Below are 144,179 nucleotides of genomic sequence, written 5' to 3'. Positions count from 1 at the left end.
AGAACACAAAGAAGTTTCTCAGAAAGCTTCTTTCTCTTTGTTATCGGAGGATATTTCCTTTGGCCCTATAGTCTTCCAAGGGATCCGAAATATCTGTTATCAGATTCCACAGAAATAAGGCTAGCAAAGAGATCCACGAAATACAGATGTAACTCTGTGAGATGAATTAACAGAACACTAAGCAGTTTCTCAGAAAGCTTCTTTCCAGATTTCATGAGGATATTTCCTTTTTCACCATAGCCCTCTATGGGCTTCCAAATATCACTTTGCCAATTCCACAAGAATTGTCTTAGCGAAAGGCTTCTTGAGGGGAAAGCTGTAACTCTGTGAGATGATTTCACAGAAAACAAAGAAGTTTCTCAGAAAGCTTCTTTTTCTTTGTTATTGGAGGACATTTCCTTTGGCCCTATAGTCTTCAAAGGTATCTGAAATATCTGTTCTCAGATTCCACAGAAATAAGGCTAGCAAAGAGATCCACGAAATACAGAAGTAACTCTGTGAGATGAATTAACAGAACACTAAGCAGTTTCTCAGAAAGCTTCTTTCCAGATTTCATCTGAGGAGATTTTCCTTTTTCACCAAAGCCCTCTATGGGCTTCCAAATATCACTTTTCCAATTCCAGAAGAACTGTCTTACGAAAGGCTTCTTGAGGGGAAAGCTGTAACTCTGTGAGATGATTTCACAGAACACATAGAAGTTTCTCAGAAAGCTTCTTTCTCTTTGTTATCAGAGGATATTTCCTTTGGCCCTATAGTCTTCAAAGGGATCCGAAATATCTGTTCTCAGATTCCACAGAAATAAGGCGAGCAAAGAGATCCACGAAATACAGATGTAACTCTGTGAGATGAATTAACAAAACACTAAGTAGTTTCTCAGAAAGCTTCTTTCCAGATTTCATGAGGATATTTCCTTTTTCAACATAGCCCTCTAAGGGCTTCCAAATATCACTTTGCCAATTCCACAAGAACTGTCTTAGCGAAAGGCTTCTTGAGGGGAAAGCTGTAACTCTGTGAGATGATTTCACAGAACACAAAGAAGTTTCTCAGAAAGCTTCTTTCTCTTTGTTATCGGAGGATATTTCCTTTGTCCCTATAGTATTCCAAGGGATCCGAAATATCTGTTCTCAGATTCCACAGAAATAAGGATAGCAAAGACATCCACGAAATACAGATGTAACTCTGTGAGATGAATTAACAGAACACTAAGCATGTTCTCAGAAAGCTTCTTTCCAGATTTCATCGGAGGATATTTCCTTTTTCACCATAGCCCTCTATGGGCTTCCAAATATCTATTTGCCAATTCCACAAGAACTGTCTTAGCGAAAGGCTTATTGAGGGGAAAGCTGTAACTCTGTGAGATGATTTCACAGAACACAAAGAAGTTTCTCAGAAAGCTTCTTTCTCTTTGTTATCGGAGGATATTTCCTTTTGCCCTATAGTCTTCCAAGGGATCCGAAATATTTGTTCTCAGATTCCACAGAAATAAGGCTAGCAAAGAGATCCACGAAATACAGATGTAACTCTGTGAGATGAATTAACAGAACACTAAGCAGTTTCTCAGAAAGCTTCTTTCCAGATTTCATGAGGATATTTCCTTTTACACCATACCCCTCTATGGGCTTCCAAATATCACTTTGCCAATTGCACAAGAACTGTCTTAGCGAAAGGCTTCTTGAGGGGAAAGCTGTAACTCTGTGAGATGATTTCACAGAACACAAAGAAGTTTCTCAGAAGGCTTCTTTCTCTTTGTTATCGGAGTACATTTCCTTTGGCCCTATAGTCTTCAAAGGGATCCGAAATATCTGTTCTCAGAATCCACAGAAATAAGGCAAGCAAAGAGATCCACTACATACAGATGTAACTCTGTGAGATGAATTAACAGAACACTAAGGAGTGTCTCAGAAAGCTTCTTTCCAGATTTCCTCTGAGGATATTTCCTTTTTCACCTTAGCCCTCTATGGGCTTCCAAATATCAATTTTCCAATTCCACAAGAACTGTCTTAGCGAAAGCCTTCTTGAGGGGAAAGCTGTAACTCTGAGAGATGATTTCACAGAACACAAAGAAGTTTCCCAAAAAGCTTCTTTCTCTTTGTTATCGGAGGATATTTCCTTCGGCCCTATAGTCTTCAAAGGGATCCGAAATATCTGTTCTCAGATTCCACAGAAATAAGGCTAGCAAAGAGATCCACGAAATACAGATGTAACTCTGTGAGATGAATTAAAAGAACACTAAGCAGTTTCTCAGAAAGCTTCTTTCCAGATTTCATCTGAGGATATTTCCTTTTTCACCACACCCCTCTATGGGGTTCCAAATATCACTCTGCCAATTCCAGAAGAAGTGTCTCAGCGAAAGGCTTCTTGAGGGGAAAGCTGTAACTCTGTGAGATGATTTCACAGAACACAAAGAAGTTTCTCAGAAGGCTTCTTTCTGTTTGTTATCGGAGGATATTTCCTTTGGCCCTATAGTCTTCCAAGGGATCCGAAATATCTGTAATCAGATTCCACAGAAATAACGTTAGCAAAGAGATCCACGAAATGCAGATATAAATCTGTGAGATGAATTAACAGAACACTAAGCAGTATCTCAGAAAGCTTCTTTCCAGATTTCATCTGACGATATTTCCTTTTTCACCATAGCCCTCTTTGGGCTTCCAAATATCACTTTGCCAATTCCACAAGAACTGTCTTAGCGAAAGGCTTCTTGAGGGGAAAGCTGTAACTCTGTGAGATTATTTCACAGAACACAAAGAAGTTTCTCAGAAAGCTTCTTTCTCTTTGTTATCGGAAGTTATTTCCTTTGGCCCTATAATCTTCAAAGGGATCCGATATATCTGTTCTCAGATTGCACAGAAATAAGGCTAGCAAAGAGATCTACGAAACACAGATGTAACTCTGTGAGTGGAAGTCACATATCACAGAGCAGTTTCTCAGAAAGCTTCTTTCCACATTTCATCTGAGGATATTTCCTTTTTCACCATAGTCCTCTATGGGCTTCCAAATATCACTTTGCCAATTCCACAAGAACTGACCTAGCGAAAGGCTTCTTGAGGAGAAAGCTGTAACTCTGTGACATGAATTAACAGAACACTAACCAGTTTCTAAGAAAGCTTCTTTCCAGATTTCATCTGAGGATATTTCCTTTTTCACCTTAGCCCTCTATGGGCTTCCAGATATCACTTTGCCAATTCCAGAAGAACTGTCTTGGCGAAAGGCTTCTAGAGGGGAAAGCTGTAACTCTGTGAGATGATTTCACAGAACACAAAGAAGTTTCTCAGAAAGCTTCTTTCTCTTTGTTATCGGAGGATATTTCCTTTGGCCCTATAGTCTTCCAAGGGATCCGAAATATCTGTTCTCAAATTCCACAGAAATAAGGCTAGCAAAGAGATCCACGAAATACAGATGTAAGTCTGTGAGATGAATTAACAGAACACTAAGCAGTTTCTCAGAAAGCTTCTTTCCAGATTTCATCTGAGGATATTTCCTTTTTCACCATAGCCCTCTATGGGCTTCCAAATATCTATTTGCCAATTCCACAAGAACTGTCTTAGCGAAAGGCTTATTGAGGGGAAAGCTGTAACTCTGTGAGATGATTTCACAGAACACAAAGAAGTTTCTCAGAAAGCTTCTTTCTCTTTGTTATCGGAGGATATTTCCTTTTGCCCTATAGTCTTCCAAGGGATCCGAAATATTTGTTCTCAGATTCCACAGAAATAAGGCTAGCAAAGAGATCCCCGAAATACAGATGTAACTCTGTGAGATGAATTAACAGAACACTAAGCAGTTTCTCAGAAAGCTTCTTTCCAGATTTCATGAGGATATTTCCTTTTACACCATACCCCTCTATGGGCTTCCAAATATCACTTTGCCAATTGCACAAGAACTGTCTTAGCGAAAGGCTTCTTGAGGGGAAAGCTGTAACTCTGTGAGATGATTTCACAGAACACAAAGAAGTTTCTCAGAAGGCTTCTTTCTCTTTGTTATCGGAGTACATTTCCTTTGGCCCTATAGTCTTCAAAGGGATCCGAAATATCTGTTCTCAGAATCCACAGAAATAAGGCAAGCAAAGAGATCCACTACATACAGATGTAACTCTGTGAGATGAATTAACAGAACACTAAGGAGTGTCTCAGAAAGCTTCTTTCCAGATTTCCTCTGAGGATATTTCCTTTTTCACCTTAGCCCTCTATGGGCTTCCAAATATCAATTTTCCAATTCCACAAGAACTGTCTTAGCGAAAGCCTTCTTGAGGGGAAAGCTGTAACTCTGAGAGATGATTTCACAGAACACAAAGAAGTTTCCCAAAAAGCTTCTTTCTCTTTGTTATCGGAGGATATTTCCTTCGGCCCTATAGTCTTCAAAGGGATCCGAAATATCTGTTCTCAGATTCCACAGAAATAAGGCTAGCAAAGAGATCCACGAAATACAGATGTAACTCTGTGAGATGAATTAAAAGAACACTAAGCAGTTTCTCAGAAAGCTTCTTTCCAGATTTCATCTGAGGATATTTCCTTTTTCACCACACCCCTCTATGGGGTTCCAAATATCACTCTGCCAATTCCAGAAGAAGTGTCTCAGCGAAAGGCTTCATGAGGGGAAAGCTGTAACTCTGTGAGATGATTTCACAGAACACAAAGAAGTTTCTCAGAAAGCTTCCTTTCTTTGTTATCGGAGGATATTTCCTTTGGCCCAATAGTCTTCAAAGGGATCCGAAATACCTGTTCTCAGATTCCACAGAAATAAGGCTAGCAAAGAGATCCACGAAATACAGATGTAAGTCTGTGACATGAATTAACATAACACTAAGCAGTTTCTCAGAAATCTTCTTTCCAGATTTCATCTGCGGATATTTCCTTTTTCACCTTAGCCCTCTATGGGCTTCCAAATATCACTTTGCCAATTCCACAAGAACTGTTTAGTGAAAGGTTTCTTGAGACGAAACCTGTAACTCTGTGACATGATTTCACAGGACACAAAGTAGTTTCTCAGAAAGCTTCTTTCAGTTTGTTATCGGACTATATTTCCTTTGGCCCTATAGTCTTCAAAGGGATACGAAATATCTGTCCTCAGATTCCAAAGAAATAAGGCTAGCAAAGAGATCCACGAAATACAGTTGTAACTCTGTGAGATGAATTAACAGAACACTAAGGAGTTTCTCAGAAAGCTTCTTTCCAGATTTCATCTGAGGATATTTCCTTTTTCACCATAGCCCTCTATGGGCTCCCAAATATCACTCTGCCAATTCCACAAGAACTGTCTTCGCGAAAGGCTTCTTGAGGAGAAAGCTGTAACTCTGTGAGATGATTTCACAGAACACAAAGAAGTTTCTCAGAACGCTTCTTTCTCTTTGTTATCGGAGGATATTTCCTTTGGCCCTATAGTCTTCAAAGGGATACGAAATATCTGTTCACAGATTCCACAGAAATAAGGCTAGCAAACAGATCCACGAAATACAGATGTAATTCTGTGAGATGAATTATCAGAACACTAAGCAGTTTCTCAGAAAGCTTCTTTCTAGATTTCATCTGAGGAGATTTCCTTTTTCACCATAGCTCTCTATGGGCTTCCAAATATAACTTTGCCAATTCCACAAGAACTGTCTTGCGAAAGGCTTCTTGAAGGGAAAGCTGTAACTCTGTGAGATGATTTCACGGAACACAAAGATGTTTCTCAGAAAGCTTCTTTCTCTTTGTCACCGGAGGATATTTCCTTTGGCCCTATAGTCTTCAAAGGGATAAGAAATATCTCTTCTCAGATTCCACAGAAATAAGGCTAGCAAAGAGATCCACGAAATACAGATGTAACTCTGTGACATGAATTAACAGAACACTAAGCAGTTTCTCAGAAAGCTTCTTTCCAGATTTCATCTGAGGATATTTCCTTTTTCACCTTAGCCCTCTAAGGGCTTCCAAATATCACTTTGCCAATTACACAAGAACTGTTTAGCGAAAGGCTTCTTGAGGCGAAACCTGTAACGCTGTGAGATGATTTCACAGAACACAAAGTAGTTTCTCAGAAAGCTTCTTTCAGTTTGTTATCGGAGGATATTTGCTTTGTCCCTATAGTCTTCAAAGGGATCCGAAATATCTGTTCTCATTTCCACAGAAATAAGGCTAGCAAAGAGATCCACGAAATTCAGATGTAACTCTGTGAGATGAATTAACAGAACACTAAGGAGTTTCTCAGAAAGCTTCTTTCCAGATTTCAACTGAGTATATTTCGTTTTTCACCGTAGCCGTCTAAGGCCTTTCAAATATCACTTTGCCAATTCCACAAGAACTGTCTTAGCGAAAGGCTTCTTGAGGGGAAAGCTGTAACTCTGTGAGATGATTTCACGGAAAACAAAGAAGTTTCTCAGTAAGCTTCTTTCTCTTTGTTATCGGAGGATATTTCCTTTGGCCCTATAGTCTTCTAAGGGATCCGAAACACCTGTTCTCAGATTCCCCAAAATAAGGCTAGCAAAGAGATCCACGAAATACAGATGTAACTCTGTGACATGAATTAACAGAACACTAAGCAGTTTCTCAGAAAGCTTCTTTCCAGATTTCATCTGAGGATATTTCCTTTTTCACCTTAGCCCTCTATGGGCTTCCAAATATTACTTTGCCAATTACACAAGAACTGTTTAGCGAAAGGCTTCTTGAGGCGAAACCTGTAACTCTGTGAGATGATTTCACAGAACACAAAGTAGTTTCTCAGAAAGCTTCTTTCAGTTTGTTATCGGAGGATATTTGCTTTGGCCCTAAAGTCTTCAAAGGGATCCGAAATATCTGTTCTCAGATTCCACAGAAATAAGGCTAGCAAAGAGATCCACGAAATTCCGATGTAACACTGTGAGATGAATTAACAGAACACTAAGGAGTTTCTCAGAAAGCTTCTTTCCAGATTTCATCTGAGGATATTTCCTTTTTCACCGTAGCCCTCTATGGCCTTTCAAATATCACTTTGCCAATTCCACAAGAACTGTCTTAGCGAAAGGCTTCTTGAGGGGAAAGCTGTAACTCTGTGAGATGATTTCACGGAACACAAAGAAGTTTCTCAGAAAGCTTCTTTCTCTTTGTTGTCGGAGGATATTTCCTTTGGCCCTATAGTCTTCAAAGGAATCCGAAATACCTGTTCTCAGATTCCACAGAAATAAGGCTAGCAAAGAGATCCACGAAATACAGATGTAACTCTGTGAGATGAATTAACAGAACACTAAGCAGTTTCTCAGAAAGCTTCTTTCCAGATTTCATCTGAGGATAATTCCTTTTTCACCATAGCCCTCCCTGGGCTTCCAAATATCACTTTGCCAATTCCACAAGAACTGTCTTAGCGAAAAGCTTCTTGAGGGGAAAGCTGTAACTCTGTGAGATTATTTCACAGAACACAAAGAAGTTTCTCAGAAAGCTTCTTTCTCTTTGTTATCGGAGGATATTTCCTTTGGTCCTATAGTCTTCCAAGGGATGCGAAATATCTGTTCTCAGATTCCACAGAAATAAGGCTAGCAAACAGATCCACGAAATACAGATGTAACGCTGTGAGATGAATTAACAGAACACTAAGCAGTTTCTCAGAAAGCTTCTTTCTCTTTGTTATCGGAGGATATTTCCTTTGGCCCTATAGTCTTCAAAGGGATCCGAAATATCAGTTCTCAGATTCCACAGAAATAAGGCTAGCAAAGAGATCCACGAAATTCAGATGTAACTCTGTGACATGAATTAACATAACACTAAGCAGTTTCTCAGAAATCTTCTTTCCAGATTTCATCTGAGGATATTTCCTTTTTCACCTTAGCCCTCTAAGGGCTTCCAAATATCACTTTTCCAATTCCACAAAAACTGTTTAGTGAAAGGTTTCTTGAGACGAAACCTGTAACTCTGTGATATGATTTCACAGAACACAAAGTAGTTTCTCAGAAAGCTTCTTTCAGTTTGTTATCGGACTATATATCCTTTGGCCCTATAGTCTTCAAAGGGATACGAAATATCTGTCCTCAGATTCCACAGAAATAAGGCTAGCAAAGAGATCCACGAAATATAGTTGTAACTCTGTGAGATGAATTAACAGAACACTAAGCAGTTTCTCAGAAAGCTTCTTTCCAGATTTCATCTGAGGATATTTCCTTTTTCATCATAGCCCTCTATGGGCTTCCAAATATCACTTTGCCAATTCCACAAGAACTGTCTTAGCGAAAGGCTTCTTGAGGGGAAAGCTGTAACTCTGTGAGATGATTTCACTGAACACAAAGAAGTTTCTCAGAAAGCTTCTTTCTCTTTGTTATCGGAGGATATTTCCTTTGGCCCTATAGTCTTCAAAGGGATCCGAAATATCTGTTCTCAGATTCCACAGAAATAAGGCTAGCAGAGAGATCCACGAAATACAGATGTAACTCTGTGAGATGAATTAACAGAACACTAAGCAGTTTCTCAGAAATCGTCTTTCCAGATTTCATGAGGATATTTCCTTTTTCACCATAGCCCTCTATGGGCTTCCAAATATCACTTTGCCAATTCCACAAGAACTGTCTTAGCGAAAGGTTTCTTGAGGGAAAGCTGTAACTCTGTGAGATGATTTCACAGAACACAAAGAAGTTCCTTAGAAAGCTTCTTTCTCTTTGTTATCGGAGGATATTTCCTTTGGCCCAATAGTCTTCCAAGGGATCCGAAATATCTGTTCTCAGATTCCACAGAAATAAGGCGAGCAATGAGATCCACGAAATAGAGATGTAACGCTGTGAGATGAATTAACAGAACACTAAGCAGTTTCTCAGAAAGCTTCTTTCCAGATTTCATCTGAGGATATTTCCATTTTCACCATAGCCCTCTCTGGGCTTCCAAATATCACTTTGCCAATTCCACAAGAACTGTCTTAGCGAAACGCTTCTTGAGGGGAAAGCTGTAACTCTGTGAGATGATTTTACAGAACACAAAAAAGTTCCTCAGAAAGCTTCCTTCTCTTTGTTATCGGAGGATATTTACTTTGGCCCTATAGTCTTACAATGGATCCGAAATATCTCTTGTCAGATTCCACAGAAATAAGGCTAGCAAAGAGATCCAGAAATACAGATGCAACTCTGTGACTTGAATTAACAGAACACTAAGCATTTTCTCAGAAAGCTTCTTTCCAGGTTTCATCTGAGGATATTTCCTTTTTCACCATAGCCCTCTATGGGCTTCCAAATATCACTTTGCCAATTTCAAAAGAAATGTCTTAGCGAAAGGCTTCTTGAGGGGAAAGCTGTAACTCTGTGAGATGATTTCACAGAACACAAAAAAGTTCCTCAGAAAGCTTCTTTCTCTTTGTTATCGGAGGATATTTCCTGTGGCCCTATAATCTTCAAAGGGATCCGAAATATCTGTTCTCAGATTTCACAGAAATAAGGCTAGCAAAGAGATCCACGAAATACAGATGTAACTCTGTGACATGAATTAACAGAACACTAAGCAGTTTCTCAGAAAGCTTCTTTCCAGATTTCATCTGAGGATATTTTCATTTTCACCCTAGCCCTCTATGGGCTTCCAAATATCACTTTGCCAATTCCACAAGAAGTGTCTTACGAAAGGCTTCTTGAAGGGAAAGCTGTAACTCTGTGAGATTATTTCACAGAACACATAGAAGTTTCTCAGAAAGCTTCTTTCTCTTTGTTATCAGAGGATATTTCCTTTGGCCCTATAGTCTTCAAAGGGATCCGAAATATCTGTTCTCAGATTCCACAGAAATAAGGCTAGCAAAGAGATCCACGAAATACAGATGTAACTCTGTGAGATGAATTAACAGAACACTAAGCAGTTTCTCAGAAAGCTTCTTTCCAGATTTCATGAGGATATTTCCTTTTTCACCATAGCCCTCTATGGGCTTCCAAATATCACTTTGCCAATTCCACAAGTATTGTCTTAGCGAAAGGCTTCTTGAGGGGAAAGCTGTAACTCTGTGAGATGATTTCACAGAAAACAAAGAAGTTTCTCAGAAAGCTTCTTTTTCTTTCTTATTGGAGGACATTTCCTTTGGCCCTATAGTCTTCAAAGGTATCTGAAATATCTGTTTTCAGATTCCACAGAAATAAGGCTAGCAAAGAGATCCACGAAATACAGAAGTAACTCTGTGAGATGAATTAACAGAACACTAAGCAGTTTCTCAGAAAGCTTCTTTCCAGATTTCATCTGAGGAGATTTTCCTTTTTCACCAAAGCCCTCTATGGGCTTCCAAATATCACTTTGCCAATTCCAGAAGAACTGTCTTACGAAAGGCTTCTTGAGGGGAAAGCTGTAACTCTGTGAGATGATTTCACAGAACACATAGAAGTTTCTCAGAAAGCTTCTTTCTCTTTGTTATCAGAGGATATTTCCTTTGGCCCTATAGTCTTCAAAGGGATCCGAAATATCTGTTCTCAGATTCCACAGAAATAAGGCGAGCAAAGAGATCCACGAAATACAGATGTAACTCTGTGAGATGAATTAACAGAACACTAAGCAGTTTCTCAGAAAGCTTCTTTCCAGATTTAATCTGAGGATATTTCCTTTTTCACCATAGCTCTCTATGGGCTTCCAAATATCACTTTGCCAATTCCAGAAGAACTGTCTTGGCGAAAGGCTTCTTGAGGGGAAAGCTGTAAATCTGTGAGATGATTTCACAGAACACAAAGAAGTTTCTCAGAAAGCTTCTTTCTCTTTGTTATCGGAGGATATTTCCTTTGGCCCTATAGTCTTCCAAGGGATCCGAAATATCTGTTCTCAGATTCCACAGAAATAAGGCTAGCAAAGAGATCCACGAAATACAGATGTAACTCTGTGAGATGAATTAACAGAACACTAAGCAGTTTCTCAGAAAGCTTCTTTCCAGATTTCATCTGAGGATATTTCCATTTTCACCATAGCCCTCTATAGGCTTCCAAATATCACTTTGCCTATTCCCTGAGAACTGTCTTAGCGAAAGGCTTCTTGAGGGGAAAGCTGTAACTCTGTGACATGATTTCACAGAACACAAAGAAGTTTCTCAGAAAGCTTCTTTCTCTTTGTTATCGGAGGATATTTCCTTTGGCCCTATAGTCTTCCAAGGGATCCGAAATATCTGTTCTCAGATTCCACAGAAATAAGGCTAGCAAAGAGATCCACGAAATACAGATGTAACTCTGTGAGATGAATTATCAGAACACTAAGCAGTTTCTCAGAAAGCTTCTTTCCAGATTTCATCTGAGGATATTTCCATTTTCACCATAGCCCTCTATGGGCTTCCAAATATCACTTTGCCAATTCCACAAGAACTGTCTTAGCGAAAGGCTTCTTGAGGCGAAACCTGTAACTCTGTGAGTTGATTTCACAGAACACAAAGATGTTTATCAGAAAGCTTCTTTCTCTTTGTTATCGGAGGATATTTCCTTTGGCCCTATAGTCTTCAAAGGGAACCGAAATATCTGTTCTCAGATTCCACAGAAATAAGGCTAGCAAAGAGATCCACGAAATACAAATGTAACTCTGTGACATGAATTAACAGAACACTAACCAGTTTCTCAGAAAGCTTCTTTCCAGATTTCATCTGAGGATATTTCCATTTTCACCGTAGACCTCTATGGGTTTCCAAATATCACTTTGCCAATTCCACAAGAACTGTCTTAGCGAAACGCTTCTTGAGGGGAAAGCTGTAACTCTGTGAGATGATTTTACAGAACACAAAGAAGTTCCTCAGAAAGCTTCCTTCTCTTTGTTATCGGAGGATATTTACTTTGGCCCTATAGTCTTACAATGGATCCGAAATATCTCTTGTCAGATTCCACAGAAATAAGGCTAGCAAAGAGATCCAGAAATACAGATGCAACTCTGTGACATGAATTAACAGAACACTAAGCATTTTCTCAGAAAGCTTCTTTCCAGGTTTCATCTGAGGATATTTCCTTTTTCACCATAGCCCTCTATGGGCTTCCAAATATCACTTTGCCAATTTCAAAAGAAATGTCTTAGCGAAAGGCTTCTTGAGGGGAAAGCTGTAACTCTGTGAGATGATTTCACAGAACACAAAAAAGTTCCTCGGAAAGCTTCTTTCTCTTTGTTATCGGAGGATATTTCCTGTGGCCCTATAATCTTCAAAGGGATCCGAAATATCTGTTCTCAGATTTCACAGAAATAAGGCTAGCAAAGAGATCCACGAAATACAGATGTAACTCTGTGACATGAATTAACAGAACACTAAGCAGTTTCTCAGAAAGCTTCTTTCCAGATTTCATCTGAGGATATTTTCATTTTCACCCTAGCCCTCTATGGGCTTCCAAATATCACTTTGCCAATTCCACAAGAAGTGTCTTACGAAAGGCTTCTTGAAGGGAAAGCTGTAACTCTGTGAGATGATTTCACAGAACACATAGAAGTTTCTCAGAAGGCTTCTTTCTCTTTGTTATCAGAGGATATTTCCTTTGGCCCTATAGTCTTCAAAGGGATCCGAAATATCTGTTCTCAGATTCCACAGAAATAAGGCTAGCAAAGAGATCCACGAAATACAGATGTAACTCTGTGAGATGAATTAACAGAACACTAAGAAGTTTCTCAGAAAGCTTCTTTCCAGATTTCATGAGGATATTTCCTTTTTCACCATAGCCCTCTATGGGCTTCCAAATATCACTCTGCCAATTCCACAAGAATTGTCTTAGCGAAAGGCTTCTTGAGGGGAAAGCTGTAACTCTGTGAGATGATTTCACAGAAAACAAAGAAGTTTCTCAGAAAGCTTCTTTTTCTTTGTTATTGGAGGACATTTCCTTTGGCCCTATAGTCTTCAAAGGTATCTGAAATATCTGTTTTCAGATTCCACAGAAATAAGGCTAGCAAAGAGATCCACGAAATACAGAAGTAACTCTGTGAGATGAATTAACAGAACACTAAGCAGTTTCTCAGAAAGCTTCTTTCCAGATTTCATCTGAGGAGATTTTCCTTTTTCACCAAAGCCCTCTATGGGCTTCCAAATATCACTTTGCCAATTCCAGAAGAACTGTCTTACGAAAGGCTTCTTGAGGGGAAAGCTGTAACTCTGTGAGATGATTTCACAGAACACATAGAAGTTTCTCAGAAAGCTTCTTTCTCTTTGTTATCAGAGGATATTTCCTTTGGCCCTATAGTCTTCAAAGGGATCCGAAATATCTGTTCTCAGATTCCACAGAAATAAGGCGAGCAAAGAGATCCACGAAATACAGATGTAACTCTGTGAGATGAATTAACAGAACACTAAGCAGTTTCTCAGAAAGCTTCTTTCCAGATTTAATCTGAGGATATTTCCTTTTTCACCATAGCTCTCTATGGGCTTCCAAATATCACTTTGCCAATTCCAGAAGAACTGTCTTGGCGAAAGGCTTCTTGAGGGGAAAGCTGTAAATCTGTGAGATGATTTCACAGAACACAAAGAAGTTTCTCAGAAAGCTTCTTTCTCTTTGTTATCGGAGGATATTTCCTTTGGCCCTATAGTCTTCCAAGGGATCCGAAATATCTGTTCTCAGATTCCACAGAAATAAGGCTAGCAAAGAGATCCACGAAATACAGATGTAACTCTGTGAGATGAATTAACAGAACACTAAGCAGTTTCTCAGAAAGCTTCTTTCCAGATTTCATCTGAGGATATTTCCATTTTCACCATAGCCCTCTATAGGCTTCCAAATATCACTTTGCCTATTCCCTGAGAACTGTCTTAGCGAAAGGCTTCTTGAGGGGAAAGCTGTAACTCTGTGACATGATTTCACAGAACACAAAGAAGTTTCTCAGAAAGCTTCTTTCTCTTTGTTATCGGAGGATATTTCCTTTGGCCCTATAGTCTTCCAAGGGATCCGAAATATCTGTTCTCAGATTCCACAGAAATAAGGCTAGCAAAGAGATCCACGAAATACAGATGTAACTCTGTGAGATGAATTATCAGAACACTAAGCAGTTTCTCAGAAAGCTTCTTTCCAGATTTCATCTGAGGATATTTCCATTTTCACCATAGCCCTCTATGGGCTTCCAAATATCACTTTGGCAATTCCACAAGAACTGTCTTAGCGAAAGGCTTCTTGAGGCGAAACCTGTAACTCTGTGAGTTGATTTCACAGAACACAAAGATGTTTATCAGAAGGCTTCTTTCTCTTTGTTATCGGAGGATATTTCCTTTGGCCCTACAGTCTTCAAAGGGAACCGAAATATCTGTTCTCAGATTCCACAGAAATAAGGCTAGCAAAGAGATCCACGAAATACAAATGTAACTCTGTGACATGAATTAACAGAACACTAACCAGTTTCTCAGAAAGCTTCTTTCCAGATTTCATCTGAGGATATTTCCATTTTCACCGTAGTCCTCTATGGGTTTCCAAATATCACTTTGCCAATTCCACAAGAACTGTCTTAGCGAAACGCTTCTTGAGGGGAAAGCTGTAACTCTGTGAGATGATTTTACAGAACACAAAGAAGTTCCTCAGAAAGCTTCCTTCTCTTTGTTATCGGAGGATATTTACTTTGGCCCTATAGTCTTACAATGGATCCGAAATATCTCTTGTCAGATTCCACAGAAATAAGGCTAGCAAAGAGATCCAGAAATACAGATGCAACTCTGTGACATGAATTAACAGAACACTAAGCATTTTCTCAGAAAGCTTCTTTCCAGGTTTCATCTGAGGATATTTCCTTTTTCACCATAGCCCTCTATGGGCTTCCAAATATCACTTTGCCAATTTCAAAAGAAATGTCTTAGCGAAAGGCTTCTTGAGGGGAAAGCTGTAACTCTGTGAGATGATTTCACAGAACACAAAAAAGTTCCTCAGAAAGCTTCTTTCTCTTTGTTATCGGAGGATATTTCCTGTGGCCCTATAATCTTCAAAGGGATCCGAAATATCTGTTCTCAGATTTCACAGAAATAAGGCTAGCAAAGAGATCCACGAAATACAGATGTAACTCTGTGACATGAATTAACAGAACACTAAGCAGTTTCTCAGAAAGCTTCTTTCCAGATTTCATCTGAGGATATTTTCATTTTCACCCTAGCCCTCTATGGGCTTCCAAATATCACTTTGCCAATTCCACAAGAAGTGTCTTACGAAAGGCTTCTTGAAGGGAAAGCTGTAACTCTGTGAGATGATTTCACAGAACACATAGAAGTTTCTCAGAAAGCTTCTTTCTCTTTGTTATCAGAGGATATTTCCTTTGGCCCTATAGTCTTCAAAGGGATCCGAAATATCTGTTCTCAGATTCCACAGAAATAAGGCTAGCAAAGAGATCCACGAAATACAGATGTAACTCTGTGAGATGAATTAACAGAACACTAAGCAGTTTCTCAGAAAGCTTCTTTCCAGATTTCATGAGGATATTTCCTTTTTCACCATAGCCCTCTATGGGCTTCCAAATATCACTTTGCCAATTCCACAAGAATTGTCTTAGCGAAAGGCTTCTTGAGGGGAAAGCTGTAACTCTGTGAGATGATTTCACAGAAAACAAAGAAGTTTCTCAGAAAGCTTCTTTTTCTTTGTTATTGGAGGACATTTCCTTTGGCCCTATAGTCTTCAAAGGTATCTGAAATATCTGTTTTCAGATTCCACAGAAATAAGGCTAGCAAAGAGATCCACGAAATACAGAAGTAACTCTGTGAGATGAATTAACAGAACACTAAGCAGTTTCTCAGAAAGCTTCTTTCCAGATTTCATCTGAGGAGATTTTCCTTTTTCACCAAAGCCCTCTATGGGCTTCCAAATATCACTTTGCCAATTCCAGAAGAACTGTCTTACGAAAGGCTTCTTGAGGGGAAAGCTGTAACTCTGTGAGATGATTTCACAGAACACATAGAAGTTTCTCAGAAAGCTTCTTTCTCTTTGTTATCAGAGGATATTTCCTTTGGCCCTATAGTCTTCAAAGGGATCCGAAATATCTGTTCTCAGATTCCACAGAAATAAGGCGAGCAAAGAGATCCACGAAATACAGATGTAACTCTGTGAGATGAATTAACAGAACACTAAGCAGTTTCTCAGAAAGCTTCTTTCCAGATTTAATCTGAGGATATTTCCTTTTTCACCATAGCTCTCTATGGGCTTCCAAATATCACTTTGCCAATTCCAGAAGAACTGTCTTGGCGAAAGGCTTCTTGAGGGGAAAGCTGTAAATCTGTGAGATGATTTCACAGAACACAAAGAAGTTTCTCAGAAAGCTTCTTTCTCTTTGTTATCGGAGGATATTTCCTTTGGCCCTATAGTCTTCCAAGGGATCCGAAATATCTGTTCTCAGATTCCACAGAAATAAGGCTAGCAAAGAGATCCACGAAATACAGATGTAACTCTGTGAGATGAATTAACAGAACACTAAGCAGTTTCTCAGAAAGCTTCTTTCCAGATTTCATCTGAGGATATTTCCATTTTCACCATAGCACTCTATAGGCTTCCAAATATCACTTTGCCTATTCCCTGAGAACTGTCTTAGCGAAAGGCTTCTTGAGGGGAAAGCTGTAACTCTGTGACATGATTTCACAGAACACAAAGAAGTTTCTCAGAAAGCTTCTTTCTCTTTGTTATCGGAGGATATTTCCTTTGGCCCTATAGTCTTCCAAGGGATCCGAAATATCTGTTCTCAGATTCCACAGAAATAAGGCTAGCAAAGAGATCCACGAAATACAGATGTAACTCTGTGAGATGAATTATCAGAACACTAAGCAGTTTCTCAGAAAGCTTCTTTCCAGATTTCATCTGAGGATATTTCCATTTTCACCATAGCCCTCTATGGGCTTCCAAATATCACTTTGCCAATTCCACAAGAACTGTCTTAGCGAAAAGCTTCTTGAGGCGAAACCTGTAACTCTATGAGTTGATTTCACAGAACACAAAGATGTTTATCAGAAAGCTTCTTTCTCTTTGTTATCGGAGGATATTTCCTTTGGCCCTATAGTCTTCAAAGGGAACCGAAATATCTGTTCTCAGATTCCACAGAAATAAGGCTAGCAAAGAGATCCACGAAATACAAATGTAACTCTGTGACATGAATTAACAGAACACTAACCAGTTTCTCAGAAAGCTTCTTTCCAGATTTCATCTGAGGATATTTCCATTTTCACCGTAGTCCTCTATGGGTTTCCAAATATCACTTTGCCAATTCCACAAGAACTGTCTTAGCGAAACGCTTCTTGAGGGGAAAGCTGTAACTCTGTGAGATGATTTTACAGAACACAAAGAAGTTCCTCAGAAAGTTTCCTTCTCTTTGTTATCGGAGGATATTTCCTTTGGCCCTATAGTCTTACAAGGGATCCGAAATATCTCTTGTCAGATTCCACATAAATAAGGCTAGCAAAGAGATCCACGAAATACAGATGTAACTCTGTGAGTGGAAGTCACATATCACAGAGCAGTTTCTCAGAAAGCTTCTTTCCAGATTTCATGAGGATATTTCCTTTTTCACCATAGCCCTCTATGGGCTTCCAAATATCACTTTGCCCATTCCACAAGAACTGTCTTAGCGAAATTCTTCTTGAAGGGAAAGCTGTAACTCTGTGAGATGATTTCACAGAACACAAAGAAGTATCTCAGAAAGCTTCTTTCTCTTTGTTAACGGAAGTTATTTCCTTTGGCCCTATAGTCTTCAAAGGGATCCGATATATCTGTTCTCAGATTGCACAGAAATAAGGCTAGCAGAGAGATCCACGAAATACAGATGTAACTCTGTGAGTGGAAGTCACATATCACAGAGCAGTTTCTCAGAAAGCTTCTTTCTCTTTGTTATCGGAGGATATTGCCTTTTGTCCTATAGTCTTACAAGGGATCCGAAATATCTGTTCTCAGATTCCACAGAAATAAGGATAGCAAAGAGATCCACGAAATACAGATTTAACTCTGTGAGATGAATTTACAGAACACTAAGCAGTTTCTCAGAAAGCTTCTTTCCAGATTTCTTCTGAGGATATTTCCTTTTTCACCATAGCCCTATATGGGCTTCCAAATATCACTTTGCCAATACCACAAGAACTGTCTTAGCGAAAGGCTCTTGAGGGGAAAGCTGTAACTCTGTGAGATGATTTAACAGAACACAAAGAAGTTTCTCAGAAAGCTTCTTTCTCTTTGGTATCGGAGGATATTTCCTTTGACCCTATAGTCTTCCAAGGGATCCGAAGTATCAGTTCTCAGATTCCACAGAAATAAGGCTAGCAAAGAGATCCACGAAATACAGATGTAACTCTGTGAGATGAATTCAAAGAACAATAAGCAGTTTCTCAGAAAGCTTCTTTCCAGATTTTATCTGAGGATATTTCCTTTTTCACCATAGCCCTCTATAGGCTTCCAAATATCACCTTGCCAATTCCACAAGAACTGTCTTAGCGAAAGGCTTCTTGAGGGGAAAGCTGTAACTCTGTGAGATGATTTCACAGAACACAAAGAAGTTTCTCAGAAAGCTTCTTTCTCTTTGTTTTCGAAGGATATTTCCTGTGGCCCTATAGTCTTCAAAGAGATCCGAAATATCTGTTCTCAGATATCACAGAAATAAGGCTAGCAAGGAGATCCACGAAATACAGATGTAACTATGTGAGATGAATTATCAGAACACTAACCAGTTTCTCAGAAAGTTTCTTTCCAGATTTCATCTGAGGATATTTCCTTTTTCACCATAGCCCTCTAAGGGCTTCCAAATATCACTTTGCCAATTCCACAAGAACTGTCTTAGCGAAAGGCTTCTTGAGGGGAAAGCTGTAACTCTGTGAGATGATTTCACAGAACACAAAGAAGTTTCTCAGAAAGCTTATTTCTCTTTGTTATCGGAGGATATTTCCTTTGGCCCTATAGTCTTCCAAGGGATCCGAAATATCTATTCTCAGAATCCACAGAGAGAAGGCTATCAAAGAGATCCACGAAATACAGATGTAACCCTGTGAGATGAATTAACAGAACACTAAGCAGTTTCTCAGAAAGCTTCTTTCCAGATTTTATCTGAGGATATTGCCTTTTCCACGATAGCCCTCTATGGGCTTCCAAATATCACTTTGAAATTCCAGAAGAACTGACTTAGCGAAAGGCTTCTTGAGGGGAAAGCTGTAACTCTGTGAGATGATTTCACAGAACACAAAGAAGTTTCTCAGAAAGCTTCTTTCTCTTTGTTATCGGAGGATATTTCCTTTCGCCCTATAGTCTTCAAAGGGATCCGAAATATCTGTTCTCAGATTCCACAGAAATAAGGCTAGCAAAGAGATACTCGAACTACAGATGTAACTCTGTGAGATGAATTAACAGAACACTAAGCAGTTTCTCAGAAAGCTTCTTTCCAGATTTCATCTGAGGATGTTTCCTTTTTCACCGTAGCCCTCTATGGGCTTCCAAATATCACTTTGCCAATTCCAAATGAACTGTCTTAGCGAAAGGCTTCTTGAGGGGAAAGATGTAACTCTGTGATATGATTTCTCAGAACACAAAGAAGTTTCTCAGAAAGCTTCTTTCTCTTTGTTATCGGAGGATATTTCCTTTGGCCCTATAGTCTTCCAAGGGATCCGAAATATCTGTTCTCAGATTCCACAGAAATAAGGCTAGCTAAGATATCCACGAAATGCAGATGTAACTCTGTGAGTGGAAGTGACATATCACAGAGCAGTTTCTCAGAAAGCTTCTTTCCAGATTTCCACTGAGGATATTTCCTTTTTCACCATAGCCGTCTATGGGCTTCCAAATATCACTTTGCCAATTCCACAAGAACTGACCTAGCGAAAGGCTTCTTGAGGGGAAAGCTCTAACTCTGTGAGATGATTTCACAGAACACAAAAAAGTTTCTCAGAATACTTCTTTCTCTTTGTTATCGGAGGATATTTCCTTTGGCCCTATAGTCTTCAAAGGGATCCGAAATATCTGTTCTCGGATTCCACCGAAATAAGGCTAGCAAAGTGATGCACGAAATACAGATGAAACTCTGTGAGATGAATTAACAGAACACTAAGCAGTTTCTCAGAAAGCTTCTTTCCAGATTTCATCTGAGGATATTTCCTTTTTCACCATAGCCCTCTATGGGCTTCCAAATATCACTTTGCCAATTCCACAAGAACTGCCTTAGTGAAAGGCTTCTTGAGGGGAAAGCTGTAACTCTGTGAGATGATTTCACAGAACACAAAGAAGTTCCTCAGAAAGCTTCTTTCTCCTTTCTTTCTCCTTTCTCCTTGTTATCGGAGGATATTTCATTTGGCCCTATAGTCTTCAAAGGGATCGGAAATATCTGTTCTCAGATTCCACAGAAATAAGTCTGGCAAAGGGATCCACGAAACACAGATGTAACTCTGTGAGATGAATTAAGAGAACACTAAGCAGTTTCTCAGAAAGCTTCCTTCCAGATTTCATGAGGATATTTCCTTTTTCACCATAGCCCTCTATGGGCTTCCAAATATCACTTTGCCAATTCCACAAGAACTGTCTTAGTGAAAGGCTTCTTTAGGTGAAAGCTGTAACTCTGTGAGATGATTTCACAGAACACAAAGAAGTTCCTCAGATAGCTTCTTTCTCTTTGTTATCGGAGGATATTTCCTTTGGCCCTATAAGCTTCAAAGGGATCCGAAATGTCTGTTGTCAGATTCCACAGAAATAAGGCTAGCAGAGAGATCCACGAAATAAAGATGTAACTCTGTGAGATAAATTAACAGAACACTAAGCAGTTTCTCAGAAAGCTTCTTTCCAGATTTCATCTGAGGATATTTCCTTTTTAACCATAGCCCTCTATGGGCTTCCAAATATCACTTTGCCAATTCCGCAAGAACTGTCTTATCGAAAGGCTTCTTGAGGGGAAAGCTGTAACTCTGTGAGATGATTTCACAGAACACAAAGAAGTTTCTCAGAAAGCTTCTTTCTCTATGTTATCGGAGGATATTTCCTTTGGCCTATTCTCTTCCGAGGGATCCGAAATATCAGTTCTCAGATTCCACAGAAATAAGGCTAGCAATGAGATCCACGAAATACAGATATAACTCTGTGAGATGAATTATCAGAACACTAAGCAGTTTCTCAGAAAGCTTCTTTCTCTTTGTTATCGGAGGATATTGCCTTTTGTCCTATAGTCTTACAAGGGATCCGAAATATCTGTTCTCAGATTCCACAGAAATAAGGATAGCAAAGAGATCCACGAAATACAGATTTAACTCTGTGAGATGAATTTACAGAACACTAAGCAGTTTCTCAGAAAGCTTCTTTCCAGATTTCTTCTGAGGATATTTCCTTTTTCACCATAGCCCTATATGGGCTTCCAAATATCACTTTGCCAATACCACAAGAACTGTCTTAGCGAAAGGCTCTTGAGGGGAAAGCTGTAACTCTGTGAGATGATTTAACAGAACACAAAGAAGTTTCTCAGAAAGCTTCTTTCTCTTTGGTATCGGAGGATATTTCCTTTGACCCTATAGTCTTCCAAGGGATCCGAAGTATCAGTTCTCAGATTCCACAGAAATAAGGCTAGCAAAGAGATCCACGAAATACAGATGTAACTCTGTGAGATGAATTCAAAGAACAATAAGCAGTTTCTCAGAAAGCTTCTTTCCAGATTTTATCTGAGGATATTTCCTTTTTCACCATAGCCCTCTATGGGCTTCCAAATATCACTTTGAAATTAAACAAGAACTGTCTTAGAGAAAGGTTTCTTGACGGGAAAGCTGTAACTCTGTGAGATGATTTCACAGAACACAAAGAAGTTTCTCAGAAAGCTTCTTTCTCTTTGTTATCGGAGGATATTTCCTTTGGCCCTATAGTCTTCAAAGGGATCCGAAATATCTGTTCTCAGATTCCACAGAAATAAGGCTAGCAAAGAGATCCACGAAATACAGATGTAACTCTGAGAGATGAATTAACAGAACACTAAGCAGTTTCTCAGAAAGATTCTTTCCAGATTTCATCTGAGGATATTTCCTTTTTCACCATAGCCCTCTATAGGCTTCCAAATATCACCTTGCCAATTCCACAAGAACTGTCTTAGCGAAAGGCTTCTTGAGGGGAAAGCTGTAACTCTGTGAGATGATTTCACAGAACACAAAGAAGTTTCTCAGAAAGCTTCTTTCTCTTTGTTTTCGAAGGATATTTCCTGTGGCCCTATAGTCTTCAAAGAGATCCGAAATATCTGTTCTCAGATATCACAGAAATAAGGCTAGCAAGGAGATCCACGAAATACAGATGTAACTATGTGAGATGAATTATCAGAACACTAACCAGTTTCTCAGAAAGTTTCTTTCCAGATTTCATCTGAGGATATTTCCTTTTTCACCATAGCCCTCTAAGGGCTTCCAAATATCACTTTGCCAATTCCACAAGAACTGTCTTAGCGAAAGGCTTCTTGAGGGGAAAGCTGTAACTCTGTGAGATGATTTCACAGAACACAAAGAAGTTTCTCAGAAAGCTTATTTCTCTTTGTTATCGGAGGATATTTCCTTTGGCCCTATAGTCTTCCAAGGGATCCGAAATATCTATTCTCAGAATCCACAGAGAGAAGGCTATCAAAGAGATCCACGAAATACAGATGTAACCCTGTGAGATGAATTAACAGAACACTAAGCAGTTTCTCAGAAAGCTTCTTTCCAGATTTTATCTGAGGATATTGCCTTTTCCACGATAGCCCTCTATGGGCTTCCAAATATCACTTTGAAATTCCAGAAGAACTGACTTAGCGAAAGGCTTCTTGAGGGGAAAGCTGTAACTCTGTGAGATGATTTCACAGAACACAAAGAAGTTTCTCAGAAAGCTTCTTTCTCTTTGTTATCGGAGGATATTTCCTTTCGCCCTATAGTCTTCAAAGGGATCCGAAATATCTGTTCTCAGATTCCACAGAAATAAGGCTAGCAAAGAGATACTCGAACTACAGATGTAACTCTGTGAGATGAATGAACAGAACACTAAGCAGTTTCTCAGAAAGCTTCTTTCCAGATTTCATCTGAGGATGTTTCCTTTTTCACCGTAGCCCTCTATGGGCTTGCAAATATCACTTTGCCAATTCCAAATGAACTGTCTTAGCGAAAGGCTTCTTGAGGGGAAAGATGTAACTCTGTGATATGATTTCTCAGAACACAAAGAAGTTTCTCAGAAAGCTTCTTTCTCTTTGTTATCGGAGGATATTTCCTTTGGCCCTATAGTCTTCCAAGGGATCCGAAATATCTGTTCTCAGATTCCACAGAAATAAGGCTAGCTAAGATATCCACGAAATACAGATGTAACTCTGTGAGTGGAAGTGACATATCACAGAGCAGTTTCTCAGAAAGCTTCTTTCCAGATTTCCAATGAGGATATTTCCTTTTTCACCATAGCCGTCTATGGGCTTCCAAATATCACTTTGCCAATTCCACAAGAACTGACCTAGCGAAAGGCTTCTTGAGGGGAAAGCTCTAACTCTGTGAGATGATTTCACAGAACACAAAAAAGTTTCTCAGAATACTTCTTTCTCTTTCTTATCGGAGGATATTTCCTTTGGCCCTATAGTCTTCAAAGGGATCCGAAATATCTGTTCTCGGATTCCACCGAAATAAGGCTAGCAAAGTGATGCACGAAATACAGATGAAACTCTGTGAGATGAATTAACAGAACACTAAGCAGTTTCTCAGAAAGCTTCTTTCCAGATTTCATCTGAGGATATTTCCTTTTTCACCATAGCCCTCTATGGGCTTCCAAATATCACTTTGCCAATTCCACAAGAACTGCCTTAGCGAAAGGCTTCTTGAGGGGAAAGCTGTAACTCTGTGAGATGATTTCACAGAACACAAAGAAGTTCCTCAGAAAGCTTCTTTCTCCTTGTTATCGGAGGATATTTCATTTGGCCCTATAGTCTTCAAAGGGATCGGAAATATCTGTTCTCAGATTCCACAGAAATAAGTCTGGCAAAGGGATCCACGAAACACAGATGTAACTCTGTGAGATGAATTAAGAGAACACTAAGCAGTTTCTCAGAAAGCTTCCTTCCAGATTTCATGAGGATATTTCCTTTTTCACCATAGCCCTCTATGGGCTTCCAAATATCTCTTTGCCAATTCCACAAGAACTGTCTTAGTGAAAGGCTTCTTTAGGTGAAAGCTGTAACTCTGTGAGATGATTTCACAGAACACAAAGAAGTTCCTCAGAAAGCTTCTTTCTCTTTGTTATCGGAGGATATTTCCTTTGGCCCTATAAGCTTCAAAGGGATCCGAAATATCTGCTCTCAGATTCCACAGAAATAAGGTTAGCAAAGAGATCCACGAAATACAGATGTAACTCTGTGACATGAATTAACAGAACACTAAGCAGTTTCTCAGAAAGCTTCTTTCCAGATTTCATGAGGATATTTCCTTTTTCACCATAGCCCTCTATGGGCTTCCAAATATCACTTTGCCAATTCCACAAGAACTGTCTTAGCGAAAGGTTTCTTGAGGGAAAGCTGTAACTCTGTGAGATGATTTCACAGAACACAAAGAAGTTCCTTAGAAAGCTTCTTTCTCTTTGTTATCGGAGGATATTTCCTTTGGCCCAATAGTCTTCCAAGGGATCCGAAATATCTGTTCTCAGATTCCACAGAAATAAGGCGAGCAATGAGATCCACGAAATAGAGATGTAACGCTGTGAGATGAATTAACAGAACACTAAGCAGTTTCTCAGAAAGCTTCTTTCCAGATTTCATCTGAGGATATTTCCATTTTCACCATAGCCCTCTCTGGGCTTCCAAATATCACTTTGCCAATTCCACAAGAACTGTCTTAGCGAAACGCTTCTTGAGGGGAAAGCTGTAACTCTGTGAGATGATTTTACAGAACACAAAAAAGTTCCTCAGAAAGCTTCCTTCTCTTTGTTATCGGAGGATATTTACTTTGGCCCTATAGTCTTACAATGGATCCGAAATATCTCTTGTCAGATTCCACAGAAATAAGGCTAGCAAAGAGATCCAGAAATACAGATGCAACTCTGTGACATGAATTAACAGAACACTAAGCATTTTCTCAGAAAGCTTCTTTCCAGGTTTCATCTGAGGATATTTCCTTTTTCACCATAGCCCTCTATGGGCTTCCAAATATCACTTTGCCAATTTCAAAAGAAATGTCCTAGCGAAAGGCTTCTTGAGGGGAAAGCTGTAACTCTGTGAGATGATTTCACAGAACACAAAAAAGTTCCTCAGAAAGCTTCTTTCTCTTTGTTATCTTAGGATATTTCCTTTGGCCCTATAATCTTCAAAGGGATCCGAAATATCTGTTCTCAGATTTCACAGAAATAAGGCTAGCAAAGAGATCCACGAAATACAGATGTAACTCTGTGACATGAATTAACAGAACACTAAGCAGTTTCTCAGAAAGCTTCTTTCCAGATTTCATCTGAGGATATTTTCATTTTCACCGTAGCCCTCTATGGGCTTCCAAATATCACTTTGCCAATTCCACAAGAAGTGTCTTACGAAAGGCTTCTTGAGGGGAAAGCTGTAACTCTGTGAGATGATTTCACAGAACACATAGAAGTTTCTCAGAAAGCTTCTTTCTCTTTGTTATCAGAGGATATTTCTTTTGGCCCTATAGTCTTCAAAGGGATCCGAAATATCTGTTCTCAGATTCCACAGAAATAAGGCGAGCAAAGAGATCCACGAAATACAGATGTAACTCTGTGAGATGAATTAACAGAACACTAAGCAGTTTCTCAGAAAGCTTCTTTCCAGATTTAATCTGAGGATATTTCCTTTTTCACCATAGCTCTCTATGGGCTTCCAAATATCACTTTGCCAATTCCAGAAGAACTGTCTTGGCGAAAGGCTTCTTGAGGGGAAAGCTGTAAATCTGTGAGATGATTTCACAGAACACAAAGAAGTTTCTCAGAAAGCTTCTTTCTCTTTGTTATCGGAGGATATTTCCTTTGGCCCTATAGTCTTCCAAGGGATCCGAAATATCTGTTCTCAGATTCCACAGAAATAAGGCTAGCAAAGAGATCCACGAAATACAGATGTAACTCTGTGAGATGAATTAACAGAACACTAAGCAGTTTCTCAGAAAGCTGCTTTCCAGATTTCATGAGGATATTTCCTTTTTCACCATAGCCCTCTATGGGCTTCCAAATATCACTTTGCCAATTCCACAAGAATTGTCTTAGCGAAAGGCTTCTTGAGGGGAAAGCTGTAACTCTGTGAGATGATTTCACAGAAAACAAAGAAGTTTCTCAGAAAGCATCTTTTTCTTTGTTATTGGAGGACATTTCCTTTGGCCCTATAGTCTTCAAAGGTATCTGAAATATCTGTTCTCAGATTCCACAGAAATAAGGCTAGCAAAGAGATCCACGAAATACAGATGTAACTCTGTGAGATGAATTAACAGAACACTAAGCAGTTTCTCAGAAAGCTTCTTTCCAGATTTCATGAGGATATTTCCTTTTTCACCATAGCCCTCTATGGGCTTCCAAATATCACTTTGCCAATTCCACAAGAACTGCCTTAGCGAAAGGCTTCTTGAGGGGAAAGCTGTAACTCTGTGAGATGATTTCACAGAACACAAAGAAGTTCCTCAGAAAGCTTCTTTCTCCTTGTTATCGGAGGATATTTCATTTGGCCCTATAGTCTTCAAAGGGATCGGAAATATCTGTTCTCAGATTCCACAGAAATAAGTCTGGCAAAGGGATCCACGAAACACAGATGTAACTCTGTGAGATGAATTAAGAGAACACTAAGCAGTTTCTCAGAAAGCTTCCTTCCAGATTTCATGAGGATATTTCCTTTTTCACCATAGCCCTCTATGGGCTTCCAAATATCACTTTGCCAATTCCACAAGAACTGTCTTAGTGAAAGGCTTCTTTAGGTGAAAGCTGTAACTCTGTGAGATGATTTCACAGAACACAAAGAAGTTCCTCAGAAAGCTTCTTTCTCTTTGTTATCGGAGGATATTTCCTTTGGCCCTATAAGCTTCAAAGGGATCCGAAATATCTGCTCTCAGATTCCACAGAAATAAGGTTAGCAAAGAGATCCACGAAATACAGATGTAACTCTGTGACATGAATTAACAGAACACTAAGCAGTTTCTCAGAAAGCTTCTTTCCAGATTTCATGAGGATATTTCCTTTTTCACCATAGCCCTCTATGGGCTTCCAAATATCACTTTGCCAATTCCACAAGAACTGTCTTAGCGAAAGGTTTCTCGAGGGAAAGCTGTAACTCTGTGAGATGATTTCACAGAACACAAAGAAGTTCCTTAGAAAGCTTCTTTCTCTTTGTTATCGGAGGATATTTCCTTTGGCCCAATAGTCTTCCAAGGGATCCGAAATATCTGTTCTCAGATTCCACAGAAATAAGGCGAGCAATGAGATCCACGAAATAGAGATGTAACGCTGTGAGATGAATTAACAGAACACTAAGCAGTTTCTCAGAAAGCTTCTTTCCAGATTTCATCTGAGGATATTTCCATTTTCACCATAGCCCTCTCTGGGCTTCCAAATATCACTTTGCCAATTCCACAAGAACTGTCTTAGCGAAACGCTTCTTGAGGGGAAAGCTGTAACTCTGTGAGATGATTTTACAGAACACAAAAAAGTTCCTCAGAAAGCTTCCTTCTCTTTGTTATCGGAGGATATTTACTTTGGCCCTATAGTCTTACAATGGATCCGAAATATCTCTTGTCAGATTCCACAGAAATAAGGCTAGCAAAGAGATCCAGATATACAGATGCAACTCTGTGACATGAATTAACAGAACACTAAGCATTTTCTCAGAAAGCTTCTTTCCAGGTTTCATCTGAGGATATTTCCTTTTTCACCATAGCCCTCTATGGGCTTCCAAATATCACTTTGCCAATTTCAAAAGAAATGTCCTAGCGAAAGGCTTCTTGAGGGGAAAGCTGTAACTCTGTGAGATGATTTCACAGAACACAAAAAAGTTCCTCAGAAAGCTTCTTTCTCTTTGTTATCTTAGGATATTTCCTTTGGCCCTATAATCTTCAAAGGGATCCGAAATATCTGTTCTCAGATTTCACAGAAATAAGGCTAGCAAAGAGATCCACGAAATACAGATGTAACTCTGTGACATGAATTAACAGAACACTAAGCAGTTTCTCAGAAAGCTTCTTTCCAGATTTCATCTGAGGATATTTTCATTTTCACCGTAGCCCTCTATGGGCTTCCAAATATCACTTTGCCAATTCCACAAGAAGTGTCTTACGAAAGGCTTCTTGAGGGGAAAGCTGTAACTCTGTGAGATGATTTCACAGAACACATAGAAGTTTCTCAGAAAGCTTCTTTCTCTTTGTTATCAGAGGATATTTCTTTTGGCCCTATAGTCTTCAAAGGGATCCGAAATATCTGTTCTCAGATTCCACAGAAATAAGGCGAGCAAAGAGATCCACGAAATACAGATGTAACTCTGTGAGATGAATTAACAGAACACTAAGCAGTTTCTCAGAAAGCTTCTTTCCAGATTTAATCTGAGGATATTTCCTTTTTCACCATAGCTCTCTATGGGCTTCCAAATATCACTTTGCCAATTCCAGAAGAACTGTCTTGGCGAAAGGCTTCTTGAGGGGAAAGCTGTAAATCTGTGAGATGATTTCACAGAACACAAAGAAGTTTCTCAGAAAGCTTCTTTCTCTTTGTTATCGGAGGATATTTCCTTTGGCCCTATAGTCTTCCAAGGGATCCGAAATATCTGTTCTCAGATTCCACAGAAATAAGGCTAGCAAAGAGATCCACGAAATACAGATGTAACTCTGTGAGATGAATTAACAGAACACTAAGCAGTTTCTCAGAAAGCTTCTTTCCAGATTTCATGAGGATATTTCCTTTTTCACCATAGCCCTCTATGGGCTTCCAAATATCACTTTGCCAATTCCACAAGAATTGTCTTAGCGAAAGGCTTCTTGAGGGGAAAGCTGTAACTCTGTGAGATGATTTCACAGAAAACAAAGAAGTTTCTCAGAAAGCTTCTTTTTCTTTGTTATTGGAGGACATTTCCTTTGGCCCTATAGTCTTCAAAGGTATCTGAAATATCTGTTCTCAGATTCCACAGAAATAAGGCTAGCAAAGAGATCCACGAAATACAGAAGTAACTCTGTGAGATGAATTAACAGAACACTAAGCAGTTTCTCAGAAAGCTTCTTTCCAGATTTCATCTGAGGAGATTTTCCTTTTTCACCAAAGCCCTCTATGGGCTTCCAAATATCACTTTGCCAATTCCAGAAGAACTGTCTTACGAAAGGCTTCTTGAGGGGAAAGCTGTAACTCTGTGAGATGATTTCACGGAACACATAGAAGTTTCTCAGAAAGCTTCTTTCTCTTTGTTATCAGAGGATATTTCCTTTGGCCCTATAGTCTTCCAAGGGATCCGAAATATCTGTTCTCAGATTCCACAGAAATAAGGCTAACAAAGAGATCCACGAAATACAGATGTAACTCTGTGAGATGAATTAAGAGAACACTAAGCAGTTTCGCAGAAAGCTTCTTTCCAGATTTAATCTGAGGATATTTCCTTTTTCACCATAGCTCTCTATGGGATTCCAAATATCACTTTGCCAATTCCAGAAGAACTGTCTTGGCGAAAGGCTTCTTGAGGGGAAAGCTGTAAATCTGTGAGATGATTTCACAGAACACAAAGAAGTTTCTCAGAAAGCTTCTTTCTCTTTGTTATCGGAGGATATTTCCTTTGGCCCTATAGTCTTCCAAGGGATCCGAAATATCTGTTCTCAGATTCCACAGAAATAAGGCTAGCAAAGAGATCCACGAAATACAGATGTAACTCTGTGAGATGAATTAACAGAACACTAAGCAGTTTCTCAGAAAGCTTCTTTCCAGATTTCATGAGGATATTTCCTTTTTCACCATAGCCCTCTATGGGCTTCCAAATATCACTTTGCCAATTCCACAAGAATTGTCTTAGCGAAAGGCTTCTTGAGGGGAAAGCTGTAACTCTGTGAGATGATTTCACAGAAAACAAAGAAGTTTCTCAGAAAGCTTCTTTCTCTTTGTTATCGGAGGATATTTCCTTTGTCCCTATAGTATTCCAAGGGATCCGAAATATCTGTTCTCAGATTCCACAGAAATAAGGATAGCAAAGACATCCACGAAATACAGATGTAACTCTGTGAGATGAATTAACAGAACACTAAGCAGTTTCTCAGAAAGCTTCTTTCCAGATTTCATCTGAGGATATTTCCTTTTTCACCATAGCCCTCTATGGGCTTCCAAATATCTATTTGCCAATTCCACAAGAACTGTCTTAGCGAAAGGCTTATTGAGGGGAAAGCTGTAACTCTGTGAGATGATTTCACAGAACACAAAGAAGTTTCTCAGAAAGCTTCTTTCTCTTTGTTATCGGAGGATATTTCCTTTTGCCCTATTGTCTTCCAAGGGATCCGAAATATCTGTTCTCAGATTCCACAGAAATAAGGCTAGCAAAGAGATCCACGAAATACAGATGTAACTCTGGGAGATGAATTAACAGAACACTAAGCAGTTTCTCAGAAAGCTTCTTTCCAGATTTCATGAGGATATTTCCTTTTTCAACATACCCCTCTATGGGCTTCCAAATATCACTTTGCCAATTGCACAAGAACTGTCTTAGCGAAGGGCTTCTTGAGGGGAAAGCTGTAACTCTGTGAGATGATTTCACAGAACACAAAGAAGTTTCTCAGAAAGCTTCTTTCTCTTTGTTATCGGAGTACATTTCCTTTGGCCCTATAGTCTTCAAAGGGATCCGAAATATCTGTTCTCAGAATCCACAGAAATAAGGCAAGCAAAGAGATCCACTACATACAGATGTAACTCTGTGAGATGAATTAACAGAAACCTAAGGAGTTTCTCAGAAAGCTTCTTTCCAGATTTCCTCTGAGGATATTTCCTTTTTCACCTTAGCCCTCTATGGGCTTCCAAATATCAATTTTCCAATTCCACAAGAACTGTCTTAGTGAAAGCCTTCTTGAGGGGAAAGCTGTAACTCTGAGAGATGATTTCACAGAACACAAAGAAGTTTCCCAAAAAGCTTCTTTCTCTTTGTTATCGGAGGATATTTCCTTCGGCCCTATAGTCTTCAAAGGGATCCGAAATATCTGTTCTCAGATTCCACAGAAATAAGGCTAGCAAAGAGATCCACGAAATACCGATGTAACTCTGTGAGATGAATTAAAAGAACACTAAGCAGTTTCTCAGAAAGCTTCTTTCCAGATTTCATCTGAGGATATTTCCTTTTTCACCATAGCCCTCTAAGGACTTCCAAATATCACTTTGCCAATTCCAGAAAAACTGTGTTAGTGAAAGCCTTCTTGAGGGGAAAGCTGTAACTCTGTGAGATGATTTCACAGAACCCAAAAAAGTTCCTCCGAAAGCTTCTTTCTCTTTGTTATCGGAGGATATTTCCTTTGGCCCAATAGTCTTCAAAGGGATCCGAAATATCTGTTCGCAGATTCCAAAAAAATAAGGCTAGCAAAGAGATCCACGAAATACAGATGTAACTATGTGACATGAATTAACAGAACACTAAGCAGTTTCTCAGAAATCTTCTTTCCAGATTTCATCTGAGGATATTTCCTTTTTCACCACACCCCTCTATGGGGTTCCAAATATCACTCTGCCAATTCCAGAAGAAGTGTCTCAGCGAAAGGCTTCTTGAGGGGAAAGCTGTAACTCTGTGAGATGATTTCACAGAACACAAAGAAGTTTCTCAGAAGGCTTCTTTCTGTTTGTTATCGGAGGATATTTCCTTTGGCCCTATAGTCTTCCAAGGGATCCGAAATATCTGTTCTCAGATTCCACAGAAATAAGGCTAGCAAAGAGATCCACGAAATACAGATGTAACTCTGTGAGATGAATTAACAGAACACTAAGCAGTTTCTCAGAAAGCTTCTTTCCAGATTTCATGAGGATATTTCCTTTTTCACCATAGCCCTCTATGGGCTTCCAAATATCACTTTGCCAATTCCACAAGAATTGTCTTAGCGAAAGGCTTCTTGAGGGGAAAGCTGTAACTCTGTGAGATGATTTCACAGAAAACAAAGAAGTTTCTCAGAAAGCTTCTTTCTCTTTGTTATCGGAGGATATTTCCTTTGTCCCTATAGTATTCCAAGGGATCCGAAATATCTGTTCTCAGATTCCACAGAAATAAGGATAGCAAAGACATCCACGAAATACAGATGTAACTCTGTGAGATGAATTAACAGAACACTAAGCAGTTTCTCAGAAAGCTTCTTTCCAGATTTCATCTGAGGATATTTCCTTTTTCACCATAGCCCTCTATGGGCTTCCAAATATCTATTTGCCAATTCCACAAGAACTGTCTTAGCGAAAGGCTTATTGAGGGGAAAGCTGTAACTCTGTGAGATGATTTCACAGAACACAAAGAAGTTTCTCAGAAAGCTTCTTTCTCTTTGTTATCGGAGGATATTTCCTTTTGCCCTATTGTCTTCCAAGGGATCCGAAATATCTGTTCTCAGATTCCACAGAAATAAGGCTAGCAAAGAGATCCACGAAATACAGATGTAACTCTGTGAGTGGAAGTCACATATCACAGAGCAGTTTCTCAGAAAGCTTCTTTCCAGATTTCATGAGGATATTTCCTTTTTCACCATAGCCCTCTATGGGCTTCCAAATATCACTTTGCCAATTCCACAAGAACTGTCTTAGCGAAATTCTTCTTGAGGGGAAAGGTGTAATTCTTTGAGATGATTTCACAGAACACAAAGAAGTTTCTCAGAAAGCTTCTTTCTCTTTGTTATCGGAGGATATTTCCTTTTGCCCTATAGTCTTCCAAGGGATCCGAAATATCTGTTCTGAGATTCCACAGAAATAAGGCTAGCAAAGAGATCCACGAAATACAGATGTAACTCTGTGAGATGAATTAACAGAACACTAAGCAGTTTCTCAGAAAGCTTCTTTCCAGATTTCATGAGGATATTTCCTTTTTCACCATACCCCTCTATGGGCTTCCAAATATCACTTTGCCAATTGCACAAGAACTGTCTTAGCGAAAGGCTTCTTGAGGGGAAAGCTGTAACTCTGTGAGATGATTTCACAGAACACAAAGAAGTTTCTCAGAAAGCTTCTTTCTCTTTGTTATCGGAGTACATTTCCTTTGGCCCTATAGTCTTCAAAGGGATCCGAAATATCTGTTCTCAGAATCCACAGAAATAAGGCAAGCAAAGAGATCCACTACATGCAGATGTACCTCTGTGAGATGAATTAACAGAACACTAAGGAGTTTCTCAGAAAGCTTCTTTCCAGATTTCCTCTGAGGATATTTCCTTTTTCACCTTAGCCCTCTATGGGCTTCCAAATATCAATTTTCCAATTCCACAAGAACTGTCTTAGTGAAAGCCTTCTTGAGGGGAAAGCTGTAACTCTGAGAGATGATTTCACAGAACACAAAGAAGTTTCCCAAAAAGCTTCTTTCTCTTTGTTATCGGAGGATATTTCCTTCGGCCCTATAGTCTTCAAAGGGATCCGAAATATCTGTTCTCAGATTCCACAGAAATAAGGCTAGCAAAGAGATCCACGAAATACAGATGTAACTCTGTGAGATGAATTAAAAGAACACTAAGCAGTTTCTCAGAAAGCTTCTTTCCAGATTTCATCTGAGGATATTTCCTCTTTCACCATAGCCCTCTAAGGACTTCCAAATATCACTTTGCCAATTCCAAGAACTGTGTTAGTGAAAGCCTTCCTGAGGGGAAAGCTGTAACTCTGTGAGATGATTTCACAGAACACAAAAAAGTTCCTCCGAAAGCTTCTTTCTCTTTGTTATCGGAAAATATTTCCTTTGGCCCTATAGTCTTCAAAGGGATCCGAAATATCTGTTCGCAGATTCCACAAAAATAAGGCTAGCAAAGAGATCCACGAAATACAGATGTAACTATGTGACATGAATTAAGAGAACACTAAGCAGTTTCTCAGAAATCTTCTTTCCAGATTTCATCTGAGGATATTTCCTTTTTCACCACACCCCTCTATGGGGTTCCAAATATCACTCTGCCAATTCCAGAAGAAGTGTCTCAGCGAAAGGCTTCTTGAGGGGAAAGCTGTAACTCTGTGAGATGATTTCACAGAACACAAAGAAGTTTCTCAGAAGGCTTCTTTCTGTTTGTTATCGGAGGATATTTCCTTTGGCCCTATAGTCTTCCAAGGGATCCGAAATATCTGTTCTCAGATTCCACAGAAATAACGCTAGCAAAGAGATCCACGAAATGCAGATATAAATCTGTGAGATGAATTAACAGAACACTAAGCAGTATCTCAGAAATCTTCTTTCCAGATTTCATCTGAGGATATTTCCTTTTTCACCATAGCCCTCTTTGGGCTTCCAAATATCACTTTGCCAATTCCACAAGAACTGTCTTAGCGAAAGGCTTCTTGAGGGGAAAGCTGTAACTCTGTGAGATTATTTCACAGAACACAAAGAAGTTTCTCAGAAAGCTTCTTTCTCTTTGTTATCGGAAGTTATTTCCTTTGGCCCTATAGTCTTCAAAGGGATCCGATATATCTGTTCTCAGATTGCACAGAAATAAGGCTAGCAAAGAGATCTACGAAATACACATGTAACTCTGTGAGTGGAAGTCACATATCACAGAGCAGTTTCTCAGAAAGCTTCTTTCCACATTTCATCTGAGGATATTTCCTTTTTCACCATAGCCCTCTAAGGGCTTCCAAATATCACTTTGCCAATTCCACAAGAACTGACCTAGCGAAAGGCTTCTTGAGGAGAAAGCTGTAACTCTGTGAGATGAATTCACAGAACACAAAAAAGTTTCTCAGAAAGCTTCTTTCTCTTTGTTATCGGAGGATATTTCCTTTGGCCCAATAGTCTTCAAAGGGATCCGAAATATCTGTTCTCACTTTCCACAGAAATAAGGCTAGCAAAGAGATCCACGAAATACAGATGTAACTCTGTGACATGAATTAACAGAACACTAACCAGTTTCTAAGAAAGCTTCTTTCCAGATTTCATCTGAGGATATTTCCTTTTTCACCTTAGCCCTCTATGGGCTTCCAGATATCACTTTGAAAATTCCAGAAGAAATGTCTTGGCGAAAGGCTTCTAGAGGGGAAAGCTGTAACTGTGTGAGATGATTTCACAGAACACAAAGAAGTTTCTCAGAAAGCTTCTTTCTCTTTGTTATCGGGGGATATTTCCTTTGGCCCTATAGTCTTCCAAGGGATCCGAAATATCTGTTCTCAAATTCCACAGAAATAAGGCTAGCAAAGAGATCCACGAAATACAGATGTAAGTCTGTGAGATGAATTAACAGAACACTAAGCAGTTTCTCAGAAAGCTTCTTTCCAGATTTCATCTGAGGATATTTCCTTATTCACCATAGCCCTCTATGGGCTTCCAAATATCACTTTGCCAATTCCACAAGAACTGTCTTAGCGAAAGGCTTCTTGAGGGGAAAGCTGTAACTCTGTGAGATGATTTCACAGAACACAAAGAAGTTCCTCAGAAAGCTTCTTTCTCTTTGTTATCGGAGGATATTTCCTTTGGCTCTATAGTCTTCAAAGGGATCCGAAATATCTGTTCTCAGATTCCACAGAAATAAGGCTAGCAAAGACATCCACGAAATACAGATATAACCCTGTGAGATGAATTAACAGAACACTAAGAAGTTTCTCCGAAAGCTTCTTTCCAGATTTCGTCTGAGGTTATTTCCTTTTTCACCACACCCCTCTATGGGCTTCCAAATATCACTTTGCCAATTCCAGAAGAACTATCTTAGCGAAAGGCTTCTTGTGGGGAAAGCTGTAACTCTGTGAGATGATTTCACAGAACACAAAGAAGTTTCTCATAGCGCTTCTTTCTCTTTGTTATCGGAGGATATTTCCTTTGGCCCTATAGTCTTCAAAGGGATCGGAAATATCTGTTCTCAGATTCCACAGAAATAAGGCTGGGAAAGGGATCCACGAAACACAGATGTAACTCTGTGAGATGAATTAACAGAACACTAAGCAGTTTCTCAGAAAGCTTCCTTCCAGATTTCATGAGGATATTTCCTTTTTCACCATAGCCCTCTATGGGCTTCCAAATATCACTTTGCCAATTCCACAAGAACTGTCTTAGTGAAAGGCTTCTATAGGGGAAAGCTGTAACTCTGTGAGATGATTTCACAGAACACAAAGAAGTTCCTCAGAAAGCTTCTTTCTCTTTGTTATCGGAGGATATTTCCTTTGGCCCTATAATCTTCAAAGGGATCCGAAATATCTGCTCTCAGATTCTACAGAAATAAGGTTAGCAAAGAGATCCACGAAATAGAGATGTAACTCTGTGACATGAATTAACAGAACACTAAGCAGTTTCTCAGAAAGCTTCTTTCCAGAGTTCATCTGAGGATATTTCCATTTTCACCATAGCCCTCTATGGGCTTCCAAATATCACTTTGGCAATTCCACAAGAACTGTCTTAGCGAAAGGCTTCTTGAGGCGAAAGCTGTAACTCTGTGAGATGATTTCACAGAACACAAAGAAGTTTCTCAGAAAGCTTCTTTCTCTTTGTTATCGGAGGATATTTCCTTTCGCCCTATAATCTTCCAAGGGATCCGAAATATCTGCTCTCAGATTCCACAGAAATAAGGCTAGCGAAGAGATCCACGAAATACAGATGTAACTCTGTGAGTGGAAGTCACATATCACAGAGCAGTTTCTCAGAAAGCTTCTTTCCAGATTTCATGAGGATATTTCCTTTTTCACCATAGCCCTCTATGGGCTTCCAAATATCACTTTGCCAATTCCACAAGAACTGTCTTAGCGAAATTCTTCTTGAGGGGAAAGGTGTAATTCTTTGAGATGATTTCACAGAACACAAAGAAGTTTCTCAGAAAGCTTCTTTCTCTTTGTTATCGGAGGATATTTCCTTTGGCCCTATAGTCTACAAAGGGATACGAAATATCTGTTCTCAGATTCCACAGAAATAAGGCTAGCAAAGAGATCCACGAAATACAGATGTAACTCTGTGAGATGAATTAACAGAACACTAAGCAGTTTCTCAGAAAGCTTCTTTCCAGATTTCATCTGAGGATATTTCCATTTTCACCATAGCCCTCTATAGGCTTCCAAATATCACTTTGCCAATTCCCTGAAAACTGTCTTAGCGAAAGGCTTCTGGAGGGGAAAGCTGTAACTCTGTGACATGATTTCACAGAACACAAAGAAGTTTCTCAGAAAGCTTCTTTCTCTTTGTTATCGGAGGATATTTCCTTTGGCCCTATAGTCTTCCAAGGGATCCGAAATATCTGTTCTCAGATTCCACAGAAATAAGGCTAGCAAAGAGATCCACGAAATACAGATGTAACTCTGTGAGATGAATTATCAGAACACTAAGCAGTTTCTCAGAAAGCTTCTTTCCAGATTTCATCTGAGGATATTTCCATTTTCACCATAGCCCTCTATGGGCTTCCAAATATCACTTTGCCAATTCCACAAGAACTGTCTTAGCGAAAGGCTTCTTGAGGCGAAACCTGTAACTCTGTGAGATGATTTCACAGAACACAAAGATGTTTATCAGAAAGCTTCTTTCTCTTTGTTATCGGAGGATATTTCCTTTGGCCCTATAGTCTTCAAAGGGAACCGAAATATCTGTTCTCAGATTCCACAGAAATAAGGCTAGCAAAGAGATCCACGAAATACAAATGTAACTCTGTGACATGAATTAACAGAACACTAACCAGTTTCTCAGAAAGCTTCTTTCCAGATTTCATCTGAGGATATTTCCATTTTCACCGTAGTCCTCTAAGGGCTTCCAAATATCACTTTGCCAATTCCAGAAGAACTGTCTTAGCGAAAGGCTTCTTGAGGGGAAAGCTGTAACTCTGTGAGATGATTTTACAGAACACAAAGAAGTTCCTCAGAAAGTTTCCTTCTCTTTGTTATCGGAGGATATTTCCTTTGGCCCTATAGTCTTACAAGGGATCCGAAATATCTCTTGTCAGATTCCACAGAAATAAGGCTAGCAAAGAGATCCACGAAATACAGATGTAACTCTGTGAGTGGAAGTCACATATCACAGAGCAGTTTCTCAGAAAGCTTCTTTCCAGATTTCATGAGGATATTTCCTTTTTCACCATAGCCCTCTATGGGCTTCCAAATATCACTTTGCCAATTCCACAAGAACTGTCTTAGCGAAATTCTTCTTGAGGGGAAAGCTGTAACTCTGTGAGATGATTTCACAGAACACAAAGAAGTATCTCAGAAAGCTTCTTTCTCTTTGTTAACGGAAGTTATTTCCTTTGGCCCTATAGTCTTCAAAGGGATCCGATATATCTGTTCTCAGATTGCACAGAAATAAGGCTAGCAAAGAGATCCACGAAATACAGATGTAACTCTGTGAGTGGAAGTCACATATCACAGAGCAGTTTGTCAGAAAGCTTCTTTCCATATTTCAACTGTGGATATTTCCTTTTTCACCATAGCCCTCTATGGGCTTCCAAATAACACTTTGCTAATTCCACAAGAACTGTCTTAGCGAAAGGCTTCTTGAGGGGAAAGCTGTAACTCTTTGAGATGATTTCACAGAACACAAAGAAGTTTCTCAGAAAGCTTCTTTCTCTTTGTTATCGGAGGATATTTCCTTTGGCCCTATAGTCTACAAAGGGATACGAAATATCTGTTCTCAGATTCCACAGAAATAAGGCTAGCAAAGAGATCCACGAAATACAGATGTAACTCTGTGAGATGAATTAACAGAACACTAAGCAGTTTCTCAGAAAGCTTCTTTCCAGATTTCATCTGAGGATATTTCCTTTTTCACCATAGCCCTCTATAGGCTTCCAAATATCACTTTGCCAATTCCCTGAGAACTGTCTTAGCGAAAGACTTCTTGAGGGGAAAGCTGTAACTCTGTGAGATGATTTCACAGAACACAAAACTTTCTCAGAAAGCTTCTTTCTTTTTGTTATCGGAGGATATTTCCTTTGGCCCTATAGTCTTCCAAGGGATCCGAAATATCTGTTCTCAGATTCCACAGAAATAAGGCTAGCAAAGAGATCCACGAAATACAGATGTAACTCTGTGAGATGAATTAACAGAACACTAAGCAGTTTCTCAGAAAGCTTCTTTCCAGATTTCATCTGAGGATATTTCCTTTTTCACCAGAGCCCTCTGTGGGCCTCCAAATATCACTTTGCCAATTCCACAAGAACTGTCTTAGCGAAAGGCTTCTTGAGGGGAAAGCTGTAACTCTGTGAGATGATTTCACAGAACACAAAGAAGTTTCTCAGAAAGCTTCTTTCTCTTTGTTATCGGAGGATATTTCCTTTGGCCCTATAGTCTTCCAAGGGATCCGAAATATCTGTTCTCAGATTCCACAGAAATAAGGCGAGCAAAGAGATCCACGAAATACAGATGTAACTCTGTGACATGAATTAACAGAACACTAAGCAGTTTCTCAGAAAGCTTCTTTCCAGATTTCATTTGAGGATATTTCCTTTTTCACCATAGCCCTCTATGGGCTTCCAAATATCACTTTGAAAATTCCAGAAGAACTGTCTTGGCGAAAGGCTTCTTGAGGGGAATGCTGTAACTCTGTGAGATGATTTCACAGAATACAAAGAAGTTTCTCAGAAAGCTTCTTTCTCTTTGTTATCGGAGGATATTTCCTTTGGCCCTATAGTCTTCCAAGGGATCCGAAATATCTGTTCTCAGATTCCACAGAAAGAAGGCTAGCAAAGAGATCCACGAAATACAGAAGTAACTCTTTGAGATGAATTAACAGAACACTAAGCAGTTTCTCAGAAAGCTTCTTGCCAGATTTCATGACGATATTTCCTTTTTCACCGTAGCCCTCTATGGGCTTCCAAATATCACTTTGCCAATTCCACAAGAACTGCTTTAGCGAAAGGCTTCTTGAGGGGAAAGCTGTAACTCTGTGAGATGATTTCACAGAACACAAAGAAGTTCCTCAGAAAGCTTCTTTCTCTTTGTTATCGGAGGATATTTCCTTTGGCCTTATAGTCTTCCTAAGGATCCGAAATATCTGTTCTCAGATTCCACAGAAATAAGGCTAGCAAAGAGATCCACGAAATACAGATGTAACTCTGTGAGATGAATTAACAGAACACTAAGCAGTTTCTCAGAAAGCTTCTTTCCAGATTTCATCTGAGGATATTTCCTATTTCACCATAGCCCTCTATGGGCTTCCAAATAACACTTTGCCAATTCTAGAAGAACTGTCTTGGCGAAAGTCTTCTAGAGGGGAAAGCTGTAACTCTGTGAGATGATTTCACAGAACACAAAGAAGTTTCTCAGAAAGCTTCTTTGTCGTTGTTATCGGAGGATATTTCCTTTGGCCCTATAGTCTTCAAAGGGATCCGAAATATCTGTTCTCAGATTCCACAGAAATAAGGCTAGCAAAGAGATCCACGAAATGCAGATGTAACTCTGTGAGATGAATTAACAGAACACTAAGCAGTTTCTCAGAAAGCTTCTTTCCAGATTTCATCTGAGGATATTTCCTTTTTCACCATAGCCCTCTATGGGCTTCCAAATATCACTTTGCCAATTCCGCAAGAACTGTCTTAGCGAAAGGCTTCTTGAGGTGAAAGCTGTAACTCTGTGAGATGATTTCACAGAACACAAAGAAGTTTCTCAGAAAGCTTCTTTCCCTTTGTTATCGGAGGCTATTTCCTTTGGCCCTATAGTCTTACAAGGGATCCGAAATATCTGTTCTCAGATTCCACAGAAATAAGGCTAGCAAAGAGATCCACGAAATACAGATGTAACCCTGTGAGATGAATTAACAGAACACTAAGAAGTTTCTCCGAAAGCTTCTTTCCAGATTTCATCTGAGGATATTTCCTTTTTCACCAAAGACCTCAATGGGCTTGCAAATATCACTTTGCCAATTCCACAAGAACTGTCTTAGCGAAAGGCTTCTTGAGGGGAAAGCTGTAATTCAGTGAGATGATTTCACAGAACACAAAGAAGTTTCCCAGAAAGCATCTTTCTCTTTGTTATCGGAGGATATTACCTTTGGCCCTATAGTCTTCCAAGGGATCGGAAATATCTGTTCTCATATTCCACAGAAATAAGGCTGGCAAAGGGATCCACGAAACACAGATGTAACTCTGTGAGATGAATTAACAGAACACTAAGCAGTTTCTCAGAAAGCTTCCTTCCAGATTTCATGAGGATATTTCCTTTTTCACCATAGCCCTCTATGGGCTTCCAAATATCACTTTGCCAATTCCACAAGAACTGTCTTAGTGAAAGGCTTCTATAGGGGAAAGCTGTAACTCTGTGAGATGATTTCACAGAACACAAAGAAGTTCCTCAGAAAGCTTCTTTCTCTTTGTTATCGGAGGATATTTCCTTTGGCCCTATAATCTTCAAAGGGATCCGAAATATCTGCTCTCAGATTCCACAGAAATAAGGTTAGCAAAGAGATCCACGAAATAGAGATGTAACTCTGTGACATGAATTAACAGAACACTAAGCAGTTTCTCAGAAAGCTTCTTTCCAGAGTTCATCTGAGGATATTTCCATTTTCACCATAGCCCTCTATGGGCTTCCAAATATCACTTTGGCAATTCCACAAGAACTGTCTTAGCGAAAGGCTTCTTGAGGCGAAAGCTGTAACTCTGTGAGATGATTTCACAGAACACAAAGAAGTTTCTCAGAAAGCTTCTTTCTCTTTGTTATCGGAGGATATTTCCTTTCGCCCTATAATCTTCCAAGGGATCCGAAATATCTGCTCTCAGATTCCACAGAAATAAGGCTAGCGAAGAGATCCACGAAATACAGATGTAACTCTGTGAGTGGAAGTCACATATCACAGAGCAGTTTCTCAGAAAGCTTCTTTCCAGATTTCATGAGGATATTTCCTTTTTCACCATAGCCCTCTATGGGCTTCCAAATATCACTTTGCCAATTCCACAAGAACTGTCTTAGCGAAATTCTTCTTGAGGGGAAAGGTGTAATTCTTTGAGATGATTTCACAGAACACAAAGAAGTTTCTCAGAAAGCTTCTTTCTCTTTGTTATCGGAGGATATTTCCTTTGGCCCTATAGTCTACAAAGGGATACGAAATATCTGTTCTCAGATTCCACAGAAATAAGGCTAGCAAAGAGATCCACGAAATACAGATGTAACTCTGTGAGATGAATTAACAGAACACTAAGCAGTTTCTCAGAAAGCTTCTTTCCAGATTTCATCTGAGGATATTTCCATTTTCACCATAGCCCTCTATAGGCTTCCAAATATCACTTTGCCAATTCCCTGAGAACTGTCTTAGCGAAAGGCTTCTTGAGGGGAAAGCTGTAACTCTGTGACATGATTTCACAGAACACAAAGAAGTTTCTCAGAAAGCTTCTTTCTCTTTGTTATCGGAGGATATTTCCTTTGGCCCTATAGTCTTCCAAGGGATCCGAAATATCTGTTCTCAGATTCCACAGAAATAAGGCTAGCAAAGAGATCCACGAAATACAGATGTAACTCTGTGAGATGAATTATCAGAACACTAAGCAGTTTCTCAGAAAGCTTCTTTCCAGATTTCATCTGAGGATATTTCCATTTTCACCATAGCCCTCTATGGGCTTCCAAATATCACTTTGCCAATTCCACAAGAACTGTCTTAGCGAAAGGCTTCTTGAGGCGAAACCTGTAACTCTGTGAGTTGATTTCACAGAACACAAAGAAGTTTCTCAGAAAGCTTCTTTCTCTTTGTTATCGGAGGATATTTCCTTTGGCCCTATAGTCTTCAAAGGGAACCGAAATATCTGTCCTCAGTTTCCACAGAAATAAGGCTAGCAAAGAGATCCACGAAATACAGATGTAACTCTGTGACATGAATTAACAGAACACTAATCAGTTTCTCAGAAAGCTTCTTTCCAGATTTCATCTGAGGATATTTCCATTTTCACCATAGCTCTCTATGGGCTTCCAAATATCACTTTGCCAATTCCACAAGAACTGTCTTAGCGAAACGCTTCTTGAGGGGAAAGCTGTAAATCTGTGAGATGATTTTACAGAACACAAAGAAGTTCCTCAGAAAGTTTCCTTCACTTTGTTATCGGAGGATATTTCCTTTGGCCCTATAGTCTTACAAGGGATCCGAAATATCTCTTGTCAGATTCCACAGAAATAATGCTAGCAAAGAGATCCACGAAATACAGATGTAACTCTGTGAGTGGAAGTCACATATCACAGAGCAGTTTCTCAGAAAGCTTCTTTCCAGATTTCATGAGGATATTTCCTTTTTCACCAGAGCCCTCTATGGGCTTCCAAATATCACTTTGCCAATTCCACAAGAACTGTCTTAGCGAAATTCTTCTTGAGGGGAAAGCTGTAACTCTGTGAGATGATTTCACAGAACACAAAGAAGTATCTCAGAAAGCTTCTTTCTCTTTGTTAACGGAAGTTATTTCCTTTGGCCCTATAGTCTTCAAAGGGATCCGATATATCTGTTCTCAGATTGCACAGAAATAAGGCTAGCAAAGAGATCCACGAAATACAGATGTAACTCTGTGAGTGGAAGTCACATATCACAGAGCAGTTTCTCAGAAAGCTTCTTTCCATATTTCAACTGTGGATATTTCCTTTTTCACCGTAGCCCTCTATGGGCTTCCAAATATCACTTGGCTAATTCCACAAGAACTGTCTTAGCGAAAGGCTTCTTGAGGGGAAAGCTGTAACTCTTTGAGATGATTTCACAGAACACAAAGAAGTTTCTCAGAAAGCTTCTTTCTCTTTGTTATCGGAGGATATTTCCTTTGGCCCTATAGTCTACAAAGGGATACGAAATATCTGTTCTCAGATTCCACAGAAATAAGGCTAGCAAAGAGATCCACGAAATACAGATGTAACTCTGTGAGATGAATTAACAGAACACTAAGCAGTTTCTCAGAAAGCTTCTTTCCAGATTTCATCTGAGGATATTTCCTTTTTCACCATAGCCCTCTATAGGCTTCCAAATATCACTTTGCCAATTCCCTGAGAACTGTCTTAGCGAAAGGCTTCCTGAGGGGAAAGCTGTAACTCTGTGAGATGATTTCACAGAACACAAAGAAGTTTCTCAGAAAGCTTCTTTCTCTTTGTTATCGGAGGATATTTCCTTTGGCCCTATAGTCTTCAAAGGGATCCGAAATATCTGTTCTCAGATTCCACAGAAATAAGGCGAGCAAAGAGATCCACGAAATACAGATGTAACTCTGTGACATGAATTAACAGAACACTAAGCAGTTTCTCAGAAAGCTTCTTTCCAGATTTCATTTGAGGATATTTCCTTTTTCACCATAGCCCTCTATTGGCTTCCAAATATCACTTTGCAAATTCCAGAAGAACTGTCCTGGTGAAAGGCTTCTTGAGGGGAATGCTGTAACTCTGTGAGATGATTTCACAGAACACAAAGAAGTTTCTCAGAAAGCTTCTTTCTCTTTGTTATCGGAGGATATTTCCTTTGGCCCTATAGTCTTCAAAGGGATCCGAAATATCTGTTCTCAGATTCCACAGAAAGAAGGCTAGCAAAGAGATCCACGAAATACAGATGTAACTCTGTGAGATGAATTAACAGAACACTAAGCAGTTTCTCAGAAAGCTTCTTTCCAGATTTAATCTGAGGATATTTCCTTTTTCACCGTAGCCCTCTATGGGCTTCCAAATATCACTTTGCCAATTCCACAAGAACTGATTTAGCGAAAGGCTTCTTGAGGGGAAAGCTGTAACTGTGTGAGATGATTTCACAGAACACAAAGAAGTTCCTCAGAAAGCTTCTTTCTCTTTGTTATCGGAAGATATTTCCTTTGGCCCTATAGTCTTCTAAGGGATCCGAAATATCAGTTCTCAGATTCCACAGAAAGAAGGCTAACAAAGAGATCCACGAAATACAGATGTAACTCTGTGAGATGAATTAACAGAACACTAAGCAGTTTCTCAGAAAGCTTCTTTCCAGATTTCATCTGAGGATATTTCCTTTTTCACCATAGCCCTCTTTGGGCTTCCAAATATCACTTTGCCAATTCCACAAGAACTGTCTTAGCGAAAGGCTTATTGAGGGGAAAGCTGTAACTCTTAGATGATTTCACAGAACACAAAGAAGTTTCTCAGAAAGCTTCTTTCTCTTTGTTATCGGATGATATTTCCTTTGGCCTTATAGTCTTCCAAAGGATCCGAAATATCTGTTCTCAGATTCCACAGAAATAAGGCTAGCAAAGAGATCCACGAAATACAGATGTAACTCTGTGAGATGAATTAACAGAACACTAAGCAGATTCTCAGAAAGCTTCTTTCCAGATTACATGTGAGGATATTTTCTATTTCATCATAGCCCTCTATGGGCTTCCAAATAACACTTTGCCAATTCCACAAGAACTGTCTTAGCGAAAGGCTTCTTGAGGGGAAAGCTGTAACTCTGTGAGATGATTTCACAGAACACAAAGAAGTTTCTCAGAAAGCTTCTTTGTCTTTGTTATCGGAGGATATTTCCTTTGGCCCTATAGTCTTCAAAGGGATCCGAAATATCTGTTGTCAGATTCCACAGAAATAAGGCTAGCAAAGAGATCCACGAAATACAGATGTAACTCTGTGAGATGAATTAACAGAACACTAAGCAGTTTCTCAGAAAGCTTCTTTCCAGATTTCATCTGAGGATATTTCCTTTTTAACCATAGCCCTCTATGGGCTTCCAAATATCACTTTGCCAATTCCGCAAGAACTGTCTTAGCGAAAGGCTTCTTGAGGGGAAAGCTGTAACTCTGTGAGATGATTTCACAGAACACAAAGAAGTTTCTCAGAAAGCTTCTTTCCCTTTGTTATCGGAGGATATTACCTTTGGCCCTATAGTCTTCCTAGGAATCCGAAATATCTGTTCTCAGATTCCACAGAAATAAGGCTAGCAAAGAGATCCACGAAATACAGATGTAACTCTGTGAGATGAATTAACAGAACACTAAGCAGTTTCTCAGAAAGCTTCTTTCCAGATTTCATCTGAGGATATTTCCTTTTTCACCATAGCCCACAATGGGCTTCCAAATATCACTTTGCCAATTCCACAAGAACTGTCTTAGTGAAAAGCTTCTTCAGGGGAACGCTGTAACTCTGTGAGATGGTTTCACAGAACCCAAAGAAGTTTCTCAGAAAGCTTCTTTCTCTTTGTTATCGGAGGATATTTCCTTTGGCCCTATATTCTTCCAAGGCCTCCGAAATATCTGTTCTCAGATTCCACAGAAATAAGGCTAGCAGAGAGACCCAAGAAATACAGAGGTAACTCTGTTAGATGAATTAACAGAACACTAAGCAGTTTCTCAGAAAGCTTCTTTCCAGATTTCATCTGAGGATATTTCCTTTTTCAACATAGCCCTCTATGGGCTTCCAAATATCACATTGCCAATTCCACAAGAACTGTCTTAGCGAAAGGCTTCTGAGGGGAAAGCTGTAACTCTGTGAGATGATTTCACAGAACACAAAGAAGTTTCTCAGAAAGCTTCTTTCTCTTTTTTATCGGAGGATATTTCCTTTGGCCCTATAATCTTCAAAGGGATCCGAAATATCTGCTCTCAGATTCCACAGAAATAAGGCTAGCGAGGAGATCCACGAAATACAGATGTAACTCTGTGAGATGAATTAACAGAACACTAAGCAGTTTCTAAGAAAGCTTCTTTCCAGATTTCATCTGAGCATATTTCCTTTTTCACCATAGCCCTCTATGGGCTTCCAAATATCACTTTGCCAATTCCACAATAACTGTCTTAGTGAAAGGCTTGTTGACGGGAAAGCTGTAACTCTGTGAGATGATTTCACAGAACACAAAGAAGTTCCTCAGAAAGCTTCTATCTCTTTGTTATCGGAGGATATTTCCTTTCGCCCTATAGTCTTCCAAGGGATCCGAAATATCTGTTCTCAGATTCCACAGAAATAAGGCTAGCAAAGAGATCCACGAAATACAGATGTAACTCTGTGAGATGAATTAACAGAACACTAAGCAGTTTCTCAGAAAGCTTCTTTCCAGATTTCATCTGAGGATATTTCCATTTTCAACATAGCCCTCTTGGGCTTCCAAATATCACTTTGCCAATTCCACAAGAACTGTCTTAGCGAAAGGCTTCTTGAGGTGAAAGCTGTAACTCTGTGAGATGATTTCAAAGAACACAAAGAAGTTTCTCAGAAAGCTTCTTTTCTTTGTTATCGGAGGATATTTCCTTTGGTCCTATAGTCTTCAAAGAGATCCGAAATATCTGTTCTCAGATTACACAAATATAAGGCTAGCAAAGAGATCCACGAAATTCAGATGTAACTCTGTGAGATGAATTAACAGAACACTAAGCAGTTTCTGAGAAAGCTTCTTTCCAGATTTCATCTGAGGATATTTCCTTTTTCACCATTCCCCTCTATGGTCTTCCAAATATCACTTTGCCAATTCCAAAAGAACTGTCTTAGCGAAAGGCTTCTTGAGGTGAAAGCTGTAACTCTGTGAGATGATTTCAAAGAACACAAAGAAGTTTCTCAGAAAGCTTCTTTTCTTTGTTATCGGAGGATATTTCCTTTGGCCCTATAGTCTTCAAAGGGATCCGAAATATCTGTTCTCAGATTCCACAGAAATAAGGCTAGCAAAGATATCCACGAAATACAGATGTAACTCTGTGAGATGAATTAACAGAACACTAAGCAGTTTCTCAGAAAGCTTCTTTCCAGATTTCATCTGAGGATATTTCCTTTTTCACCATAGCCCTCTATAGGCTTCCAAATATCACTTTTCCAATTCCCTGAGAACTGTCTTATCGAAAGGCTTCTTGAGGGGAAAGCTGTAACTCTGTGAGATGATTTCACAGAACACAAAACTTTCTCAGAAAGCTTCCTTCTTTTTGTTATCGGAGGATATTTCCTTTGGCCCTATAGTCTTCCAAGGGATCCGAAATATCTGTTCTCAGATTCCACAGAAATAAGGCTAGAAAAGAGATCCACGAAATACAGATGTAACTCTGTGAGATGAATTAACAGAACACTAAGCAGTTTCTCAGAAAGCTTCTTTCCAGATTTCATCTGAGGATATTTCCTTTTTCACCAGAGCCCTCTGGGTGCCTCCAAATATCACTTTGCCAATTCCACAAGAACTGTCTTAGCGAAAGGGTTCTTGAGGGGAAAGCTGTAACTCTGTGAGATGATTTCACAGAACACAAAGAAGTTTCTCAGAAAGCTTCTTTCTCTTTGTTATCGGAGGATATTTACTTTGGCCCTATAGTCTTCAAAGGGATCCGAAATATCTGTTCTCAGATTCCACAGAAATAAGGCTAGCAAAGAGATCCACGAAATACAGATGTAACTCTGTGACATGAATTAACAGAACACTAAGCAGTTTCTCAGAAAGCTTCTTTCCAGATTTCATTTGAGGATATTTCGTTTTTCACCATAGCCCTCTATTGGCTTCCAAATATCACTTTGCAAATTCCAGAAGAACTGTCTTGGCGAAAGGCTTCTTGAGGGGAATGCTGTAACTCTGTGAGATGATTTCACAGAACACAAAGAAGTTTCTCAGAAAGCTTCTTTCTCTTTGTTATCGGAGGATATTTCCTTTGGCCCTATAGTCTTCAAAGGGATCCGAAATATCTGTTCTCAGATTCCACAGAAAGAAGGCTAGCAAAGAGATCCACGAAATACAGATGTAACTCTGTGAGATGAATTAACAGAACACTAAGCAGTTTCTCAGAAAGCTTCTTTCCAGATTTCATGAGGATATTTCCTTTTTCACCGTAGCCCTCTATGGGCTTCCAAATATCACTTTGGCAATTCCACAAGAACTGATTTAGCGAAAGGCTTCTTGAGGGGAAAGCTGTAACTGTGTGAGATGATTTCACAGAACACAAAGAAGTTCCTCAGAAAGCTTCTTTCTCTTTGTTATCGGAGGATATTTCCTTTGGCCCTATAGTCTTCCAAGGGATCCGAAATATCTGTTCTTAGATTCCACAGAAATAAGGCTAACAAAGAGATCGACGAAATACAGATGTAACTCTGTGAGATGAATTAACAGAACACTAAGCAGTTTCTCAGAAAGCTTCTTTCCAGATTTCATCTGAGGATATTTCCTTTTTCACCATAGCCCTCTTTGGGCTTCCAAATATCACTTTGCCAATTCCACAAGAACTGTCTTAGCGAAAGGCTTATTGAGGGGAAAGCTGTAACTCTGAGATGATTTCACAGAACACAAAGAAGTTTCTCAGAAAGCTTCTTTCTCTTTGTTATCGGAGGATATTTCCTTTGGCCCTATAGTCTACAAAGGGATACGAAATATCTGTTCTCAGATTCCACAGAAATAAGGCTAGCAAAGAGATCCACGAAATACAGATGTAACTCTGTGAGATGAATTAACAGAACACTAAGCAGTTTCTCAGAAAGCTTCTTTCCAGATTTCATCTGAGGATATTTCCTTTTTCACCATAGCCCTCTATAGGCTTCCAAATATCACTTTGCCAATTCCCTGAGAACTGTCTTAGCGAAAGACTTCTTGAGGGGAAAGCTGTAACTCTGTGAGATGATTTCACAGAACACAAAACTTTCTCAGAAAGCTTCTTTCTTTTTGTTATCGGAGGATATTTCCTTTGGCCCTATAGTCTTCCAAGGGATCCGAAATATCTGTTCTCAGATTCCACAGAAATAAGGCTAGCAAAGAGATCCACGAAATACAGATGTAACTCTGTGAGATGAATTAACAGAACACTAAGCAGTTTCTCAGAAAGCTTCTTTCCAGATTTCATCTGAGGATATTTCCTTTTTCACCAGAGCCCTCTGTGGGCCTCCAAATATCACTTTGCCAATTCCACAAGAACTGTCTTAGCGAAAGGCTTCTTGAGGGGAAAGCTGTAACTCTGTGAGATGATTTCACAGAACACAAAGAAGTTTCTCAGAAAGCTTCTTTCTCTTTGTTATCGGAGGATATTTCCTTTGGCCCTACAGTCTTCCAAGGGATCCGAAATATCTGTTCTCAGATTCCACAGAAATAAGGCGAGCAAAGAGATCCACGAAATACAGATGTAACTCTGTGACATGAATTAACAGAACACTAAGCAGTTTCTCAGAAAGCTTCTTTCCAGATTTCATTTGAGGATATTTCCTTTTTCACCATAGCCCTCTATGGGCTTCCAAATATCACTTTGAAAATTCCAGAAGAACTGTCTTGGCGAAAGGCTTCTTGAGGGGAATGCTGTAACTCTGTGAGATGATTTCACAGAATACAAAGAAGTTTCTCAGAAAGCTTCTTTCTCTTTGTTATCGGAGGATATTTCCTTTGGCCCTATAGTCTTCCAAGGGATCCGAAATATCTGTTCTCAGATTCCACAGAAAGAAGGCTAGCAAAGAGATCCACGAAATACAGATGTAACTCTGTGAGATGAATTAACAGAACACTAACCAGTTTCTCAGAAAGCTTCTTGCCAGATTTCATGAGGATATTTCCTTTTTCACCGTAGCCCTCTATGGGCTTCCAAATATCACTTTGCCAATTCCACAAGAACTGCTTTAGCGAAAGGCTTCTTGAGGGGAAAGCTGTAACTCTGTGAGATGATTTCACAGAACACAAAGAAGTTCCTCAGAAAGCTTCTTTCTCTTTGTTATCGGAGGATATTTCCTTTGGCCTTATAGTCTTCCTAAGGATCCGAAATATCTGTTCTCAGATTCCACAGAAATAAGGCTAGCAAAGAGATCCACGAAATACAGATGTAACTCTGTGAGATGAATTAACAGAACACTAAGCAGTTTCTCAGAAAGCTTCTTTCCAGATTTCATCTGAGGATATTTCCTATTTCACCATAGCCCTCTATGGGCTTCCAAATAACACTTTGCCAATTCTAGAAGAACTGTCTTGGCGAAAGTCTTCTAGAGGGGAAAGCTGTAACTCTGTGAGATGATTTCACAGAACACAAAGAAGTTTCTCAGAAAGCTTCTTTGTCGTTGTTATCGGAGGATATTTCCTTTGGCCCTATAGTCTTCAAAGGGATCCGAAATATCTGTTCTCAGATTCCACAGAAATAAGGCTAGCAAAGAGATCCACGAAATGCAGATGTAACTCTGTGAGATGAATTAACAGAACACTAAGCAGTTTCTCAGAAAGCTTCTTTCCAGATTTCATCTGAGGATATTTCCTTTTTTACCATAGCCCTCTATGGGCTTCCAAATATCACTTTGCCAATTCCGCAAGAACTGTCTTAGCGAAAGGCTTCTTGAGGTGAAAGCTGTAACTCTGTGAGATGATTTCACAGAACACAAAGAAGTTTCTCAGAAAGCTTCTTTCCCTTTGTTATCGGAGGATATTTCCTTTGGCCCTATAGTCTTACAAGGGATCCGAAATATCTGTTCTCAGATTCCACAGAAATAAGGCTAGCAAAGAGATCCACGAAATACAGATGTAACCCTGTGAGATGAATTAACAGAACACTAAGAAGTTTCTCCGAAAGCTTCTTTCCAGATTTCATCTGAGGATATTTCCTTTTTCACCAAAGACCTCAATGGGCTTGCAAATATCACTTTGACAATTCCACAAGAACTGTCTTAGCGAAAGGCTTCTTGAGGGGAAAGCTGTAATTCAGTGAGATGATTTCACAGAACACAAAGAAGTTTCCCAGAAAGCATCTTTCTCTTTGTTATCGGAGGATATTACCTTTGGCCCTATAGTCTTCCAAGGGATCGGAAATATCTGTTCTCATATTCCACAGAAATAAGGCTGGCAAAGGGATCCACGAAACACAGATGTAACTCTGTGAGATGAATTAACAGAACACTAAGCAGTTTCTCAGAAAGCTTCCTTCCAGATTTCATGAGGATATTTCCTTTTTCACCATAGCCCTCTATGGGCTTCCAAATATCACTTTGCCAATTCCACAAGAACTGTCTTAGTGAAAGGCTTCTATAGGGGAAAGCTGTAACTCTGTGAGATGATTTCACAGAACACAAAGAAGTTCCTCAGAAAGCTTATTTCTCTTTGTTATCGGAGGATATTTCCTTTGGCCCTATAATCTTCAAAGGGATCCGAAATATCTGCTCTCACATTCCACAGAAATAAGGTTAGCAAAGAGATCCACGAAATAGAGATGTAACTCTGTGACATGAATTAACAGAACACTAAGCAGTTTCTCAGAAAGCTTCTTTCCAGAGTTCATCTGAGGATATTTCCATTTTCACCATAGCCCTCTATGGGCTTCCAAATATCACTTTGGCAATTCCACAAGAACTGTCTTAGCGAAAGGCTTCTTGAGGCGAAAGCTGTAACTCTGTGAGATGATTTCACAGAACACAAAGAAGTTTCTCAGAAAGCTTCTTTCTCTTTGTTATCGGAGGATATTTCCTTTCGCCCTATAATCTTCTAAGGGATCCGAAATATCTGCTCTCAGATTCCACAGAAATAAGGCTAGCGAAGAGATCCACGAAATACAGATGTAACTCTGTGAGTGGAAGTCACATATCACAGAGCAGTTTCTCAGAAAGCTTCTTTCCAGATTTCATGAGGATATTTCCTTTTTCACCATAGCCCTCTATGGGCTTCCAAATATCACTTTGCCAATTCCACTAGAACTGTCTTAGCGAAATTCTTCTTGAGCGGAAAGGTGTAATTCTTTGAGATGATTTCACAGAACACAAAGAAGTTTCTCAGAAAGCTTCTTTCTCTTTGTTATCGGAGGATATTTCCTTTGGCCCTATAGTCTACAGAGGGATACGAAATATCTGTTCTCAGATTCCACAGAAATAAGGCTAGCAAAGAGATCCACGAAATACAGATGTAACTCTGTGAGATGAATTAACAGAACACTAAGCAGTTTCTCAGAAAGCTTCTTTCCAGATTTCATCTGAGGATATTTCCATTTTCACCATAGCCCTCTATAGGCTTCCAAATATCACTTTGCCAATTCCCTGAGAACTGTCTTAGCGAAAGGCTTCTTGAGGGGAAAGCTGTAACTCTGTGACATGATTTCACAGAACACAAAGAAGTTTCTCAGAAAGCTTCTTTCTCTTTGTTATCGGAGGATATTTCCTTTGGCCCTATAGTCTTCCAAGGGATCCGAAATATCTGTTCTCAGATTCCACAGAAATAAGGCTAGCAAAGAGATCCACGAAATACAGATGTAACTCTGTGAGATGAATTATCAGAACACTGAGCAGTTTCTCAGAAAGCTTCTTTCCAGATTTCATCTGAGGATATTTCCATTTTCACCATAGCCCTCTATGGGCTTCCAAATATCACTTTGCCAATTCCACAAGAACTGTCTTAGCGAAAGGCTTCTTGAGGCGAAACCTGTAACTCTGTGAGTTGATTTCACAGAACACAAAGAAGTTTCTCAGAAAGCTTCTTTCTCTTTGTTATCGGAGGATATTTCCTTTGGCCCTATAGTCTTCAAAGGGAACCGAAATATCTGTTCTCAGTTTCCACAGAAATAAGGCTAGCAAAGAGATCCACGAAATACAGATGTAACTCTGTGACATGAATTAACAGAACACTAATCAGTTTCTCAGAAAGCTTCTTTCCAGATTTCATCTGAGGATATTTCCATTTTCACCATAGCTCTCTATGGGCTTCCAAATATCACTTTGCCAATTCCACAAGAACTGTCTTAGCGAAACGCTTCTTGAGGGGAAAGCTGTAAATCTGTGAGATGATTTTACAGAACACAAAGAAGTTCCTCAGAAAGTTTCCTTCACTTTGTTATCGGAGGATATTTCCTTTGGCCCTATAGTCTTACAAGGGATCCGAAATATCTCTTGTCAGATTCCACAGAAATAATGCTAGCAAAGAGATCCACGAAATACAGATGTAACTCTGTGAGTGGAAGTCACATATCACAGAGCAGTTTCTCAGAAAGCTTCTTTCCAGATTTCATGAGGATATTTCCTTTTTCACCAGAGCCCTCTATGGGCTTCCAAATATCACTTTGCCAATTCCACAAGAACTGTCTTAGCGAAATTCTTCTTGAGGGGAAAGCTGTAACTCTGTGAGATGATTTCACAGAACACAAAGAAGTATCTCAGAAAGCTTCTTTCTCTTTGTTAACGGAAGTTATTTCCTTTGGCCCTATAGTCTTCAAAGGGATCCGATATATCTGTTCTCAGATTGCACAGAAATAAGGCTAGCAAAGAGATCCACGAAATACAGATGTAACTCTGTGAGTGGAAGTCACATATCACAGAGCAGTTTCTCAGAAAGCTTCTTTCCATATTTCAACTGTGGATATTTCCTTTTTCACCGTAGCCCTCTATGGGCTTCCAAATATCACTTTGCTAATTCCACAAGAACTGTCTTAGCGAAAGGCTTCTTGAGGGGAAAGCTGTAACTCTTTGAGATGATTTCACAGAACACAAAGAAGTTTCTCAGAAAGCTTCTTTGTCTTTGTTATCGGAGGATATTTCCTTTGGCCCTATAGTCTACAAAGGGATACGAAATATCTGTTCTCAGATTCCACAGAAATAAGGCTAGCAAAGAGATCCACGAAATACAGATGTAACTCTGTGAGATGAATTAACAGAACACTAAGCAGTTTCTCAGAAAGCTTCTTTCCAGATTTCATCTGAGGATATTTCCTTTTTCACCATAGCCCTCTATAGGCTTCCAAATATCACTTTGCCAATTCCCTGAGAACTGTCTTAGCGAAAGGCTTCCTGAGGGGAAAGCTGTAACTCTGTGAGATGATTTCACAGAACACAAAACTTTCTCAGAAAGCTTCTTTCTTTTTGTTATCGGAGGATATTTCCTTTGGCCCTATAGTCTTCCAAGGGCTCCGAAATATCTGTTCTCAGATTCCACAGAAATAAGGCTAGCAAAGAGATCCACGAAATACAGATGTAACTCTGTGAGATGAATTAACAGAACACTAAGCAGTTTCTCAGAAAGCTTCTTTCCAGATTTCATCTGAGGATATTTCCTTTTTCACCTGAGCCCTCTGGGGGCCTCCAAATATCACTTTGCCAATTCCACAAGAACTGTCTTAGCGAAAGGCTTCTTGAGGGGAAAGCTGTAACTCTGTGAGATGATTTCACAGAACACAAAGAAGTTTCTCAGAAAGCTTCTTTCTCTTTGTTATCGGAGGATATTTCCTTTGGCCCTATAGTCTTCAAAGGGATCCGAAATATCTGTTCTCAGATTCCACAGAAATAAGGCGAGCAAAGAGATCCACGAAATACAGATGTAACTCTGTGACATGAATTAACAGAACACTAAGCAGTTTCTCAGAAAGCTTCTTTCCAGATTTCATTTGAGGATATTTCCTTTTTCACCATAGCCCTCTATTGGCTTCCAAATATCACTTTGCAAATTCCAGAAGAACTGTCCTGGTGAAAGGCTTCTTGAGGGGAATGCTGTAACTCTGTGAGATGATTTCACAGAACACAAAGAAGTTTCTCAGAAAGCTTCTTTCTCTTTGTTATCGGAGGATATTTCCTTTGCCCTATAGTCTTCAAAGGGATCCGAAATATCTGTTCTCAGATTCCACAGAAAGAAGGCTAGCAAAGAGATCCACGAAATACAGATGTAACTCTGTGAGATGAATTAACAGAACACTAAGCAGTTTCTCAGAAAGCTTCTTTCCAGATTTAATCTGAGGATATTTCCTTTTTCACCGTAGCCCTCTATGGGCTTCCAAATATCACTTTGCCAATTCCACAAGAACTGATTTAGCGAAAGGCTTCTTGAGGGGAAAGCTGTAACTGTGTGAGATGATTTCACAGAACACAAAGAAGTTCCTCAGAAAGCTTCTTTCTCTTTGTTATCGGAGGATATTTCCTTTGGCCCTATAGTCTTCCAAGGGATCCGAAATATCAGTTCTCAGATTCCACAGAAAGAAGGCTAACAAAGAGATCCACGAAATACAGATGTAACTCTGTGAGATGAATTAACAGAACACTAAGCAGTTTCTCAGAAAGCTTCTTTCCAGATTTCATCTGAGGATATTTCCTTTTTCACCATAGCCCTCTTTGGGCTTCCAAATATCACTTTGCCAATTCCACAAGAACTGTCTTAGCGAAAGGCTTATTGAGGGGAAAGCTGTAACTCTTAGATGATTTCACAGAACACAAAGAAGTTTCTCAGAAAGCTTCTTTCTCTTTGTTATCAGATGATATTTCCTTTGGCCTTATAGTCTTCCAAAGGATCCGAAATATCTGTTCTCAGATTCCACAGAAATAAGGCTAGCAAAGAGATCCACGAAATACAGATGTAACTCTGTGAGATGAATTAACAGAACACTAAGCAGATTCTCAGAAAGCTTCTTTCCAGATTACATGTGAGGATATTTTCTATTTCATCATAGCCCTCTATGGGCTTCCAAATAACACTTTGCCAATTCCACAAGAACTGTCTTAGCGAAAGGCTTCTTGAGGGGAAAGCTGTAACTCTGTGAGATGATTTCACAGAACACAAAGAAGTTTCTCAGAAAGCTTCTTTGTCTTTGTTATCGGAGGATATTTCCTTTGGCCCTGTAGTCTTCAAAGGGATCCGAAATATCTGTTGTCAGATTCCACAGAAATAAGGCAGCAAAGACATCCACGAAATACAGATGTAACTCTGTGAGATGAATTAACAGAACACTAAGCAGTTTCTCAGAAAGCTTCTTTCCAGATTTCATCTGAGGATATTTCCTTTTTAACCATAGCCCTCTATGGGCTTCCAAATATCACTTTGAAAATTCCGCAAGAACTGTCTTAGCGAAAGGCTTCTTGAGGGGAAAGCTGTAACTCTGTGAGATGATTTCACAGAACACAAAGAAGTTTCTCAGAATGCTTCTTTCCCTTTGTTATCGGAGGATATTACCTTTGGCCCTATAGTCTTCCAAGGAATCCGAAATATCTGCTCTCAGATTCCACAGAAATAAGGCTAGCGAGGAGATCCACGAAATACAGATGTAACTCTGTGAGATGAATTAACAGAACACTAAGCAGTTTCTAAGAAAGCTTCTTTCCAGATTTCATCTGAGCATATTTCCTTTTTCACCATAGCCCTCTATGGGCTTCCAAATATCACTTTGCCAATTCCACAATAACTGTCTTAGTGAAAGGCTTGTTGACGGGAAAGCTGTAACTCTGTGAGATGATTTCACAGAACACAAAGAAGTTCCTCAGAAAGCTTCTATCTCTTTGTTATCGGAGGATATTTCCTTTCGCCCTATAGTCTTCCAAGGGATCCGAAATATCTGTTCTCAGATTCCACAGAAATAAGGCTAGCAAAGAGATCCACGAAATACAGATGTAACTCTGTGAGATGAATTAACAGAACACTAAGCAGTTTCTCAGAAAGCTTCTTTCCAAATATCCTGAGGATATTTCCATTTTCAACATAGCCCTCTTGGGCTTCCAAATATCACTTTGCCAATTCCACAAGAACTGTCTTAGCGAAAGGCTTCTTGAGGTGAAAGCTGTAACTCTGTGAGATGATTTCAAAGAACACAAAGAAGTTTCTCAGAAAGCTTCTTTTCTTTGTTATCGGAGGATATTTCCTTTGGTCCTATAGTCTTCAAAGAGATCCGAAATATCTGTTCTCAGATTACACAAATATAAGGCTAGCAAAGAGATCCACGAAATACAGATGTAACTCTGTGAGATGAATTAACAGAACACTAAGCAGTTTCTGAGAAAGCTTCTTTCCAGATTTCATCTGAGGATATTTCCTTTTTCACCATTCCCCTCTATGGTCTTCCAAATATCACTTTGCCAATTCCAAAAGAACTGTCTTAGCGAAAGGCTTCTTGAGGTGAAAGCTGTAACTCTGTGAGATGATTTCAAAGAACACAAAGAAGTTTCTCAGAAAGCTTCTTTTCTTTGTTATCGGAGGATATTTCCTTTGGCCCTATAGTCTTCAAAGGGATCCGAAATATCTGTTCTCAGATTCCACAGAAATAAGGCTAGCAAAGATATCCACGAAATACAGATGTAACTCTGTGAGATGAATTAACAGAACACTAAGCAGTTTCTCAGAAAGCTTCTTTCCAGATTTCATCTGAGGATATTTCCTTTTTCACCATAGCCCTCTATAGGCTTCCAAATATCACTTTTCCAATTCCCTGAGAACTGTCTTAGCGAAAGGCTTCTTGAGGGGAAAGCTGTAACTCTGTGAGATGATTTCACAGAACACAAAACTTTCTCAGAAAGCTTCCTTCTTTTTGTTATCGGAGGATATTTCCTTTGGCCCTATAGTCTTCCAAGGGATCCGAAATATCTGTTCTCAGATTCCACAGAAATAAGGCTAGAAAAGAGATCCACGAAATACAGATGTAACTCTGTGAGATGAATTAACAGAACACTAAGCAGTTTCTCAGAAAGCTTCTTTCCAGATTTCATCTGAGGATATTTCCTTTTTCACCAGAGCCCTCTGGGTGCCTCCAAATATCACTTTGCCAATTCCACAAGAACTGTCTTAGCGAAAGGGTTCTTGAGGGGAAAGCTGTAACTCTGTGAGATGATTTCACAGAACACAAAGAAGTTTCTCAGAAAGCTTCTTTCTCTTTGTTATCGGAGGATATTTACTTTGGCCCTATAGTCTTCAAAGGGATCCGAAATATCTGTTCTCAGATTCCACAGAAATAAGGCGAGCAAAGAGATCCACGAAATACAGATGTAACTCTGTGACATGAATTAACAGAACACTAAGCAGTTTCTCAGAAAGCTTCTTTCCAGATTTCATTTGAGGATATTTCCTTTTTCACCATAGCCCTCTATTGGCTTCCAAATATCACTTTGCAAATTCCAGAAGAACTGTCTTGGCGAAAGGCTTCTTCAGGGGAATGCTGTAACTCTGTGAGATGATTTCACAGAACACAAAGAAGTTTCTCAGAAAGCTTCTTTCTCTTTGTTATCGGAGGATATTTCCTTTGGCCCTATAGTCTTCAAAGGGATCCGAAATATCTGTTCTCAGATTCCACAGAAAGAAGGCTAGCAAAGAGATCCACGAAATACAGATGTAACTCTGTGAGATGAATTAACAGAACACTAAGCAGTTTCTCAGAAAGCTTCTTTCCAGATTTCATGAGGATATTTCCTTTTTCACCGTAGCCCTCTATGGGCTTCCAAATATCACTTTGGCAATTCCACAAGAACTGATTTAGCGAAAGGCTTCTTGAGGGGAAAGCTGTAACTGTGTGAGATGATTTCACAGAACACAAAGAAGTTCCTCAGAAAGCTTCTTTCTCTTTGTTATCGGAGGATATTTCCTTTGGCCCTATAGTCTTCCAAGGGATCCGAAATATCTGTTCTTAGATTCCACAGAAATAAGGCTAACAAAGAGATCGACGAAATACAGATGTAACTCTGTGAGATGAATTAACAGAACACTAAGCAGTTTCTCAGAAAGCTTCTTTCCAGATTTCATCTGAGGATATTTCCTTTTTCACCATAGCCCTCTTTGGGCTTCCAAATATCACTTTGCCAATTCCACAAGAACTGTCTTAGCGAAAGGCTTATTGAGGGGAAAGCTGTAACTCTGAGATGATTTCACAGAACACAAAGAAGTTTCTCAGAAATTTTCTTTCTCTTTGTTATCGGATGATATTTCCTTTGGCCTTATAGTCTTCCAAAGGATCCGAAATATCTGTTCTCAGATTCCACAGAAATAAGGCTAGCAAAGAGATCCACGAAATACAGATGTAACTCTGTGAGATGAATTAACAGAACACTAAGCAGTTTCTCAGAAAGCTTCTTTCCAGATTTCATCTGAGGATATTTCCTTTTTAACCATAGCCCTCTATGGGCTTCCAAATATCACTTTGCCAATTCCGCAAGAACTGTCTTAGCGAAAGGCTTCTTGAGGGGAAAGCTGTAACTCTGTGAGATGATTTCACAGAACACAAAGAAGTTTCTCAGAAAGCTTCTTTCCCTTTGTTATCGGAGGCTATTTCCTTTGGCCTTATAGTCTTTCAAGGGATCCGAAATATCTGTTCTCAGATTCCACAGAAATAAGGCTAGCAAAGAGATCCACGAAATACAGATGTAACTCTGTGAGATGAATTAACAGAACACTAAGCAGTTTCTCAGAAAGCTTCTTTCCAGATTTCATCTGAGGATATTTCCTTTTTCACCAAAGCCCTCAATGGGCTTCCAAATATCACTTTGCCAATTCCACAAGAACTGTCTTAGCGAAAGGCTTCTTGAGGGGAACGCTGTAACTCTGTGAGATGGTTTCACAGAACACAAAGAAGTTTCTCAGAAAGCTTCTTTCTCTTTGTTATCGGAGGATATTTCCTTTGGCCCTATATTCTTCCAAGGCCTCCGAAATATCTGTTCTCAGACTCCACAGAAATAAGGCTAGCAGAGAGACCCAAGAAATACAGAGGTAACTCTGTTAGATGAATTAACAGAACACTAAGCAGTTTCTCAGAAAGCTTCTTTCCAGATTTCATCTGAGGATATTTCCTTTTTCAGCATAGCCCTCTATGGGCTTCCAAATATCACATTGCCAATTCCACAAGAACTGTCTTAGCGAAAGGCTTCTTGAGGGGAAAGCTGTAACTCTGTGAGATGATTTTACAGAACACAAAGAAGTTCCTCAGAAAGTTTCCTTCTCTTTGTTATCGGAGGATATTTCCTTTGGCCCTATAGTCTTACAAGGGATCCGAAATATCTCTTGTCAGATTCCACAGAAATAAGGCTATCAAAGAGATCCACGAAATACAGATGTAACTCTGTGAGTGGAAGTCACATATCACAGAGCAGTTTCTCAGAAAGCTTCTTTCCGATTTCATGAGGATATTTCCTTTTTCACCATAGCCCTCTATGGGCTTCCAAATATCACTTTGCCAATTCCACAAGATCTGTCTTAGCGAAATTCTTCTTGAGGGGAAAGCTGTAACTCTGTGAGATGATTTCACAGAACACAAAGAAGTATCTCAGAAAGCTTCTTTCTCTTTGTTAACGGAAGTTATTTCCTTTGGCCCTATAGTCTTCAAAGGGATCCGATATATCTGTTCTCAGATTGCACAGAAATAAGGCTAGCAAAGAGATCCACGAAATGCAGATGTAACTCTGTGAGTGGAAGTCACATATCACAGAGCAGTTTCTCAGAAAGCTTCTTTCCATATTTCAACTGAGGATATTTCCTTTTTCACCATAGCCCTCTATGGGCTTCCAAATATCACTTTGCTAATTCCACAAGAACTGTCTTAGCGAAAGGCTTCTTGAGGGGAAAGCTGTAACTCTTTGAGATGATTTCACAGAACACAAAGAAGTTTCTCAGAAAGCTTCTTTCTCTTTGTTATCGGAGGATATTTCCTTTGGCCCTATAGTCTACAAAGGGATACGAAATATCTGTTCTCAGATTCCACAGAAATAAGGCTAGCAAAGAGATCCACGAAATACAGATGTAACTCTGTGAGATGAATTAACAGAACACTAAGCAGTTTCTCAGAAAGCTTCTTTCCAGATTTCATCTGAGGATATTTCCTTTTTCACCAGAGCCCTCTGGGTGCCTCCAAATATCACTTTGCCAATTCCACAAGAACGGTCTTAGCGAAAGGCTTCTTGAGGGGAAAGCTGTAACTCTGTGAGATGATTTCACAGAACACAAAGAAGTTTCTCAGAAAGTTTCCTTCTCTTTGTTATCGGAGGATATTTCCTTTGGCCCTATAGTCTTCAAAGGGATCCGAAATATCTGTTCTCAGATTCCACAGAAATAAGGCGAGCAAAGAGATCCACGAAATACAGTGACATGAATTAATTCTGTGACATGAATTAACAGAACACGAAGCAGTTTCTCAGAAAGCTTCTTTCCAGATTTCATCTGAGGATATTTCCTTTTTCACCATAGCCCTCTATTGGCTTCCAAATATCACTTTGCAAATTCCAGAAGAACTGTCTTGGCGAAAGGCTTCTTGAGGGGAATGCTGTAACTCTGTGAGATGATTTCACAGAACACAAAGAAGTTTCTCAGAAAGCTTCTTTCTCTTTGTTATCGGAGGATATTTCCTTTGGCCCTATAGTCTTCAAAGGGATCCGAAATATCTGTTCTCAGATTCCACAGAAAGAAGGCTAGCAAAGAGATCCACGAAATACAGATGTAACTCTGTGAGATGAATTAACAGAACACTAAGCAGTTTCTCAGAAAGCTTCTTTCCAGATTTCATGAGGATATTTCCTTTTTCACCATAGCCCTCTATGGGCTTCCAAATATCACTTTGCCAATTCCACAAGAACTGATTTAGCGAAAGGCTTCTTGAGGGGAAAGCTGTAACTGTGTGAGATGATTTCACAGAACACAAAGAAGTTCCTCAGAAAGCTTCTTTCTCTTTGTTATCGGAGGATATTTCCTTTGGCCCTATAGTCTTCCAAGGGATCCGAAATATCTGTTCTCAGATTCCACAGAAATAATGCTAACAAAGAGATCGACGAAATACAGATGTAACTCTGTGAGATGAATTAACAGAACACTAAGCAGTTTCTCAGAAAGCTTCTTTCCAGATTTCATGTGAGGATATTTTCTATTTCACCATAGCCCTCTATGGGCTTCCAAATAACACTTTGCCAATTCCACAAGCACTGTCTTAGCGAAAGGCTTCTTGAGGGGAAAGCTGTAACTCTGTGAGATGATTTCACAGAACACAAAGAAGTTTCTCAGAAAGCTTCTTTGTCTTTGTTATCGGAGGATATTTCCTTTGGCCCTATAGTCTTCAAAGGGATCCGAAATATCTGTTGTCAGATTCCACAGAAATAAGGCTAGCAAAGAGATCCACGAAATAAAGATGTAACTCTGTGAGATGAATTAACAGAACACTAAGCAGTTTCTCAGAAAGCTTCTTTCCAGATTTCATCTGAGGATATTTCCTTTTTAACCATAGCCCTCTATGGGCTTCCAAATATCACTTTGCTAATTCCGCAAGAACTGTCTTAGCGAAAGGCTTCATGAGGGGAAAGCTATAACGCTGTGGGATGATTTCACAGAACACAAAGAAGTTTCTCAGAAAGCTTCTTTCCCTTTGTTATCGGAGGCTATTTCCTTTGGCCCTATAGTCTTACAAGGGATCCGAAATATCTGTTCTCAGATTCCACAGAAATAAGGCTAGCAAAGAGATCCACGAAATACAGATGTAACTCTGGAGATGAATTAACAGAACACTAAGCAGTTTCTCAGAAAGCTTCTTTCCAGATTTCATCTGAGGATATTTCCTTTTTCACCAAAGCCCTCAATGGGCTTCCAAATATCACTTTGCCAATTCCACAAGAACTGTCTTAGCGAAAGGCTTCTTGAGGGGAAAGCTGTAATTCTGTGAGATGATTTCACAGAAAACAAAGAAGTTTCCCAGAAAGCATCTTTCTCTTTGTTATCGGAGGATATTACCTTTGGCCCTATAGTCTTCCAAGGAATCCGAAATATCTGTTCTCAGATTCCACAGAAATAAGGCTAGCAAAGAGATCCACGAAATACAGATGTAACTCTGTGAGATGAATTAACAGAACACTAAGCAGTTTCTCAGAAAGCTTCTTTGCAGATTTCATGTGAGGATATTTCCTTTTTCACCATAGCCCACAATGGGCTTCCAAATATCACTTTGCCAATTCCACAAGAACTGTCTTAGTGAAAAGCTTCTTGAGGGGAACGCTGTAACTCTGTGAGATGGTTTCACAGAACACAAAGAAGTTTCTCAGAAAGCTTCTTTCTCTTTGTTATCGGAGGATATTTCCTTTGGCCCTATATTCTTCCAAGGCCTCCGAAATATCTGTTCTCAGATTCCACAGAAATAAGGCTAGCAGAGAGACCCAAGAAATACAGAGGTAACTCTGTTAGATGAATTAACAGAACACTAAGCAGTTTCTCAGAAAGCTTCTTTCCAGATTTCATCTGAGGATATTTCCTTTTTCAACATAGCCCTCTATGGGCTTCCAAATATCACATTGCCAATTCCACAAGAACTGTCTTAGCGAAAGGCTTCTTGAGGGGAAAGCTGTAACTCTGTGAGATGATTTCACAGAACACAAAGAAGTTTCTCAGAAAGCTTCTTTCACTTTTTTATCGGAGGATATTTCCTTTGGCCCTATAATCTTCAAAGGGATCCGAAATATCTGCTCTCAGATTCCACAGAAATAAGGCTAGCGAGGAGATCCACGAAATACAGATGTAACTCTGTGAGATGAATTAACAGAACACTAAGCAGTTTCTAAGAAAGCTTCTTTCCAGATTTCATCTGAGCATATTTCCTTTTTCACCATAGCCCTCTATGGGCTTCCAAATATCACTTTGCCAATTCCACAATAACTGTCTTAGTGAAAGGCTTTTTGACGGGAAAGCTGTAACTCTGTGAGATGATTTCACAGAACACAAAGAAGTTCCTCAGAAAGCTTCTATCTCTTTGTTATCGGAGGATATTTCCTTTCGCCCTATAGTCTTCCAAGGGATCCGAAATATCTGTTCTCAGATTCCACAGAAATAAGGCTAGCAAAGAGATCCACGAAATACAGATGTAACTCTGTGAGATGAATTAACAGAACACTAAGCAGTTTCTCAGAAAGCTTCTTTCCAGATTTCATCTGAGGATATTTCCATTTTCAACATAGCCCTCTTGGGCTTCCAAATATCACTTTGCCAATTCCACAAGAACTGTCTTAGCGAAAGGCTTCTTGAGGTGAAAGCTGTAACTCTGTGAGATGATTTCAAAGAACACAAAGAAGTTTCTCAGAAAGCTTCTTTTCTTTGTTATCGGATGATATTTCCTTTGGCCCTATAGTCTTCAAAGAGATCCGAAATATCTGTTCTCAGATTACACAAAAATAAGGCTAGCAAAGAGATCCACGAAATACAGATGTAACTCTGTGAGATGAATTAACAGAATACTAAGCAGTTTCTGAGAAAGCTTCTTTCCAGATTTCATCTGAGGATATTTCCTTTTTCACCATTCCCCTCTATGGTCTTCCAAATATCACTTTGCCAATTCCAAAAGAACTGTCTTAGCGAAAGGCTTCTTGAGGGGAAAGCTGTAACTCTGTGAGATGATTTCACAGAACACAAAGAAGTTTCTCCGAAACCTTCTTTCTCTTTGTTATCAGAGGATATTTCCTTTGGTCCTAGAGTCTTCCAAGGGATCCGAAATATCTGTTCTCAGATTCCACAGAAATAAGGCTAGCAAAGAGATCCACGAAATACAGATGTAACTCTGTGAAATGAATTAACAGACCACTTAGCAGTTTCTCAGAAAGCTTCTTTCCAGATTTCATGAGGATATTTCCTTTTTCACCATAGCCCTCTATGGGCTTCCAAATATCACTTTGCCAATTCCACAAGAACTGTCTTAGTGAAAGGCTTCTTGAGGGGAAAGCTGTAACTCTGTGAGATGATTTCACAGAACACAAAGAAGTTTCTCAGAAACCTTCTTTCTCTTTGTTATCGGAGGATATTTCCTTTGGCCCTATATTCTTCCAAGGCATCCGAAATATCTGTTCTCAGATTCCAGAGAAATAAGGCTAGCAGAGAGACCCAAGAAATACAGAGGTAACTCTGTTAGATGAATTAACAGAACACTAAGCAGTTTCTCAGAAAGCTTCTTTCCAGATTTCATCTGAGGATATTTCCTTTTTCATCATAGCCCTCTATGGGCTTCCAAATATCACTTTGCCAATAACACAAGAACTGTCTTAGGGAAAGGCTTCTTGAGGTGAAAGTTGAAACTCTGTGAGATGATTTCACAGAACACAAAGAAGTTTCTCAGAAAGCTTTTTTCTCTTTGTTATCGGAGGATATTTCCTTTGGCCCTATAGTCTTCCAAGGGATCCTAAATATCTGTTCTCAGATCCCACAGAAATAAGGCTAGCAAAGAGATCCACGAAATACAGATGTAACTCTGTGAGATGAATTAACAGAATACTAAGCGGTATCTCAGAAAGCTTCTTTCCAGATTTCATCTGAGGATACTTCCTTTTTCAGCATAGCCCTCTAGGGGCTTCCAAATATCACTTTGCCAATTCCACAAGAACTATCTTAGCGAAAGGCTTCTTGAGGGGAAAGCTGTAACTCTGTGAGATGATTTCACAGAACACAAAGAAGTTTCTCAGAAAGCTTCTTTCTCTTTGTTATCGGTGTACATTTCCTTTGGCCCTATAGTCTTCCAAGGGATCCGAAATATCTGTTCTCTGATTCCACAGAAATAAGGCTAGCAAAGAGATCCACTAAATACAGATGTAACTCTGTGAGATGAATTAACAGAACACTAAGCAGTTTCTCAGAAAGCTTCTTTCCAGATTTCATCTGAGGATATTTCCTTTTTCACCATAGCCCTCTATGGGCTTCCAAATATCACTTTGCCAATTCCACAAGAACTGTCTTAGTGAAAGGTTTCTTGAGGGGAAGCTGTAACTCTGTGAGATGATTTCACAGAACACAAAGAAGTTCCTCAGAAAGCTTCTTTCTCTTTGTTATCGGAGGATATTTCCTTTGGCCCTATAATCTTCAAAGGGATCCGATATATCTGTTCTCAGATTCCACAGAAATAAGGCTAGCAAAGAGAACCACGAAATACAGATGTAACTCTGTGAGATGAATTAACAGAACACTAAGCAGTTTCTCAGAAAGCTTCTTTCCAGATTTCATCTGAGGATATTTCCTTTTTCACCATAGCCCTCTATGGGCTTCCAAATATCACTTTGCCAATTCCACAAGAACTGTCTTAGTGAAAGGATTTTTGAGGGGAAAGCTGTAACTCTGTGAGATGATTTCACAGAACACAAAGAAGTTTCTCAGAAAGCTTTTTTCTCTTTCTTATCTGAGGATATTTCCTTTGGCCCTATAGTCTTCAAAGGGATCCGAAATATCTGTTCTCAGATTCCACAGAAATAAGGCTAGCAACGAGATCCACGAAATACAGATGTAACTCTGTGAGATGAATTAACAGAACACTAAGCAGTTTCTCAGAAAGCTTCTTTCCAGATTTCATCTGAGGATATTTCCTTTTTCACCACACCGCTCTATGGGCTTCCAAATATCACTTTGCCAATTCCCGAAGAACTGTCTTAGCGAAAGGCTTCTTGAGGGGAAAGTTGTAACTCTGTGAGATGATTTCACAGAACACAAAGAAGTTTCTCAGAAAGCTTCTTTCTCTTTGTTATCGGAGGCTATTTCCTTTGGCCCTATAGTCTTCAAAGGGATCCGAAATATCTGTTCTCAGATTCCAAAGAAATAAGGCTAGCAAGGAGATCCAAGAAATACAGATGTAACTCTGTGAGATGAATTAACAGAACACTAAGCAGTTTCTCAGAAAGCTTCTTTCCAGATTTCATGAGGATATTTCCTTTTTCACCACAGCCCTCTAAGGGCTTCCAAATATCACTTTGCCAATTGCACAAGAACTGTCTTAGCGAAAGGCTTCTTGAGGGGAAAGCTGTAACTCTGTGAGATGATTTCACAGAACACAAAGAAGTTCCTCAGAAAGCTTCTTTCTCTTTGTTATCGGAGGATATTTCCTTTGGCCCTATAATCTTCAAAGGGATCCGAAATATCTGTTCTCAGATTCCACAGAAATAAGACTAGCAAAGAGATCCACGAAATACAGATGTAACTCTGTGACATGAATTAACAGAACACTAAGCAGTTTCTCAGAAAGCTTCTTTCCAGATTTCATCTGAGGATATTTCCATTTTCACCGTAGCTCTCTATGGGCTTCCAAATATCACTTTGCCAACTCCACAAGAACTGTCTTAGCGAAAGGCTTCTTGAGGGGAAAGCTGTAACTCTGTGAGATGATTTCACAGAACACAAAGAAGTTTCTCAGAAAGCTTCTTTCTCTTTGTTATCGGAGGATATTTCCTTTGGCCCTATAGTCTTCGAAGGGATCCGAAATATCTGTTCTCAGATTCCACAGAAATAAGGCTAGCAAAGAGATGCCGAAATACAGATGTAACCCTGTGAGATGAATTAACAGAACACTAAGCAGTATCTCAGAAACCTTCTTTCCAGATTTCATCTGAGGATACTTCCTTTTTCACCGTAGCCCTCTATGGGCTTCCAAATATCACTTTGCCAATTCCACAAGAACTGTCTTAGCGAAAGGCTTCTTGAGGGGAAAGCTGTAACTCTGTGAGATGATTTCACAGAACTCAAAGAAGTTTCTCAGAAAGCTTCTTTCTCTTTGTTATCGGACGATATTTCCTTTGGCCCTATATTCTTCAAAGGGATCCGAAATATCTGTTGTCAGATTCCACAGAAATAAGGCTAGCAAAGAGATCCACGAAATACAGATGTAACTCTGTGAGATGAATTAACAGAACACTAAGCAGTTTCTCAGAAAGCTTCTATCCACATTTCATCTGAGGATATTTCCTTTTTCACCATACCCCTCTAAGGGCTTCCAAATATCACTTTGCCCATTCCACAAGAACTGTCTTAGCGAAAGGCTTCTTGAGGGGAAAGCTGTAACTCTGTGAGATGATTTCACAGAACACAAAGAAGCTTCTCAGAAAGCTTCTTTCTCTTTGTTATCGGAGGATATTTCCTTTGGCCCTATAGTCTTCAAAGGGATCCGAAATATCTGTTCTCAGATTCCACAGAAATAAGGCTAGCAAAGAGATCCACGAAATACAGATGTAACTCTGTGAGATGAATAAACAGAACACTAAGCAGTTTCTCAGAAAGCTTCTTTCCAGATTTCATCTGAGGATATTTCCTTTTTCACCTTAGCCCTCCATGGGCTTCCAAATATCGCTTTGGCAATTCCACAAGAACTGTCTTAGCGAAAGGCTTCTTGAGGGGAAAGCTGTAACTCTGTGAGGTGATTTCACAGAACACAAAGAAGTTTCTCAGAAAGCTTCTTTTCTTTGTTATCGGAAGATATTTCCTTTGGCCCTATTGTCTTCAAAGGGATCCGAAATATCTGTTGTCAGATTCCACAGAAATAAGGCTAGCAAAGAGATCCACGAAATACAGATGTAAATCTGTGAGATGAATTAACAGAACACAAAGCAGTTTCTCAGAAAGCTTCTTTCCAGATTTCATCTGAGGATATTTCCTTTTTCAGCATACCCCTCTATGGGCTTCCAAATATCACTTTGCCAATTCCAAAAGAACTGTCTTAGCGAAAGACTTCTTGAGGGGAAAGCTGTAACTCTGTGAGATGATTTCAGAGAACACAAAGAAGTTTCTCCGAAACCTTCTTTCTCTTTGTTATCGGAGGATATTTCCTTTGGCCCTATAGTCTTCCAAGGGATCCGAAATATCTGTTCTCAGATTGCACAGAAATAAGGCTAGCAAAGAGATCCACGAAATACAGATGTAACTCTGTGAGATGAAGTAACAGAACACTTAGCAGTTTCTCAGAAATCTTCTTTCCAGGTTTCATCTGAGGATATTTCCTTTTTCACCAAAGCCCTCTATGAGCTTCCAAATATCACTTTGACAATTCCACAAGAACTGTCTTAGCGAAAGGCTTCTTGAGGCGAAACCTGTAACTCTGTGAGATGATTTCACAGAACACAAAGAAGATCCTCAGAAAGCTTCTTTCTCTTTGTTATCGGAGGATATTTCCTTTGGCCCTATAAGCTTCCAAGGGATCCGAAATATCTGTTCTCAGATTCCATAGAAATAAGGCTAGCAAAGAGATCCACGAAATACAGACGTAACACTGTGAGATGAATTAACAGAACACTAAGCAGTTTCTCAGAAATCTTCTTTCCAGATTTCATCTGAGGTTGTTTACTTTTTCACCAAAGCCTTCTATGGGCTTCCAAATATCACTTTGCCAATTCCAGAAGAACTGTCTTAGCGAAAGGCTTCTTGAGGGGAAAGCTGTAACTCTGTGACATGATTTCACAGAACACAAAGAAGTTCCTCAGAAAGCTTCTTTCTCTTTGTTATCGGAGGATATTTCCTTTGGCCCTATAATCTTCAAAGGGATCCGATATATCTGTTCTCAGATTCCACAGAAAGAAGGCTAGCAAAGAGATCCACGAAATACAGATGTAACTCTGTGAGATGGATTAACAGAACACTAAGCATATTCTCAGAAAGATTCTTTCCAGATTTCATCTGAGGATATTACCTTTTTCAACATAGCCCTCCAAAGGCTTCCAAATATCACTTTGCCAATTCCACAAGAACTGTCTTAGCGAAAGGCTTCTTGAGGGGAAAGCTGTAACTCTGTGAGATGATTTCAGAGAACACAAAGAAGTTTCTCCGAAACCTTCTTTCTCTTTGTTATCGGAGGATATTTCCTTTGGCCCTATAGTCTTCCAAGGGATCCGAAATATCTGTTCTCAGATTCCACAGAAATAAGGCTAGCAAAGAGATCCACGAAATACAGATGTAACTCTGTGAGATGAAGTAACAGAACACTTAGCAGTTTCTCAGAAAGCTTCTTTCCAGATTTCATCTGAGGATATTTCCTTTTTCACCTTAGCCCTCTATGGGCTTCCAAATATCGCTTTGGCAATTCCACAAGAACTGTCTTAGTGAAAGGCTTCTTGAGGGGAAAGCTGTAACTCTGTGAGGTGATTTCACAGAACACAAAGAAGTTTCTCAGAAAGCTTATGTTCTTTGTTATCGGAAGATATTTCCTTTGGCCCTATTGTCTTCAAAGGGATCCGAAATATCTGTTGTCAGATTCCACAGAAATAAGGCTAGCAAAGAGATCCACGAAATACAGATGTAAATCTGTGAGATGAATTAACAGAACACAAAGCAGTTTCTCAGAAAGCTTCTGTCCAGATTTCATCTGAGGATATTTCCTTTTTCAGCATACCCCTCTATGCGCTTCCAAATATCACTTTGCCAATTCCAAAAGAACTGTCTTAGCGAAAGGCTTCTTGAGGGGAAAGCTGTAACTCTGTGAGATGATTTCAGAGAACACAAAGAAGTTTCTCCGAAACCTTCTTTCTCTTTGTTATCGGAGGATATTTCCTTTGGCCCTATAGTCTTCCAAGGGATCCGAAATATCTGTTCTCAGATTCCACAGAAATAAGGCTAGCAAAGAGATCCACGAAATACAGATGTAACTCTGTGAGATGAAGTAACAGAACACTTAGCAGTTTCTCAGAAAGCTTCTTTCCAGATTTCATGAGGATATTTCCTTTTTCACCATAGCCCTCTATGGGCTTCCAAATATCACTTTGCCAATTCCACAAGAACTGTCTTAGCGAAAGGCTTCTTGAGGGGAAAGCTGTAACTCTGTGAGATGATTTCACAGAACACAAAGAAGATCCTCAGAAAGCTTCTTTCTCTTTGTTATCGGAGGATATTTCCTTTGGCCCTATAAGCTTCCAAGGGATCCGAAATATCTGTTCTCAGATTCCATAGAAATAAGGCTAGCAAAGAGATCCACGAAATACAGACGTAACACTGTGAGATGAATTAACAGAACACGAAGCAGTTTCTCAGAAATCTTCTTTCCAGATTTCATCTGAGGTTGTTTACTTTTTCACCAAAGCCCTCTATGGGCTTCCAAATATCACTTTGCCAATTCCAGAAGAACTGTCTTAGCGAAAGGCTTCTTGAGGGGAAAGCTGTAACTCTGTGACATGATTTCACAGAACACAAAGAAGTTCCTCAGAAAGCTTCTTTCTCTTTGTTATCGGAGTATATTTCCTTTGGCCCTATATTCTTCAAAGGGATCCGAAATATCTGTTCTCAGATTCCACAGAAATAAGGCTAGCAAAGAGATCCACGAAATACAGATGTAACTCTGTGAGATGAATTGACAGAACACTAAGCAGTTTCTCAGAAAGCTTCTTTCCATATTTCATCTGAGGATATTTCCTTTTTCACCATACCCCTCTATGGGCTTCCAAATATCACTTTGCCAATTCCACAAGAACTGTCTTAGCGAAAGGCTTCTTGAGGGGAAAGCTGTAACTCTGTGAGATGATTTCAGAGAACACAAAGAAGTTTCTCCGAAACCTTCTTTCTCTTTGTTATCGGAGGATATTTCCTTTGGCCCTATAGTCTTCCACGGGATCCGAAATATCTGTTCTCAGATTCCACAGAAATAAGGCTAGCAAAGAGATCCACGAAATACAGATGTAACTCTGTGAGATGAAGTAACAGAACACTTAGCAGTTTCTCAGAAAGCTTCTTTCCAGATTTCATGAGGATATTTCCTTTTTCACCATAGCCCTCTATGGGCTTCCAAATATCACTTTGCCAATTCCACAAGAACTGTCTTAGCGAAAGGCTTATTGAGGGGAAAGCTGTAACTCTGTGAGATGATTTCACAGAACTCAAAGAAGTTTCTCAGAAAGCGTCTTTCTCTTTGTTATCGGAGTATATTTCCTTTGGCCCTATAGTCTTCCATGGGATCCGAAATATCTGTTCCCAGATTCCACAGAAATAAGGCTAGCAAAGAGATCCACGAAATACCGATGTAACTCTGTGAGATGAATTAACAGAACACTAAGCAGTTTCTCAGAAAGCTTCTTTCCAGATTTCATGAGGATATATCCTTTTTCACCATAGCCCTCTATGGGCTTCCTAATATCACTTTGCCAATTCTTCAAGAACTGTCTTAGCGAAACACTTCTTGAGGGGAAAGCTGTAACTCTGTGAGATGACGTCACAGAACACAAAGAAGTTCCTCTGAAAGCTTCTTTCTCTTTGTTATCGGAGGATATTTCCTTTGGCCCTATGACTTTCCAAGGGATCCGAAATATCTGTTCTCAGATTCCACAGAAATAAGACTAGCAAAGAGATCCACGAAACACAGATGTAACTCTGTGACATGAATTAACAAAACACTAAGCAGTTTCTCAGAAAGCTTCTTTCCAGATTTCATCTGAGGATATTTCCATTTTCACCATAGCTCTCTGTGGGCTTCAAAACATCACTTTGCCAATTGCACAAGAACTGTCTTAGCGAAAGGCTTCTTGAAGGGAAAGCTGTAACTCTGTGAGATGATTTCACAGAACACAAAGAAGTTTCTCAGAAAGCTTCTTTCCCTTTGTTATCGGAGGATATTTCCTTTGGCCCTATAGTCCTCCAAGGGATCCGAAATATCTGTTCTCAGATTCCACAGAAATAAGGCTAGCAAAGAGATCCACGAAATACAGATGTAACTCTGTGAGATGAATTAACAGAACACCAAGCGGTATCTCAGAAAGCTTCTTTCCAGATTTCATCTGAGGATACTTCGTTTTTCACCATAGCCCTCTATCGGCTTCTAAATATCACTTTGCCAATTCAACAAGAACTGTCTTAGCGAAAGGCTTCTTGAGGGGAAAGCTGTAACTCTGTGAGATGATTTCACAGAACACAAAGAAGTTTCTCAGAAAGCTTCTTTCTCTTTGTTATCGGAGGATATTTCCTTTGGCCCTATAGTCTTCCTAGGGATCCGAAATATCTGTTGTCAGATTCCACAGAAATAAGGCTAGCAAAGAGATGCCGAAATACAGATGTAACTCTGTGAGATGAATTAACAGAACACTAAGCAGTATCTCAGAAAGCTTCTTTCCAGATTTCATCTGAGGATATTTCCTTTTTCACCATACCCCTCTATGGACTTCCAAATATCACTTTGCTCATTCCACAAGAACTGTCTTAGCGAAAGACTTCTTGAGGGGAAAGCTGTAACTCTGTGAGATGATTTCACAGAACAGAAAGAAGCTTCTCAGAAAGCTTCTTTCTCTTTGTTATCGGAGGATATTTCCTTTGGCCCTATAGTCTTCCAAGGGATCCGAAATAACTGTTCTCAGATTCCACAGAAATAAGTCTAGCAAAGAGATCCACGAAATACAGATGTAACTCTGTGAGATGAATAAACAGAACACGAAGCAGGTTCTCAGAAAGCTTCTTTCCAGATTTCATCTGAGGATATTTCCTTTTTCACCATAGCCCTCCATGGGCTTCCAAATGTCGCTTTGCCAATTCCACAAGAACTGTCTTAGTGAAAGGCTTCTTGAGGGGAAAGCTGTAACTCTGTGAGATGATTTCAAAGAACACAAAGGAGTTTCTCAGAAAGCTTCTTTTCTTTGTTATCTGAGGATATTTCCTTTGGCCCTACAGTCTTCAAAGGGATCCGAAATATCTGTTCTCAGATTACACAGAAATAAGGCTATCAAAGAGATCCAAGAAATACAGATGTAACTCTGTGAGATGAATTAACAGAACACTAAGCAGTTTCTCAGAAAGCTTCTTTCATCTGAGGATATTTCCTTTTTCACCATACCCCTCTGTGGGCTTCCAAATATCACTTTGCCAATTCCAAAACAACTGTCTTAGCGAAAGGCTTCTTCAGGGGAAAGCTGTAACTCTGTGAGATGATTTCACAGAACACAAAGAAGTTTCTCAGAAAGTTTCTTTCTCTTTGTTATCGGAGGATATTTCCTTTGGCCCTATAGTCTTCCAAGGGATACGAAATATCTGTTCTCAGATTCCACAGAAATAAGGCTAGCAAAGAGATACACGAAATACAGATGTAACTCTGTGAGATGAATTAACAGAACACTAAGCAGTTTCTCAGAAAACTTCTTTCCAGATTTCATCTGAGGATATTTCCTTTTTCACCGTAGCCCTCTATGGGCTTCCAAATATCACTTTGCCAATTCCACAAGAACTGTCTTAGCGAAAGGGTTCTTGAGGGGAAAGCTGTAACTCTGTGAGATTATTTCACAGAACACAAAGAAGTTTCTCAGAAAGCTTCTTTCTCTTTGTTATCGGAGGATATTTCCTTTGGCCCTATAGTCTTCAAAGGGATCCGATATATCTGTTCTCGGATTACACAGAAATAAGGCTAGCAAAGAGATCCACGAAATACCGATGTAACCCTGTGAGATGAATTAACAGAACACTAAGCAGTTTCTCAGAAAGCTTGTTTCCAGATTTCATCTAAGGATATTTCTTTTTTCACCACAGCCCTCTATGAGCTTCCAAATATCACTTTGCCAATTCCACAAGAACTGTCTTACCGATAGGCTTCTTGAGGGGAAAGCTGTAACTATGTGAGATGATTTCACAGAACACAAAGAAGTTTCTCAGAAAGCTTCTTTCTCTTTGTTATCGGAGGATATTTCCTTTGGCCCTGTAGTCTTCCAAGGGATCCGAAATATCTGTTCTCAGATTCCACAGAAATAAGGCTAGCAAAGAGATCCACGAAATACAGATGTAACTCTGTGAGATGAATTAACACAACACTAAGCAGTTTCTCAGAAAGCTTCTTTCCAGATTTCATCTGAGGATATTTCCTTTTTCACCATAGCCCTCTATGGGCTTCCAAATATCACTTTGCCAATTCCACAAGAACTGTCTTAGCAAAAGTCTTCTTCAGGGGAAAGTTGTAACTCTGTGAGATGATTTCTCAGAACACAAAGAAGTTTCTCAGAAAGCTTCTTTCTCTTTGTTATCGGAGGATATTTCCTTTGGCCCTATAGTCTTCCAAGGGATCCGAAATATCTGTTCTCAGATTCCACACAAATAAGGCTAGCAAAGAGATCCACGAAATACAGATGTAACTCTGTGAGATGAATTAACAGAACACTAAGCAGTTTCTCAGAAAGCTTCTTTCCAGATTTCATCTGAGAATATTTCCTTTTTCACCATAGCCCTCTATGGGCTTCCAAATATCACTTTGCCAATTCCACAAGAACTGTCTTAGCGAAAGGCTTCTTGAGGGGAAAGCTGTATCTCTGTGAGATGATTTCACAGAACACAACGAAGTTTCTCAGCAAGCTTCTTTCTCTTTGTTATCGGACGATATTTCCTTTGTCCCTATAGTCTTCCAGGGATCCGAAATATCTGTTCTCAGATTCCACAGAAAAAAGACTAGTAAAGTGATCCACGAAATACAGATGTAACTCTGTGACATGAATTAACAGAACACTAAGCAGTTTCTCAGAAAGCTTCTTTCCAGATTTCGTCTGAGGATATTTCCTTTTTCACCACACCGCTCTATGGGCTTCCAAATATCACTTTGCCAATTCCACAAGAACTGTCTTAGCGAAAGTCTTCTTGACGGGAAAGCTGTAACTCTGTGAGATGATTTCACAGAACACAAAGAAGTTTCTCAGAAAGGTTCTTTTTCTTTGTTATCGGAGGATATTTCCTTTGGCCCTATAGAGTTCCAAGGGATCCGAAATATCTGTTCTCAGATTCCACAGAAATAACGCTAGCAAAGATATCCACGAAATACCGATGTAACTCTGTGAGATGAATTAACAGAACACTAAGCAGTTTCTCAGAAAGCTTCTTTCCAGATTTCATCTGAGGTTATTTACTTTTTCACCAAAGCCCTCTATGGGCTTCCAAATATCACTTTACCAATTCCACAAGAACTGTCTTAGCGAAAGGCTTCTTGAGGGGAAAGCTGTAACTCTGTGAGATGATTTCGCAGAACACAAAGAAGTTCCTCAGAAAGCTTCTTTCTGTTTGTTATCGGAGGATATTTCCTTTGGCCCTGTAATCTTTAAAGGGATCTGATATATTTCTTCTCAGATTCCACAGAAAGAAGACTAGCAAAGAGATCCACGAAATACAGATGTAACTCTGTGAGATGGATTAACAGAACACTAAGCAGTTTCTCAGAAAGCCTCTTTCCTGATTTCATCTGAGGATATTACCTTTTTCAACTTAGCCCTCCAAAGGCTTCGAAATATCACTTTGCCAATTCCACAAGAACTGTCTTAGCGAAAGGCTTCTTGAGGGGAAAGCTGTAACTCTGTGAGATGATTTCACAGAACATAAAGAATTTCTCAGAAAGTTTCTTTCTCTTTGTTATCGGAGGATATTTCCTTTGGCCCTATAGTCTTCCAAGCGATCCGAAATATCTGTTCTCAGATTCCACAGAAATAAGGCTAGCAAAGAGATCCACGAAATACAGATGTAACTCTGTGAGATGAATTAACAGAGCACTAAGCAGTATCTCAGAAAGCTTCTTTCCAGATTTCATCTGAGGATACTTCCTTTTTCACCATAGCCCTCTAGGGGTTCCAAATATCACTTTGCCAATTCCACAAGAACTGTCTTAGCGAAAGGCTTCTTGAGGGGAAAGCTGTAACTCTGTGAGATGATTTCACAGAACACAAAGAAGTTCCTCAGAAAGCTTCTTTCTCTTTGTTTTCGGAGGATATTTCCTTTGGCCCTATAATCTTCAAAGGGATCCGATATATCTGTTCTCAGATGCCACAGAAATAAGGCTAGCAAAGAGATCCACGAAATACACATGTAACTCTGAAAGATGAATTAACAGAACACTAAGCAGTTTCTCAAAAAGCTTCTTTCCAGATTTCATCTTCGGATATTTCCTTTTTCACCATAGCCCTCTATGGGCTTCAAATATCACTTTGCCAATTCCACAAGAACTGTCTTAGTGAAAGGCTTCTTGAGGGGAAAGGTGTAACTCTGTGAGATGATTTCACAGAACACAAAGAAGTTTATCAGAAAGCTTCTTTCTCTTTGTTATGGGAGGATATTTCCTTTGGCCCTATAGTCTTCAAAGGGATCTGAAATATCTGTACTCAGATTCCACAGAAATAAGGCTAGCAAAGACATCCACGAAATACAGATGTAACTCTGTGAGATAAATTAACAGAACACTAAGCAGTTTCTCAGAAAGCTTCCTTCCAGATTTCGTCTGAGGATATTTCCTTTTTCACCCCACCGCTCTATGGGCTTCCAAATATCACTTTGCCAATTCCAGAAGAACTGTCTTAGCGAAAGGCTTCTTGAGGGGAAAGCTGTAACTCTGTGAGATGATTTCATAGAACACAAAGAAGTTTCTCACAAAGCTTCTTTCTCTTTGTTATCGGAGGATATTTCCTTTGGCCCTATAGTCTTCAAAGGGATCCTAAATATCTGTTCTCAGATTCCACAGAAATAAGGCTAGCAAAGAGATCCACGAAATACAGATGTAACTCTGTGAGATGAATTAACAGAACACTAAGCAGTTTCTCAGAAAGCTTCTTTCCAGATTTCATGAGGATATTTCCTTTTTCACCATAGCCCTCTATGGGCTTCCAAATATCACTTTGCCAATTCCACAAGAACTGTCTTAGCGAAAGGCTTCTTGAAGGGAAAGCTGTAACTCTGTGAGATGATTTCACAGAACACAAAGAAGTTCCTCAGAAAGCTTCTTTCTCTTTGTTATCGTAGGATATTTCCTTTGTCCCTATAATCTTCAAAGGGATCCGAAATATCTGTTCTCAGATTCCACAGAAATAAGACTAGCAAATAGATCCACGAAATACAGATGTAACTCTGTGAGATGAATTAACAGAACACTAAGCAGTTTCTCAGAAAGCTTCTTTCCCGATTTCATCTGAGGATATTTCCTTTTTCACCATAGCTCTCTAAGGGCTTCCAAATATCACTTTGCCAATTCCACAAGAACTGTCTTAGCGAAAGGCTTCTTGAGGGGAAAGCTGTAACTCTGTGAGATGATTTCACAGAACACAAAGAAGTTTCTCAGAAAGCTTCTTTCTCTTTGTTATCGGAGGATATTTCCTTTGGCCCTATAGTCTTCCAAGTGATCCGAAATATCTGTTCTCAGATTCCACAGAAATAAGGCTAGCAAAGAGATCCACGAAATACAGATGTAACTCTGTGAGATGAATTAACAGAACACTAAGCAGTTTCTCTGAATGCTTCTTTCCAGATTTCATCTGGGGATATTTCCTATTTCACCATACCCCTTTATGGGTTTCCAAATATCACTTTGCCAAATCCACAAGAACTGTCTTAGCGAAAGGCTTCTTGAGGGGAAAGCTGTAACTCTGTGAGATGATTTCACAGAACACAAAGAAGTTTCTCAGAAAGCTTCTTTCTCTTTGTTATCGGAGGATATTTCCTTTGGCCCTATAGTCTTCCAAGGGATACGAAATATCTGTTCTCAGATTCCACAGAAATAAGGCTAGCAAAGAGATACACGAAATACAGTTGTAACTCTGTGAGATGAATTAACAGAACACTAAGCAGTTTCTCAGAAAACTTCTTTCCAGATTTCATCTGAGGATATTTCCTTTTTCACCATAGCCCTCTATGGGCTTCCAAATATCACTTTGCCAATTCCACAAGAACTGTCTTAGCGAAAGGCTTCTTGAGGGGAAAGCTGTAACTCTGTGAGATGATTTCACAAAACACAAAGAAGTTTTTCAGAAAGCTTCTTTCTCTTTCTTATCGGAGGATATTTCCTTTGGCCCTATAGTCTTCGAGGCATCTGAAATATCTGTTCTCAGATTACAGAGAAATAAGGCTAGCAAAGAGATCCACGAAACACAGATGTAACTCTGTGAGATGAATTAACAGAACACTAAGCAGTATCTCAGAAAGCTTCTTTCCAGATTTCATCTGAGGATATTTCCTTTTTCACCATAGCCCTCTATGGGCTTCCAAATATCACTTTGCCAATTCCACAAGAACTGTCTTAGCGAAAGCGTTATTGAGGGGAAAGGTGTAACTCTTTGAGATGATTTCAGAGAACACAAAGAAGTTTCTCAGAAAGCTTCTTTCTCTTTGTTATTGGAGGATATTTGCTTTGGCCCTATAGTCTTCAAAGAGGTCAGAAATATCTGTTCTCAGATTCCACAGAAATAAGGCTAGCAAAGAGATCCACGAAATACAGATGTAACTCTGTGAGATGAATTAACAGAACACTAAGGAGTTTCTCAGAAAGCTTCTTTCCAGATTTCATCTGAGGATATTTCCTTTTTCACCATACCCCTCTATGGGCTTCCAAATATCACTTTGTCAATTCCAGAAGAACTGTCTTAGCGAAAGGCTTCTTGAGGGGAAAGCTGTAACTCTGTGAGATGATTTCACAGAACACAAAGAAGTTTCTCTGAAAGCTTCTTTCTCTTTGTGATCGGAGGATATTTCCTTTCGCCTTATAGTCTTCCAAGGGATCCGAAATATCTGCTCTCAGATTCCACAGAAATAAGGCTAGCAAAGAGATCCACGAAATACCGATGTAACTCTGTGCGATGAATTAACAGAACACTAAGCAGTTTCTCAGAAAGCTTCTTTCCAGATTTCATCAGAGGTTATTTACTTTTTCACCAAAGCCCTCCATGGGCTTAAAATATCACTTTGCCAATTCCAGAAGAACTGTCTTAGCGAAAGGCTTCTTGAGGGGAAAGCTGTAACTCTGTGATATGATTTCACAGAACACAAAGAAGTTCCTCAGAAAGCTTCTTTCTCTTTGTTATCGGAAGATATTTCCTTTGGCCCTATAATCTTCAACGGGATCCGATATATCTGTTCTAAGATTCCACAGAAAGAAGGCTAGCAAAGAGATCCACGAAATACAGATGTAACTCTGTGAGATGAATTAACAGAACACTAAGCAGTTTCTCAGAAAGCTTCTTTCCTGATTTCATCTGAGGATATTTCCTTTTTCACCATAGCCCTCTATTGGCTTCCAAATATCACTTTGCCAATTCCACAAGAACTGTCTTAGCGAAAGGTTTCTTGAGGGGAAAGCTGTAACTCTGTGAGATGTTTTCACAAAAGACAAAGAAGTTTCTCAGAAAGCTTCTTTCTCTTTGTTATCGGAGGATATTTCCTTAGGCCCTATAGTCTTCAAAGGGATCCGAAATATCTCTTCTCAGATTCCACAGAAATAAGGCAAGCAAAGAGATTCACGAAATACCGATGTACCTCTGTGAGATGAATTAACAGAACACTAAGAAGTTTCTCAGAAACCTTCTTTCCAGATTTCATCTGAGGATATTTCCTTTTTCACCATAGCCCTCTATGGGCTTCCAAATATCACTTTGCCAATTCCACAAGAACTGTCTTAGCGAAAGGGTTCTTGAGGGGAAAGCTGTAACTCTGTGACATGATTTCACAGAACACAAAGAAGTTTCTCAGAAATCTTCTTTCTCTTTGTTATCGGAGGATATTTCCTTTGGCACTATAGTCTTCAAAGGGATCCGAAATATCTGTTCTCAGATTACACAGAAATAAGCCTAGAAAAGAGATCCACGAAATACCGATGTAACTCTGTGAGATGAATTAACAGAACACTAAGCAGTTTCTCAGAAAGCTTCTTTCCAGATTTCATCTGAGGATATTTCCTTTTTCACCATACCCCTCTATGGGCTTCCAAATATCACTTTGTCAATTCCAGAAGATCTGTCTTAGCGAAAGGCTTCTTGAGGGGAAAGCTGTAACTCTGTGACATGATTTCACAGAACACAAAGAAGTTCCTCAGAAAGCTTTTTTCTCTTTGTTATCGGAGGATATTTCCTTTGGCCCTATAGTCTTCAAAGGGATCCGAAATATCTGTTCTCAGATTACACAGAAATATGGCTAGCAAAGAGATCCACGAAATACCGATGTAACTCTGTGAGATGAATTAACAGAACACTAAGCAGTTTCTCAGAAAGCTTCTTTCCAGATTTCATCTGAGGATATTTCTTTTTTCACCACAGCCCTCAATGAGTTTCCAAATATCACTTTGCCAATTCCACAAGAACTGTCTTAGCGAAAGGCTTCTTGAGGGGAAAGGTGTAACTCTGTGAGATGATTTCACAGAACACAAAGAAGTTTCTCAGAAAGCTTCTTTCTCTTTGTTATCGGAGGATATTTCCTTTGGCCCTGTAGTCTTCCAAGGGATCCGAAATATCTGTTCTCAGATTCCACAGAAATAAGGCTAGCAAAGAGATCCACGAAATACAGATGTAACCCTGTGAGATGAATTAACAGAACACTAAGCAGTTTCTCAGAAAGCTTCTTTCCAGATTTCATCTGAGGATATTTCCTTTTTCACCATAGCCCTCCATGGGCTTCCAAATATCACTTTGCCAATTCCACAAGAACTGTCTTAGCGAAAGGCTTCTTGAGGGGAAAGCTGTAACTCTGTGAGATGATTTCACAGAACACAAAGAAGTTTCTCAGAAAGCTTCTTTCTCTTTGTTATCGGAGGATATTTCCTTTGGCCCTATAGTCTTCCAAGGGATCCGAAATATCTGTTCTCAGATTCCCCAGAAATAAGGCTAGCAAAGAGATCCACGAAATACAGATGAAACTCTGTGAGATGAATTAACAGAACACTAAGCAGTTTCTCAGAAAGCTTCTTTCCAGATTTCATCTGAGAATATTTCCTTTTTCACCATAGCCCTCTATGGGCTTCCAAATATCACTTTGCCAATTCCACAAGAACTGTCTTAGCGAAAGGCTTCTTGAGGAGAAAGCTGTAACTCTGTGAGATGTTTTCACAAAAGACAAAGAAGTTTCTCAGAAAGCTTCTTTCTCTTTGTTATCGGAGGATATTTCCTTAGGCCCTATAGTCTTCAAAGGGATCCGAAATATCTGTTCTCAGATTCCACAGAAATAAGGCAAGCAAAGAGATCCACGAAATACCGATGTAACTCTGTGAGATGAATTAACAGAACACTAAGCAGTTTCTCAGAAACCTTCTTTCCAGATTTCATCTGAGGATATTTCCTTTTTCACCATAGCCCTCCATGGGCGTCCAAATATCACTTTGCCAATTCCACAAGAACTGTCTTAGCGAAAGGCTTCTTGAGGGGAAAGCTGTAACTGTGTGAGATGATTTCGCAGAACACAAAAAAGTTCCTCAGAAAGCTTCTTTCTGTTTGTTATCGGAGGATATTTCCGTTGGCCCTATAGTCTGCCAAGGGATCCGAAATATCCGTTCTGAGATTCCACAGAAATAAGGCTAGCAAAGATATCCACGTAATACAGGTGTAACTCTGTGAGATGAATTAACAGAACACTAAGCAGTTTCTCAGAAACCTTCTTTCCAGATTTCATCTGAGGATATTTCCTTTTTCACCATACCCCTCTATGGGCTTCCAAATATCACTTTGCCAATTCCACAAGAACTGTCTTAGCGAAAGGCTTCTTGAGGGGAAAGCTGTAACTCTGTGAGATCATTTCACAGAACACAAAGAAGTTCCTCAGAATGCTTCTTTCTCTTTGTTATCGGAGGATATTTCCTTTGTCCCTATAATCTTCAAAGGGATCCGAAATATCTGTTCTCAGATTCCACAGAAATAAGGCTAGCAAAGAGATCCACGAAATACAGATGTAACTCTGTGAGATGAATTAACAGAACACTAAGAAGTTTCTCAGAAAGCTTCTTTCCAGATTTCATCTGAGGATATTTCCTTTTTCACCATACCCCTCTAGGGGCTTCCAAATATCACTTTGCCAATTCCAGAAGAACTGTCTTAGCGAAAGGCTTCTTGAGAGGAAAGCTGTAACTCTGTGAGATGATTTCACAGAACACAAAGAAGTTTCTCAGAAAGCTTCTTTGTCTTTGTTATCGGAGGATATTCCCTTTGGCCCTATAGTCTTCCAAGGGATCCGAAATATCTGTTCTCAGACTCCACAGAAATAAGCCTAGAAAAGAGATCCACGACATACAGATGTAAATCTGTGAAATGAATTAACAGAACACTAAGCAGTTTCTCAGAAAGCTTCTTTCCAGATTTCTTCTGAGGATATTTCCTTTTTCACCATAGCCCTCTATGGGCTTCCAAATATCACTTTGCCAATTCCACAAGAACTGTCTAAGCGAAAGGCTTCTTGAGGGGAAAGCTGTAACTCTGTGAGATGATTTCACAGAACACAAAGAAGTTCCTCAGAAAGCTTCTTTCTCTTTGTTATCGGAGGATATTTCCTTTGGCCCTATAATCTTCAAAGGGATCCGAAATATCTGTTTTCAGATTCCACAGAAATAAGGCTAGCAAAGAGATCCACGAAATACAGATGTAACTCTGTGACATGAATTAACAGAACACTAAGCAGTTTCTCAGAAAGCTTCTTTCCAGATTTCATCTGAGGATATTTCCGTTTTCACCATAGCCCTCTATGGGCTTCCAAATATCACTTTGCCAATTCCACAAGAACTGTCTTAGCGAAAGGGTTCTTGAGGGGAAAGCTGTAACTCTGTGAGATGATTTCACAGAACACAAAGAAGTTTCTCAGAAATCTTCTTTCTCTTTGTTATCGGAGGATATTTCCTTTGGCCCTATAGTCTTCAAAGGGATCCGAAATATCTTTTCTCAGATTACACAGAAATAAGGCTAGCAAAGAGATCCACGAAATACCGATGTAACTCTGTGAGATGAATTAACAGAACACTAAGCAGTTTCTCAGAAAGCTTCTTTCCAGATTTCATCTAAGGATATTTCTTTTTTCACCACAGCCCTCTATTAGCTTCCAAATATCACTTTGCCAATTCCACAAGAACTGTCTTAGCGAAAGGGTTCTTGAGGGGAAAGCTGTAACTCTGTGAGATGATTTCACAGAACACAAAGAAGTTTCTCAGAAAGCTTCTTTCTCTTTGTTATCGGAGGATATTTCCTTTGGCCCTGTAGTCTTCCAAGGGATCCGAAATATCTATTCTCAGATTCCACAGAAATAAGGATAGCAAAGAGATCCATGAAATACAGATGTAACTCTGTGAGATGAATTAACACAACACTAAGCAGTTTCTCAGAAAGCTTCTTTCCAGATTTCATCTGAGGATATTTCCTTTTTCACCATAGCCCTCTATGGGCTTCCAAATATCACTTTGCCAATTCCACAAGAACTGTCTTAGCAAAAGGCTTCTTCAGGGGAAAGTTGTAACTCTGTGAGATGATTTCTCAGAACACAAAGAAGTTTCTCAGAAAGCTTCTTTCTCTTTGTTATCGGAGGATATTTCCTTCGGCCCTATAGTCTTCCAAGGGATCCGAAATATCTGTTCTCAGATTCCACACAAATAAGGCTAGCAAAGAGATCCACGAAATACAGATGTAACTCTGTGAGATGAATTAACAGAACACTAAGCAGTTTCTCAGAAAGCTTCTTTCCAGATTTCATCTGAGAATATTTCCTTTTTCACCATAGCCCTCTATGGGCTTCCAAATATCACTTTGCCAATTCCACAAGAACTGTCTTAGCGAAAGGCTTCTTGAGGGGAAAGCTGTAACTCTGTGAGATGTTTTCACAAAACACAAAGAAGTTTCTCAGAAAGCTTCTTTCTCTTTGTTATCGGAGGATATTTCCTTAGGCCCTATAGTCTTCAAAGGGATCCGAAATATCTCTTCTCAGATTCCACAGAAATAAGGCAAGCAAAGAGATCCACGAAATACCGATGTAACTCTGTGAGATGAATTAACAGAACACTAAGTAGTTTCTCAGAAATCTTCTTTCCAGATTTCATCTGAGGATATTTCCTTTTTCACCATTGCCCTCTATGGGCGTCCAAATATCACTTTGCCAATTCCACAAGAACTGTCTAAGCGAAAGGCTTCTTGAGGGGAAAGCTGTAACTCTGTGAGATGATTTCGCAGAACACAAAGAAGTTCCTCAGAAAGCTTCTTTCTGTTTGTTATCGGAGGATATTTCCTTTGGCCCTATAGTCTGCCAAGGGATTCGAATTATCTGTTCTCAGATTCCACAGAAATAAGGCTGGCAAAGAGATCCACGAAATGCAGATGTAACTCTGTGAGATGAATTAACAGAACACTAAGCAGTCTCTCAGAAAGCTTCTTTCCAGATTTCATCTGAGGATATATCCTTTTTCACCATAGCCCTCTAGGGGCTTCCAAATATCACTTTGCCAATTCCGCAAGAACTGTCTTAGCGAAAGGCTTCTTGAGGGGAAAGCTGTAACTCTGTGAGATGATTTCACAGAACCAAAGAAGTTTCCCAGAAAGCTTCTTTCTCTTTGTTATCGGAGGATATTACTTTTGGCCCAATGGTCTTCCAAGGGATCCGAAATATCTGTTCTCAGATTCCACAGAAATAAGGCTAGCAAAGAGATCCACAAATACAGATGTAACTCTGTGAGATGAATTAACAGAACACTAAGCAGTTTCTCCGAAAGCTTCTTTCCAGATTTCATCTGAGGATATTTCCTTTTTCACCATAGCCCTCTATGGGCGTCCAAATATCACTTTGCCAATTCCACAAGAACTGTCTTAGCGAAAGGCTTCTTCAGGGGAAAGCTGTAACTCTGTGAGATGATTTCAGAGAAAACAAAGAAGTTTCTCAGAAAGCTTCTTTCTCTTTTTATCGGAGGATATTTGCTTTGGCCCTATAGTCTTCAAAGAGATCAGAAATATCTGTTCTCAGATTCCACAGAAATAAGGCTAGCAAAGAGATCCACGAAATACAGATGTAACTCTTTGAGATGAATTTACAGAACACTAAGCAGTTTCTCAGAAAGCTTCTTTCCAGATTTCATCTGAGGATATTTCCTTATTCACCATACCCCTGTATGGGCTTCCAAATATCACTTTGTCAATTCCAGAAGAACTTTCTTAGCGAAAGGCTTCTTGGGGTGAACGCTGTAACTATGTGAGTTGATTTCACAGAACACAAAGAAGTTTCTCAGAAAGCTTCTTTCTCTTTGTTATCGGAGGATATTTCCTTTGGCCCTATAGTCTTCGAAGGCATCTGAAATATCTGTTCTCACATTCCACAGAAATAAGGCTAGCAAAGAGATCCACGAAATACAGATGTAACTCTGTGAGATGAATTAACAGAACACTAAGCAGTATCTCAGAAAGCTTCTTTCCAGATTTCATCTGAGGATATTTCCTTTTTCACCATAGCTCTCTATGGGCTTCCAAATATCACTTTGCCAATTCCCGAAGAACTGTCTTAGCGAAAGGCTTCTTCAGGGGAAAGCTGTAACTCTGTGAGATGATTTCACAGAAAACAAAGTAGTTTCTCAGAAAGCTTCTTTCTCTTTGTTATCGGAGGATATTTGCTTTGGCCCTATAGTCTTCAAAGAGATCAGAAATGTCTGTTCTAAGATTCCACAGAAATAAGGCTAGCAAAGAGATCCACGAAATACAGATGTAACTCTGTGAGATGAATTAACAGAACACTAAGCAGTTTCACAGAAAGCTTCTTTCCAGATTTCATCTGAGGATATTTCCTTTTTCACCATAGCCCTCAATGGGCTTCCAAATATCACATTGCCAATTCCACAAGAACTGTCTTAGCGAAAGGCTTTTGAGAGGAAAGCTGTAACTCTGTGAGATGATTTCACAGAACACAAAGAAGTTTCTCACAAAGCTTCTTTCTCTTTTTTATTGGAGGATATTTCCTTTGGCCCTCTATTCTTCCAAGGGATCCGAAATATCTGTTCTCAGATTCCACAGAAATAAGCCTAGAAAAGAGATCCACGAAATACAGATGTAATTCTGTGAGATGAATTAACAGAACACTAAGCAGTTTCTCAGAAAGCTTCTTTCCAGATTTCATCTGAGGATATTTCCTTTTTCACCATAGCTCTCTATGGGCTTCCAAATATCACTTTGCCAATTCCACAAGAACTGTCTAAGCAAAAGGCTTCTTGAGGGGAAAGCTGTAACTCTGTGAGATGATTTCACAGAACACAAAGAAGTTCCTCAGAAAGCTTCTTTCTCTTTGTTATCGGAGGATATTTCCTTTGGCCCTATAATCTTCCAAGGGATCCGAAATATCTGTTCTCAGATTCCACAGAAATAAGGCTAGCAAAGAGATCGACGAAATACAGATGTAACTCTGTGACATGAATTAACAGAACACTAAGCAGTTTCTCAGAAAGCTTCTTTCCAGATTTCATCTGAGGATATTTCCTTTTTCACCATACCCCTCTATGGGCTTCCAAATATCACTTTGTCAATTCCAGAAGAACTGTCTTAGCGAAAGGCTTCTTGAGGGGAAAGCTGTTACTCTGTGAGATGATTTCACAGAACACAAAGAAGTTTCTCAGAAAGCTTCTTTCTCTTTGTTATCGGAGGATATTTCCTTTGTCCCTATAGTCTTCTAAGGGATCCGAAATATCTGTTCTCAGATTCCACAGAAATAAGGCTAGCAAAGAGATCCACGAAATACAGATGTAACTCTGTGAGATGAATTAACAGAACACTAAGCAGTTTCTCAGAAAGCTTCTTTCCAGATTTCATCTGAGAATATTTCCTTTTTCACCATAGCCCACTGTGGGCTTCCAAATATCACTTTGCCAATTCCACAAGAACTGTCTTAGCGAAAGGCCTCTTGAGAAGAAAGCTGTAACTCTGTGAGATGTTTTCACAAAAGACAAAGAAGTTTCTCAGAAAGCTTCTTTCTCTTTGTTATCGGAGGATATTTCCTTAGGCCCTATAGTCTTCAAAGGGATCCGAAATATCTCCTCTCAGATTCCACAGAAATAAGGCAAGCAAAGAGATCCACGAAATACCGATGTACCTCTGTGAGATGAATTAACAGAACACTAAGAAGTTTCTCAGAAACCTTCTTTCCAGATTTCATCTGAGGATATTTCCTTTTTCACCATAGCCCTCTATGGGCGTCCAAATATCACTTTGCCAATTCCAGAAGAACTGTCTTAGCGAAAGGCTTCTTGAGGGGAAAGCTGTAACTCTGTGAGATGATTTCATAGAAAACAAAGAAGTTTCTCAGAAAGCTTCTTTCTCTTTGTTATCGGAGGATATTTGCTTTGGCCCTATAGTCTTCAAAGAGATCAGAAATATCTGTTCTCAGATTCCACAGAAATAAGGCTAGCAAAGAGATCCACGAAATACAGATGTAACTCTGTGAGATGAATTAACAGAACACTAAGCAGTTTCTCAGAAAGCTCCTTTCCAGATTTCATCTGAGGATATTTCCTTTTTCACCATACCCCTCTATGGGCTTCCAAATATCACTTTGTCAATTCCAGGAGAACTGTCTTAGTGAAAGGCTTCTTGAGGGGAAAGCTGTAACTCTGTGAGATGATTTCACAGAACACAAAGAAGTTTCTCAGAAAGCTTCTTTCTCTTTGTTATCGGAGGATATTTCCTTTGGCCCTATAGTCTTCAAAGGGATCCGAAATATCTGTTCTCAGATTCCACAGAAATAAGGCTAGCAAAGAGATCCACGAAATACAGATGTAACTCTGTGAGATGAATTAACAGAACACTAAGCAGTTTTTCAGAAAGCTTCTTTCCAGATTTCATCTGAGGATATTTCCTTTTTCACCATAGCCCTCTATGGGCTTCCAAATATCACTTTGCCAATTCCACAACAACTGTCTTAGCGAAAGGCTTCTTTAGAGGAAAGCTGTAGCTCTGTGAGATGATTTCACAGAACACAAAGAAGTTTCTCACAAAGCTTCTTTCTCTTTGTTATCGGAGGATATTTCCTTTGGCCCTATAGTCTTCCAAGGGATCCGAAATATCTGTTCTCAGATTCCACAGAAATAAGCCTAGAAAAGAGATCCACCAAATACAGATGTAATTCTGTGAGATGAATTAAGAGAACACTAAGCAGTTTCTCAGAAAGCTTCTTTCCAGATTTCATCTGAGGATATTTCCTTTTTCACCATAGCCCTCTATGGGCTTCCAAATATCACTTTGCCAATTCCACAAGAACTGTCTTAGCGAAAGGGTTCTTGAGGGGAAAGCTGTAACTCTGTGAGATTATTTCACAGAACACAAAGAAGTTTCTCAGAAAGCTTCTTTCTCTTTGTTATCGGAGGATATTTCCTTTGGCCCTATAGTCTTCAAAGGGATCCGAAATATCTGTTCTCAGGTTACACAGAAATAAGGCTAGCAAAGAGATCCACGAAATACCGACGTAACCCTGTGAGATGAATTAACAGAACACTAAGCAGTTTCTCAGAAAGCTTCTTTCCAGATTTCATCTAAGGATATTTCTTTTTTCACCACAGCCCTCTATTAGCTTCCAAATATCACTTTGCCAATTCCACAAGAACTGTCTTAGCGAAAGGCTTCTTGAGGGGAAAGCTGTAACTCTGTGAGATGATTTCACAGAACACAAAGAAGTTTCTCAGAAAGCTTCTTTCTCTTTGTTATCGGAGGATATTTCCTTTGGCCCTGTAGTCTTCCAAAGGATCCGAAATATCTCTTCTCAGATTCCACAGAAATAAGGCAAGCAAAGAGATCCACGAAATACCGATGTAACTCTGTGAGATGAATTAACAGAACACTAAGCAGTTTCTCAGAAATCTTCTTTCCAGATTTCATCTGAGGATATTTCCTTTTTCACCATTGCCCTCTATGGGCGTCCAAATATCACTTTGCCTATTCCACAAGAACTGTCTTAGCGAAAGGCTTCTTGAGGGGAAAGCTGTAACTCTGTGAGATGATTTCGCAGAACACAAAGAAGTTCCTCAGAAAGCTTCTTTCTGTTTGTTATCGGAGGATATTTCCTTTGGACCTATAATCTGCCAAGGGATTCGAAATATCTGTTCTCAGATTCCACAGAAATAAGGCTGGCAAATAGATCCACGAAATGCAGATGTAACTCTGTGAGATGAATTAACAGAACACTAAGCAGTCTCTCAGAAAGCTTCTTTCCAGATTTCATCTGAGGATATATGCTTTTTCACCATAGCCCTCTAGGGGCTTCCAAATATCACTTTGCCAATTCCGCAAGAACTGTCTTAGCGAAAGGCTTCTTGAGGGGAAAGCTGTAACTCTGTGACATGATTTCACAGAACCAAAGAAGTTTCTCAGAACGCTTCTTTCTCTTTGTTATCGGAGGATATTTCCTTAGGCCCTATAGTCTTCCAAGGGATCCGAAATATCTGTTCTCAGATTCCAGAGAAATAAGGCTAGCAAAGAGATCCACGAAATACCGATGTAACTCTGTGAGATGAATTAACAGAACACTAAGCAGTTTCTCAGAAAGCTTCTTTCCAGATTTCATCTGAGGATATTTCCTTTTTCATCATAGCCCTCTATGGGCTTCCAAATATCACTTTGCCAATTCCACAAGAACTGTCTAAGCGAAAGGCTTCTTCAGGGGAAAGCTGTAACTCTGTGAGATGATTTCACAGAACACAAAGAAGTTTCTCAGAAAGCTTCTTTCTGTTTGTTATCGGAGGATATTTCCTTTGGCCCTGTAGTCTTCCAAGGGATCCGAAATATCTGTTCTCAGATTCCACAGAAATAAGGCTAGCAAAGAGATCCACGAAATACAGATGAACCCTGTGAGATGAATTAACAGAACACTAAGCAGTTTCTCAGAAAGCTTCTTTCCAGATTTCATCTGAGGATATTTCCTTTTTCACCATAGCCCTCTATGGGCTTCCAAATATCACTTTGCCAATTCCACAAGAACTGTCTTAGCGAAAGGCTTCTTGAGGGGAAAGCTGTAACTCTGTGAGATGATTTCACAGAACACAAAGAAGTTTCTCAGAAAGCTTCTTTCTCTTTGTTATCGGAGGATATTTCCTTTGGCCCTATAGTCTTCCAAGGGATCCGAAATATCTGTTCTCAGATTCCCCAGAAATAAGGCTAGCAAAGAGATCCACGAAATACAGATGAAACTCTGTGAGATGAATTAACAGAACACTAAGCAGTTTCTCAGAAAGCTTCTTTCCAGATTTCATCGGAGAATATTTCCTTTTTCACCATAGCCCTCTATGGGATTCCAAATATCACTTTGCCAATTCCACAAGAACTGTCTTAGCGAAAGGCTTCTTGAGGAGAAAGCTGTAACTCTGTGAGATGTTTTCACAAAAGACAAAGAAGTTTCTCAGAAAGCTTCTTTCTCTTTGTTATCGGAGGATATTTCCTTAGGCCCTATAGTCTTCAAAGGGATCCGAAATATCTGTTCTCAGATTCCACAGAAATAAGGCAAGCAAAGAGATCCACGAAATACCGATGTAACTCTGTGAGATGAATTAACAGAACACTAAGCAGTTTCTCAGAAACCTTCTTTCCAGATTTCATCTGAGGATATTTCCTTTTTCACCATAGCCCTCCATGGGCGTCCAAATATCACTTTGCCAATTCCACAAGAACTGTCTTAGCGAAAGGCTTCTTGAGGGGAAAGCTGTAACTGTGTGAGATGATTTCGCAGAACACAAAAAAGTTCCTCAGAAAGCTTCTTTCTGTTTGTTATCGGAGGATATTTCCGTTGGCCCTATAGTCTGCCAAGGGATCCGAAATATCCGTTCTGAGATTCCACAGAAATAAGGCTAGCAAAGATATCCACGTAATACAGGTGTAACTCTGTGAGATGAATTAACAGAACACTAAGCAGTTTCTCAGAAACCTTCTTTCCAGATTTCATCTGAGGATATTTCCTTTTTCACCATACCCCTCTATGGGCTTCCAAATATCACTTTGCCAATTCCACAAGAACTGTCTTAGCGAAAGGCTTCTTGAGGGGAAAGCTGTAACTCTGTGAGATCATTTCACAGAACACAAAGAAGTTCCTCAGAATGCTTCTTTCTCTTTGTTATCGGAGGATATTTCCTTTGTCCCTATAATCTTCAAAGGGATCCGAAATATCTGTTCTCAGATTCCACAGAAATAAGGCTAGCAAAGAGATCCACGAAATACAGATGTAACTCTGTGAGATGAATTAACACAACACTAAGAAGTTTCTCAGAAAGCTTCTTTCCAGATTTCATCTGAGGATATTTCCTTTTTCACCATACCCCTCTAGGGGCTTCCAAATATCACTTTGCCAATTCCAGAAGAACTGTCTTAGCGAAAGGCTTCTTGAGAGGAAAGCTGTAACTCTGTGAGATGATTTCACAGAACACAAAGAAGTTTCTCAGAAAGCTTCTTTGTCTTTGTTATCGGAGGATATTTCCTTTGGCCCTATAGTCTTCCAAGGGATCCGAAATATCTGTTCTCAGACTCCACAGAAATAAGCCTAGAAAAGAGATCCACGAAATACAGATGTAAATCTGTGAAATGAATTAACAGAACACTAAGCAGTTTCTCAGAAAGCTTCTTTCCAGATTTCATCTGAGGATATTTCCTTTTTCACCATAGCCCTCTATGGGCTTCCAAATATCACTTTGCCAATTCCACAAGAACTGTCTAAGCGAAAGGCTTCTTGAGGGGAAAGCTGTAACTCTGTGAGATGATTTCACAGAACACAAAGAAGTTCCTCAGAAAGCTTCTTTCTCTTTGTTATCGGAGGATATTTCCTTTGGCCCTATAATCTTCCAAGGGATCCGAAATATCTGTTTTCAGATTCCACAGAAATAAGGCTAGCAAAGAGATCCACGAAATACAGATGTAACTCTGTGACATGAATTAACAGAACACTAAGCAGTTTCTCAGAAAGCTTCTTTCCAGATTTCATCTGAGGATATTTCCGTTTTCACCATAGCCCTCTATGGGCTTCCAAATATCACTTTGCCAATTCCACAAGAACTGTCTTAGCGAAAGGGTTCTTGAGGGGAAAGCTGTAACTCTGTGAGATGATTTCACAGAACACAAAGAAGTTTCTCAGAAATCTTCTTTCTCTTTGTTATCGGAGGATATATTTTTTGGCCCTATAGTCTTCAAAGGGATCCGAAATATCTTTTCTCAGATTACACAGAAATAAGGCTAGCAAAGAGATCCACGAAATACCGATGTAACTCTGTGAGATGAATTAACAGAACACTAAGCAGTTTCTCAGAAAGCTTCTTTCCAGATTTCATCTAAGGATATTTCTTTTTTCACCACAGCCCTCTATTAGCTTCCAAATATCACTTTGCCAATTCCACAAGAACTGTCTTAGCGAAAGGGTTCTTGAGGGGAAAGCTGTAACTCTGTGAGATGATTTCAGAGAAAACAAAGAGGTTTCTCAGAAAGCTTCTTTCTCTTTTTATCGGAGGATATTTGCTTTGGCCCTATAGTCTTCAAAGAGATCAGAAATATCTGTTCTCAGATACCACAGAAATAAGGCTGGCAAAGAGATCCACGAAATGCAGATGTAACTCTGTGAGATGAATTAACAGAACACTAAGCAGTCTCTCAGAAAGCTTCTTTCCAGATTTCATCTGAGGATATATCCTTTTTCACCATAGCCCTCTAGGGGCTTCCAAATATCACTTTGCCAATTCCGCAAGAACTGTCTAAGCGAAAGGCTTCTTGAGGGGAAAGCTGTAACTCTGTGAGATGATTTCACAGAACCAAAGAAGTTTCCCAGAAAGCTTCTTTCTCTTTGTTAACGGAGGATATTACCTTTGGCCCAATGGTCTTCCAAGGGATCCGAAATATCTGTTCTCAGATTCCACAGAAATAAGGCTAGCAAAGAGATCCACAAATACAGATGTAACTCTGTGAGATGAATTAACAGAACACTAAGCAGTTTCTCCGAAAGCTTCTTTCCAGATTTCTTCTGAGGATATTTCCTTTTTCACCATAGCCCTCTATGGGCGTCCAAATATCACTTTGCCAATTCCACAAGAACTGTCTTAGCGAAAGGCTTCTTCAGGGGAAAGCTGTAACTCTGTGAGATGATTTCAGAGAAAACAAAGAGGTTTCTCAGAAAGCTTCTTTCTCTTTTTATCGGAGGATATTTGCTTTGGCCCTATAGTCTTCAAAGAGATCAGAAATATCTGTTCTCAGATTCCACAGAAATAAGGCTAGAAAAGAGATCCACGAAATACAGATGTAACTCTGTGAGATGAATTTACAGAACACTAAGCAGTTTCTCAGAAAGCTTCTTTCCAGATTTCATCTGAGGATATTTCCTTATTCACCATACCCCTGTATGGGCTTCCAAATATCACTTTGTCAATTCCAGAAGAACTTTCTTAGCGAAAGGCTTCTTGAGGTGAACGCTGTAACTATGTGAGATGATTTCACAGAACACAAAGAAGTTTCTCAGAAAGCTTCTTTCTCTTTGTTATCGGAGGATATTTCCTTTGGCCCTATAGTCTTCGAGGGCATCTGAAATATCTGTTCTCAGATTCCACAGAAATAAGGCTAGCAAAGAGATCCACGAAATACAGATGTAACTCTGTGAGATGAATTAACAGAACACTAAGCAGTATCTCAGAAAGCTTCTTTCCAGATTTCATCTGAGGATATTTCCTTTTTCACCATAGCTCTCTATGGGCTTCCGAATATCACTTTGCCAATTCCCGAAGAACTGTCTTAGCGAAAGGCTTCTTCAGGGGAAAGCTGTAACTCTGTGAGATGATTTCACAGAACACAAAGAAGTTTCTCAGAAAGCTTCTTTCTCTTTGTTATCGTAGGATATTTCCTTTGGCCCTATAGTCTTCAAAGAGATCAGAAATATCTGTTCTCAGATTCCACACAAATAAGGCTAGCAAAGAGATCCACGAAATACAGATGTAACTCTGTGAGATGAATTTACAGAACACTAAGCAGTTTCTCAGAAAGCTTCTTTCCAGATTTCATCTGAGGATATTTCCTTTTTCACCATAGCCCTCTATGGGCTTCCAAATATCACTTTGTCAATTCCAGAAGAACTTTCTTAGCGAAAGGCTTCTTGGGGTGAACGCTGTAACTATGTGAGTTGATTTCACAGAACACAAAGAAGTTTCTCAGAAAGCTTCTTTCTCTTTGTTATCGGAGGATATTTCCTTTGGCCCTATAGTCTTCGAAGGCATCTGAAATATCTGTTCTCACATTCCACAGAAATAAGGCTAGCAAAGAGATCCACGAAATACAGATGTAACTCTGTGAGATGAATTAACAGAACACTAAGCAGTATCTCAGAAAGCTTCTTTCCAGATTTCATCTGAGGATATTTCCTTTTTCACCATAGCTCTCTATGGGCTTCCAAATATCACTTTGCCAATTCCCGAAGAACTGTCTTAGCGAAAGGCTTCTTCAGGGGAAAGCTGTAACTCTGTGAGATGATTTCACAGAAAACAAAGTAGTTTCTCAGAAAGCTTCTTTCTCTTTGTTATCGGAGGATATTTGCTTTGGCCCTATAGTCTTCAAAGAGATCAGAAATGTCTGTTCTAAGATTCCACAGAAATAAGGCTAGCAAACAGATCCACGAAATACAGATGTAACTCTGTGAGATGAATTAACAGAACACTAAGCAGTTTCACAGAAAGCTTCTTTCCAGATTTCATCTGAGGATATTTCCTTTTTCACCATAGCCCTCAATGGGCTTCCAAATATCACATTGCCAATTCCACAAGAACTGTCTTAGCGAAAGGCTTTTGAGAGGAAAGCTGTAACTCTGTGAGATGATTTCACAGAACACAAAGAAGTTTCTCACAAAGCTTCTTTCTCTTTTTTATTGGAGGATATTTCCTTTGGCCCTCTATTCTTCCAAGGGATCCGAAATATCTGTTCTCAGATTCCACAGAAATAAGCCTAGAAAAGAGATCCACGAAATACAGATGTAATTCTGTGAGATGAATTAACAGAACACTAAGCAGTTTCTCAGAAAGCTTCTTTCCAGATTTCATCTGAGGATATTTCCTTTTTCACCATAGCTCTCTATGGGCTTCCAAATATCACTTTGCCAATTCCACAAGAACTGTCTAAGCGAAAGGCTTCTTGAGGGGAAAGCTGTAACTCTGTGAGATGATTTCACAGAACACAAAGAAGTTCCTCAGAAAGCTTCTTTCTCTTTGTTATCGGAGGATATTTCCTTTGGCCCTATAATCTTCCAAGGGATCCGAAATATCTGTTCTCAGATTCCACAGAAATAAGGCTAGCAAAGAGATCGACGAAATACAGATGTAACTCTGTGACATGAATTAACAGAACACTAAGCAGTTTCTCAGAAAGCTTCTTTCCAGATTTCATCTGAGGATATTTCCTTTTTCACCATACCCCTCTATGGGCTTCCAAATATCACTTTGTCAATTCCAGAAGAACTGTCTTAGCGAAAGGCTTCTTGAGGGGAAAGCTGTTACTCTGTGAGATGATTTCACAGAACACAAAGAAGTTTCTCAGAAAGCTTCTTTCTCTTTGTTATCGGAGGATATTTCCTTTGGCCCTATAGTCTTCCAAGGGATCCGAAATATCTGTTCTCAGATTCCACAGAAATAAGGCTAGCAAAGAGATCCACGAAATACAGATGTAACTCTGTGAGATGAATTAACAGAACACTAAGCAGTCTCTCAGAAAGCTTCTTTCCAGATTTCATCTGAGGATATTTCCTTTTTCACCATAGCCCTCTATGGGCTTCCAAATATCACTTTGCCAATTCCACAAGAAGTGTCTAAGCGAAAGACTTCTGGAGGGGAAAGCTGTAACTCTGTGAGATGATTTCACAGAACACAAAGAAGTTTCTCAGAAAGCTTCTTTCTCTTTGTTATCGGAGGATATTTCCTTTGGCCCTATAATCTTCTAAGGGATCCGAAATATCTGTTCTCAGATTCCACAGAAATAAGGCTAGCAAAGAGATCCACGAAATACAGATGTAACTCTTTGACATGAATTAACAGAACACTAAGCAGTTTCTCAGAAAGCTTCTTTCCAGATTTCATCTGAGGATATTTCCATTTTCACCATAGCCCTCTATGGGCTTCCAGATATCACTTTGCCAATTCCACAAGAACTGTCTTAGCGAAAGGGTTCTGGAGGGGAAAGCTGTAACTCTGTGAGATGATTTCACAGAACACAAAGAAGTTTCTCAGAAAGCTTCTTTCTCTTTGTTATCGGAGGATATTTTCTTTGGCCCTATAGTCTTCAAAGTGATCCGAAATATCTGTTCTCAGATTACACAGAAATAAGGCTAGCAAAGAGATCCACGAAATACCGCTGTAACTCTGTGAGATGAATTAACAGAACACTAAGCAGTTTCTCAGAAAGCTTCTTTCCAGATTTCATCTAAGGATATTTCTTTTTTCACCACAGCCCTCTATGAGCTTCCAAATATCACTTTGCCAATTCCACAAGAACTGTCTTAGCGAAAGGCTTCTTGAGGGGAAAGCTGTAACTCTGTGAGATGATTTCACAGAACACAAAGAAGTTTCTCAGAAAGCTTCTTTCTCTTTGTTATCGGAGGATATTTCCTTTAGCCCTATAGTCTTCCAAGGGATCCGAAATATCTGTTCTCAGATTCCACAGAAATAAGGCTAGCAAAGAGATCCACGAAATACAGATGTAACTCTGTGAGATGAATTAACAGAACACTAAGCAGTTTCTCAGAAAGCTTCTTTCCAGATTTCATCTGAGAATATTTCCTTTTTCACCGTAGCCCACTGTGGGCTTCCAAATATCACTTTGCCAATTCCACAAGAACTGTCTTAGCGAAAGGCCTCTTGAGAAGAAAGCTGTAACTCTGTGAGATGTTTTCACAAAAGACAAAGAAGTTTCTCAGAAAGCTTCTTTCTCTTTGTTATCGGAGGATATTTCCTTAGGCCCTATAGTCTTCAAAGGGATCCGAAATATCTCCTCTCAGATTCCACAGAAATAAGGCAAGCAAAGAGATCCACGAAATACCGATGTACCTCTGTGAGATGAATTAACAGAACACTAAGAAGTTTCTCAGAAACCTTCTTTCCAGATTTCATCTGAGGATATTTCCTTTTTCACCATAGCCCTCTATGGGCGTCCAAATATCACTTTGCCAATTCCAGAAGAACTGTCTTAGCGAAAGGCTTCTTGAGGGGAAAGCTGTAACTCTGTGAGATGATTTCATAGAAAACAAAGAAGTTTCTCAGAAAGCTTCTTTCTCTTTGTTATCGGAGGATATTTGCTTTGGCCCTATAGTCTTCAAAGAGATCAGAAATATCTGTTCTCAGATTCCACAGAAATAAGGCTAGCAAAGAGATCCACGAAATACAGATGTAACTCTGTGAGATGAATTAACAGAACACTAAGCAGTTTCTCAGAAAGCTCCTTTCCAGATTTCATCTGAGGATATTTCCTTTTTCACCATACCCCTCTATGGGCTTCCAAATATCACTTTGTCAATTCCAGGAGAACTGTCTTAGCGAAAGGCTTCTTGAGGGGAAAGCTGTAACTCTGTGAGATGATTTCACAGAACACAAAGAAGTTTCTCAGAAAGCTTCTTTCTCTTTGTTATCGGAGGATATTTCCTTTGGCCCTATAGTCTTCAAAGGGATCCGAAATATCTGTTCTTAGATTCCACAGAAATAAGGCTAGCAAAGAGATCCACGAAATACAGATGTAACTCTGTGAGATGAATTAACAGAACACTAAGCAGTTTTTCAGAAAGCTTCTTTCCAGATTTCATCTGAGGATATTTCCTTTTTCACCATAGCCCTCTATGGGCTTCCAAATATCACTTTGCCAATTCCACAACAACTGTCTTAGCGAAAGGCTTCTTTAGAGGAAAGCTGTAACTATGTGAGATGATTTCACAGAACACAAAGAAGTTTCTCACAAAGCTTCTTTCTCTTTGTTATCGGAGGATATTTCCTTTGGCCCTATAGTCTTCCAAGGGATCCGAAATATCTGTTCTCAGATTCCACAGAAATAAGCCTAGAAAAGAGATCCACCAAATACAGATGTAATTCTGTGAGATGAATTAAGAGAACACTAAGCAGTTTCTCAGAAAGCTTCTTTCCAGATTTCATCTGAGGATATTTCCTTTTTCACCATAGCCCTCTATGGGCTTCCAAATATCACTTTGCCAATTCCACAAGAACTGTCTTAGCGAAAGGGTTCTTGAGGGGAAAGCTGTAACTCTGTGAGATTATTTCACAGAACACAAAGAAGTTTCTCAGAAAGCTTCTTTCTCTTTGTTATCGGAGGATATTTCCTTTGGCCCTATAGTCTTCAAAGGGATCCGAAATATCTGTTCTCAGGTTACACAGAAATAAGGCTAGCAAAGAGATCCACGAAATACCGACGTAACCCTGTGAGATGAATTAACAGAACACTAAGCAGTTTCTCAGAAAGGTTCTTTCCAGATTTCATCTGAGGATATTTCCTTTTTCACCATACCCCTCTAAGGGCTTCCAAATATCACTTTGTCAATTCCAGAAGAACTTTCTTAGCGAAAGGCTTCTTGAGGTGAACGCTGTAACTATGTGAGATGATTTCACAGAACACAAAGAAGTTTCTCAGAAAGCTTCTTTCTCTTTGTTATCGGAGGATATTTCCTTTGGCCCTATAGTCTTCGAGGGCATCTGAAATATCTGTTCTCAGATTCCACAGAAATAAGGCTAGCAAAGAGATCCACGAAATACAGATGTAACTCTGTGAGATGAATTAACAGAACACTAAGCAGTATCTCAGAAAGCTTCTTTCCAGATTTCATCTGAGGATATTTCCTTTTTCACCATAGCTCTCTATGGGCTTCCGAATATCACTTTGCCAATTCCCGAAGAACTGTCTTAGCGAAAGGCTTCTTCAGGGGAAAGCTGTAACTCTGTGAGATGATTTCACAGAAATCAAAGAAGTTTCTCAGAAAGCTTCTTTCTCTTTGTTATCGGAGGATATTTCCTTTGGCCCTATAGTCTTCAAAGAGATCAGAAATATCTGTTCTCAGATTCCACACAAATAAGGCTAGCAAAGAGATCCACGAAATACAGATGTAACTCTGTGAGATGAATTAACAGAACACTAAGCAGTTTCTCAGAAATCTTCTTTCCAGATTTCATCTGAGGATATTTCCTTTTTCACCATTGCCCTCTATGGGCGTCCAAATATCACTTTGCCAATTCCACAAGAACTGTCTTAGCGAAAGGCTTCTTGAGGGGAAAGCTGTAACTCTGTGAGATGATTTCGCAGAACACAAAGAAGTTCCTCAGAAAGCTTCTTTCTGTTTGTTATCGGAGGATATTTCCTTTGGCCCTATAGTCTGCCAAGGGATTCGAAATATCTGTTCTCAGATTCCACAGAAATAAGGCTGGCAAAGAGATCCACGAAATGCAGATGTAACTCTGTGAGATGAATTAACAGAACACTAAGCAGTCTCTCAGAAAGCTTCTTTCCAGATTTCATCTGAGGATATATCCTTTTTCACCATAGCCCTCTAGGGGCTTCCAAATATCACTTTGCCAATTCCGCAAGAACTGTCTTAGCGAAAGGCTTCTTGAGGGGAAAGCTGTAACTCTGTGAGATGATTTCACAGAACCAAAGAAGTTTCCCAGAAAGCTTCTTTCTCTTTGTTATCGGAGGATATTACCTTTGGCCCAATGGTCTTCCAAGGGATCCGAAATATCTGTTCTCAGATTCCACAGAAATAAGGCTAGCAAAGAGATCCACAAATACAGATGTAACTCTGTGAGATGAATTAACAGAACACTAAGCAGTTTCTCCGAAAGCTTCTTTCCAGATTTCATCTGAGGATATTTCCTTTTTCACCATAGCCCTCTATGGGCGTCCAAATATCACTTTGCCAATTCCACAAGAACTGTCTTAGCGAAAGGCTTCTTCAGGGGAAAGCTGTAACTCTGTGAGATGATTTCAGAGAAAACAAAGAAGTTTCTCAGAAAGCTTCTTTCTCTTTTTATCGGAGGATATTTTCTTTGGCCCTATAGTCTTCAAAGAGATCAGAAATATCTGTTCTCAGATTCCACAGAAATAAGGCTAGAAAAGAGATCCACGAAATACACATGTAACTCTGTGAGATGAATTTACAGAACACTAAGCAGTTTCTCAGAAAGCTTCTTTCCAGATTTCATCTGAGGATATTTCCTTATTCACCATACCCCTGTATGGGCTTCCAAATATCACTTTGTCAATTCCAGAAGAACTTTCTTAGCGAAAGGCTTCTTGAGGTGAACGCTGTAACTATGTGAGATGATTTCACAGAACACAAAGAAGTTTCTCAGAAAGCTTCTTTCTCTTTGTTATCGGAGGATATTTCCTTTGGCCCTATAGTCTTCGAGGGCATCTGAAATATCTGTTCTCAGATTCCACAGAAATAAGGCTAGCAAAGAGATCCACGAAATACAGATGTAACTCTGTGAGATGAATTAACAGAACACTAAGCAGTTTCTCAGAAAGCTTCTGTCCAGATTTCATCTGAGGATATTTCCTTTTTCACCATAGCCCTCTATGGGCTTCCAAATATCACTTTGCCAATTCCACAACAACTGTCTTAGCGAAAGGCTTCTTGAGGGGAACGCTGTAACTATGTGAGATGATTTCACAGAACACAAAGAAGTTTCTCAGAAAGCTTCTTTCTCTTTGTTATCGGAGGATATTTCCTTTGGCCCTATAGTCTTCGAAGGCATCTGAAATATCTGTTTTCAGATTCCACAGAAATAAGGCTACCAAAGAGATCGACGAAATACAGATGTAACTCTGTGAGATGAATTAACAGAACACTAAGCAGTTTCTCAGAAAGCTTCTTTCCAGATTTCATCTGAGGATATTTCCTTTTTCACCATAGCCCTCTATGGGCTTCCAAATATCACTTTGCCAATTCCACAAGAACTGTCTTAGCGAAAGGCTTCTTCAGGGGAAAGCTGTAACTCTGTGAGATGATTTCTCAGAACACAAAGAAGTTTCTCAGAAAGCTTCTTTCAATTTGTTATCGGAGGATATTTCCTTTGGCCCTAAAGTCTTCCAAGGGATCCGAAATATCTGGTCTCAGATTCCACACAAATAAGGCTAGCAAAGAGATCCACGAAATACAGATGTAACTCTGTGAGATGAATTAACAGAACACTAAGCAGTTTCTCAGAAAGCTTCTTTCCAGATTTCATCTGAGAATATTTCCTTTTTCACCATAGCCCTCTATGGGCTTCCAAATATCACTTTGCCAATTCCACAAGAACTGTCTTAGCGAAAGGCTTCCTGAGGGGAAAGCTGTAACTCTGTGAGATGTTTTCACAAAACACAAAGAAGTTTCTCAGAAAGCTTCTTTCTCTTTGTTATCGGAGGATATTTCCTTAGGCCCTATAGCCTTCAAAGGGATCCGAAATATCTCTTCTCAGATTCCATAGAAATAAGGCAAGCAAAGAGATCCACGAAATACAGATGTAACTCTGTGAGATGAATTAACAGAACACTAAGCAGTTTCTCAGAAATCTTCTTTCCAGATTTCATCTGAGGATATTTCCTTTTTCACCATAGCCTTCTATGGGCGTCCAAATATCACTTTGCGAATTCCACAACAACTGTCTTAGCGAAAGGCTTCTTGAGGGGAAAGCTGTAACTCTGTGAGATGATTTCGCAGAACACAAAGAAGTTCCTCAAAAAGCTTCTTTCTGTTTGTTATCGGAGGATATTTCCTTTGGCCCTATAGTCTGCCAAGGGATTCGAAATATCTGTTCTCAGATTCCAGAGAAATAAGGCTGGCAAAGAGATCCACGAAATACAGATGTAACTCTGTGAGATGAATTAACAGAACACTAAGCAATCTCTCAGAAAGCTTCTTTCCAGATTTCATCTTAGGATATATCCTTTTTCACCATAGCCCTCTAGGGGCTTCCAAATATCACTTTGCCAATTCCGCAAGAACTGTCTTAGCGAAAGGCTTCTTGAGGGGAAAGCTGTAACTCTGTGAGATGATTTCACAGAACCAAAGAAGTTTCTCAGAAATCTTCTTTCTCTTTGTTATCGGAGGATATTTCCTTTGGCCCTATAGTCTTCCAAGGGATCCGAAATATCTGTTCTCAGATTCCACAGAAATAAGGCTAGCAAAGAGATCCACGAAATACAGATGTAACTCTGTGAGATGAATTAACAGAACACTAAGCAGTTTCTCAGAAAGCTTCTTTCCAGATTTCATCTGAGGATATTTCCTTTTTCCCCATAGCCCTCTATGGGCTTCCAAATATCACTTTGCCAATTCCACAAGAACTGTCTTAGCGAAAGGCTTCTTCAGGGGAAAGCTGTAACTCTGTGAGATGATTTCAAAGAACACAAAGAAGTTTCTCAGAAAGCTTCTTTCTCTTTGTTATCGGAGGATATTTCCTTTGGCCCTATAGTCTTCCAAGGGATCCGAAATATCTGTTCTCAGATTCCACAGAAATAAGGCTAGCAAAGAGATCCACGAAATACAGATGTAAGACTGTGAGATGAATGAACAGAACACTAAGCAGTTTCTCAGAAAGCTTCTTTAAAGATTTCATCTGAGGATATTTCCTTTTTCACTAGAGCCCTCTATGGGCTTCCAAATATCACTTTGCCAATTCCACAAGAACTGTCTTAGCGAAAGGCTTCTTGAGGGGAAAGCTGTAACTCTGTGAGATGATTTCACAGAACACAAAGAAGTTTCCCAGAAAACTTCTTTCTCTTTGTTATCGGAGGATATTACCTTTGGCCCTATGGTCTTCCAAGGCATCTGAAATATCTGTTCTCAGATTCCACACAAATAAGGCTAGGAAAGAGATCCACGAAATACAAATGTAACTCTGTGAGATGAATTAACAGAACACTAAGCAGTTTCTCCGAAAGCTTATTTCCAGATTTCATCTGAGGATATTTCCTTTTTCACCGTAGCCCTCAATGGTCTTCCAAATATTACTTTGCCAATTCCACAAGAACTGTCTTAGCGAAAGGCTCCTTGAGGGGAAAGCTGTAACTCTGTGAGATGATTTCACAGAACACAAAGAAGTTTCTCAGTAAGCTTCTTTCTCTTTGTTATCGGAGGATATTTCCTTTGGCCCTATAGTCTTCAAAGGGATGCGAAATATCTCTTCTCAGATTCCACAGAAATAAGGCTAGCAAAGAGATCCCCGAAATACAGATGTAATTCTGTGAGATGAATTAAGAGAACACTAAGCAGTTTCTGCGAAAGCTTCTTTCCAGATTTCATCTGAGGATATTTCCTTTTTCACCATAACCCTATGGGCTTCCAAATATCACTTTGCCAATTCCACAAGAACTGTCTTAGCGAAAGGCTTCTGGAGGGGAAAGCTGTAACTCTGTGAGATGATTTCGCAGAACACAAAGAAGTTCCTCAAAAAGTTTCTTTCTGTTTGTTATCGGAGGATATTTCCTTTGGCCCTATAGTGTGTCAAGAGATTCGAAATATCTGTTCTCAGATTCCACAGAAATAAGGCTGGCAAAGAGATCCAAGAAATACAGATGTAACTCTGTGAGATGAATTAACAGAACACTAAGCAGTCTCTCAGAAAGCTTCTTTCCAGATTTCATCTGAGGATATATCCTTTTTCACCATAGCCCTCTAGGGGCTTCCAAATATCACTTTGCCAATTCCGCAAGAACTGTCTTAGCGAAAGGCTTCTTGAGGGGAAAGCTGTAACTCTGTGAGATGATTTCACAGAACCAAAGAAGTTTCTCAGAAAGCTTCTTTCTCTTTGTTATCGGAGGATATTTCCTTTGGCCCTATAGTCTTCCAAGGGATTCGAAATATCTGTTCTCAGATTCCAGAGAAATAAGGCTAGCAAAGAGATCCACGAAATACCGATGTAACTCTGTGAGATGAATTGACAGAACACTAAGCAGTTTCTCAGAAAGCTTCTTTCCAGATTTCATCTGAGGATATTTCCTTTTTCAGCATAGCCCTCAATGGGCTTCCAAATATCACTTTGCCAATTCCACAAGAACTGTCTTAGCGAAAGGCTTTTTCAGGAGAATGCTGTAACTCTGTGAGATGATTTCACAGAACACAAAGAAGTTTCTCAGAAAGCTTCTTTCTGTTTGTTATCGGAGGATATTTCCTTTGGCCCTATAGTCTTCAAAGGGATGCGAAATACCTCTTCTCAGATTCCACAGAAATAAGGCTAGCACAGAGATCCACGAAATACAGATGTAACACTGTGAGATGAATGAACAGAACACTAAGCAGTTTCTCAGAAAGCTTCTTTCCAGATTTCATCTGAGGATATTTCCTTTTTCACTATAGCCCTCTATGGGCTTCCTAATATCACTTTGCCAATTCCACAAGAACTGTCTTAGCGAAAGGCTCCTTGAGGGGAAAGCTGTAACTCTGTGAGATGATTTCACAGAACACAAAGAAGTTTCTCAGAAAGCATCTTTCTCTTTGTTATCGGAGGATATTTCCTTTAGCCCTATAGTCTTCCAAGGGATCCGAAATATCTGTTCTCAGATTCCACAGAAATAAGGCTAGTAAAGAGATCCACGAAATACAGATGTAACTCCGTGACATGAATTAACAGAACACTAAGCAGTTTCTCAGAAAGCTTCTTTCCAGATTTCATATGAGGATATTTCCTTTTTCACCATAGCCTCCTATGGGCTTCCAAATATCACTTTGCCAATTCCACAAGAACTGTCTTAGCGAAAGGGTTCTTGAGGGGAAAGCTGTAACTCTGTGAGATGATTTCACAGAACACAAAGAAGTTTCTCAGAAAGCTTCTTTCTCTTTGTTATCGGAGGATATTTCCTTTGGCCCTATAGTCTTCCAAGGGATCCGAAATATCTGTTCTCAGATAACACAGAAATAAGGCTAGCAAAGAGAACCAAGAAATACAGATGTAACTCTGTGAGATGAATTAACAGAACACTAAGCAGATTCTCAGAAAGCTTCTTTCCAGATTTCTTCTGAGGATATTTCCTTTTTCACCATAGCCCTCAATGGTCTTCCAAATATTACTTTGCCAATTCCACAAGAACTGTCTTAGCGAAAGGCTTCTTGAGGGGAATGCTGTAACTCTGTGAGATGATTTCACAGAACACAAAGAAGTTTCTCAGAAAGCTTCTTTCTCTTTGTTATCGGAGGATATTTCCTTTGGCCCTATAGTCTTCCACGGGATCCGAAATATCTGTTCTCAGATTCCACAGAAATAAGGCTAGCAAAGAGATCCACGAAATACCGATGTAACTCTGTGAGATGAATGAACAGAACACTAAGCAGTTTCTCAGAACGCTTCTTTCCAGATTTCATCTGAGGATATTTCCTTTTTCACCATAGCCCTCAAAGGGCTTCCAAATTTCACTTTGCCAATTCCACAAGAACTGTCTTAGCGAAAGGCTTCTTGAGGGGAAAGCTGTAACTCTGTGAGATGATTTCACAGAACACAAAGAAGTTTCTCAGAAAGCTTCTTTCTCTTTGTTATCGGAGGATATTTCCTTTGGCCCTATAGTCTTCCAAGGGATCCGAAATATCTGTTCTCAGATTCCACAGAAATAAGGCTAGCAAAGAGATCCACGAAATACAGATGTAACTCTTTGAGATGAATGAACAGAACACTAAGCAGTTTCTCAGAAAGCTTCTTTCCAGATTTCATCTGAGGATATTTCCTTTTTCACCATAGATCTCTAAGGGCTTCCAAATATCACTTTGCCAATTCCACAGGAACTGTCTTAGCGAAAGGCTTATTGAGGGGAAAGCTGTAACTCTGTGAGATGATTTCACAGAACACAAAGAAGTTTTCCAGAAAGCTTCTTTCTCTTTGTTATCGGAGGATATTACCTTTGGCCCTATAGTCTTCCAAGGGATCCGAAATATCTGTTCTCAGATTCCACAGAAATAAGGCTAGCAAAGAGATCCACGAAATACAGATGTAACACTGTGAGATGAATTAACAGAACACTAAGCAGTTTCTCAGAAAGCTTCTTTCCAGATTTCATCTGAGGATAATTCCTTTTTCACCATACCCCTCTATGGGCTTCCAAATATCACTTTGCCAATTCCACAAGAACTGCCTTAGCGAAAGGCTTCTTGAGGGGAAAGCTGTAACTCTGTGAGATGATTTCACAGAACACAAAGAAGTTTCTCAGAAAGCTTCTTTCTCTTTGTTATCGGAGGATATTTCCTTTGGCCCTATAGTCTTCAAAGGGATCCGAAATATCTGTTCTCAGATACCACAGAAACAAGGCTAGCAAAGAGATCCACGAAATACAGATGTAACTCTGTGAGATGAATTAACAGAACACTAAGCAGTTTCTCAGAAAGCTTCTTTCCAGATTTCATCTGAGGATACTTCCTTTTTCACCATAGCACTCTATGGGGTTCCAAATATCACTTTGTCAATACCACAAGAACTGTCTTAGCGAAAGGCTTCTTGAGGGGAATGCTGTAACTCTGTGAGATGATTTCACAGAACACAAAGAAGTTTCTCAGAAAGCTTCTTTCTCTTTGTTATCGGAGGATATTTCCTTTGGCCCTATAGTCTTCCAAGGGATCCGAAATATCTGTTCTCAGATTCCACAGAAATAAGGCTAGCAAAGAGATCCACGAAATACAGATGTAACACTGTGAGATGAATGAACAGAACACTAAGCAGTTTCTCAGAAAGCTTCTTTCCAGATTTCATCAGAGGATATTTCCTTTTTCACCATAGCCCTCTATGGGCTTCCAAATATCACTTTGCCAATTCCACAAGAAGTGTCTTAGCGAAAGGCTTCTTGAGGGGAAAGCTGTAACTCTGTAAGATGATTTCACAAAACACAAAGAAGTTTCTCAGAAAGCTTGTTTCTCTTTTTTATCGGAGGATATTTCCTTTGGCCCTATAGTCTTCAAAGGGATCCGAAATATTAGTTCTCACATTCTACAGAAATAAGGCTATCAAAGAGATCCACGAAATACCGATGTAACTCTGTGAAATGAATTAACAGAACACTTAGCAGTTTCTCGGAAAGCTTCTTTCCAGATTTCATCTGAGGATATTTCCTTTTTCACCGTAGCCCTCTATGGGCTTCCAAATATCACTTTGCCAATTCCACAAGAACTGTCTTAGCGAAAGGCTTCTTGAGGGGAACGCTGTAACTATGTGAGATGATTTCACAGAACACAAAGAAGTTTCTCAGAAAGCTTCTTTCTCTTTGTTATCGGAGGATATTTCCTTTGGCCCTATAGTCTTCCAAGGGATCTGAAATATCTGTTCTCAGATTCCAGAGAAATAAGGCTAGCAAAGAGATCCACGAAATACAGATGTAACTCTGTGAGATGAATTAACAGAACACTAAGCAGTTTCTCAGAAAGCTTCTGTCCAAATTTCATCTGAGGATATTTCCTTTTTCACCATAGCCCTCTATGGGCTTCCAAATATCACTGTGCCAATTCCACAACAACTGCCTTAGCGAAAGGCTTCTTCAGGGGAAAGCTGTAACTCTGTGAGATGATTTCACAGAAAACAAAGAAGTTTCTCAGAAAGCTTCTTTCTCTTTGTTATCGGAGGATATTTGCTTTGGCCCTATAGTCTTCAAAGAGATCAGAAATATCTGTTCTCAGATTCCACAGAAATAAGGCTAGCAAAGAGATCCACGAAATACAGATGTAACTCTGTGAGATGAATTAACAGAACACTAAGCAGTTTCTCAGAAAGCTTCTTTCCAGATTTGATCTGAGGATATTTCCTTTTTCACCATACCCCTCTATGTTCTTCCAAATATCACTTTGTCAATTCCAGAAGAACTGTCTCAGCGAAAGGCTTCTTGAGGGGAAAGCTGTAACTCTGTGACATGATTTCACAGAACACAAAGAAGTTTCTCAGAAAGCTTCTTTCTCTTTGTTATCGGAGGATATTTCCTTTAGCCCTATAGTCTTCCAAGGGATCCGAAATATCTGTTCTCAGATTCCACAGAAATAAGGCTAGTAAAGAGATCCACGAAATACAGATGTAACTCCGTGACATGAATTAACAGAACACTAAGCAGTTTCTCAGAAAGCTTATTTCCAGATTTCATATGAGGATGTTTCCTTTTTCACCATAGCCTTCTATGGGCTTCCAAATATCACTTTGCCAATTCCACAAGAACTGTCTTAGCGAAAGGGTTCTTGAGGGGAAAGCTGTAACTCTGTGAGATGATTTCACAGAACACAAAGAAGTTTCTCAGAAAGCTTCTTTCTCTTTGTTATCGGAGGATATTTCCTTTGGCCCTATAGTCTTCCAAGGGATCTGAAATATCTGTTCTCAGATAACACAGAAATAAGGCTAGCAAAGAGAACCAAGAAATACAGATGTAACTCTGTGAGATGAATTAACAGAACACTAAGCAGTTTCTCAGAAAGCTTCTTTCCAGATTTCTTCTGAGGATATTTCCTTCTTCACCATAGCCCTCAATGGTCTTCCAAATATTACTTTGCCAATTCCACAAGAACTGTCTTAGCGAAAGGCTTCTTGAGGGGAAAGCTGTAACTCTGTGAGATGATTTCACAGAACACAAAGAAGTTTCTCAGAAAGCTTCTTTCTCTTTGTTATCGGAGGATATTTCCTTTGGCCCTATAGTCTTCCACGGGATCCGAAATATCTGTTCTCAGATTCCACAGAAATAAGGCTAGCAAAGAGATCCACGAAATACCGATGTAACTCTGTGAGATGAATGAACAGAACACTAAGCAGTTTCTCAGAACGCTTCTTTCCAGATTTCATCTGAGGATATTTCCTTTTTCACCATAGCCCTCAATGGGCTTAAAAAATTTCACTTTGCCATTTCCACAAGAACTGTCTTAGCGAAAGGCTTCTTGAGGGGAAAGCTGTAACTCTGTGAGATGATTTCACAGAACACAAAGAAGTTTCTCAGAAAGCTTCTTTCTCTTTGTTATCGGAGGATATTTTCTTTGGCCCTATAGTCTTCCAAGGGATCCGAAATATCTGTTCTCAGATACCACAGAAACAAGGCTAGCAAAGAGATCCACGAAATACAGATGTAACTCTGTGAGATGAATTAACAGAACACTAAGCAGTTTCTCAGAAAGCTTCTTTCCAGATTTCATCTGAGGATACTTCCTTTTTCACCATAGCACTCTATGGGGTTCCAAATATCACTTTGCCAATACCACAAGAACTGTCTTAGCGAAAGGCTTCTTGAGGGGAAAGCTGTAACTCTGTGAGATGATTTCACAGAACACAAAGAAGTTTCTCAGAAAGCTTCTTTCTCTTTGTTATCGGAGGATATTTCCTTTGGCCCTATAGTCTTCCAAGGGATCCGAAATATCTGTTCTCAGATTCCACAGAAATAAGGCTAGCATAGAGATCCACGAAATACAGATGTAACACTGTGAGATGAATGAACAGAACACTAAGCAGTTTCTCAGAAAGCTTCTTTCCAGATTTCATCAGAGGATATTTCCTTTTTCACCATAGCCCTCTATGGGCTTCCAAATATCACTTTGCCAATTCCACAAGAAGTGTCTTAGCGAAAGGCTTCTTGAGGGGAAAGCTGTAACTCTGTAAGATGATTTCACAAAACACAAAGAAGTTTCTCAGAAAGCTTCTTTCTCTTTTTTATCGGAGGATATTTCCTTTGGCCCTATAGTCTTCAAAGGGATCCGAAATATCAGTTCTCACATTCTACAGAAATAAGGCTAGCAAAGAGATCCACGAAATACCGATGTAACTCTGTGAAATGAATTAACAGAACACTAAGCAGTTTCTCGGAAAGCTTCTTTCCAGATTTCATCTGAGGATATTTCCTTTTTCACCGTAGCCCTCTATGGGCTTCCAAATATCACTTTGCCAATTCCACAAGAACTGTCTTAGCGAAATTCTTCTTGAGGGGAACGCTGTAACTCTGTGAGATGATTTCACAGAACACAAAGAAGTTTCTCAGAAAGCTTCTTTCTCTTTGTTATCGGAGGATATTTCCTTTGGCCCTATAGTCTTCCAAGGGATCTGAAATATCTGTTCTCAGATTCCAGAGAAATAAGGCTAGCAAAGAGATCCACGAAATACAGATGTAACTCTGTGAGATGAATTAAGAGAACACTAAGCAGTTTCTCAGAAAGCTTCTGTCCAAATTTCATCTGAGGATATTTCCTTTTTCACCATAGCCCTCTATGGGCTTCCAAATATCACTGTGCCAATTCCACAACAACTGCCTTAGCGAAAGGCTTCTTGAGGGGAAAGCTGTAACTCTGTGAGATGATTTCACAGAAAACAAAGAAGTTTCTCAGAAAGCTTCTTTCTCTTTGTTATCGGAGGATATTTGCTTTGGCCCTATAGTCTTCAAAGAGATCAGAAATATCTGTTCTCAGATTCCACAGAAATAAGGCTAGCAAAGAGATCCACGAAATACAGATGTAACTCTGTGAGATGAATTAACAGAACACTAAGCAGTTTCTCAGAAAGCTTCTTTCCAGATTTCATCTGAGGATATTTCCTTTTTCACCATACCCCTCTATGTTCTTCCAAATATCACTTTGTCAATTCCAGAAGAACTGTCTTAGCGAAAGGCTTCTTGAGGGGAAAGCTGTAACTCTGTGACATGATTTCACAGAACACAAAGAAGTTTCTCAGAAAGCTTCTTTCTCTTTGTTATCGGAGGATATTTCCTTTGGCCCTATAGTCTTCAAAGGGATCCGAAATATCTGTTCTCAGATTCCACAGAAATAAGGCTAGCAAAGAGATCCACGAAACACAGATGTAACTCTGTGAGATGAATTAACAGAACACTAAGCAGTTTCTCAGAAAGCTTCTTTCCAGATTTCATCTGAGGATATTTCCTTTTTCACCATAGCCCTCAATGGGCTTCCAAATATCACATTGCCAATTCCACAAGAACTGTCTTAGCGAAAGGCTTCTTGAGAGGAAAGCTGTAACTCTGTGAGATGATTTCACAGAACACAAAGAAGTTTCTCACAAAGCTTCTTTCTCTTTGTTATCGGAGGATATTTCCTTTGGCCCTATAGTCTTCCAAGGGATCCGAAATATCTGTTCTCAGATTCCACAGAATTAAGCATAGAAAAGAGATCGACCAAATACAGATGTAATTCTGTGAGATGAATTAACAGAACACTAAGCATGTTCTCAGAAAGCTTCTTTCCAGATTTCATCTGAGGATATTTCCTTTTTCACCATAGCCCTCTATGGGCTTCCAAATATCACTTTGCCAATTCGACAAGAACTGTCTAAGCGAAAGGCTTCTTGAGGGGAAAGCTGTAACTCTGTGAGATGATTTCACAGAACACAAAGAAGTTCCTCAGAAAGCTTCTTTCTCTTTGTTATCGGAGGATATTTCCTTTGGCCCTATAATCTTCCAAGGGATCCGAAATATCTGTTCTCAGATTCCACAGAAATAAGGCTAGCAAAGACATCCACGAAATACAGATGTAACTCTGTGACATGAATTAACAGAACACTAAGCAGTTTCTCCGAAACCTTCTTTCCAGATTTCATCTGAGGATATTTCCTTTTTCACCCTAGCCCTCTATGGGCTTCCAAATATCACTTTGCCAATTCCACAAGAACTGTCTTAGAGAAAGGGTTCTTGAGGGGAAAGCTGTAACTCTGTGAGATGATTTCACAGAACTCAAAGAAGTTTCTCAGAAACCTTCTTTCTCTTTGTTATCGGAGGATATTTCCATTGGCCCTATAGTCTTCAAAGTAATCCGAAATATCTGTTCTCAGATTACACAGAAATAAGGCTAGCAAAGAGATCCACGAAATACAAATGTAACTCTGTGAGATGAATTAACAAAACACTAAGCAGTTTCTCAGAAAGCTTCTTTCCAGATTTCATCTGAGGATATTTCCTTTTTCACCAAAGCCCTCAATGGGCTTCCAAATATCACATTGCCAATTCCACAAGAACTGTCTTAGCGAAAGGCTTCTTGAGAGGAAAGCTGTAACTCTGTGAGATGATTTCACAGAACACAAAGAAGTTTCTCACAAAGCTTCTTTCTCTTTGTTATCGGAGGATATTTCCTTTGGCCCTATAGTCTTCCAAGGGATTCTAAATATCTGTTCTCAGATTCCACAGAAATAAGCCCAGAAAAGAGATCCACCAAATAGAGATGTAATTCTGTGAGATGAATTAACAGAACACTAAGCAGTTTCTCAGAAAGCTTCTTTCCAGATTTCATCTGAGGATATTTCCTTTTTCACCATAGCCCTCTATGGGCTTCCAAATATCACTTTGCCAATTCCACAAGAACTGTCTAAGCGAAAGGCTTCTTGAGGGGAAAGCTGTAACTCTGTGAGATGATTTCACAGAACACAAAGAAGTTTCTTAGAAAGCTTCTTTCTCTTTGTTATCGGAGGATATTTCCTTTGGCCCTATAATCTTCCAAGGGATCCGAAATATGTTCTCAGATTCCCCAGAAATAAGGCTAGCAAAGAGATCCACGAAATACAGATGTAACTCTGTGACATGAATTAACAGAACACTAAGCAGTTTCTCCGAAAGCTTCTTTCCAGATTTCATCTGAGGATATTTCCTTTTTCACCATAGCCCTCTATGGGCGTCCAAATATCACTTTGCCAATTCCACAAGAACTGTCTTAGCCGAAGGCTTCCTGAGGGGAAAGCTGTAACTCTGTGAGATGATTTCGCAGAACACAAAGAAGTTCCTCAGAAAGCTCCTTTCTGTTTGTTATCGGAGGATATTTCCTTTGGCCCTATAGTCTGCCAAGGGATCCGAAATATCTGTTCTCAGATTCCACAGAAATAAGGCTGGCAAAGAGATCCACGAAATACAGATGTAACTCTGTGAGATGAATTAACAGAACACTAAGCAGTCTCTCAGAAAGTTCCTTTCCCGATTTCATCTGAGGATATATCCTTTTTCACCATAGCCCTCTATGGGCTTCCAAATATCACTTTGCCAATTCCAGAAGAACTGTCTTAGCGAAAGGCTTCTTCAGGGGAAAGCTGTAAATCTGTGAGATGATTTCACATAAAACAAAGAAGTTTCTCAGAAAGCTTCTTTCTCTTTGTTATCGGAGGATATTTGCTTTGGCCCTATAGTCTTCAAAGAGATCAAAAATATTTGTTCTCAGATTCCACAGAAAAAAGGCTAGCAAAGAGATCCACGAAATACAGATGTAACTCTGTGAGATGAATTAACAGAACACTAAGCAGTTTCTCAGAAAGCTTCTTTCCAGATTTCATCTGAGGATATTTCCTTTTTCACCATAGCCCTCTATGGGCTTCCAAATATCACTTTGTCAATTCCAGAAGAACTGTCTTAGCGAAAGGCTTCTTGAGGGGAAAGCTGTATCTCTGTGAGATGATTTCACAGAACACAAAGAAGTTTCTCAGAAAGCTTCTTTCTCTTTGTTGTCGGAGGATATTTCCTTTGGCCCTGTAGTCTTCCAAGGGATCCAAAATATCTGTTCTCAGATTCCACAGAAATAAGGCTAGCAAAGAGATCCACGAAATACAGATGTAACTCTGTGAGATGAATTAACAGAACACTAAGCAGTTTCTCAGAAATCTTCTTTCCAGATTTCATCAGAGTATATTTCCTTTTTCACCATAGCCCTCTATGGGCTTCCAAATATCACTTTGCCAATTCCACAAGAACTTTCTTAGCGAAAGGCTTCTTCAGGGGAAAGCTGTAACTCTGTGAGATGATTTCTCAGAACACAAAGAAGTTTCTCAGAAAGCTTCTTTCTCTTTGTTATCGGAGGATATTTCCTTTGGCCCTAAATTCTTCCAAGGGATCCGAAATATCTGTTCTCAGATTCCACACAAATAAGGCTAGCAAAGAGATCCACGAAATACAGATGTAACTCTGTGAGATGAATTAAAAGAACACTAAGCAGTTTCTCAGAAAGCTTCTTTCCAGATTTCATCTGAGAATATTTCCTTTTTCACCATAGCCCTCTATGGGCTTCCAAATATCACTTTGCCAATTCCACAAGAACTGTCTTAGCGAAAGGCTTCCTGAGGGGAAAGCTGTAACTCTGTGAGATGTTTTCACAAAACACAAAGAAGTTTCTCAGAAAGCTTCTTTCTCTTTGTTATCGGAGGATATTTCCTTAGGCCCTATAGTCTTCAAAGGGATCCGAAATATCTCTTCTCAGATTCCACAGAAATAAGGCAAGCAAAGAGATCCACGAAATACCGATGTAACTCTGTGAGATGAATTAACAGAACACTAAGCAGTTTCTCAGAAATCTTCTTTCCAGATTTCATCTGAGGATATTTCCATCTTCACCATAGCCTTCTATGGGCGTCCAAATATCACTTTGCCAATTCCACAACAACTGTCTTAGCGAAAGGCTTCTTGAGGGGAAAGCTGTAACTCTGTGAGATGATTTCGCAGAACACAAAGAAGTTCCTCAAAAAGCTTCTTTCTGTTTGTTATCGGAGGATATTTCCTTTGGCCCTATAGTCTGCCAAGGGATTCGAAATATCTGTTCTCAGATTCCAGAGAAATAAGGCTGGCAAAGAGATCCACGAAATACAGATGTAACTCTGTGAGATGAATTAACAGAACACTAAGCAGTCTCTCAGAAAGCTTCTTTCCAGATTTCATCTTAGGATATATCCTTTTTCACCATAGCCCTCTAGGGGCTTCCAAATATCACTTTGCCAATTCCGCAAGAACTGTCTTAGCGAAAGGCTTCTTGAGGGGAAAGCTGTAACTCTGTGAGATGATTTCACAGAACCAAAGAAGTTTCTCAGAAATCTTCTTTCTCTTTGTTATCGGAGGATATTTCCTTTGGCCCTATAGTCTTCCAAGGGATCCGAAATATCTGTTCTCAGATTCCACAGAAATAAGGCTAGGAAAGAGATCCACGAAATACAGATGTAACTCTGTGAGATGAATTAACAGAACACTAAGCAGTTTCTCAGAAAGCTTCTTTCCAGATTTCATCTGAGGATATTTCCTTTTTCCCCATAGCCCTCTATGGGCTTCCAAATATCACTTTGCCAATTCCACAAGAACTGTCTTAGCGAAAGGCTTCTTCAGGGGAAAGCTGTAACTCTGTGAGATGATTTCAAAGAACACAAAGAAGTTTCTCAGAAAGCTTCTTTCTCTTTGTTATCGGAGGATATTTCCTTTGGCCCTATAGTCTTCCAAGGGATCCGAAATATCTGTTCTCAGATTCCACAGAAATAAGGCTAGCAAAGAGATCCACGAAATACAGATGTAAGACTGTGAGATGAATGAACAGAACACTAAGCAGTTTCTCAGAAAGCTTCTTTAAAGATTTCATCTGAGGATATTTCCTTTTTCACTAGAGCCCTCTATGGGCTTCCAAATATCACTTTGCCAATTCCACAAGAACTGTCTTAGCGAAAGGCTTCTTGAGGGGAAAGCTGTAACTCTGTGAGATGATTTCACAGAACACAAAGAAGTTTCCCAGAAAACTTCTTTCTCTTTGTTATCGGAGGATATTACCTTTGGCCCTATGGTCTTCCAAGGCATCTGAAATATCTGTTCTCAGATTCCACACAAATAAGGCTAGGAAAGAGATCCACGAAATACAAATGTAACTCTGTGAGATGAATTAACAGAACACTAAGCAGTTTCTCCGAAAGCTTATTTCCAGATTTCATCTGAGGATATTTCCTTTTTCACCGTAGCCCTCAATGGTCTTCCAAATATTACTTTGCCAATTCCACAAGAACTGTCTTAGCGAAAGGCTCCTTGAGGGGAAAGCTGTAACTCTGTGAGATGATTTCACAGAACACAAAGAAGTTTCTCAGTAAGCTTCTTTCTCTTTGTTATCGGAGGATATTTCCTTTGGCCCTATAGTCTTCAAAGGGATGCGAAATATCTCTTCTCAGATTCCACAGAAATAAGGCTAGCAAAGAGATCCCCGAAATACAGATGTAATTCTGTGAGATGAATTAAGAGAACACTAAGCAGTTTCTGCGAAAGCTTCTTTCCAGATTTCATCTGAGGATATTTCCTTTTTCACCATAACCCTATGGGCTTCCAAATATCACTTTGCCAATTCCACAAGAACTGTCTTAGCGAAAGGCTTCTGGAGGGGAAAGCTGTAACTCTGTGAGATGATTTCGCAGAACACAAAGAAGTTCCTCAAAAAGTTTCTTTCTGTTTGTTATCGGAGGATATTTCCTTTGGCCCTATAGTGTGTCAAGAGATTCGAAATATCTGTTCTCAGATTCCACAGAAATAAGGCTGGCAAAGAGATCCAAGAAATACAGATGTAACTCTGTGAGATGAATTAACAGAACACTAAGCAGTCTCTCAGAAAGCTTCTTTCCAGATTTCATCTGAGGATATATCCTTTTTCACCATAGCCCTCTAGGGGCTTCCAAATATCACTTTGCCAATTCCGCAAGAACTGTCTTAGCGAAAGGCTTCTTGAGGGGAAAGCTGTAACTCTGTGAGATGATTTCACAGAACCAAAGAAGTTTCTCAGAAAGCTTCTTTCTCTTTGTTATCGGAGGATATTTCCTTTGGCCCTATAGTCTTCCAAGGGATTCGAAATATCTGTTCTCAGATTCCAGAGAAATAAGGCTAGCAAAGAGATCCACGAAATACCGATGTAACTCTGTGAGATGAATTGACAGAACACTAAGCAGTTTCTCAGAAAGCTTCTTTCCAGATTTCATCTGAGGATATTTCCTTTTTCAGCATAGCCCTCAATGGGCTTCCAAATATCACTTTGCCAATTCCACAAGAACTGTCTTAGCGAAAGGCTTTTTCAGGAGAATGCTGTAACTCTGTGAGATGATTTCACAGAACACAAAGAAGTTTCTCAGAAAGCTTCTTTCTGTTTGTTATCGGAGGATATTTCCTTTGGCCCTATAGTCTTCAAAGGGATGCGAAATACCTCTTCTCAGATTCCACAGAAATAAGGCTAGCACAGAGATCCACGAAATACAGATGTAACACTGTGAGATGAATGAACAGAACACTAAGCAGTTTCTCAGAAAGCTTCTTTCCAGATTTCATCTGAGGATATTTCCTTTTTCACTATAGCCCTCTATGGGCTTCCTAATATCACTTTGCCAATTCCACAAGAACTGTCTTAGCGAAAGGCTCCTTGAGGGGAAAGCTGTAACTCTGTGAGATGATTTCACAGAACACAAAGAAGTTTCTCAGAAAGCATCTTTCTCTTTGTTATCGGAGGATATTTCCTTTAGCCCTATAGTCTTCCAAGGGATCCGAAATATCTGTTCTCAGATTCCACAGAAATAAGGCTAGTAAAGAGATCCACGAAATACAGATGTAACTCCGTGACATGAATTAACAGAACACTAAGCAGTTTCTCAGAAAGCTTCTTTCCAGATTTCATATGAGGATATTTCCTTTTTCACCATAGCCTCCTATGGGCTTCCAAATATCACTTTGCCAATTCCACAAGAACTGTCTTAGCGAAAGGGTTCTTGAGGGGAAAGCTGTAACTCTGTGAGATGATTTCACAGAACACAAAGAAGTTTCTCAGAAAGCTTCTTTCTCTTTGTTATCGGAGGATATTTCCTTTGGCCCTATAGTCTTCCAAGGGATCCGAAATATCTGTTCTCAGATAACACAGAAATAAGGCTAGCAAAGAGAACCAAGAAATACAGATGTAACTCTGTGAGATGAATTAACAGAACACTAAGCAGTTTCTCAGAAAGCTTCTTTCCAGATTTCTTCTGAGGATATTTCCTTTTTCACCATAGCCCTCAATGGTCTTCCAAATATTACTTTGCCAATTCCACAAGAACTGTCTTAGCGAAAGGCTTCTTGAGGGGAATGCTGTAACTCTGTGAGATGATTTCACAGAACACAAAGAAGTTTCTCAGAAAGCTTCTTTCTCTTTGTTATCGGAGGATATTTCCTTTGGCCCTATAGTCTTCCACGGGATCCGAAATATCTGTTCTCAGATTCCACAGAAATAAGGCTAGCAAAGAGATCCACGAAATACCGATGTAACTCTGTGAGATGAATGAACAGAACACTAAGCAGTTTCTCAGAACGCTTCTTTCCAGATTTCATCTGAGGATATTTCCTTTTTCACCATAGCCCTCAAAGGGCTTCCAAATTTCACTTTGCCAATTCCACAAGAACTGTCTTAGCGAAAGGCTTCTTGAGGGGAAAGCTGTAACTCTGTGAGATGATTTCACAGAACACAAAGAAGTTTCTCAGAAAGCTTCTTTCTCTTTGTTATCGGAGGATATTTCCTTTGGCCCTATAGTCTTCCAAGGGATCCGAAATATCTGTTCTCAGATTCCACAGAAATAAGGCTAGCAAAGAGATCCACGAAATACAGATGTAACTCTTTGAGATGAATGAACAGAACACTAAGCAGTTTCTCAGAAAGCTTCTTTCCAGATTTCATCTGAGGATATTTCCTTTTTCACCATAGATCTCTAAGGGCTTCCAAATATCACTTTGCCAATTCCACAGGAACTGTCTTAGCGAAAGGCTTATTGAGGGGAAAGCTGTAACTCTGTGAGATGATTTCACAGAACACAAAGAAGTTTTCCAGAAAGCTTCTTTCTCTTTGTTATCGGAGGATATTACCTTTGGCCCTATAGTCTTCCAAGGGATCCGAAATATCTGTTCTCAGATTCCACAGAAATAAGGCTAGCAAAGAGATCCACGAAATACAGATGTAACACTGTGAGATGAATTAACAGAACACTAAGCAGTTTCTCAGAAAGCTTCTTTCCAGATTTCATCTGAGGATAATTCCTTTTTCACCATACCCCTCTATGGGCTTCCAAATATCACTTTGCCAATTCCACAAGAACTGCCTTAGCGAAAGGCTTCTTGAGGGGAAAGCTGTAACTCTGTGAGATGATTTCACAGAACACAAAGAAGTTTCTCAGAAAGCTTCTTTCTCTTTGTTATCGGAGGATATTTCCTTTGGCCCTATAGTCTTCAAAGGGATCCGAAATATCTGTTCTCAGATACCACAGAAACAAGGCTAGCAAAGAGATCCACGAAATACAGATGTAACTCTGTGAGATGAATTAACAGAACACTAAGCAGTTTCTCAGAAAGCTTCTTTCCAGATTTCATCTGAGGATACTTCCTTTTTCACCATAGCACTCTATGGGGTTCCAAATATCACTTTGTCAATACCACAAGAACTGTCTTAGCGAAAGGCTTCTTGAGGGGAATGCTGTAACTCTGTGAGATGATTTCACAGAACACAAAGAAGTTTCTCAGAAAGCTTCTTTCTCTTTGTTATCGGAGGATATTTCCTTTGGCCCTATAGTCTTCCAAGGGATCCGAAATATCTGTTCTCAGATTCCAAGGAAATAAGGCTAGCAAAGAGATCCACGAAATACAGATGTAACACTGTGAGATGAATGAACAGAACACTAAGCAGTTTCTCAGAAAGCTTCTTTCCAGATTTCATCAGAGGATATTTCCTTTTTCACCATAGCCCTCTATGGGCTTCCAAATATCACTTTGCCAATTCCACAAGAAGTGTCTTAGCGAAAGGCTTCTTGAGGGGAAAGCTGTAACTCTGTAAGATGATTTCACAAAACACAAAGAAGTTTCTCAGAAAGCTTGTTTCTCTTTTTTATCGGAGGATATTTCCTTTGGCCCTATAGTCTTCAAAGGGATCCGAAATATTAGTTCTCACATTCTACAGAAATAAGGCTATCAAAGAGATCCACGAAATACCGATGTAACTCTGTGAAATGAATTAACAGAACACTAAGCAGTTTCTCGGAAAGCTTCTTTCCAGATTTCATCTGAGGATATTTCCTTTTTCACCGTAGCCCTCTATGGGCTTCCAAATATCACTTTGCCAATTCCACAAGAACTGTCTTAGCGAAAGGCTTCTTGAGGGGAACGCTGTAACTATGTGAGATGATTTCACAGAACACAAAGAAGTTTCTCAGAAAGCTTCTTTCTCTTTGTTATCGGAGGATATTTCCTTTGGCCCTATAGTCTTCCAAGGGATCTGAAATATCTGTTCTCAGATTCCAGAGAAATAAGGCTAGCAAAGAGATCCACGAAATACAGATGTAACTCTGTGAGATGAATTAACAGAACACTAAGCAGTTTCTCAGAAAGCTTCTGTCCAAATTTCATCTGAGGATATTTCCTTTTTCACCATAGCCCTCTATGGGCTTCCAAATATCACTGTGCCAATTCCACAACAACTGCCTTAGCGAAAGGCTTCTTCAGGGGAAAGCTGTAACTCTGTGAGATGATTTCACAGAAAACAAAGAAGTTTCTCAGAAAGCTTCTTTCTCTTTGTTATCGGAGGATATTTGCTTTGGCCCTATAGTCTTCAAAGAGATCAGAAATATCTGTTCTCAGATTCCACAGAAATAAGGCTAGCAAAGAGATCCACGAAATACAGATGTAACTCTGTGAGATGAATTAACAGAACACTAAGCAGTTTCTCAGAAAGCTTCTTTCCAGATTTCATCTGAGGATATTTCCTTTTTCACCATACCCCTCTATGTTCTTCCAAATATCACTTTGTCAATTCCAGAAGAACTGTCTCAGCGAAAGGCTTCTTGAGGGGAAAGCTGTAACTCTGTGACATGATTTCACAGAACACAAAGAAGTTTCTCAGAAAGCTTCTTTCTCTTTGTTATCGGAGGATATTTCCTTTAGCCCTATAGTCTTCCAAGGGATCCGAAATATCTGTTCTCAGATTCCACAGAAATAAGGCTAGTAAAGAGATCCACGAAATACAGATGTAACTCCGTGACATGAATTAACAGAACACTAAGCCGTTTCTCAGAAAGCTTATTTCCAGATTTCATATGAGGATGTTTCCTTTTTCACCATAGCCTTCTATGGGCTTCCAAATATCACTTTGCCAATTCCACAAGAACTGTCTTAGCGAAAGGGTTCTTGAGGGGAAAGCTGTAACTCTGTGAGATGATTTCACAGAACACAAAGAAGTTTCTCAGAAAGCTTCTTTCTCTTTGTTATCGGAGGATATTTCCTTTGGCCCTATAGTCTTCCAAGGGATCTGAAATATCTGTTCTCAGATAACACAGAAATAAGGCTAGCAAAGAGAACCAAGAAATAAAGATGTAACTCTGTGAGATGAATTAACAGAACACTAAGCAGTTTCTCAGAAAGCTTCTTTCCAGATTTCTTCTGAGGATATTTCCTTCTTCACCATAGCCCTCAATGGTCTTCCAAATATTACTTTGCCAATTCCACAAGAACTGTCTTAGCGAAAGGCTTCTTGAGGGGAAAGCTGTAACTCTGTGAGATGATTTCACAGAACACAAAGAAGTTTCTCAGAAAGCTTCTTTCTCTTTGTTATCGGAGGATATTTCCTTTGGCCCTATAGTCTTCCACGGGATCCGAAATATCTGTTCTCAGATTCCACAGAAATAAGGCTAGCAAAGAGATCCACGAAATACAGATGTAACTCTGTGAGATGAATTAACAGAACACTAAGCAGTTTCTCAGAAAGCTTCTTTCCAGATTTCATCTGAGGATATTTCCTTTGTCACCATAGCCCTCAATGGGCTTAAAAAATTTCACTTTGCCATTTCCACAAGAACTGTCTTAGCGAAAGGCTTCTTGAGGGGAAAGCTGTAACTCTGTGAGATGATTTCACAGAACACAAAGAAGTTTCTCAGAAAGCTTCTTTCTCTTTGTTATCGGAGGATATTTCCTTTGGCCCTATAGTCTTCCAAGGGATCCGAAATATCTGTTCTCAGATACCACAGAAACAAGGCTAGCAAAGAGATCCACGAAATACAGATGTAACTCTGTGAGATGAATTAACAGAACACTAAGCAGTTTCTCAGAAAGCTTCTTTCCAGATTTCATCTGAGGATACTTCCTTTTTCACCATAGCACTCTATGGGGTTCCAAATATCACTTTGCCAATACCACAAGAACTGTCTTAGCGAAAGGCTTCTTGAGGGGAAAGCTGTAACTCTGTGAGATGATTTCACAGAACACAAAGAAGTTTCTCAGAAAGCTTCTTTCTCTTTGTTATCGGAGGATATTTCCTTTGGCCCTATAGTCTTCCAAGGGATCCGAAATATCTGTTCTCAGATTCCACAGAAATAAGGCTAGCATAGAGATCCACGAAATACAGATGTAACACTGTGAGATGAATGAACAGAACACTAAGCAGTTTCTCAGAAAGCTTCTTTCCAGATTTCATCAGAGGATATTTCCTTTTTCACCATAGCCCTCTATGGGCTTCCAAATATCACTTTGCCAATTCCACAAGAAGTGTCTTAGCGAAAGGCTTCTTGAGGGGAAAGCTGTAACTCTGTAAGATGATTTCACAAAACACAAAGAAGTTTCTCAGAAAGCTTCTTTCTCTTTTTTATCGGAGGATATTTCCTTTGGCCCTATAGTCTTCAAAGGGATCCGAAATATCAGTCCTCACATTCTACAGAAATAAGGCTAGCAAAGAGATCCACGAAATACCGATGTAACTCTGTGAAATGAATTAACAGAACACTAAGCAGTTTCTCGGAAAGCTTCTTTCCAGATTTCATCTGAGGATATTTCCTTTTTCACCGTAGCCCTCTATGGGCTTCCAAATATCACTTTGCCAATTCCACAAGAACTGTCTTAGCGAAATTCTTCTGGAGGGGAACGCTGTAATTCTGTGAGATGATTTCACAGAACACAAAGAAGTTTCTCAGAAAGCTTCTTTCTCTTTGTTATCGGAGGATATTTCCTTTGGCCCTATAGTCTTCCAAGGGATCTGAAATATCTGTTCTCAGATTCCAGAGAAATAAGGCTAGCAAAGAGATCCACGAAATACAGATGTAACTCTGTGAGATGAATTAACAGAACACTAAGCAGTTTCTCAGAAAGCTTCTGTCCAAATTTCATCTGAGGATATTTCCTTTTTCACCATAGCCCTCTATGGGCTTCCAAATATCACTGTGCCAATTCCACAACAACTGCCTTAGCGAAAGGCTTCTTCAGGGGAAAGCTGTAACTCTGTGAGATGATTTCACAGAAAACAAAGAAGTTTCTCAGAAAGCTTCTTTCTCTTTGTTATCGGAGGATATTTGCTTTGGCCCTATAGTCTTCAAAGAGATCAGAAATATCTGTTCTCAGATTCCACAGAAATAAGGCTAGCAAAGAGATCCACGAAATACAGATGTAACTCTGTGAGATGAATTAACAGAACACTAAGCAGTTTCTCAGAAAGCTTCTTTCCAGATTTCATCTGAGGATATTTCCTTTTTCACCATACCCCTCTATGTTCTTCCAAATATCACTTTGTCAATTCCAGAAGAACTGTCTTAGCGAAAGGCTTCTTGAGGGGAAAACTGTAACTCTGTGACATGATTTCACAGAACACAAAGAAGTTTCTCAGAAAGCTTCTTTCTCTTTGTTATCGGAGGATATTTCCTTTGGCCCTATAGTCTTCAAAGGGATCCGAAATATCTGTTCTCAGATTCCACAGAAATAAGGCTAGCAAAGAGATCCACGAAACACAGATGTAACTCTGTGAGATGAATTAACAGAACACTAAGCAGTTTCTCAGAAAGCTTCTTTCCAGATTTCATCTGAGGATATTTCCTTTTTCACCATAGCCCTCAATGGGCTTCCAAATATCACATTGCCAATTCCACAAGAACTGTCTTAGCGAAAGGCTTCTTGAGAGGAAAGCTGTAACTCTGTGAGATGATTTCACAGAACACAAAGAAGTTTCTCACAAAGCTTCTTTCTCTTTGTTATCGGAGGATATTTCCTTTGGCCCTATAGTCTTCCAAGGGATCCGAAATATCTGTTCTCAGATTCCACAGAATTAAGCATAGAAAAGAGATCGACCAAATACAGATGTAATTCTGTGAGATGAATTAACAGAACACTAAGCAGTTTCTCAGAAAGCTTCTTTCCAGATTTCATCTGAGGATATTTCCTTTTTCACCATAGCCCTCTATGGGCTTCCAAATATCACTTTGCCAATTCGACAAGAACTGTCTAAGCGAAAGGCTTCTTGAGGGGAAAGCTGTAACTCTGTGAGATGATTTCACAGAACACAAAGAAGTTCCTCAGAAAGCTTCTTTCTCTTTGTTATCGGAGGATATTTCCTTTGGCCCTATAATCTTCCAAGGGATCCGAAATATCTGTTCTCAGATTCCACAGAAATAAGGCTAGCAAAGACATCCACGAAATACAGATGTAACTCTGTGACATGAATTAACAGAACACTAAGCAGTTTCTCAGAAACCTTCTTTCCAGATTTCATCTGAGGATATTTCCTTTTTCACCCTAGCCCTCTAGGGGCTTCCAAATATCACTTTGCCAATTCCACAAGAACTGTCTTAGAGAAAGGGTTCTTGAGGGGAAAGCTGTAACTCTGTGAGATGATTTCACAGAACTCAAAGAAGTTTCTCAGAAACCTTCTTTCTCTTTGTTATCGGAGGATATTTCCATTGGCCCTATAGTCTTCAAAGTAATCCGAAATATCTGTTCTCAGATTACACAGAAATAAGGCTAGCAAAGAGATCCACGAAATACAAATGTAACTCTGTGAGATGAATTAACAAAACACTAAGCAGTTTCTCAGAAAGCTTCTTTCCAGATTTCATCTGAGGATATTTCCTTTTTCACCAAAGCCCTCAATGGGCTTCCAAATATCACATTGCCAATTCCACAAGAACTGTCTTAGCGAAAGGCTTCTTGAGAGGAAAGCTGTAACTCTGTGAGATGATTTCACAGAACACAAAGAAGTTTCTCACAAAGCTTCTTTCTCTTTGTTATCGGAGGATATTTCCTTTGGCCCTATAGTCTTCCAAGGGATTCTAAATATCTGTTCTCAGATTCCACAGAAATAAGCCCAGAAAAGAGATCCACCAAATAGAGATGTAATTCTGTGAGATGAATTAACAGAACACTAAGCAGTTTCTCAGAAAGCTTCTTTCCAGATTTCATCTGAGGATATTTCCTTTTTCACCATAGCCCTCTATGGGCTTCCAAATATCACTTTGCCAATTCCACAAGAACTGTCTAAGCGAAAGGCTTCTTGAGGGGAAAGCTGTAACTCTGTGAGATGATTTCACAGAACACAAAGAAGTTTCTTAGAAAGCTTCTTTCTCTTTGTTATCGGAGGATATTTCCTTTGGCCCTATAATCTTCCAAGGGATCCGAAATATGTTCTCAGATTCCCCAGAAATAAGGCTAGCAAAGAGATCCACGAAATACAGATGTAACTCTGTGACATGAATTAACAGAACACTAAGCAGTTTCTCCGAAAGCTTCTTTCCAGATTTCATCTGAGGATATTTCCTTTTTCACCATAGCCCTCTATGGGCGTCCAAATATCACTTTGCCAATTCCACAAGAACTGTCTTAGCCGAAGGCTTCCTGAGGGGAAAGCTGTAACTCTGTGAGATGATTTCGCAGAACACAAAGAAGTTCCTCAGAAAGCTCCCTTCTGTTTGTTATCGGAGGATATTTCCTTTGGCCCTATAGTCTGCCAAGGGATCCGAAATATCTGTTCTCAGATTCCACAGAAATAAGGCTGGCAAAGAGATCCACGAAATACAGATGTAACTCTGTGAGATGAATTAACAGAACACTAAGCAGTCTCTCAGAAAGTTCCTTTCCCGATTTCATCTGAGGATATATCCTTTTTCACCATAGCCCTCTATGGGCTTCCAAATATCACTTTGCCAATTCCACAAGAACTGTCTTAGCGAAAGGCTTCTTGAGGGGAAAGCTGTAACTCTGTCAGATGATTTCACAGAACACAAAGAAGTTTCTCAGAAAGCTTCTTTCTGTTTGTTATCGGAGGATATTTCCTTTGGCCCTATAGTCTTCCAAGGGATCCGAAATATCTGTTCTCAGATTCCACAGAAATAAGGCTAGCAAAGAGATCCACGAAATACAGATGTAACACTGTGAGATGAATGAACAGAACACTAAGCAGTTTCTCAGAAAGCTTCTTTCCAGATTTCATCTGAGAATATTTCCTTTTTCACCATAGCCCTCTATGGGCTTCCAAATATCACTTTGCCAATTCCACAAGAACTGTCTTAGCGAAAGGCTTCTGGAGGGGAAAGCTGTAACTCTGTGAGATGATTTCACAAAACACAAAGAAGTTTCTCAGAAAGCTTCTTTCTCTTTGTTATGGGAGGATATTTCCTTTGGCTCTATAGTCTTCAAAGGGATCCGAAATATCAGTTCTCAGATTCCACAGAAATAAGGCTAGCAAAGAGATCCACGAAATACCGATGTAACTCTGTGAGATGAATTAACAGAACACTAAGTAGTTTCTCGGAAAGCTTCTTTCCAGATTTCATCTGAGGATATTTCCTTTTTCACCGTAGGCCTCTATGGGCTTCCAAATATCACTTTGCCAATTCCAGAAGAACTGTCTTAGCGAAAGGCTTCTTGAGGGGGAGCGCTGTAACTATGTGAGATGATTTCACAGAACACAAAGAAGTTTCTCAGAAAGCTTCTTTCTCATTGTTATCGGAGGATATTTCCTTTGGCCCTATAGTCTTCGAAGGCATCTGAAATATCTGTTCTCACATTACACAGAAATAAGGCTAGCAAAGAGATCCACGAAATACAGATGTAACTCTGTGAGATGAATTAACAGAACACTAAGCAGTTTCTCAGAAAGCTTCTGTCCAGATTTCATCTGAGGATATTTCCTTTTTCACCATAGCCCTCTATGGGCTTCCAAATATCTCTTTGCCAATTCCACAACAACTGTCTTAGCGAAAGGCTTCTTGAGGGGAACGCTGTAACTATGTGAGATGATTTCACAGAACACAAAGAAGTTTCTCAGAAAGCTTCTTTCTCTTTGTTATCGGAGGATATTTCCTTTGGCCCTATACTCTTCGAAGGCATCTGAAATATCTGTTTTCAGATTCCACAGAAATAAGGCTACCAAAGAGATCGACGAAATACAGATGTAACTCTGTGAGATGAATTAACAGAACACTAAGCAGTATCTCAGAAAGCTTCTTTCCAGATTTCATCTGAGGATATTTCCTTTTTCACCATGCCTTTCTATGGGCTTCCAAATATCACTTTGCCAATTCCAGAAGAACTGTCTTAGCGAAAGGCTTCTTCAGGGGAAAGCTGTAAATCTGTGAGATGATTTCACATAAAACAAAGAAGTTTCTCAGAAAGCTTCTTTCTCTTTGTTATCGGAGGATATTTGCTTTGGCCCTATAGTCTTCAAAGAGATCAAAAATATTTGTTCTCAGATTCCACAGAAAAAAGGCTAGCAAAGAGATCCACGAAATACAGATGTAACTCTGTGAGATGAATTAACAGAACACTAAGCAGTTTCTCAGAAAGCTTCTTTCCAGATTTCATCTGAGGATATTTCCTTTTTCACCATAGCCCTCTATGGGCTTCCAAATATCACTTTGTCAATTCCAGAAGAACTGTCTTAGCGAAAGGCTTCTTGAGGGGAAAGCTGTATCTCTGTGAGATGATTTCACAGAACACAAAGAAGTTTCTCAGAAAGCTTCTTTCTCTTTGTTGTCGGAGGATATTTCCTTTGGCCCTGTAGTCTTCCAAGGGATCCAAAATATCTGTTCTCAGATTCCACAGAAATAAGGCTAGCAAAGAGATCCACGAAATACAGATGTAACTCTGTGAGATGAATTAACAGAACACTAAGCAGTTTCTCAGAAATCTTCTTTCCAGATTTCATCAGAGTATATTTCCTTTTTCACCATAGCCCTCTATGGGCTTCCAAATATCACTTTGCCAATTCCACAAGAACTTTCTTAGCGAAAGGCTTCTTGAGGGGAAAGCTGTAACTCTGTGAGATGATTTCTCAGAACACAAAGAAGTTTCTCAGAAAGCTTCTTTCTCTTTGTTATCGGAGGATATTTCCTTTGGCCCTAAATTCTTCCAAGGGATCCGAAATATCTGTTCTCAGATTCCACACAAATAAGGCTAGCAAAGAGATCCACGAAATACAGATGTAACTCTGTGAGATGAATTAACAGAACACTAAGCAGTTTCTCAGAAAGCTTCTTTCCAGATTTCATCTGAGAATATTTCCTTTTTCACCATAGCCCTCTATGGGCTTCCAAATATCACTTTGCCAATTCCACAAGAACTGTCTTAGCGAAAGGCTTCCTGAGGGGAAAGCTGTAACTCTGTGAGATGTTTTCACAAAACACAAAGAAGTTTCTCAGAAAGCTTCTTTCTCTTTGTTATCGGAGGATATTTCCTTAGGCCCTATAGTCTTCAAAGGGATCCGAAATATCTCTTCTCAGATTCCACAGAAATAAGGCAAGCAAAGAGATCCACGAAATACCGATGTAACTCTGTGAGATGAATTAACAGAACACTAAGCAGTTTCTCAGAAATCTTCTTTCCAGATTTCATCTGAGGATATTTCCATCTTCACCATAGCCTTCTATGGGCGTCCAAATATCACTTTGCGAATTCCACAACAACTGTCTTAGCGAAAGGCTTCTTGAGGGGAAAGCTGTAACTCTGTGAGTTGATTTCGCAGAACACAAAGAAGTTCCTCAAAAAGCTTCTTTCTGTTTGTTATCGGAGGATATTTCCTTTGGCCCTATAGTCTGCCAAGGGATTCGAAATATCTGTTCTCAGATTCCACAGAAATAAGGCTGGCAAAGAGATCCACGAAATACAGATGTAACTCTGTGAGATGAATTAGCAGAACACTAAGCAGTCTCTCAGAAAGCTTCTTTCCAGATTTCATCTTAGGATATATCCTTTTTCACCATAGCCCTCTAGGGGCTTCCAAATATCACTTTGCCAATTCCGCAAGAACTGTCTTAGCGAAAGGCTTCTTGAGGGGAAAGCTGCAACTCTGTGAGATGATTTCACAGAACCAAAGAAGTTTCTCAGAAAGCTTCTTTCTCTTTGTTATCGGAGGATATTTCCTTTGGCCCTATAGTCTTCCAAGGGATCCGAAATATCTGTTCTCAGATTCCACAGAAATAAGGCTAGCAAAGAGATCCACGAAATACAGATGTAACTCTGTGAGATGAATTAATAGAACACTAAGCAGTTTCTCAGAAAGCTTCTTTCCAGATTTCATCTGAGGATATTTCCTTTTTCACCATAGCCCTCTATGGGCTTCCAAATATCACTTTGCCAATTCCACAAGAACTGTCTTAGCGAAAGGCTTCTTCAGGGGAAAGCTGTAACTCTGTGAGATGATTTCACAGAACACAAAGAAGTTTCTCAGAAAGCTTCTTTCTGTTTGTTATCGGAGGATATTACCTTTGACCCTATAGTCTTCCAAGGGATCCGAAATATCTGCTCTCAGATTCCACAGAAAAAAGGCAAGCAAAGAGATCCACGAAATACAGATGTAACACTGTGAGATGAATGAACAGAACACTAAGCAGTTTCTCAGAAAGCTTCTTTAAAGATTTCATCTGAGGATATTTCCTTTTTCACTATAGCCCTCTATGGGCTTCCAAATATCACTTTGCCAATTCCACAAGAACTGTCTTAGCGAAAGGCTTCTTGAGGGGAAAGCTGTAACTCTGTGAGATGATTTCACAGAACACAAAGAAGTTTCCCAGAAAGCTTCTTTCTCTTTGTTATCGGAGGATATTACCTTTGGCCCTATGGTCTTCCAAGGGATCCGAAATATCTTTTCTCAGATTCCACACAAATAAGGCTAGCAAAGAGATCCAAGAAATACAGATGTAACTCTGTGAGATGAATTAACGGAACACTAAGCAGTTTCTCCGAAAGCTTCTTTCCAGATTTCATCTGAGGATATTTCCTTTTTCACCGTAGCCCTCAATGGTCTTCCAAATATTACTTTGCCAATTCCACAAGAACTGTCTTAGCGAAAGGCTCCTTGAGGGGAAAGCTGTAACTCTGTGAGATGATTTCACAGAACACAAAGAAGTTTCTCAGTAAGCTTCTTTCTCTTTGTTATCGGAGGATATTTCCTTTGGCCCTATAGTCTTCCAAGTGATCCGAAATATCTGTTCTCAGATTCCACAGAAATAAGGCTAGCAAAGAGATCCACGAAATACCGATGTAACTTTGTGAGATGAATTAACAGAACACTAAGCAGTTTCTCAGAAATCTTCTTTGAGATTTCATCTGAGGATATTTCCTTTTTCACCACAGCCCTCTATGGGCGTCCAAATATCACTATGCCCATTCCACAAGAACTGTCTTAGCGAAAGGCTTCTTGAGGGGAAAGCTGTAACTCTGTGAGATGATTTCACAGAACACAAAGAAGTTTCTCAGAAAGCTTCTTTCTGTTTGTTATCGGAGGATATTTCCTTTGGCCCTATAGTCTTCAAAGGGATGCGAAGTATCTCTTCTCAGATTCCACAGAAATAAGGCTAGCAAAGAGATCCACGAAATACAGATGTAATTCTGTGAGATGAATTAAGAGAACACTAAGCAGTTTCTGCGAAAGCTTCTTTCCAGATTTCATCTGAGGATATTTCCTTTTTCACCATAACCCTCTATGGGCTTCCAAATATCACTTTGCCAATTCCACAAGAACTCTCTTAGCGAAAGGCTTCTGGAGGGGAAAGCTGTAACTCTGTGAGATGATTTCGCAGAACACAAAGAAGTTCCTCAAAAAGCTTCTTTCTGTTTGTTATCGGAGGATATTTCCTTTGGCCCTATAGTCTGTAAAGAGATTCGAAATATCTGTTCTCAGATTCCACAGAAATAAGGCTGGCAAAGAGATCCACGAAATACAGATGTAACTCTGTGAGATGAATTAACAGAACACTAAGCAGTCTCTCAGAAAGCTTCTTTCCAGATTTCATCTGAGGATATATCCTTTTTCACCATAGCCCTCTAGGGGCTTCCAAATATCACTTTGCCAATTCCGCCAGAACTGTCTTAGCGAAAGGCTTCTTGAGGGGAAAGCTGTAACTCTGTGAGATGATTTCACAGAACCAAAGAAGTTTCTCAGAAAGCTTCTATCTCTTTGTTATCGGAGGATATTTCCTTTGGCCCTATAGTCTTCCAAGGGATCCGAAATATCTGTTCTCAGATTCCAGAGAAATAAGGCTAGCAAAGAGATCCACGAAATACCGATGTAACTCTGTGAGATGAATTAACAGAACACTAAGCAGTTTCTCAGAAAGCTTCTTTCCAGATTTCATCTGAGGATATTTCCTTTTTCACCATAGCCCACTATGGGCTTCCAAATATCACTTTGCCAATTCCACAAGAACTGTCTTAGCGAAAGGCTTCTTGAGGGGAAAGCTGTAACTCTGTGAGATGATTTCACAGAACTCAAAGAAGTTTCTAAGAAAGTTTCTTTCTGTTTGTTATCGGAGGATATTTCCTTTGGCCCTATAGTCTTCCTAGGGATCCGAAATATCTGTTTTCAGATTCCACAGAAATAAGGCTAGCAAAGAGATCCACGAAATACAGATGTAACACTGTGAGATGAATGAACAGAACACTAAGCAGTTTCTCAGAAAGCTTCTTTCCAGATTTCATCTGAGGATATTTCCTTTTTCACTATAGCCCTCTAAGGGCTTCCAAATATCACTTTGCCAATTCCACAAGAACTGTCTTAGCGAAAGGCTCCTTGAGGGGAAAGCTGTAACTCTGTGAGATGATTTCACAGAACACAAAGAAGTTTCTCAGAAAGCTTCTTTCTCTTTGTTATCGGAGGATATTTCCTTTAGCCCTATAGTCTTCCAAGGGATCCGAAATATCTGTTCTCAGATGCCACAGAAATAAGGCTAGCAAAGAGATCCACGAAATACAGATGTAACTCTGTGAGATGAATTAACAGAACACTAAGCAGTTTCTCAGAAAGCTTCTTTCCAGATTTCATCTGAGGATACTTCCTTTTTCACCATAGCACTCTACAGGGTTCCAAATATCACTTTGCCAATACAACAAGAACTGTCTTAGCGAAAGGCTTCTTGAGGGGAAAGCTGTAACTCTGTGAGATGATTTCACAGAACACAAAGAAGTTTCTCAGAAAGCTTCTTTCTCTTTGTTATCGGAGGATATTTCCTTTGGCCCTATAGTCTTCCAAGGGATCCGAAATATCTGTTCTCAGATTCCACAGAAATAAGGCTAGCAAAAAGATCCACGAAATACAGATGTAACACTGTGAGATGAATGAACAGAACACTAAGCAGTTTCTCAGAAAGCTTCTTTCCAGATTTCATCAGAGGATATTTCCTTTTTCACCTTAGCCCTCTATGGGCTTCCAAATATCACTTTGCCAATTCCACAAGAAGTGTCTTAGCGAAAGGCTTCTTGAGGGGAAAGCTGTAACTCTGTAAGATGATTTCACAAAACACAAAGAAGTTTCTCAGAAAGCTTCTTTCTCTTTTTTATCGGAGGATATTTCCTTTGGCCCTATAGTCTTCAAAGGGATCCGAAATATCAGTTCTCAGATTCCAGAGAAATAAGGCAGGCAAAGAGATCCACGAAATACCGATGTAACTCTGTGAAATGAATTAACAGAACACTAAGCAGTTTCTCGGAAAGCTTCTTTCCAGATTTCATCTGAGGATATTTCCTTTTTCACCGTAGCCCTCTATGGGCTTCCAAATATCACTTTGCCAATTCCACAAGAACTGTCTTAGCGAAAGGCTTCTTGAGGCGAACGCGGTAACTATGTGAGATGATTTCACAGAACACAAAGAAGTTTCTCAGAAAGCTTCTTTCTCTTTGTTATCGGAGGATATTTCCTTTGGCCCTATAGTCTTCCAAGGGATCTGAAATATCTGTTCTCAGATTCCAGAGAAATAAGGCTAGCAAAGAGATCCACGAAATACAGATGTAACTCTGTGAGATGAATTAACAGAACACTAAGCAGTTTCTCAGAAAGCTTCTGTCCAGATTTCATCTGAGGATATTTCCTTTTTCACCATAGCCCTCTACGGGCTTCCAAATATCACTGTGCCAATTCCACAACAACTGCCTTAACGAAAGGCTTCTTCAGGGGAAAGCTGTAACTCTGTGAGATGATTTCACAGAAAACAAAGAAGTTTCTCAGAAAGCTTCTTTCTCTTTGTTATCGGAGGATATTTCCTTTGGCCCTATAGTCTTCAAAGAGATCAGAAATATCTGTTCTCAGATTCCACAGAAATAAGGCTAGCAAAGAGATCCACGAAACACAGATGTAACTCTGTGAGATGAATTAACAGAACACTAAGCAGTTTCTCAGAAAGCTTCTTTCCAGATTTCATCTGAGGATATTTCCTTTTTCACCATACCCCTCTATGTTCTTCCAAATATCACTTTGTCAATTCCAGAAGAACTGTCTTAGCGAAAGGCTTCTTGAGGGGAAAGCTGTAACTCTGTGACATGATTTCACAGATCACAAAGAAGTTTCTCAGAAAGCTTCTTTCTCTTTGTTATCGGAGGATATTTCCTTTGGCCCTATAGTCTTCAAAGGGATCCGAAATATCTGTTCTCAGATTCCACAGAAATAAGGCTAGCAAAGAGATCCACGAAACACAGATGTAACTCTGTGAGATGAATTAACAGAACACTAAGCAGTTTCTCAGAAAGCTTCTTTCCAGATTTCATCTGAGGATATTTCCTTTTTCACCAGAGCCCTCAATGGGCTTCCAAATATCACATTGCCAATTCCACAAGAACTGTCTTAGCGAAAGGCTTCTTGAGAGGAAAGCTGTAACTCTGTGAGATGATTTCACAGAACACAAAGAAGTTTCTCACAAAGCTTCTTTCTCTTTGTTATCGGAGGATATTTCCTTTGGCCCTATATTCTTCCAAGGGATCCGAAATATCTGTTCTCAGATGCCACAGAATTAAGCCTAGAAAAGAGATCGACCAAATACAGATGTAATTCTGTGAGATGAATTAACAGAACACTAAGCAGTTTCTCAGAAAGTTTCTTTCCAGATTTCATCTGAGGATATTTCCTTTTTCACCATAGCCCTCTATGGGCTTCCAAATATCACTTTGCCAATTCCACAAGAACTGTCTAAGCGAAGGGCTTCTTGAGGGGAAAGCTGTAACACTGTGAGATGATTTCACAGAACACAAAGAAGTTCCTCAGAAAGCTTCTTTCTCTTTGTTATCGGAGGTTATTTCCTTTGGCCCTATAATCTTTCAAGGGATCCGAAATATCTGTTCTCAGATTCCACGGAAATAAGGCTAGCAAAGAGATCCACGAAATACAGATGTAACTCTGTGAGATGAATTAACAGAACACTAAGCAGTTTCTCAGAAAGCTTCTTTCCAGATTTCATCTGAGGATATTTCCTTTTTCACCCTAGCCCTCTATGGGCTTCCAAATATCACTTTGCCAATTCCACAAGAACTGTCTTAGCGAAAGGGTTCTTGAGGGGAAAACTGTAACTCTGTGAGATGATTTCACAGAACACAAAGAAGTTTCTCAGAAAGCTTCTTTCTCTTTGTTATCGGAGGATATTTCCTTTGGCCCTATAGTCTTCAAAGGGATCCGAAATATCTGTTCTCAGATTACACAGAAATAAGGCTAGCAAAGAGATCCACGAAATACAAATGTAACTCTGTGAGATGAATTAACAGAACACTAAGCAGTTTCTCAGAAAGCTTCTTTCCAGATTTCATCTGAGGATATTTCCTTTTTCACCAAAGCCCTCAATGGGCTTCCAAATATCACATTGCCAATTCCACAAGAACTGTCTTAGCGAAAGGCTTCTTGAGAGGAAAGCTGTAACTCTGTGAGATGATTTCACAGAACACAAAGAAGTTTCTCACAAAGCTTCTTTCTCTTTGTTATCGGAGGATATTTCCTTTGGCCCTATAGTCTTCCAAGGGATTCTAAATATCTGTTCTCAGATTCCACAGAAATAAGCCCAGAAAAGAGATCCACCAAACAGAGATGTAATTCTGTGAGATGAATTAACAGAACACTAAGCAGTTTCTCAGAAAGCTTCTTTCCAGATTTCATCTGAGGATATTTCCTTTTTCACCATAGCCCTCTATGGGCTTCCAAATATCACTTTGCCAATTCCACAAGAACTGTCTAAGCGAAAGGCTTCTTGAGGGGAAAGCTGTAACTCTGTGAGATGATTTCACAGAACACAAAGAAGTTTCTTAGAAAGCTTCTTTATCTTTGTTATCGGAGGATATTTCCTTTGGCCCTATAATCTTCCAAGGGATCCGAAATATGTTCTCAGATTGCCCAGAAATAAGGCTAGCAAAGAGATCCACGAAATACAGATGTAACTCTGTGACATGAATTAACAGAACACTAAGCAGTTTCTCCGAAAGCTTCTTTCCAGATTTCATCTGAGGATATTTCCTTTTTCACCATAGCCCTCTATGGGCGTCCAAATATCACTTTGCCAATTCCACAACAACTGTCTTAGCCGAAGGCTTCCTGAGGGGAAAGCTGTAACTCTGTGAGATGATTTCGCAGAACACAAAGAAGTTCCTCAGAAAGCTTCTTTCTGTTTGTTATCGGAGGATATTTCCTTTGGCCCTATAGTCTTCCAAGGGATCCGAAATATCTCTTCTCAGATTCCACAGAAATAAGGCTGGCAAAGAGATCCACGAAATACAGATGTAACTCTGTGAGATGAATTAACAGAACACTAAGCAGTTTCTCAGAAAGCTTCTGTCCAGATTTCATCTGAGGATATTTCCTTTTTCACCATAGCCCTCTATGGGCTTCCAAATATCACTTTGCCAATTCCACAACAACTGTCTTAGCGAAAGGCTTCTTGAGGGGAACGCTGTAAGTATGTGAGATGATTTCACAGAACACAAAGAAGTTTCTCAGAAAGCTTCTTTCTCTTTGTTATCGGAGGATATTTCCTTTGGCCCTATAGTCTTCGAAGGCATCTGAAATATCTGTTTTCAGATTCCACAGAAATAAGGCTACCAAAGAGATCGACGAAATACAGATGTAACTCTGTGAGATGAATTAACAGAACACTAAGCAGTATCTCAGAAAGCTTCTTTCCAGATTTCATCTGAGGATATTTCCTTTTTCACCATACCTTTCTATGGGCTTCCAAATATCACTTTGCCAATTCCAGAAGAACTGTCTTAGCGAAAGGCTTCTTGAGGGGAAAGCTGTAACTCTGTGAGATGATTTCACAGAAAACAAAGAAGTTTCTCAGAAAGCTTCTTTCTCTTTGTTATCGGAGGATATTTGCTTTGGCCCTATAGTCTTCAAAGAGATCAGAAATATTTGTTCTCAGATTCCACAGAAAAAAGGCTAGCAAAGAGATCCACGAAATACAGATGTAACTCTGTGAGATGAATTAACAGAACACTAAGCAGTTTCTCAGAAAGCTTCTTTCCAGATTTCATCTGAGGATATTTCCTTTTTCACCATAGCCCTCTATGGGCTTCCACATATCACTTTGTCAATTCCAGAAGAACTGTCTTAGCGAAAGGCTTCTTGAGGGGAAAGCTGTAACTCTGTGAGATGATTTCACAGAAAACAAAGAAGTTTCTCAGAAAGCTTCTTTCTCTTTGTTATCGGAGGATATTTCCTTAGGCCCTATAGTCTTCAAAGGGATCCGAAATATCTCTTCTCAGATTCCACAGAAATAAGGCAAGCAAAGAGATCCACGAAATACCGATGTAACTCTGTGAGATGAATTAACAGAACACTAAGCAGTTTCTCAGAAATCTTCTTTCCAGATTTCATCTGAGGATATTTCCATCTTCACCATAGCCTTCTATGGGCGTCCAAATATCACTTTGCGAATTCCACAACAACTGTCTTAGCGAAAGGCTTCTTGAGGGGAAAGCTGTAACTCTGTGAGTTGATTTCGCAGAACACAAAGAAGTTCCTCAAAAAGCTTCTTTCTGTTTGTTATCGGAGTATATTTCCTTTGGCCCTATAGTCTGCCAAGGGATTCGAAATATCTGTTCTCAGATTCCACAGAAATAAGGCTGGCAAAGAGATCCACGAAATACAGATGTAACTCTGTGAGATGAATTAGCAGAACACTAAGCAGTCTCTCAGAAAGCTTCTTTCCAGATTTCATCTTAGGATATATCCTTTTTCACCATAGCCCTCTAGGGGCTTCCAAATATCACTTTGCCAATTCCGCAAGAACTGTCTTAGCGAAAGGCTTCTTGAGGGGAAAGCTGCAACTCTGTGAGATGATTTCACAGAACCAAAGAAGTTTCTCAGAAAGCTTCTTTCTCTTTGTTATCGGAGGATATTTCCTTTGGCCCTATAGTCTTCCAAGGGATCCGAAATATCTGTTCTCAGATTCCACAGAAATAAGGCTAGCAAAGAGATCCACGAAATACAGATGTAACTCTGTGAGATGAATTAATAGAACACTAAGCAGTTTCTCAGAAAGCTTCTTTCCAGTTTTCATCTGAGGATATTTCCTTTTTCACCATAGCCCTCTATGGGCTTCCAAATATCACTTTGCCAATTCCACAAGAACTGTCTTAGCGAAAGGCTTCTTCAGGGGAAAGCTGTAACTCTGTGAGATGATTTCACAGAACACAAAGAAGTTTCTCAGAAAGCTTCTTTCTGTTTGTTATCGGAGGATATTACCTTTGGCCCTATAGTCTTCCAAGGGATCCGAAATATCTGCTCTCAGATTCCACAGAAAAAAGGCTAGCAAAGAGATCCACGAAATACAGATGTAACACTGTGAGATGAATGAACAGAACACTAAGCAGTTTCTCAGAAAGCTTCTTTAAAGATTTCATCTGAGGATATTTCCTTTTTCACTATAGCCCTCTATGGGCTTCCAAATATCACTTTGCCAATTCCACAAGAACTGTCTAAGCGAAAGGCTTCTTGAGGGGAAAGCTGTAACTCTGTGAGATGATTTCACAGAACACAAAGAAGTTTCCCAGAAAGCTTCTTTCTCTTTGTTATCGGAGGATATTACCTTTGGCCCTATGGTCTTCCAAGGGATCCGAAATATCTTTTCTCAGATTCCACACAAATAAGGCTAGCAAAGAGATCCAAGAAATACAGATGTAACTCTGTGAGATGAATTAACCGAACACTAAGCAGTTTCTCCGAAAGCTTCTTTCCAGATTTCATCTGAGGATATTTCCTTTTTCACCGTAGCCCTCAATGGTCTTCCAAATATTACTTTGCCAATTCCACAAGAACTGTCTTAGCGAAAGGCTCCTTGAGGGGAAAGCTGTAACTCTGTGAGATGATTTCACAGAACACAAAGAAGTTTCTCAGTAAGCTTCTTTCTCTTTGTTATCGGAGGATATTTCCTTTGGCCCTATAGTCTTCCAAGTGATCCGAAATATCTGTTCTCAGATTCCACAGAAATAAGGCTGGCAAAGAGATCCACGAAATACAGATGTAACTCTGTGAGATGAATTAACAGAACACTAAGCAGTCTCTCAGAAAGCTTCTTTCCAGATTTCATCTGAGGATATATCCTTTTTCACCATAGCCCTCTAGGGGCTTCCAAATATCACTTTGCCAATTCCGCCAGAACTGTCTTAGCGAAAGGCTTCTTGAGGGGAAAGCTGCAACTCTGTGAGATGATTTCACAGAACCAAAGAAGTTTCTCAGAAAGCTTCTTTCTCTTTGTTATCGGAGGATATTTCCTTTGGCCCTATAGTCTTCCAAGGGATCCGAAATATCTGTTCTCAGATTCCAGAGAAATAAGGCTAGCAAAGAGATCCACGAAATACCGATGTAACTCTGTGAGATGAATTAACAGAACACTAAGCAGTTTCTCAGAAAGCTTCTTTCCAGATTTCATCTGAGGATACTTCCTTTTTCACCATAGCACTCTACGGGGTTCCAAATATCACTTTGCCAATACCACAAGAACTGTCTTAGCGAAAGGCTTCTTGAGGGGAAAGCTGTAACTCTGTGAGATGATTTCACAGAACACAAAGAAGTTTCTCAGAAAGCTTCTTTCTCTTTGTTATCGGAGGATATTTCCTTTGGCCCTATAGTCTTCCAAGGGATCCGAAATATCTGTTCTCAGATTCCACAGAAATAAGGCTAGCAAAGAGATCCACGAAATACAGATGTAACACTGTGAGATGAATGAACAGAACACTAAGCAGTTTCTCAGAAAGCTTCTTTCCAGATTTCATCAGAGGATATTTCCTTTTTCACCATAGCCCTCTATGGGCTTCCAAATATCACTTTGCCAATTCCACAAGAACTGTCTTAGCGAAAGGCTTCTTGAGGGGAAAACTGTAACTCTGTAAGATGATTTCACAAAACACAAAGAAGTTTCTCAGAAAGCTTCTTTCTCTTTTTTATCGGAGGATATTTCCTTTGGCCCTATAGTCTTCAAAGGGATCCGAAATATCAGTTCTCAGATTCCAGAGAAATAAGGCAGGCAAAGAGATCCACGAAATACCGATGTAACTCTGTGAAATGAATTAACAGAACACTAAGCAGTTTCTCGGAAAGCTTCTTTCCAGATTTCATCTGAGGATATTTCCTTTTTCACCGTAGCCCTCTATGGGCTTCCAAATATCACTTTGCCAATTCCACAAGAACTGTCTTAGCGAAAGGCTTCTTGAGGCGAACGCTGTAACTATGTGAGATGATTTCACAGAACACAAAGAAGTTTCTCAGAAAGCTTCTTTCTCTTTGTTATCGGAGGATATTTCCTTTGGCCCTATAATCTTCCAAGGGATCTGAAATATCTGTTCTCAGATTCCAGAGAAATAAGGCTAGCAAAGAGATCCACGAAATACAGATGTAACTCTGTGAGATGAATTAACAGAACACTAAGCAGTTTCTCAGAAAGCTTCTGTCCAGATTTCATCTGAGGATATTTCCTTTTTCACCATAGCCCTCTATGGGCTTCCATATATCACTGTGCCAATTCCACAACAACTGCCTTAACGAAAGGCTTCTTCAGGGGAAAGCTGTAACTCTGTGAGATGATTTCACAGAAAACAAAGAAGTTTCTCAGAAAGCTTCTTTCTCTTTGTTATCGGAGGATATTTGCTTTGGCCCTATAGTCTTCAAAGAGATCAGAAATATCTGTTCTCAGATTCCACAGAAATAAGGCTAGCAAAGAGATCCACGAAACACAGATGTAACTCTGTGAGATGAATTAACAGAACACTAAGCAGTTTCTCAGAAAGCTTCTTTCCAGATTTCATCTGAGGATATTTCCTTTTTCACCATACCCCTCTATGTTCTTCCAAATATCACTTTGTCAATTCCAGAAGAACTGTCTTAGCGAAAGGCTTCTTGAGGGGAAAGCTGTAACTCTGTGACATGATTTCACAGAACACAAAGAAGTTTCTCAGAAAGCTTCTTTCTCTTTGTTATCGGAGGATATTTCCTTTGGCCCTATAGTCTTCAAAGGGATCCGAAATATCTGTTCTCAGATTCCACAGAAATAAGGCTAGCAAAGAGATCCACGAAACACAGATGTAACTCTGTGAGATGAATTAACAGAACACTAAGCAGTTTCTCAGAAAGCTTCTTTCCAGATTTCATCTGAGGATATTTCCTTTTTCACCAGAGCCCTCAATGGGCTTCCAAATATCACATTGCCAATTCCACAAGAACTGTCTTAGCGAAAGGCTTCTTGAGAGGAAAGCTGTAACTCTGTGAGATGATTTCACAGAACACAAAGAAGTTTCTCACAAAGCTTCTTTCTCTTTGTTATCGGAGGATATTTCCTTTGGCCCTATAGTCTTCCAAGGGATCCGAAATATCTGTTCTCAGATGCCACAGAATTAAGCCTAGAAAAGAGATCGACCAAATACAGATGTAATTCTGTGAGATGAATTAACAGAACACTAAGCAGTTTCTCAGAAAGTTTCTTTCCAGATTTCATCTGAGGATATTTCCTTTTTCACCATAGCCCTCTATGGGCTTCCAAATATCACTTTGCCAATTCCACAAGAACTGTCTAAGCGAAGGGCTTCTTCAGGGGAAAGCTGTAACACTGTGAGATGATTTCACAGAACACAAAGAAGTTCCTCAGAAAGCTTCTTTCTCTTTGTTATCGGAGGATATTTCCTTTGGCCCTATAATCTTTCAAGGGATCCGAAATATCTGTTCTCAGATTCCACAGAAATAAGGCTAGCAAAGAGATCCACGAAATACAGATGTAACTCTGTGAGATGAATTAACAGAACACTAAGCAGTTTCTCAGAAAGCTTCTTTCCAGATTTCATCTGAGGATATTTCCTTTTTCACCCTAGCCCTCTATGGGCTTCCAAATATCACTTTGCCAATTCCACAAGAACTGTCTTAGCGAAAGGGTTCTTGAGGGGAAAGCTGTAACTCTGTGAGATGATTTCACAGAACACAAAGAAGTTTCTCAGAAAGCTTCTTTCTCTTTGTTATCGGAAGATATTTCCTTTGGCCCTATAGTCTGCCAAGGGATTTGAAATATCTGTTCTCAGATTCCACAGAAATAAGGCTGGCAAAGAGATCCACGAAATACAGATGTAACTCTGTGAGATGAATTAGCAGAACACTAAGCAGTCTCTCAGAAAGCTTCTTTCCAGATTTCATCTTAGGATATATCCTTTTTCACCATAGCCCTCTAGGGGCTTCCAAATATCACTTTGCCAATTCCGCAAGAACTGTCTTAGCGAAAGGCTTCTTGAGGGGAAAGCTGCAACTCTGTGAGATGATTTCACAGAACCAAAGAAGTTTCTCAGAAAGCTTCTTTCTCTTTGTTATCGGAGGATATTTCCTTTGGCCCTATAGTCTTCCAAGGGATCCGAAATATCTGTTCTCAGATTCCACAGAAATAAGGCTAGCAAAGAGATCCACGAAATACAGATGTAACTCTGTGAGATGAATTAATAGAACACTAAGCAGTTTCTCAGAAAGCTTCTTTCCAGATTTCATCTGAGGATTTTTCCTTTTTCACCATAGCCCTCTATGGGCTTCCAAATATCACTTTGCCAATTCCACAAGAACTGTCTTAGCGAAAGGCTTCTTCAGGGGAAAGCTGTAACTCTGTGAGATGATTTCACAGAACACAAAGAAGTTTCTCAGAAAGCTTCTTTCTCTTTGTTATCGGAGGATATTACCTTTGGCCCTATAGTCTTCCAAGGGATCCGAAATATCTGCTCTCAGATTCCACAGAAAAAAGGCTAGCAAAGAGATCCACGAAATACAGATGTAACACTGTGAGATGAATGAACAGAACACTAAGCAGTTTCTCAGAAAGCTTCTTTAAAGATTTCATCTGAGGATATTTCCTTTTTCACTATAGCCCTCTATGGGCTTCCAAATATCACTTTGCCAATTCCACAAGAACTGTCTTAGCGAAAGGCTTCTTGAGGGGAAAGCTGTAACTCTGTGAGATGATTTCACAGAACACAAAGAAGTTTCCCAGAAAGCTTCTTTCACTTTGTTATCGGAGGATATTACCTTTGGCCCTATGGTCTTCCAAGGGATCCGAAATATCTTTTCTCAGATTCCACACAAATAAGGCTAGCAAAGAGATCCAAGAAATACAGATGTAACTCTGTGAGATGAATTAACAGAACACTAAGCAGTTTCTCCGAAAGCTTCTTTCCAGATTTCATCTGAGGATATTTCCTTTTTCACCGTAGCCCTCAAAGGTCTTCCAAATATTACTTTGCCAATTTCACAAGAACTGTCTTAGCGAAAGGCTCCTTGAGGGGAAAGCTGTAACTCTGTGAGATGATTTCACAGAACACAAAGAAGTTTCTCAGAAAGCTTCTTTCTCTTTGTTATCGGAGGATATTTCCTTTGGCCCTTTAGTCTTCCAAGGGATCCGAAATATCTGTTCTCAGATTCCACAGAAATAAGGCTAGCAAAGAGACCCACGAAATACCGATGTAACTCTGTGAGATGAATTAACAGAACACTAAGCAGTTTCTCAGAAATCTTCTTTGAGATTTCATCTGAGGATATTTCCTTTTTCACCATAGCCCTCTATGGGCGTCCAAATATCACTTTGCCCATTCCACAAGAACTGTCTTAGCGAAAGGCTTCTTGAGGGGAAAGCTGTAACTCTGTGAGATGATTTCACAGAACACAAAGAAGTTTCTCAGAAAGCTTCTTTCTGTTTGTTATCGGAGGATATTTCCTTTGGCCCTATAGTCTTCAAAGGGATGCGAAATATCTCTTCTCAGATTCCACAGAAATAAGGCTAGCAAAGAGATCCACGAAATACAGATGTAATTCTGTGAGATGAATTAAGAGAACACTAAGCAGTTTCTGCGAAAGCTTCTTTCCAGATTTCATCTGAGGATATTTCCTTTTTCACCATAACCCTCTATGGGCTTCCAAATATCACTTTGCCAATTCCACAAGAACTCTCTTAGCGAAAGGCTTCTGGAGGGGAAAGCTGTAACTCTGTGAGATGATTTCGCAGAACACAAAGAAGTTCCTCAAAAAGCTTCTTTCTGTTTGTTATCGGAGGATATTTCCTTTGGCCCTATAGTCTGTAAAGAGATTCGAAATATCTGTTCTCAGATTCCACAGAAATAAGGCTGGCAAAGAGATCCACGAAATACAGATGTAACTCTGTGAGATGAATTAACAGAACACTAAGCAGTCTCTCAGAAAGCTTCTTTCCAGATTTCATCTGAGGATATATCCTTTTTCACCATAGCCCTCTAGGGGCTTCCAAATATCACTTTGCCAATTCCGCCAGAACTGTCTTAG

The sequence above is a fragment of the Macaca fascicularis genome, chromosome 13 (genome assembly GCF_037993035.2).
Source record: "Macaca fascicularis isolate 582-1 chromosome 13, T2T-MFA8v1.1".
In the NCBI taxonomy this organism is placed as follows: Eukaryota; Metazoa; Chordata; class Mammalia; order Primates; family Cercopithecidae; genus Macaca; species Macaca fascicularis.
The sequence above is the reverse complement of the archived record's forward strand: the minus strand, read 5'-3'. Positions refer to the sequence as shown.